General features: G+C 42.7%; 3 protein-coding genes and 1 long non-coding RNA gene across 6 annotated transcripts in view; all 4 read left to right on the top strand.

The window, feature by feature from the left end:
- The first annotated feature begins 41574 nt into the window (after positions 1-41574).
- Positions 41575-111720, top strand: LOC125640881 (arylsulfatase D-like). 3 transcript variants are annotated; one of them, XM_075131110.1, is made up of 12 exons: positions 41575-41781; positions 45355-45415; positions 52540-52689; positions 53966-54087; positions 56250-56372; positions 62316-62739; positions 65638-65774; positions 66576-66710; positions 76902-77064; positions 80330-80451; positions 80950-81309; positions 109439-111720. In XM_075131110.1, the coding sequence occupies exons 2-12, from the start codon at positions 45393-45395 to the stop codon at positions 109447-109449; spliced, it is 1770 nt and encodes a 589-aa protein (XP_074987211.1). In that variant the 5' UTR covers positions 41575-41781; positions 45355-45392; the 3' UTR covers positions 109450-111720. The 3 variants fall into 3 exon arrangements, with proteins under 3 accessions (XP_074987211.1, XP_048715938.1, XP_048715946.1); XM_048859981.2 differs by lacking the exon at positions 109439-111720 and having other exon boundaries at positions 41576-41781; positions 80950-81598; XM_048859989.2 differs by lacking the exons at positions 41575-41781; positions 45355-45415; positions 109439-111720 and adding an exon at positions 51736-51816 and having other exon boundaries at positions 80950-81598.
- Positions 82721-111720, top strand: LOC125640874 (arylsulfatase D-like). Its single transcript, XM_048859956.2, has 10 exons — positions 82721-83783; positions 88458-88607; positions 90998-91119; positions 95533-95655; positions 100070-100493; positions 102773-102909; positions 103126-103260; positions 105811-105973; positions 108158-108279; positions 109070-111720. The coding sequence occupies exons 1-10, from the start codon at positions 83710-83712 to the stop codon at positions 109447-109449; spliced, it is 1830 nt and encodes a 609-aa protein (XP_048715913.2). The 5' UTR covers positions 82721-83709; the 3' UTR covers positions 109450-111720.
- Positions 84399-85707, top strand: LOC142070183 (uncharacterized). Its single transcript, XR_012666189.1, has 2 exons — positions 84399-84840; positions 84959-85707. It is a non-coding gene; the product is annotated as an uncharacterized LOC142070183 (long non-coding RNA).
- A 16738-nt stretch (positions 111721-128458) lies between the features above and the next one.
- Positions 128459-144179, top strand: part of LOC125640892 (arylsulfatase H-like) — a 43043-nt gene continuing 27322 nt past the window's right edge. The window contains 7 exon segments of the mRNA XM_048860001.2: positions 128459-128481; positions 129476-129610; positions 131237-131358; positions 131577-131699; positions 133403-133826; positions 135250-135386; positions 139484-139618. Of these exon segments, the coding sequence (XP_048715958.2) occupies positions 128459-128481; positions 129476-129610; positions 131237-131358; positions 131577-131699; positions 133403-133826; positions 135250-135386; positions 139484-139618 (1099 nt within the window).

The raw sequence follows: 144179 nt of genomic DNA, 5'->3' as shown, positions 1-144179 counted from the left end.
GCCCTGTGGGATGGATCTGAGGCAGCTGGGCTTCCCTAAGCTTTGAGAGAAATAATAACCTTTGGTTGAGAACAGGCATGTAGGCCTTTATGTAGTTTTAAACCTTTTCTCTGATTGCCGTGTACTTTTGGGTAAATAAACAGTACCATAACTGTTGAAGAAGCTGTTCTGAGTCATTTTAATCAACCACTAGTCACACACTCCCAGAGAGAAGTTTCTTGCCAAATTCAGTGGGGCCTGTTGGGTAAACACATTTAAGAAACAGGGAGGTTGCAACCCAGAGCTGTAGCCTAAGACTCATGGGACAATGGAGTTCCACCACTGAGAAAGAAGAATACATGAAGCAACGCCTGGCACCCGAGAGAGGAACTGAGAAGGAATCTAAGGCAAAGCTTGATCTGTGACAGTTATACATAGAATGTATTGAAAAAATGCACTATAGATGTGATCCTTTGGGAAGCTGAGCAACTCCTGAGATGTACAGTATCCTGCACTCTCATTGACTTCAGCACCCTGCAACACTGTCCAAGTACTCCTGGGCAGATCCTCAGCAAGTGTAAATTATCACAGCTCCATTGAAACCAATTGAGCTATGAGAATCTGCCCATCAGTGCCATGATATAAGCTTAACTACACACCAAATAATATTAGCACCAACAGTAGGGGATCTTAATACTACAGAGCAAATGTACAGTGTATGTTAACTTGGCAGCAGCTGTACGTTTGCAGGAAATGATATTTCCCCTTCTCCTTAAAGTTTTTATAGTCATCTAAATATATTTAATTTACTTTCTCTTCTTTTGCAAACAGACATAACCTCCTCTCCCCACCCCCCTATCCCTTTAGTTCTGTAGATTCAAAATCACAAACTGCTCTTCTAAAATTTTGGCCCATAATGGAAGAAATTTCATTATTTCCACCATCCTAGACCAAAATCTTGTGAAAGTGGCTATTCTCACAAGATTTGGGCCATGTCCGAATTTGAATTGAAAAATAGCTTAAGTTTTAACTGAGAACCAAAAGGAATTTCAATTCTGAGGATTTCAATCAAATTCCTCTCAGAAAGCAAAGACGGGGAGTCAGAAAGGACATTTCAGTTTTGGCTAAGCTCCAAGAACTATGACAATGCAATTCTCTACTTCAGAGCTGGGCTGGGAAGCAATCCACCTGATAAGAAAAACTTAGGGTTTCCACTCTCCCCATCCCCAAACTCCTGAACATCACCCCCCTTACCTCTAACATAGATTAATAAAGAGACTTGTCCCACCAGGTGCTCTTCCTTTCAAGCTTTGTAGTAACTAGAAGAATTTCGTAGCTGGATCTTTCACTGAACTCTTTTATTTGTTAATTCTTTATTTTTAAAATCAACTTTCATCTGAATAAAAAAAGGAGGACTTGTGGCACCTTAGAGACTAACACATTTATTTGAGCATAAGCTTTCATGAGCTACAGCTCACTTCATCAGAGTTCATCACTCCTTTTCTTTTTGCAGATACAGACTAACATGGCTGCTACTCTGAAACCTTTCACCTGTACCAGTTGGATGTTACTGAGGCAGTCATAAATGTGCAGTAGCTTATTTCTGTAAGAGCTCTGTTGGAAATGGTCTTCTTGTTTCAAAAAGGAACAACTAGGATAACAGTGAACACAGGCACCAGGGATACTCTGTATAAGCTGAGTGCTTCCTTGTTCTGTCACAAAGGATGCTATTTTTCATTGTATTCGTACAGTACAAAGTCTATAGTAAAAATCATCGAAAACCAAATAGCTTTGGTTTATCTTCAGAGATGTACCATGCTGTTTTTTTCTATAATTCTAAGCTACCTGCCATAAGACAACAGATTCTGGCTGAAGTGGCTTGCCTGTTTTCTTCAAAATGAAGGAAAAGCACTTGGCTTGTGTCAGCGCTCGAAGTGATAAAGTTGGCTTCTTGATTTTTTTGATTTTTTTTTTTTAATATATCAGGTGGCAGGACTGCCGTTGAAGTAGCTAAGGCCAAGTTTCAACATCTATTCTAATGCTCCTCGTTCAATTGCTTGTAATTTTCTGAAACAAATTCCTTTGGGGCTAAAATTTGTGGTGGTTGCCCTCACCCCAAGGAGATTATATATTTTAGAGAACATGTGCAAAGTCATTTGTGCTGGTTTTGAATTATGCACATATTAAATAACTACATCCTTTTCCATTTGTAATTACTGGCAACCATGGCAGGAATAACTCAATAGTGGGTGAAGGCATAAAATAAACAACTGGATTGTTTTATAGATCTCTGTGAGATCTAAGGAATGAGGTAAGTTTGAAGAAAAGTAGTTGAAATGTTTTAAAGTAGAGTGTTTAAATCTGGGTTTTTTTTTCATGTATACACACTAGAAATTAGAATCTGTTGGGTGGATGATACTTCTGAGTAAGGATGACTGTGTTCCACTTCTACTTATCAACGTGTTTTCAGCTGCTAATCACTATTTCAAACAAATTCCTTTGGGTTGAACGTCTTCATTCTACTGAATTTCAATCTCTGCAGTATCAAAGCAGAACATTTGATGGATCTGCTGCTGTTTTATTTTGCCCTATGTATAATATCTAGGTAGCCATAAAAGAGAACATTCAGGTAATCATCTAGTGTACTACTTTTAACATATTGGGGGAAGGGAAGAAGAACATTTGCTGAATCCCACTGCAGGTTAAAATGGGTGACCATAAAAAAGTAGTTTGCTGCAAAAGCAATGCAACAAAATAAGTAGTAGCATTTTTGATCAGCTAGAAAAACTTGCATACACTATGTGCAACTCAATGCACTGCTGGGCAATCCAACTCTGCATTCCCATCTAGAAGTGTTGTGCCATCCATTGCAGTAGGTCATTGGCAGTAAGGATTGAAACTGGGGCCTCTAGATCTTATACCTCAACCACCTGAATTAAAGGACCCAGATTTATTAGGCAAGGTGCTAAGAAGCTCATCAACCTCTACATGGTGACAGGGTGACACATTGACTGTGGGTTACGGAAGCAAAACCTAAATTCTACTTTCCTACAACCAAAGTTCTAGAATGTTCTAGCACCAGTAGCAACAAGATAATGTGAGATCAGGCTCACCAACCACTGCTCCCAACTCCCCACCTGACAAGGCCAAATTGCCCCAAGCATTCAAAAATCATGAGACCATGGAATCACAGAAAGGTAGGGCTTGAGAACTCCTGAAGTCCAGCCCCCTGCACTGTGGCAGGACCAAGTAAACCGAGACCATTCCTGACAGATGTTTGTCCCAGTTGTTTTTTAAAGCTTCCAATGATGGGGACTCCATGACCTCCTGTGAAAGCGTATTCCAGAGCTTCACTACTCTTATAGTTAGAAAGTTTTTCCAAATATCTAATCTAAATCTCCCTTTGCTGCAGATTAAGCCCATACTTCTTGTCCTATCTTCAGTGGACAGGGAGAATAATTGATCACTATCCTCTTTATAACAGCCCTTAACATATTGAAAGACTGTTATCAGGTTCCCCCCTCAGTCTTTTTTACTCAAGACTAAACATGCCCAGTTTTTCCAACCTTTCTTCATAGATCAGGTTTTCTAAACCTTTTATCCTTTTTATTGCTCTCCTCTAGACTCTTGTTTGTCCATATCCTTCCTAAATTGTGGTGTCCAGAACTAGTCACAATACTACAGCTAGGGCCTTACCAGTGCTGCGTAGAACAAGACAATTACCTCCTGTGTCTTACGTACAACACTTCTATTAATACACTCCAGAATCCTATTATTCTTTTTTGCAGCTGCATCACATTGATGATTCATATTCAGACTTTGGTCCACTATAACCCCCAAATCCTTTTCAGCAGTACTATCATCTAGACATTTATTCTCCATTTTGTAGTTGTGCATTTGATTTTTCTTTCCTAAGAGAAGTACTTTGCACTTGTCTTTATTGAATTTTATCTTGTTGAATTCAGAACAATTTTCCAATTTGTCAAGATCCCTTTGAATGTTCATCCTGTCCTCCAGAGTGCTTTCAACCCATCCCATCCTGGTGTCACCTGCAAATTTCATACGCATACTCTCTGCTCCATTATCCAAATCATTAATTAAAATATTGAATAGTACTGGATCCAGGATTGACCCTGCGGGACCCCAGTAGATATGCTGTCCCAATTTGTCAGAAAACTATTGATAACTACTCTTTGAGCACAGTCTTTCAACCAGCTGTGCATCCACCTTATAGTAAATTCATCTAAACCACATTTCTCTAGCACACACCATGGAAAAAAAAATATGTGACAGGAAGTGCAAATATCTTTTTAAATATTTTTTAAAATATGATGATTATTAAGTGGCTATGACACAGTTCAAGCATGCATACAAGCCACAATGTAAATTTTACCTTGCTAATACAGCAACATGGCTACAATAACCTCAAATTGCAGTATCTCCCAGCATTATTTGTATTTGCAGAAGAAGCAAAATAAGGTTGAGGAGCATACTTAAGGAACATTCTGTTTCACTTGAAAATGTTCTAAATGACTAGTTTGGTCCAAAAGTAAAGACATTAATTTATCACAAAGATGAAAATACTACTATATATATGGAGTTTCTTCACTAGGAAAAAATCCAGCATCTTAACAAGTACATTAAATTAATTTGTTAGGGGGGGAAAAAAGGCAAAAGTCAATTGCCTTCTACATTATCACATAATAATCTCAACCCGTTTGTGGAAGAGTCCATTATGGAAAATGGAAGCTTCTGTGTAATTTAAATTAAGTTACTGAATTCAAATAAGGCCTGATCAAAGTCTTTTGAAGTCAGTTGCAGTCTTTCTATTAATTTCAGCAGGCATCAGATCAGGCTTCCCAAGCCAGTGGAATGAACAAAACAAAGGAGTTCAAAGATCTTCTACATTTTTAAACGATCAGTAACAAAGTGCTATAAATATTAATAAACTCATTACATGAATGTTAGAGACTTATGCTGCTTAGAGTAACTTATGATACCAGGACACTATTTATACCCAGATTTTGTTGAAAACCTGACCTTTTAAATTATTCAATTCATTCAGATTCTACTCAGATAGTGGAAAGTAGGGTGTCTATAACATCATGTATTTAGAGGTAGGCCTTAAACTACAGAGGAAGTTTGGAACTAGGATTTTGCTTCAGAGCCATTCTTGGTTTTATTCAAAAAAAGCCAGTAACTTTGACCAAGTTTTTATAAGGAGTCAGGTACCCAACACCCATTGAATCTCAGCTTTTGTCTTTTTAGAGCTTGTAGCTATACCACCTCAAGCTGTGTGCTTATTAGCTCAGGACATGGCATGGCATGTTGGGACCTGTCAGTACTGTGGTTAGAAACCTCCAATGAAAACCCAGGGTTTTTCAGGAAGGAAGTGGTATTGATGATTTATTCAGTAGGTGGCATTCTTCTGAATCCAAGTATCTAACAAAGGGATTAATTCTCTCCTTGCAATATGTATGGGAGAGGTCTGGGGAAGAAAAAATTGCAAAGATCTCTTCATGGAGTTCCTCATTGATCATTCAGAGAAGGTGGCAGAAAAGCTTGCAGGACCCACTGCCAAACTCAGCAGATCCCCGGAGATCAGTAAGAGACCAAGGCAAACCATGTACATTGAAATGCAGCTTTCCTTAATAAAAGGTTCTTTATATGATAGTCAATCCTCAAAAGATTAGGTGTTTGGATGCTCATCTGAATCTTTTGTCTGTGAAATCAGTGTTGAATCTTGTAAGAACAGGCCTTCTGTTCAGATTTTTGGCCCTTTTATTTCCAGCCCTAGCTGAAAAAACTTCTGAGAACATCTTTTTGTGTGGAATTTCAGCACTTCCACTTTAATTCCCAGAAAACCAGAAGTGGAAAAAATATTTATCCAAACACTACAGAATCTCATGAAACGTTTGATTAAGTATGACTCTAAAAAATAGAAAAAGATTAAAAGAAGAAAGTTTCTTGATTTACATGAACCAGTTTTCCCATTTCTAGACATTGAGCCAAATCCAGTAGGTATAAGTTGTTACAGATCTGTTCACTGCAATGGAATGATGATCATTTACACCCCTGAGGATATGACTTTTGGCTTTATATTTCCATAGGATTCATCAGAGGATAAGTAATGTAAGTTGTAATAATAATATGGTAATGATTTAAGACTTTTCTGGTAAGATGATAATGTCCTATTTTCCCTACAGGAATGCAGAAACCTGATCAACGTTACGTGCAACGGTACTAAAACAAATTTGTGCAGGGTGCCTGTTTCTGCACCTGTGATTCTTGATGAATTAAAGTCTTCATTTGTAAGGGTCTGAGCACACACAACCCTAATTTGAGATAACCATAGCTGCATGTCCTCTGCACCATCAAAAACAGGCCTTACATATATTAGCCTTGCTCATCTAAGACCCCTGATGCTGGTGTGCTATTACTGCTCCAACAATTAGCACACAAAGTATGTGACCTCTAGACTGGTTAAGAGAAAACGTCAATTGCCAACTTTTTCAGATGTTTCTGTTTCCATTCCAAAAGTGTCTTAATTTTTTTGACTGGAAACTTTTTGTAGCTTTTGTACTTTTTCCCATTGTGAAGCTGTTATTAATGGAAGAGTCTGCTTCTATGCTGACAAACTTACCAATTAACAAAGCTGTGAAATGCAATAATATCAGAAGGGAAAGGGAGCAAGTAAGCATTGTGTGGTGAGCACATGCTGATACTTAATACTGCTCCACAGTTTTGTCTCTACTAACTAGAAGCAGCTGATACTTTAGCAATTCTACTTTTGTGTCAGGAACTCAGCTGCCTTTTGGCTCGGTTACCTAGCAACCCAATGAGCTCCTCTGGGCCCAATAAGCCCTCACTAAGTGACTGGGCTCCCTGATTGGTCAGAAGAGCCAACAGATTGCCATTTAAGCAACAGCATCACAGTGATTGCTCAATGAATTCTACATATGCAGCCGCACCGGACCTTCTGACCAGTGGCTTTTTTTCGTGACCACGCCTCTGATTCTCCTCCAATCACTAGGCCAGACTCTTGTTCTGACCATGAAGTTGAATTGCCTACACATCAGGGTGTGATGCTTTGAAAGGAAAATTTGGTATAAAGCACTAGTAGCAGAGCTTTCAAAATAGTGACAAAAAGATCTAACGCATGGATAGCCTTGAAAGAGATTATTGCAGATGATCTGTGCTGGAGGAAAAACAAAGAAGGGAAATAAGTTTACTGTCATCTCTGGATAATTCAGTCATAAAGCATTGAGTGACTTAACAGCTAAGCTCTTAGCTTTGCTTCCTCCACCTCTGTTTTAAATTATTAAGGTTCTTAATAATAATAGCAATATAACTCTGTATTGGCAGTGCTTCAGTACAGCTAGGATTTTATCAGGTTTCTCATTATAAAGTTGTAATTTCAGATGTCTAAGCTGTAACTTAGTGGAAAAATAAATGCTTTGGGGGGATGAAATTTGGACTATGTGTTCTTTAGTCTAGGAGAGAATGGTTATCCCTCCACATTTGTTTAAAATAGGTAGAGATTTGGAATAGGGTGACCAGACATCCTGATGTTAATGGGATTGTCCCAGTATTAGGGGCTTTATCTCGTATAGACAATTATACCCCCCCCACACACACACACACCCAAAAAAAGCATCCTGACTTTTCACACTGGTCACCCTAATTTGGGGGTAGAACAAAGGAAGACAGGCTGAGTTTAAAAATAAAACAAAATCAGCCACTTTATTAATCCATTACCCAGACTATGCTACCTTTGCTGTTAAACAAAAGAAACAGATTTTGGTATGATCAATGGTTATTTGGCATGTGCACTAACCCTACTTTTTCAAAGCCTATAACGAATTAAGGCTCGGCTCATCTGAGGTAATAGTATTTGGATTTTCCAGAGAATTGCACTGGGATCTGAGCCAGTATATTCAGATTCATAAGCAGTGACTTTGTATCCCAAGATAACTCTTTAGGCAAAAAACAAATACATCTGGATATCACATAGGTTGTAACACAAAGCAAAAACAAGGAAATGCAGCATTAACAGTTTCAATACCAACTCATTCCTGTCAGCTAAGGCCGTACAGAGTCAAAGTGACTGAGAATTTAAAGTGGCAGCTACACTTTCCACAGTACAAACAAAGAATAGTTTAATATTATTCTTGATAAATTCCAGCTGATGATGAGCTAGTGAGAACCATATTTAAATTTTTCATGCACAAAATTTGTCCTGTTTAGTTTTTTTTTTTTTTTTTTTAAATAATTAGCCTGGTCACCCTTTTTCCTCTCTCCTGAAATTCAGGCAGTCAGAATCAAACAAATACAAAATAAATTTTATTCATGCTGCTCTGTCATAGTCTGCAACCAGCCAACTGGTGCATGAAATGTTTTTGTATCATGGAGCCTGTATACTCTGTATTTGTAAGTCATTCAAGATAAAATAGTAATACAAAACTACAGAACTTTCAGGGCAGAACTCCAAAGAAAAATAAATATGACTGCTTTTCATTTGACATTATTTAATAACATACTATTCTGGCAGTTGGAGACTTCAACTGCCATCTAACAGGAATATAATATCTGTATTTTTAAGTTGGTGAGTTTATACCTAAACTAAAGTTTAACAGGAGCAGTTGTATGCAGAACTATCTCAATATAAGTGAGTAAATCTATATATCAGGTAAATTAAGAGATCCTTGGATTAGAAAACAAGAGTTTGAGCCGCAGAATCAGCAGCACCTTCGCCCAAATCCAGCAAAACAGTTAGAAACATGTTTAACTTTAAGCACAGGTGTAATTTAATAAGTGCTTTGTAGGGCTTAGGTAAACTGATAAAGAGAAGGAAAAATGACCTATAAATCAATAGGAGTTAAATGCATAGATGATTTTGAAAATCCTCCTAGGTGCATCTATAGGCACCAAAATACCTTTAAAATTTAGGTTTTTCAGTGAAGCTTAGGCTTTTAAGTGCCTAAATCACTGTGAAAGTTGGACTTAGTCATCTTCTTAGGCCTTTCAATGCTGAATGGAGTAATGTCTAAATACATTGAAAAATCTGGGTCTTAGCATCTCTGTTTCTCAGTAAACTGGGGATAATATCACTTCCTTACCACTCAGGTGTGTTGTAAGGATAAATACATTAAATATTGTAAAGTGCTGAGATACTATGGTAATGGGGACCATATAAGTACCTTCAATATAGAGATAAATGGGCAATTGTTACATTTATTTAGATTTTGGTAACTGGTGAAAGCCACTGAGTATGTGCCACACTTCCATTAAGGACATAAGGCCTTTTGCAAAGCCTGCTGAACCCAATGCCAGGTGCCCCAGAGGGAATGAACAGAACAGGTAATCATCAAGTGATTCATCCCCTGTCACCCATTCCCAGCCTCTGGTAAAATAGCCATTGATGGACCTATCCTCCATGAATATGTATTATGCAATGTAATTAGGTTTGGAAGGATTAAATTTTTATCGATAAAAGTCAGTCACCATCAATTTCACCATACACACACAGACTGACCAAAAATATGTCCATTGATGATCATTGAAATTTACAGATAGCCGAAGTAAGAAAAATGCTATTTGAAAACTTAGAATTTAAGGACATTTACTTTTTATATGTTGACATGTGATATTGACAGTTTGTATTTTAATGGTTATACATTTAACTTTTTTAATCTCAATATCTGTTATTAAATCATTATTGTCTTACCCTTCCATCATTTCCCACAACTGTAAAAATTTAAATAAAAAAAATTAAAAATGCTTAAAACTCATGATTTTGTGAAATTGTGAGAAAGTGCTTAAAAATTGATATTATTCATTGAAATTATAAAAAAATAAAATCTGAATTCTGCCAAGCCTAAATACAGTGTCCTACACTGCTGAGATTTACAGCAAATGCAGTTAACCACATTGTACCTGTGGACATTTTGTGAATTTCAATACTGATGTATATTCATAGACAGATTTACAGATCCCAAGGCCAGAAGGGACCATTGTGATAATCTAGTCTGACCTCCCGTATAACACAGGCCATCGAACTTCCCCAAAATAATTCCTGGAGAATCTTTTTTAGAAAAACATCCAACCTCATTTTAAAATTGCCACTAATGGTAAATTGTTCTAATGGCTGGTTACTGTCACAGTTTACAAAAAAAATTACACCTTATTTCCAGTCTGAATTTGTCTAGCCTCAACTTCCTGCCATTGGATCGTGTTATACCTTTCTTTGATATTGAAATAATCTTTCCCTAACTTTCTTTGTGTTTTTAATCTTTTACAGAGAACCAGTTGGAAAAATATTGTTTCAAGGTCTGCTGCAATTTGTTTTGTGATTCTGCATAATCTTAAAATAATACTGCATGTCAATAGCTGCAAAGTATATCTTTTGAAACACTTGGACTGTCCGACACCTTGATCCCAGAGCTAATCATCATTTGATGTAAAAAGACATATATATATATAAAGTGCTCATGGCAAAAATGAAATATTCTTAAAGAATAGTGAATCCCACTAAAATAAATAGGTGAAAACCATAGATCCACATATGGCAGATGGACTCCAATTTGAAACAATGAATGTAAATGGCTTATCCATTTATTTATCAATGTAAGCTTTTTTTGCTGGCAATCAATCTTTTATCTGAAAGTGCTCGATTTTGGGATTATGATTTACAATGGGCTCTCTATAAAGAAGCAAATTACAGCTGAGTATAATATTTTAGTCAGGTATCATTTCTCACCCCCAGAAGATCCCAAAACTATTTATATACGCAGGAAGCACTTCATCACTGATGTGTATATTCTTTTTGAGGGAAACAGGAACACTACAGAACAGTGTAAGTCTTGGAGTGAAAAAGAATACTGAGTCCAGTTGAAATTCCAGGGAGAATTCAGGGAGAAAGTAATTAGCCTGTTAGAAATTTGGCTAGATTAACAGATCTAACACCCATCTTCTGGAAAACATGCCCTAATATCGAGAAAGTATTCCAGAAGCACAGTAAGGGCACCCTATTACCATGCCCAAGCCTTGATTCAGAGGGGAGTGTGCCACCTACTGGTTAACCAACATTACTTCCTGCAGACCTGGGTTTTCCTTCAATGTCTCACGCAAACTGACCTGCCTAATTTATGAAATCTGGCTAAATCACAGTCTTAAATTGTATAGCTGCAGGTCTGGATAATCTTTGAAATATCTAAGGACCACGACTGACTTAAGAGATACTCTAAAGCTAAGAGGTGATGTGAATTAAAAGGAAATTATGGCTCATATTTAGTGTTAATTGTATTGCAGAAAACTTCACCATATAACTGTCAAATTGGCAGCCCAAGACTTTTTAACTTATAACACAGCTTTTTTTCCAGATTATCTCAGTCTCTAAATAATTAACGTATAATATATTTACAAACCTCAGTAAATGTGATATCACAATGTTTGGCATTGTTACAAATTCCTGCCTGCTTTTTTAATGAACTGCTAAAGGAATTCAGTCTGGCTGACTTGCGAGCACGTTGCCCTGAATTACAGTTATAAATGGATCAAATTGTGCTTTCAATTAAATTAATGTAAATCCAGTGGAGTTATCCCAGATTTACCACCAGGTTTAGGCGAGTATTTGGTCTATTATCTTTACATTAGTAATATCTAAGATACCTTGCATAAAACAACATGTCTATGCTGCTCACACAGTGCTACATGGTATATTTAGAATGTTTTGTCCTAAAAGTATAGTTGAGAAGTATTTATATTATACGCCATTTTTCCTATAACAAATTTTTTCTGTACCATTTCCTTTTCGTTCATTTTTTGCTTGTAGTTTTAAAGAACATTATTCAAGTTCCTTTTTGACATTTCTGATATGCTTTATCTGTTTCAATGATTTTTATATTCCTTCCAGTATTACCACTGAATGAATTATCTAGTGACTAGGATATTTTGATCAGTAATGTAGTGTATGGAGTGACTTAGTGAATAGTTTTCATCCCACCTTCTGCAGGAAGTGATCTGAGCCATTTGGCTTCTAAATGAGCTGAGCTGGGAATTTAGTTTGATTTAATGATCTTTTCCATGTAACTCTGAAAATACTCACAAAGGAATCTAGGTTTCATCCATGGTGTTGCAAAGTCTGGTAAATGCATTAGCTAAGGGCAGAGATTAATTCAACATCCGTCTAAACGAAATGTCAGAGTGTCATGGGGTGTATAGACCCCTGTGCTGGCCTGGTGACCAGGAAATGAATGGTGCAACCACCAGCCAGTGCTGATTGGCAGCCTCACAGCAGCTGGGAAAATTTTTAAAAGAGCTGAGAAGCTGGGTGGGGCAGCTGCCAGAGGAGCAAGCAGGCTGGAGAAGGAAAGTCCTGCCAACAAGCTGGTGAGAAGCTGCCCAGAGATGACACTGCTGAGAAGGGATGAGGGATCTATAGGCTGGAGAAGCCTACAGAACCTAGGGAGGTAGGAAGGAACTCAGGGCTCAGCAGGAGGAGTTGTTGAGGCTTGATTCTGCCTGCATGGTTTAAGGGCACTGAGCTGGAACCCATGGGAGTGGGTAGGCCTGAGTTCCAGGACCAGATTAACCTTTTATAGGCCTTGCGCCAAACATATTTGTGGGCCCCCATGGAGGCAATGGAGCATGGCATGGGGAGGTCAGTCCCCAGAGCGAGGGACCAGCCAGAGGCAATGGGGCATGGCATGGCATGGCAGGGGCAGCTCCGCTCCGCCTAGCGCAGTGCAAGGGCACTATTTACAAACCAACAGTTGCCAGACGCACGGTGGCCCGTCTAGCCCTGTGCTGCCAGCATGCCCCTTCCCCTTGGGGGCGGGCCAGAGGCGCCAACTTCTGCTCCCACCGGTGGGTGCTCGACTGGGCAGAAGTGCTGGGAGGGAGCGGGAGGAGCAGCAACGCGGCACGCTCAAGGGAGGTGGTGGGGGGAGTTTGGCCGGTGGGTGCAGAGCACCTGCTAATTTTTCCCTTTGGGTGCTCCAGCCCTGGAGCACCCACACAGTTGGCGCCTATGTGGCAGGCCCACGCAATGCCGCCCAACCCCCCCACCCCGACTCCCTATGGCCAGAGCCCCTCTGGATCCCCTATGCCCAGTGCCCCCCGACCCCACCTCCCACAAATGCTGGCGGGCAGGCCGAGAGAAGCAAGTGGTGGGCTGGGGGTGCAATGCAAGGGGAGCAGCCCGGGGCCCCTTCTGAGCATGGGCCTGGCTCCATGGAGCCACCGGCACCATTGTAAATCCAGGACTGCTGGGTTCCCCTACCAATCCCTCAGAGTCTTAAGAACTGAGCTGACCTCACAAAGTACAAGGGGGAAAAACTGCACAGCCCAGTGAGACTGATACTGAAACCCTTTATAGCCTAGAATGAGACTACGACCGGGACTCAGGCAACAGGAGCTGACTAATCACCCTGCCTGACCAATCAAACTCTGTGCAACACGCCATCTGACCAACAGATTGCTGGCACACCAGCTCACACAGAGTCATTTTTAGTCTAGTTTCATCAGACAGTTGCTAACATCTCACTTCCTAATCTTGATAATTTTCTCACTCATGTTAACCGCTCTGCTCCTTCTTGATCCTTATTTTTATACAAAGCGCATCAGCATTTTTGTAGCAGCACCAGAGCATTAGTCTGTGAGAATAGCCTAGATTCACAAAAGTACTTAGGCACCTTTAAATCGGGAGTTTAAGCACCTAAGCCCCAGTTTTAGGCTCCACTGCAATTCAGAAAACTCCCGCTGAGCCATGTAGGCCCCTAAACTCACTCAGTGCCTAAATTTTTACAGTAAAAACTTCCTAGGTATCTCTGTTTTTTCCTGTGGGCATTGCCCTGCTGCCTCACCGTAGGCATCAGGACACGGAAGCCCCAGAGCAATTCACAACCCGGGGAAGATAGGCGTTCAGCCACCTAACTCATATGTGAGGCCTGACCTGGTAGGTGACCTCTGAACATGCCTACCATATCAGGCCCCTCAGGTGAGTTCACAGAGCATGTCCGGGGAGAGGGAGGAGGGCTTCACTCATAACTTTTATTCAAGTTGCTAGGGTACTCACTTGGGATGTGGGAGACCCCCAGTTTAAGCCACTCTCTGCCTGAGGTGGGGAGAAGAAACTTGAACTGGGATCTGTCACCTCGCAGGTGAGTGCTCTCACCACTAAGCTTTATTCATTTTGTTTCATGTAATTACATGTGATAGACAACCAAAGCAATACATTTCTAAGGTGGGCATACAACACTAGAGTGTATAAGAGGAAACAGACACAGTGTTGCGTGACACTCAAAAGACAAAAATGCACTAAGAGAAGTACGAAGAGGATTTGGAGTGGCAGCCATTGTGGAATTTAACTACAGAAAATAGGGAAGTTGGGGAAGAAAGAGCATTTATAAGTAATTAATATTGATCTGCTATGGCATGAAGTCACATGATACTAATTATTTCTCCTAGATAGTTGCCTACCCCCATGAGCCTATCTGCATAAATAGGGGACTGACCTCCATCTTCTACATATGACACAATGTGCTACAATCATTGTAGCACAAATCCACTTTGTTGTTGTTAATCATGCCAATTAGAAGTGCTGAAATAATCAAACTCAGTTTTAGCGAGTAGAGTATAGCTCTTTCCAAATCTTACAATAGACGCTAGCATACTTTACTCCAGTAAGAATGTAGTTAATGGAATGCATGCATTATAAGTTCTAAACTTGTCTTTAACATTTACTAAGTTTTCCTAACTTTTCTATTAAGAATTACTCTGGGGACCAAATATATTGATTTAGAATTTTTCTTTTGAAAAATCTTAAAAGCCTAGGAGCTCAATTTAAATACTGTTCATGTTTTGCCAAATGTTTTCCTGTTTATTATTTGGAATCAAGCTGAGTTTCTTTTTTTTCTTTTCTCCTTCAGTCTTAATTCAAGAGGGTATTGAAATGAACTGAGCCACCTATGTGTTTTCCCACCTAAATGACTAATGTTGCCAAGCTTTTTGTTCTGATCCGCTATCTGATAATGTTGCTTTGAGCCACCACTTTCCAAACTCTGTAGGAATGAGTGTACACAACTGTTGATAAAATGAACAATGTGGCAATGGAATTTTATATTTGTTCTGCGTATAGGGGAAGGCTGCAATTTTGTCCCGTTATAGTCCATTGGAATGCTAGGATCTCAGAACCTCTGATAATTTTTTTCATTCATTTTCTCTGATGCAATGATCATGTCTTGTGGGATTGCGTCAAAAGCCTTGCTAAAGTCCACGTGTATTATGTCCACTGCATAGTCCCCCATCCACCAAAACCTTGTCAAAGAAGGAAATCAAGCTGGTTTGGTGAGATTTGTTCTTAGTAAATCCATGCTAGCTGCTAGCAATCACCCCTTCATCTTACACATATTCGCAAATGGAATGTTTTATACATTGCTCTAGTACCTTCCCATTTATGGGGGTCAGGCTGACTGATTTATGGTTCCCCAGCTCTTCCTTTTCCCCCATGTTTAAAGATGGGCACTACATTAGCCCATCTCCAGTCTTCTGGGACCTCTTCTGTCATCAATGAGTTTGCAAATATTCTTGCCAATGGGGCTGCAATTTCTTCAGCTAATTCCTTCAGCACCCTGAGGTGAATAGCATCAGGCCCCACTGACTTGAACTCATTCAAATTAGTCAGAAGATCTCTGACATGTTCTTTACTTATCCTGATCTGCATCCATTCCCCTTTCTTGTCTATGATAACTTTGCTAGTCATCTGGTCACATGTTTATTTTTTGTGTGAAGACTGAAATAAAGTAAGCATTGAGCCGCTCTGCCTTCTTATCTTCCATTACCAGCTCACCTTCTCCATTGACCTGTGGACCCACACCATCCCTGATCTTTCTTTTTTTGTCTGAAATATTTGTAGAATCCCTTCTTGTTGTCATTTCTGGCCAGTTGTAACTCCTTCCTTGCCTTGGTTTTCCTGATTTTTGTCCCTACACACTCCTGCTCTTCCCACACATACATCCTTAGTGACATGGTCCTCCTTCCATTTCCTATATGTATCCATTTGGGGTTTTAGAAAGCTAAAAAGCTCCTTGTGCAACCACATTGCTCTCCTGTGGCTCTTCTTATTTTTCCTCTGCATCGGAATAGCTTGATGTTGAGCCTCTAGTATTACATCTTTTAGAAACTGCCAATGCCCTTCAACTCCTTTTCTTTCTAATTGTTCTTTCCAGGAGATCTTGGCTACTATTTCTCTCAGTTGGTTGAAGTCTGCTTTTTTGAAGTGTCCTTGTTTTATTGCTCTCATATCCTCCTTTCCTTTGCATCTTGGACTGAGGATCATATACGTAGGCTTGGCAGAATTTGATGTTTACTTTTAAGCGCTTTTATCAATTTTAAATTTTCACAGTTGCAGGAAATTGTGGGTGGGACAAGCAACTACTTAATGACAATGGACATTGAGATCCAACAAGTTAAAGCTCTATACTATCAAAACACACATTGTCAATATCATGTTTCAAAATATACAAAGTAAATATCCTTAGTTTGATTTAAGTTCTCAAGCAGCATTTTTCTTACTCTATCTGTAAATTTCAATTATTATTGAAGAAATAATTTTTCAACAGTTTTGGGGTGTGCTTGGTGAAATTGACATTTACCAATAAAATTCTAATCTTCCCAAGCCTACTTATATGCTACGAAAAATTGGGCTTCTGTGTAAAGGTGGTAACTGAGGTAACAGGGAAAAGGACACAGATACAATGATGTTGGGTGTTGAATGGTTTAATACTAATGTTTAATATTAGTCATACTTTGAATTCTTTGAATTGTTCTATTGTCTGGCTATAACGAAAGAAGGACAGGAGACACTTGATATGGATTTAATCAGGCTGCAGCTGGGACTACCCGGCAGATAAAAGTGTTCAGTACAGGTAAGCCCCTGTTTATTCTGTCATAACCTGGGGGGCTTCCACCAGCTTCCCCTCTTTTTTCCATCCTGGTCCCTCCAGCACATCCATTGCTGGAACCTACCATCCACCCCCCCTCATAGGAGGGGTAAGATGGGCTATAAGAAATGGGGTTGGCTCCCTGCTCTTCCAACCATAGGAGCCCCAAACCCCACACCATTCTACGCCTTTAATTAGCACCTCCTCTTTAAGTCCTTTACCAGGCCATTTGCCTGGTCACTGGATGCCTTCCCGGTGGAGTACCTGCACTGGACATCCATCCCACACTTGCCAAATAAGTTGCAACATACGGCCTACCACAGTTTTTGTGCTCACCCTAATAGGTCTTCCCTGACACCCACTGTGGGGAAGGCAAAAAAACACCACTCCACCAAAGCCAGTATGGTGGTGAGGGAAAAATTTTCTTCCCAGCCCCCCTGAAAAGGAGCGACTAGCGCAATGCCCACAGCAGGTTCAATCCCCTCCTGATAATCACACCTCAAAGGGAGAGAGGGTGGGTGCTGCCTTTCGTGCTGCACAGAGAAAGGGGTTTCCAATGCCAGGGCTTGCACCTTTAAAGCCTTCTGCCCTTACATTCTCAGGGGTTGAGTCAGTGCTGCAAAGCTGACCAACACCCACCTGTTTGCAGCAGTTTCTGGCCTTGTTTCCCTCCTTTCCTCTGGAAAGCCTGGACAGTGTCTGTCCTGCTTTAAGTGAGGTGTGGTCATTCATCAGTTTTAACAAAATCAAACTACTTTGAGAGGCCACATGGAAAGTTAAATGGTGCAGGTAGAACATATAAAAATCTTTTATTCCAGACAAGCATGCCGTTTTCCCCCCACAAAATTATTTAATTTGTTCCAAGCTCCACCTTCCTCCTAAAACATAACTTAATTAAACCAGGTCACAAAATACACAAGCAGTGTGGGGTCAAATTAGCTGCTGTTTTTATATAACTAATTAAACCAAATCCAATATACAAAAGCCATATAGGAAGTCCTGACCCAGAGCAATAGATGAATGTTTCTTGGTTACCTGAACAGATGGTAATCAACATTGTGGTCCCACTCTGGCACTGGCCTCCTACTCTGGAGGGAGCTTGTCTTTCTTTCCTTTCAGCTAACCTCACTTCTTAATTTGGCACTCAGCCCTGCAGCTGACTTTGCATGAGTGGGCGTTGTGTTTGTGCAGACTCCTATTGACTTCAAAGGAAACTGCAATGCTATGGGAATAGGAAAACACTGGGTTATAGTAAGAAAGCCCCAGATCCACAAAGAGAGTTTGATGTTGCAACACCTAACTTTTAGGCATCTAGAAAATCAACTGGAACAACAATGGGAGCCACAAAGCGGTAGGTGCCTAAGCTCCCTGTGCAATGGAAGGGGAAAGATAGGTTTCTGAGAATGGGATCCACAAAAGCCAATAAATTAGGCAGGGAGCTGTCTACGCTAGCTAATGGGACATGCTGAGGAGAAGACTGTGTCCTAACCACTGCCCCCTGTGTGTTAGGCACTGAACTGGACTTAAGCACTGATCTCTGCTTGTGGTCCACAATCTGGAACTCCTCTCTTGGACTTGGGCAGTTTAGGTGCCAAAATCATTTCTTCTAAGAATGAGTTAGATTGGCTCCACACAAAATGGCTGGGGGTGGAGGGTAGAGGGTCAGAAGTGGGATGAGATGGGAAGAGGACTACCTCCCTTATAAACGTTAGCCCAGTGTTGAGGATACTCATCTGGGATGTGGAAGACCCCAATTCAAGTTCCCCCTCTGCCTGGTGATGAACAGAAGTTCCCCACCTCTCACGTGAGTGCCCTAACCTCTGGGTTATGTGGGTTATGGGATATTCTGTTGCAGGTCTCCCTCTCTCAACCTCTCTTGTTGAAGCTCTTCCACTTGGATTAAATAATTAAATATTAATTGGGCCAAAGAAAGTAAGAATCACTTTGTAGCCCTGTGGCGAGGGCACTCATCTGGGAGGTGGGAGATCCCTGTTCAACATCAGGCAGTGGCAGAACTTGAACCAAGCTCTCCCACACTATATCCGAAGTGAGTCTCCTAATCACTGGGATAAAGGTTTTAAGGGAGGTCCTTCACCCTACCATGTTGTGTGGAAAGCCAAGAGCACACGTATGTGGTTGGGCCCTGCAGGTGAGTTAAGTAGTGGAATGCCTGTCTTCTTCCAGTTTGACAATCATGCTGGGACTTAGGCAGCAGAGAACACCCAGACTCTTAGAGTGAGGTAGCAGGGTGCATGCCCACAGGCAGAAATGTAGATGTTGAGGGAACGTTTACAGTGAAAATATAGGTACTGAATGAGTTTAGATACCTACAATGTTAGGTTGCAGCAGAATGCAGGGTTTGTAAATCACAATAGTGCCTAAGTCCCTTTGTGGATCTGGTCCTATTGAAGTCAAGAGACATGGGTTCTAATTCTGGCTATGTCACTGACCTGCTGTGTGACCCTGAACAAGTTGCTTCACTTCTTTGTGCCTCTGTTTTTTACTTTGTCTCTATTTAGATTGTAAATTCTTTGTGGCCTGGACTGCCTTTCACTATGTGTTTGCACAATAGATCCTTTATCTTACACAGGGCCTCTAGACTCTACCATAATAATAATAATTACCATCAAATGCAAGATTGGGGCCTTAAAAGGTACACTGCATGATTGTATTTACTTCAGCTTCATATACTTGAGATGAGGGCTTACAATGTCTTATACTCATGTGGTCATACTTTTAGCACCAGCTCGCTGCTTTAGGGGTTCAGTTTTGCACCTGCAGTAAACTGTGCTTGCATTTTAAACTCCTAGTTGATTGCAGGTATGAAAGTTATGTCTCTAATTATGCCCACCACTTTTGTGCTTGCAGTATAAATGGTAGGATTTGGGCCTGTAATGACAGTGGAAAATTGCATCCACAAAAAAAAAAAGATGTGGCGGAGAAATCACTGTCCCATAAAATCTGTATGCACAGCTATTATGCTGATAGGAACCATATAAGAACCTAGGAAGAGAGCTACTTTGAGCCCAGTTATGTTCTCATTGAAGTAAATGAGAGAGCTGTGATTCATGAATTCAATGGTGCAGGACTGGGTTCTCTTTATAACATAGTTTTTTGGCCCCATGAGGTCCAGAGTGACTAAAGCTTGTTATATGATACCATATTAAATATCAAATCCCTAAATTGCTGCTTAGGATTATTGCCAAAAACATTAAAAGGATGATGATATAACTTCTCTCTCACTCACATACACCCTCCAAGCCATTATGAGGGGAGGTCTTATCTTGGCTTTTTGTATTATAGACTGCCAAAATTTATACATAAGAGGATAAACAGAGAAAGAGAGGAAAACTCAGAAATTATATCATCTATATTTGAAACCAAAGGACGCTACACTAAAATATTTGATGTTGCATATTGCTACAAACTGAGTGTTTAATTTTATGAACAGAGAACTGGAAACACTACTAGATACACATACAGAGTTTTAGTAGTGACTTTCTGTACCAGCATGAAAAATAATTGATTTTTCATATGTTCAGCAACAAAGCACATATGTTTGACTTCATTGAAAACAGCACAGTATGCAGGAATAGTATGAAAAATGAGACTTCAGAAAAACAATAGCTTTCAGTTGCTTTCTGACCAGACAATACCTTACCCGTTAGCAGGCTGCCAAGGACAAAGACTCCACATATTTCAATCCTATCAGGCCAGTCTGGCTCTTCCCCCCTCCCCCCCCCCGCCCCCGCTCCCGCCCAGTCTTGAACCAATGGCTTTTATTTTATAATGAAAGGGAACTCTGCAAACTTGCTTACCTGCATTGGTTGCTTGTATGTGTCTGCCTTTTCTTACTAGACTACTAGAACACATTAGTTAACACATTTTAGCAGCATAGTGCACAGTTAACTCAGCCGCTTCCTTTGGTTTTTCCCCTGACCCCCCCTCTCATCCACACACAAACCCCTCTCGCCTGAATGTGGTGGTGATTTCACTCCAGGCTAGCTGGCCAAGCTGGGACCATAGACTAAAGCCTGGGCTCCACTTTCACTTGGGATGGAAACCCACCCACTTTGCAGTTTGGATCTAGGTTAAACCACTCAAGTGCTGAGTGATAGCCCTGCAGTGCCTTCCCACAGACCCCACCATGTACCTAGAAGGAAAGACAAGTTATCCCACAATTCACTGAGAAAGAATCACAGAGCAGCTCAGCTTTGTGCAGTACAAAAAATCATGATGGTCTAGATAATACTTAGTCCTGACATGAGTGCAGGGGATTGGACTAGATGACCTCTCAAGGTCCCTTCCAGTCCTATGATTCTATGATATGCTTCCTGAAGTCCTAGCAACACCTTCAGGTGAGTGCAGCACCAGTGAGGACACAGTAACTCAGGTAGGGCTTTGCCGTGTGGCTGCTCTCTTCTGGGCTATGCTAACCCAGATGCCAATCATCTGATTTAACCCTGCAGTGAAGACATACTCTGAGGAACTACACCAGAGTGAAGGTCCACAACTTGGTTCTGTTCCACCTCCTTCTCAGTTATCCTCAGCTGTTGCTGACTCTTAAAGCAGAGTTGTTGACATTAAACACCAAGTTACTTCTGGCCAGGAGGTTATGAAAGGAGAATGTTTTCAAAGAGGAATTCTCTATAGCAGCTGTTTTTTAAATAAAGTTGCTTTTTCTCCGAATGGATTTATAAGAAACTCTACGGAACTGGAAGTATGCTTTGAAAAATATAAAAATTCTGCTCTGTAAAAAGATGCATTTATCTGCCTTCTCTGTCATCCTCCTTTTACTTCTTGGAATTTGTTGTCCACATGGACACTTGACAGATAATGGCTCATTGGGCCTTAATGGTGTGTGGCTATTAGTAATTCAAATAAGAATGAAAAAACCCATAAATGTTCCTAGGGCTTCTCTGCATGACCTTCCATGTACTATCCCAGCTGCTGTTATATCCTACTTGGAACTAACAAGATCCTCTTGACAGCATAAATCAGCAGTAATTATTCTGCATCTTTACACCAGGTTCTAGCATCTGAGATCTGCTTAGCTCAACTATGCAGAGCAGGGCCCTAGAAACTGTCATTCTGATACAGAGGCTTTTAAGGAAAACCATGGTGCTGAAAAACTGGTGATGATACAGTAACCTGCGTGCGTCTTCTTGGGTACTGAACCTATGTTCCAGCACTGTGTTACTGCTGGTGTTATTAATAGGAGACGTAAAACAGATCCTCCAGTTCATTTTTGGAGTATATTTTTAAGTGGAATGTGACTGTTAAGTGTGCACTGCATTACAAACCATTTTAAGGTAGGAAGAAGAATATTGTATCCACTGAAAATGGTATGGGGAATGTAAATAGGCAGAATGTACAATAATTCAAACTGGAATATGGCCAGGCCATAAGAGCTAAAACCTAGAGATTGATGAATTTTGGAAAATTCATCAGGGTGAAATTAAAAGAGATTAACATAGGTTGAAGTTCACCCTGATGCAGGGTGCCCACATAAAACCCTATGGGGGATGTGCAATCTAAGTGCTGCATCAGGCCTTGTCTGAGGTGCCTACACCAAAGTTCACCCATTGAGGTAGAGTGCTTGTCTATTTGTGGTAGCAGACAGGTTTTACTAACAAAGAGTTAGGACCGATGCACTGAACAGCAAAGACTGTATATAGCCACATACCACTGTGTGATGCATTTCTGCAACATATGTTGGAAAGAAGTTGTTTTTGAACATTTAGACTTTTAAAGGGTTTGTTTTACCAGTACTGTTTTGTGTAACCTTTAGCCTGTAACTTCAGGTTGCCTTCATTAAACCTCAGAATTATAGGAAAATTAACAACTTTTCAAGGTTGAACTAAAAGGTATTAATCCATGAATAAAATCTGCTCACTTATTTGTAACCATGTCAATTGATGATAATGAACAAACTAATTATCTATTTCTTTCCATCTATCCATCTTTGCCCTGTGCTGCATACTTCGCATATGAATGAGAGATGTTATTTAAGGATCTCAGATCACTTTACTAAGGTAGATATCATCATCATCATCAAACACCATGTGGTCTACTGAAGAATGCTGTGTCAGCTAGAGTGGTCACGTTAGATGGCATAGCACCAGGAATCCTGTAGTAAAGTTCCCAGATCTGGCTTAATCCTGCAAATCCACAGATCTCTGGGGCAACCTCACAGGTGGCGTCAGGTGGGGTCAGGGCATGCACTCCCTGACACACTGATGGAGAGGTAGAGGGCACAGCATTCTGCAGTGTTTTTGTCCATTCTGGCAACATGGCTGAAGAGCATGCAATGATACTTTTGAATATAATGGGCAATTTAAGAAAGGCCAGATCTTTGTGAAATTGTGACATTTTGCACAAAGTCAAACTACTTTATGGCCAGGCCTGGATCAGAAACCTGGACACTCTGACAGGCAGACTTCTAGTTCCTAGAGGCATTATGAGCAGGGAGAGCCATCTGATTTCTTGATGAGTATGTTAGGAGGCTGTTTATAGCTGCCAAACATAGATATTATCCCCAAGTTATTGATAGGGAAACTGAGGTGCATAAAGACAAGTGAATCATGCAAGATCTCATATCAGTTTTCTGGCTGAGCTGTGATGGGTTCAAGATGCATAATTCAGATCCAGATCCAGATTTCAGACATATCAAATTTTGATCCAATGTTTTGGTTCAACTCGCTATATAGATGTTGGCATTTGCAACATTCATATTCAGGCTTGGGTTTGAATCCTGAAGTTCAGATTTGTTGATATCTGGGTGGGGGAGGTTGTTTGAGGTGAATTTGCAATTATTTTATTGTTTTTATTCCTCTACTGCCTATTATCCCTATTCTGCCACCTTTACACCCATTGAGCAGTACCTTACTCCCTAATAGTCATGTTGGGGAGAGTGGAGTAAAGAGCCCTATGTATGAAAAGCAATAACTGAAGTTTATTGTAGATCAGCACACTGCTACCTAGTGTGAAATACTGTGTCTTTACACCCTCTTGTGGTCAAAACACCCTAACAGAAACAAGTTAAAATAATCCATTCAGTAACAGTTCTAAAAGCAAAAAGAAAAGCAGTACTTGTGGCACCTTAAAGACTAACAAATTTATTTGAGTGTAAGCTTTCGTGAGCTACCGCTCACTTCATCGGATGCATGCAGTGGTTTCCATACTCCTTTTCTTTTTGTGGATACAGACTAACATGGCTGCTACTCTGAAACCAGTTTTAAAAGCATCATTCCGTTTTTAGCCATAGAATACATGAAAGATTGGAGGCAGTTGCTGAAAAAAGAGTCTTAATAAAAAGCAAAGATGAGGCCATATTTTTTATTTAAAGAGGGTGATGAGATACAAAAGAACTTAAAGACCCAGCCTTTAATGGCACTCCACACAAGCAGAGGTGTCCATGCCAACCAATCCCAATCTCGTAGTGGGCTTTACCACATAAAATTCAATTTATTACTGCATTAAAACATTTACTGTTGATTCTTATCCATATACTGTAGTATGCATATAAAAAACACAGTATACCTCAGATAATTGAGAATTGCTTCTTTCATTCTTACAGTGTCCTCATTGAAATCCTCTGTTATAAATACATAACCTATTACTGTCCATTATAAGGAAACGGAGAAAGTAGGTTTCAACCACAACAAGGCTTTTTCTAGGCACATTGCTTCTAACCAGAACAATGACTTTTCTTGTGGTTCAACAAGTATTCCACACATTATGCCTCAGTCCTGCAAGCCATTGAAGTCAGTTGTCTCTACAGAGGGGTAAGGATCTGCCCATGCTGAACAGCTTGCAGAAAGGAGACCTTCATGTTTGCATTAAAAAGCTTAATTTCATTTGGAGATTGGACACAGTTCCATAATTTATCACACTGATACGACCATTACACGTGCTGTGTGCATGATGTACAATATATATGAATTAAAACAGATCATTTTATACATAGAATAGGATTTCACCCACCTTTTGTCTGTTTTTTCTTAGTTTTTCATGCAGGGATTAGGTGTAGCAGCTGCCATCCTGGTTGGGGCCTATGGGCATTACCACCGCATATATAGTTAATAATAATACTTCCTTCTAAGCAGTCAGGAGGTTTGGCAGTCTGGAACAATTCCAGTAATCTAAGGGTTAAAAGAAGTTACTGTTGTGACTTAAAGCAACAAATGGATAGAAATTCACACACAAATGTAATCCCAGATACTGTTCATTTTGTTATCCACACTCCAGTACACCAAACTGTTTGGATAACATGGGCTTGGGTAATATTAAATATTTATTCAAACACACTCTACGTTTTAAACAAATTATCTAAACACTTCGTATCTATTGGCACAATTAATATTTGCCTACTTGCAGCTTCTAACACTGTTTCCACTACGACAGCCTGTTTTTAATTGTCATTTTTTTATAATAATAAATGTAAAGGAACTCTCCCAAATGCTTTATAACTCCCCCACAAGAAACTTCATTTAGGTTTGGGGTTGCTAGGTGCAAAGCTCGCTGGTGCATACGCTCAAAAGCCAGGAGATCAGTAGGAAAGTCATTCAACATCCCAACTACACTCCGCTCATCTATGCCCTAAGACCAGGGCTGCCCTCTGTTGAATGCTAGTGGCTTGTCAGAGGAAGCAGTTGCCTCTGTAGCACAGCTGCAAACTCCAGTGGTGAAATTCTGACCTCAGTAAAGTCAATGGCAAAACTTCCATTTACTTCAATGGGGGGTGAGGGGAAGATTTCATCCCAGGTCTCTGAGAATTTGGGCTTCAACTCCCGTCTTCCTCCACTGTCCTTATTATCCAGGACTAGAACAGGATAGGAGTGGGCACTGAAAGGGGGAGAGTTGTAGCCCATGTTGCTAGAGATTAAGAGTTTGTAGCTCCAGTACAGAGACAAGCTGTCCTCTTAACATTGGGAAAGGGAAGGAATTGATGGTTCTGAGCAGTTCCATCCGCTTTTCTTCCTAGTGATCAGTTAGGTTATGAAGGGCAAGAGGGAAACTCTTGCTTTATGTGGTTAACTGTAACGTTCCAAAAATGTCTGGGTTGTGGTGTGTGGATGTGTGAAGTTTGGAATGTGTAGGGATCTCAGGTTCTTTCCCCAGTTAGACTAAAATAACTGGCCATCAGAGCAAAATTTCAAATGTATTTTCTCTGCTAAAGTCAGTACATATTTTTCTTTAAAACTTACGAGGAAAATTCAGTTACTATGCCAAGTTTCGAGACTACATTCAATAATTAAAGTGTGAAACAAAACATTTTTAGTTCTGTTTCAGGTGCAAATCTCAACACAACCATAACTATGAAGTCACTACTTAGGCTCTCATAATAAGTGAAAGCTGAAAGAGACAATGTGTGAATTTTTGAGATATTTTCTTGTGCCTTAGTATGTATATATTTTGAGGGGGTAGAAGATGTGAATCTTCATATTACATGTTGGGTCTTATCCTAAAGCAGTGATTATTTCCCACAGTGGAGATAGCAACAAAGTTCAATTCAATTTACATTTAAGAAAACAGATCTACTTTATTTAATAAAAACCTCACAAAGGGGGGAAATTAGACATTAAAATCTGATGTCCTCACTGTGGGGGAAAGAATTAAATCTGAAATTTCATGAACTGACAGGTCATTAACCTTGAGAGAGAGCCCAGAGAGCTCTTTGAACATAGTGAAATGAGAGACACAAGAACTACAGTTCTTAACAATTTTTATAAAGCTACAGATTCCATAGTGTATTCCCCAGCCCACAGCATGATGTACAAGCAAGTGAGAATTCCAAAAGAATTTCAATATGATATTCTACTTTAAAAATTCTGGCTACATATCTCACCAAAAGCAGCAGATGTTTTTTCCCTCTGGGGTCAGAAAAGGTACAGTATGTACATGAACAGAGAAACTGAGAATGAGATTGACAGAGCAATACTTAGACTTCCTAATAAGTTCTGTGTAGACTGTTAAAATTGTGCTTGTTTTGTCTGTGTCTATATGGAAAATTTTCAACACTTTTCCCACCATTGGCCTTGGAGTGGGGTTACGGGGATGGAAACACAGGCACTCAATCTACACTAGCACTTCTACCGTTGCTATTGCCCGGGGAGCTGCACTGATGCTTGACAAATTGTGAAAAAGTACTATAGACAAAGGGGCAAGATTGGCATATCACCAGTGATTTGGCGTACCTAAGGAGCCCTATTTTTAAAATTTGGGTGCTCAACAATTTTTGAAAATCAGACACCCTTAAACCATCAAGATGGGAACTCAATCAGTAATTACTTGTGGGAAAAGAATAGATCAAGGCCTTTAATCTGGCTAGAATGATTTTTTAGGTTTTATAGTTTGCAGGTCCATGTTGCCCTTTCTGCCTATCCATTTCTTTGAGTGACAAGAATTAAACTGCATCCCAGGGCTCTGAATTCTGAACTCATGAAGTGTAGCTTGTTGTCATCACTGAGTATTTCCACTGAAATATTGAACATAGCTTTTAGGCTACTGTTTTCCAAGGATTTTAATGTAAATGTGTGAGTGTGGTACGTAGTTCTTTTAATTGTGTCCTCTGAGTTTTGCCTGTCTTATACATTTCTATCTTGTGTTTTTTGTCCTGCACTATGACTGGCCACCACAACATTGTTTAGGATCTCTCCCAACATTTTGTGGGGCCCAGATGACAGCATGCCTCAGTGGCCGTGGGGCTATGGTACATTTGTTTATAGGTGAAAACAAGTCCTCCTTCAGTGGATAGTATTAATGACTTGGGTACGGGATGTCAAAGTCTTTAGGCCACCCATTTCAAATAACTTTTGACATAGCTTTCAGCTGTATATCAACACTGATGACCATTTTAATCAGTTCTAGCTTCTGTGGTGAGACTGGCAGGCAACCCCAAACCAAGCCCATATCAGCTCTTATATTGCCCTAGGGATCAGGGTAGTCTCTAGGCCCCTTAATAAGATATGTGTTTATCACTAAGAACATATTTAAATCTTAGACATATGAATAGTCTTTGGCATCTGAGTCTCTTATCTAGCTCTTTTCCATTGTTTAGTGGTACCAGTGGCTTGTGGACTGTCACACCGTATAATTATCAAGAGGATGCAAATATATTGTGAAATTCTTGTATACTCATATGCTTACCAGATAGTCTCTTCCTTGCTCTATATGAACATATTTGGTCTCAGAATCTGTAAGCTGTCTAAAGCAATATGCTGTGGGCTTTCAATCACCCCCATGTAGCTGGAGTTGCACCCCACTGAGACCATAGCTACTGGTATCTGCAGAAACAGCTGTAGTCTTGGAAACACATACTGGGGATAAGGTCAATAAGTGCTTTAGCACTTCAAACACATGCTAATGTACTTTATCCCAGACCCACAAAGAGGCTGATTTAAGTAGTTTTAAAGAATCTGCATTCTGAGTACAGATTTTGCCTCCAGAAATGGTCACACCAAGAATCTGCTTTGATTCTGATATATTTTTAAGAAGGGGAAATCCTGCTGTTGCTTTGAATTCTTCTGGATCTGTCTTCACTCCTTCTTTATTGATTATATGCCCTACAAAAACTAGTTGGGTTTGGCAGTTTGAATTTGTCTGTGTAATTTTAGCTTCAACTGCCTGCAGAACTCCCACTTCTTTTTTCTTTCTTTTTTCTTTTTATTTTTTGTATTTTCCATACATAAAATAGGATAGACATTTTAAAGGGGTGTGTGTGTGTGTGTGTATGTGTGTGTGTGTGTGTCCGAGCATGCATGTGTTTTTGTATATATATGCCGTAAACTTCCACTCACTCCACTGTAAAAGACGGAGAGTGAGATGAGCTCTGTTCTCAGCTATGTGGGTTCTGCAGTGCAAATAGGATTAAAAATACAGCTACTAAAGGCAACAGATTAAATAGAATAGCATGAAACCTCCAAGAGGTGAAGTAATTAACGTTTATGTTAAACAGGAATTGTACTGCGCACAAAGTGTTCAGGAACACTTAGGACGGAAGAATCCAGTGCACCGCTACAGACTAGGGGCCGAATGGCTAGGCAGCAGTTCTGCGGAAAAGGACCTAGGGGTGACAGTGGATGAGAAGCTGGATATGAGTCAGCAGTGTGCCCTTGTTGCCAAGAAGGCCAATGGCATTTTGTGATGTATAAGTAGGGGTATAGCGAGCAGATCGAGGGACGTGATCGTTCCCCTCTATTCGACATTGGTGAGGCCTCATCTGGAGTACTGTGTCCAGTTTTGGGCCCCACACTACAAGAAGGATGTGGATAAATTGGAGAGAGTCCAGCGAAGGGCAACAAAAATGATTAGGGGTCTAGAACACATGTCTTATGAGGAGAGGCTGAGGGAGCTGGGATTGTTTAGTCTGCAGAAGAGAAGAATGAGGGGGGATTTGATAGCTGCTTTCAGCTACCTGAAAGGGGGTTCCAAAGAGGATGGCTCTAGATTGTTCTCAATGGTAGCAGATGACAGAACGAGGAGTAATGGTCTCAAGTTGCAGTGGGGGAGGTTTAGATTGGATATTAGGAAAAACTTTTTCACTAGGAGGGTGGTGAAACACTGGAATGCGTTACCTAGGGAGGTGGTAGAATCTCCTTCCTTAGAGGTTTTTAAGGTCAGGCTTGACAAAGCCCTGGCTGGGATGATTTAACTGGGAATTGGTCCTGCTTTGAGCAGGGGGTTGGACTAGATGACCTTCTGGGGTCCCTTCCAACCCTGATATTCTATGATTCTATGATTCTAACTGGCTGAGTCACCACATGATCACATTTATGTAACGCTGTCCCTACCTCTTTCATTCTCGTGTTTTCTCCCTTACTTTCTGTGTTATATCCAAATCCTCAATTCTAAACTCTTTGGGCCAGAATCATGTTAAGCTATATGCAATGGGTCTAGTACAACTTTGGATGGACTGCAAATAATAATACTGCGATAAACTGGCTAAGCAGCAACCCACCAGTCCCATCCCCTCCCCGCTAACCTATGATGACCCTCCAAGGTGGACATGTAGAGATCCCCCTGTCCTGCCTAATAAGGGGCAGGGGTAGAAACTGAATGAAAGATTCTGACGCAGGAAGTAACCTTTCTCTGCGAGGAAGAAATACAGCCAGCTTCCCTGCAGTGCTCCAGGCTTGGCATGTGGCTGCTGCAAGGGAAAGTGCTGAGAAGGCCAGAGAGCCACATGTAAAGCAGGCTGTGATGGGCAGACACTGTAACTGGGTTTACATCTGTGCAGAACTTGTGGGGAAGCAGTAGAGAATGGGGAGGCAGGGGTCTGCAGAAGGCTGAGCAGAGAGGAGTCTGAAAAGAACTCGAGGTGGGGGGGGTAGCTCAGGCTCTTAGCGGGATAAGAGCCTGAGGAAGGCTGTTGCAGATAAAATGCACTAGATACGGTGGACAGACATGGTAGACTAGTCTGAGAAATATTTGATGTGCTCTTGTAACCTGTGCTTCTGTTTAGATTTATGAGAAGTCTTAGTTAATCCTCAAATTGTCTTCTTATAAATGTAAAGGTTTTTTGTTTTGTTTTGTTTTTAGTCCAGGTAGCTTTACTACATTGTGATATCTTTATTTCAAACCAGAATAACTTAGAATACAGGCATCCACATCTGCATATTTTTCTTGTGTTATTATCCACAGGTGGGAGTTCCACTGTCAAAACAGACTGAGCCTGCTCATTGTTCCTGCAGTAGAATGGAATTCTAGCAGATACCTGTGTAACCAAAGCTTAGTGGTTACACTCTGGGTATTGGACCCACAAGAAGGGGCTAGTGTCCATGTAAAGGACTATTACGTGCAGCCAGGGAGTGTGGGAGGCACTGGAGCCTAGCTACTGGTGCAATTGAAGCAGCCGACTGTCAGAAGCTATTCAGGAACTCAACTCAGGTACTGCCAACCTCAAAAGTTCAAAACCCACGAGTCAGATTACCAAAATTTATGACTTTTTTTAAAAACAAAACTATATTATATTATGTTTTTGGTCAGCCTTTGGATTTTTGAACCAACCCCCTCCCCCACTCCCGCTCTCTTCCCTCTGCCCCCTCCCCCCGGTGTGTGTGACAATTAGTGTCACCAACGCTCCCAAATGCCATAGACTAAGGTGACTTTGAACTTGGCTGCGGGAGCTCTTGCTGTCTGCCTGATGGTGTGGAGCTTCCAGCTTCTCCCTCAACCCCAAAATTATAATTAAATCTCTGCTCCACCCTGACACACATCTGCCCCTCAGCACACCTCTGCCTCTCCTGGGGTTCTTTACCCTCCTCTCAAACCTAGGAGGCAGTTGCAGCAGGTCCTTTTCTCCTCTTTCCCAGGCTGGGAGGAAGATTATAGAACATGTTTACAGAAATCTCTGCTCATTTAGGTGGATTTTACTGAACACATCCACTCTCACATTATGCTCTGAAACCTGTCATTATGCTCCTAGCTAGTTTTTCCAAGAATGTTATCCTTAGCATCTATGTAAGCCCCTTCTGTTTTCTCCGTGGCTGAAACATTCCCTCATAAATTTTTCTGAATGTCCTATGCCATCAACTACAGGTCCCCCCCTCTGCCCCATTTGGATTTGTAAGGAAGTTCTGACTAACTTTAAAACAAAAGAGAAATAAGATTGCCAATGCAAGTGAAATAATTAGTGCTACATTATCAAGATAGGAAAGTTCTTGCAATTATCAGGTAGGAGCAGTTAGGTTTTTATGCCTTGACATGAACAGTATATATCATAAGAATGAACACAAGTGTACATAAATGAAATCCTGAGTAAAGGTCACTTAGGACTGAAACTTATTTCCTTTTCACTGTTAGGATTACAAAGCTTTTAATGTGATTAAGCATAGTATTTTTAAATGATGTGAAATATCTCCACAACTGACTCTTCTAACTTGGCTCTTTGTATATGTTATATATTTTAAATGGTTCCCGAGAACTCCATTGTGCAGCACTGGTATGGGCACTGATGACTCTGATTCTAAAGTGGAGAGGTGCCTAAATCAATAAGGGAAGATGACATGAATGATGAAAAGAAAAGGGGAAGTCTTAGGAGTCACTATGAGAGTTAGACTGAAGGTGAGAAGCAGGAGACTCTCTGCTATTAAGAGTTGGAATAAACCAGTTTTACTCAGTGTAACTTCAGTGATTATTATTGCAGTATCAATACTTTCATGATTTTCACTGGTGTTAAGATAAATTAGCTGCCTAACTCCTCCTACCACTGATAATTCCATAGTAAATGCTTTACTGTCAGATTTTTCCCCTTTGTTACTTGCCTAGGAAAATAATTATTATAGAACCATCTGATTAGACGGGACCACAAGGGTCATGTAGTCTAACCCCTGCCAAGATGCAGAATTTGTTGTGTCTAAACCATCCAAGACAGATGGCTACCCAGCCGCCTTTTGAAAACCCCCAGTGAAGGAGCTTCCACAACTTCCCAAGGCAGTGTGTCCCATTGTCCTACTGTTCTTACAGTTAGGAAGTTTTTTCCTGAGATTAAATCTAAATGTGCTATGCTGTAGTTTGAACCCCTTGCCTCTTATCCTGCCCTCTGTGGCAAGAGAGAACAATTTTCTCCATCTTTGATGGAAACCTTTCAAGTATTTGAAGACTGCCATCATGTCCCCCTCTATTGCCTCTTTTCCAAACTAAACATACCCCTTTCCTTCAGCCTTTCTTCATATGGTTTGCACATCCCTTTGATCATCTTTGTCGCTCACCTCTGGATCCTTTCCAGTTTCTCTACATCCTTTCTATACAGTGGTGACCAAAATTGGACAGTACTCCAGCTGAGGCCTAACGAGCACCAAGCAGAGTGGTACTATCACCTCCCATAACTTTCATGTTAGGCCTCTGTTAATGCAACCCAAAATTGCATTTGTGATTGTTGGTTTTTTGTTTTGTTTGCAACAGCATTGCATTGTTGACTCAGCATAGCACGGTCTGGGGTCGGGGCTGCTGCCCAGCCTCACACAGTGGGGGTTGGGGTCAGGGTCAGAGCTACCGCCCAGCCCCGCACAACAGGGTCCAGGGTCTGGCTGTGTTTGGGGTCCGGTCTGCCACACAGTCCCGCATGGTAGTGTCCAGGGTCAGGGCTGCTGTGCAGCCCTGCACAGTGGGGGTCGGGGTCAGGGTCAGGGCTGCCACCCAGTCCTGCACAGCAGGGATCAGGGTCGAGGCTGCTGCCTGGCCCCCACAGCAGGGATCGGGGTCGGGCCTGCCACATGGTTCCGTACAGCAGGGATCAGGGTCGGGGGTGCCACACAGCCCTACATGGCAGGATCCAGGGTCAGGGCTCCTGCCCCCGGCAGTAGGGTCCGGGATCAGGGCTGCCTCACGACCCCACACAGCAGGGGTCGAGGTCAGCGTTGGTGGCAGGGTCGGGTTGGGGCTACTGCCTGGCCCCGCACACTGGAGTCCAGGGTCCCTGCCACCCGGCCCCGCCACCAGGGTTCTGTTCCTTGCCCCACTCTGTGGAGAGATCTCTTGGCTGGAAAGCTGGGCATAGCAGTGTGGGTGGGGAGAGTTGCGGGGTGTGCTGTGGTTCTCAACCTATGGCCCAGGAATGCAGCCCACAATGGTTAACAGGTTGAAAACTACTGCACTAGACTATGGAGAGATGTTTGGCTTCATTGTGTGCTGTCCTGTATCTTGTGTAATCATTATTCCTCTGAAATGTTAGTGAAATCAAGATGGTTAGTATTTTAGACCCACTTCCCTCTCTTTGCACAAGAGTAAACAACTAAACAAGATTCGAGGCAGGATGGATGACTCTAACTTTTATTCTGACATATAAGCGTTCAGATATTAAATTGGCCACTAGAGGGACCCTGGTCTTCACCATATTAGAATCACCAGTTAAAATATGCAGTGTACTTGATGCTTAAAACATTTTTTTCCAGTACCTTACAAAGGTGGGTTTATATCGCTTCCCCCATTTTACTGATGGAAAAACTGAGGCTAAGCAAAATGCCTGTGTTTTGGGAGATATAGATTTTGAGAGATTCAGAACTAAGTGTTCTGATTCATCCTGAGCTGGATTCTGGATGGGATTTTCTGAAACATTCAGTGTTGCCCTAGTTCTGCTCCCATTGAAGTTAGTGTGAGTTTTATCATTGACTTGCGTGGGAGCAGAATTAAGCCAATGCTGAGAACTTTTGAAAATCCCATCCTTGAGAAAAACAGATGTACTCTTAAATTTAAGTTTTGCTCTACAGAGCAAAGGCCAAATTGAAAGCTTCTCATTGTTTGGTTGTATACCTTTAAAGCTGACCCACCCATTAATGATCTTTTTTTGCATATGATTTTTAAATGAGGGGGTGTGTATAAGAACAGAATTTGTTCTAAAGGCTCACTGATCATTAGAATTTATTCATGTTCCAGAAGAATTTTATGGTAGCCAGCATTTCACAGTGTAATACCTGCTTGGGGTATTATCAGAGTTCATTTGAGAAGATTTTACTACTTTTCCACTGATCAGTGTTTCATGAGGTTAGCACTGGCTGAATTGCATTAGCTGACTTTGGAGTGAATAAATGAATGTCTTTTGCCAGTGGAAGTTTTATTGTTCTGTACTACAAATGTTCATGTCCCTTAAAAGCAGGAGGTTTTTTAACAATTTGACTACGCATGTGTACAAATTACTGCTTAGTAAACTGTGTATATATAAATCTGGTTGTTTGCTTATGCTGTGGAAGTTTTTAACTTGTGGGGTTTATTGTCCATTCAGGGATCATTGATAAACCTTTCAAGGTCTCCCTCTCTGTGCCAGTGGAGAGTATGTGTTTTTAAAAGCTGAGGAAATTCTATGCTAAAATTATAGACATGCACTAGGTTTTTCACTAGACTCTAAACTTAGTAAAACATTTAGGAAATAAGATGGTAGTCATATCCTGTGGTTCTACATAGCCAACACCACTAGCTTAAAACAAGCTGTGGAAGAGCATATGAAAAGGGAATGAGTGGTAATGGGAGAGCCAGTAGAAGAGAACAACAAGAAAAGGGGTGTATTTTAACGGATTTTCTATCTTCTCATCCTTTTCTCAGGTTCAGGTCTAGATCATCAATTCAGAAAGAAACAGGAGTGTTTGTTTTTTTAATGAATAAAAATCCAAATACAAGACTGAGAATGTGGCACATGTAGGTATGATTGGATGAGTGTAACAAAATGAGTGATTGCAGTGGCTATCAAACTGTAAAGCGCTGGCTGGTGGTGCCCAGAATTAAATATTGTGAGAACCCAACTGTAACAAGCCTGACCCTGGGGGTATGGAGACAGAGTCTGCAGGAAGTTTTCCAACTTGTACGAAGAAAGGCCCAGAGCGGACACAGGGCATGGCTGACCCTATGGCAGTCAGAGTGGAAGCAGTTTCCCCCTTCAGAGGCCTTGGCCCTCATTGGCTGAATTGAAGGGTTTTTTGAACTGCGGTTTCCAAGGGGCTATGGGGGGTGGGTAGGGAGGGGGAAAGGTGGTTGTGGTGTTTTCCCAAACTAATGCTGGGTTTCTTTTCCCTTTTAATACAAGGGGTGTGTTGTTGTTTTTTTGTTTTTGTTATTCAGACTCTGTGCTTGCAAATATTGCTTCACAGTGGCGCCCGGGGGTGGTGTTAAATTTTCCCAGATTACTGGATGAGGTCTTGAGCCAGCCTTGTGTTGGAGTGATAAAAGGAATCCTTAGATTTAATAATTTCATTAAGATGATGTTGAAGTAAAAAGAAAACGATACAGAGTTTAAGCATAGAAGTTCCTGGTTATCAGGGAATAAGGTACAGATTATCAAGGGGTGCGAAATTCGGTTTAGGAATGAGTGGCGTAAGGAATACATAATCTGCAATCTCCCTGATTGGGGGTGGTTAATGGGACAAAGGTTAATGGGACAAAGTACAGACATTGAGATATGGGGGTATGTTCATATAATGGCTATGTTCAGGTGTGGAGTATAATGAATGGATACGATGATGAGGATGGATTTACCCTCATTTGGTGGGATTTAATGTTCAGTGAGTTTATTGTTCCAGTTCATATTGTCCAATGGAAAAAGTCTCTCAGTCCCTTTCCCATAGTTGATGCACGATGTCGTACTGGCTCACACCTCCTGGTACTGTTGGTGGCCGGTGATGTGTTCGATGTAGATGTCCCTGGACCATCGGATGGTGTCCGAGACCATGAGGCGCTTCATGAGCCATGCATAGCATCGACTGATCCCACAGGTCGCGCCCGTCCCATCCAAATTCGTCATCCAGGGAACCGCTCAGGAAGGTGGTGATGTCTTGGCTGGAGGGGGCTCTGTCGATCCGCCTCTTTGTTGTGTCATGGAGGGCGTTTGCCACGATGTTCCTTACCATGGAGTTGGTACACGTCAGGAGACGGAAGGTGTGGGTGATCACCGCGATGTCACACAGGTCGCCCATGCGGGGGACGTTGGCACCACCATGCCTGTGGGCAACGTAGAGCAGCTCGTTGCTGGCTCTCTGGGAAAGGAACAGCCACTTCTTCACCAGCTGCCGGACGATCTTTTCTGACTTGTTGAGGGGTACCTTCGCCACAGCGGATCCCCTTAGGACGAATGAGATGCGGGGGATCAGGAAGGTGTTCAGGGCGTTTATCTTCTGCCACTGTGCTAGCAGGGAGGCGTCGATCTTGGCGGCATCCTGCAAGATCTCCTGGATGGTGTCCTCGGGTGTCTGCCGAACACGGAAACCCATCAGCATGCCAAGGTGCTGGTACACCTGCCCCTCTGCCAGGGGGATGATGGGATCGCCCTGGATCTGGAACGCTGTCATGTGCACCAAGTCCCTTTTGCTGCCATCGATGTGGACAGTTGCGCACTTCTTTGCATTGAAGCGGAGCCCCATCCAGTCGGCAACTCGACTGGTGGCATCTAGCATACGTTGGAGGTTCTCTGGGTTGTCCGCAGTCAGGACCAGGTCATCCGTGTAAGCCAGGACGCTCATCCTCTCACCGTGGAGGTTGAAGCCATCTGTGCCATTGGAGATCGCTTGCAACAATGGCTCTATGGCAAGGTTAAAGATGATGGGGCTGAGGGGACAGCCCTGCTTAACTCCGCTCCGGATCGGGATCTCGGCGGTCTCCCCTTCGACCGAGCAAATGGTGGTGCTGCATCCCTCGTATACCTCTCGGATCACACGAAGGAAATTCTCTGGCATCCCAAACTCCTGGAGCGTGGCAAAGATGTGGTGGTGGGGCATGGACCCAAAGGCATTAGCCAGGTCGAGCCACGCTACTGTGCACTGCCTCCACGCCCTTCTGGCCATTTCAATCGTGGTTTGGAGGACAAAGTTGTGTTCATAGCAGCCCTCACAGGACATGAAGCCTTTCTGGATGGAGCTGATGGCTCCCCCACTCACCGACCACTCCGTGATCCTCGACGCCAGGCGGCTGGCACAGAGCTTGTACATCGTGGAGCAGAGGGAGATGGGCCTCCAGTTTCTGAGGTCATCCCACTGGCCCCTCTTGTACACGAGTACCATCATGGCCTTCTTCCAGAAGCTGGGAGTCCGGCGGAATCGCTTGCACTGGTTGAAGAGCGTGGTGAGGACCAGGCAGCCGGGATCTCACTTTTTCAGGAGGCTGTAGGGAATGCCGTCTTTCCCAGGAGCTGTGTTTTTTGTTTTTGAGAGTCTGGCCATCACTTCCTTGGGCGTATAGTCAGTTTCCAGTATACCTGCTTCGTCGACGCGGGGCGGGGGGCGGAGGCGCTCTGGGTGCTGCACGTCATTCTGGGCTACGCAGTCTAATATATCCTTGAAGTAGCTGTAGAGATGCTCCAATGGGATCGTGCAGTAGGGCAAGAGCCCATCTAGGATTTTCCTCATGGCCTTGGAGCAGTTTGCCCAGTACAGCTTTTGGATCCTTGAAGCCACTGCTGGATCGTAGCGGTGGCTGGCATCTCTACTTCTGGCTCCCCAGTGATGGTGTTGTGATTTAGAGCAGGCTTTCTGTGGGCAGGCGGGGCGTTCTCCTGGTTCAAACTTCTCCTGGGAGCAATTTCCGCAGACAGTTCTTGGGTGAGCCTGTCTACGAGGGCGTCGAAGTCATCAAAGGAAGCTGCTGCTTGTAGCTTCTTGGTCCAGGCAGTCTGCCACGGAGTGGCAGCCCTCACCATCGGCTGCTGGCCCTCATGGTCTTTGACCTCGTCTGGTGCAGACTCAAAGTCTGCGTGGTCAGCCTGCTGTCTATCTTGTGGGCCAGGATTCCCTGCGGTTGGGTCCTGGGGCGGGATCTCTGGCAGGATGCTGGCCCTTGTTGCTGCTAACTTCCCCTTGCAGAAGGGTTACATAAACAAATGGCTAAATTGTGTCATTTATGCACGGCCCTGCATCGGTGGTGGCATGGGCCACCCTTCCTCAGGGGAACACAGAATGGATTGTGCATTTGTTATACCAATAAAATAAAAACCAGCAGGATCTTATTAAAGGGGAAAAGGTAAAATGCCACATTTATTGTCAATACAGAAAGAATCATAGTAAGCGATTAGTTATAGCTATAACATTCCATTCAATTTCATATTTATTCACATTCATTTATACACACACACGCACAGGTTCAGCAAGGTTGTTATCATATCATATCACACCAGCCTTAGAGTTGCTTAAGCCAGGCCACTGGCCAGGTGGCCTGGACATGAGGAGGGAGCAGGGCCTTGTCAGATGCTCATCTGATGCTCCTGGAAGTTGGTTTGCAGAATCAGACCCCAAAGTTCTCACTTTCTAGAGTCCATTTTTTATAGGAATTTCTTCCTATGCCAGTCTATGGGAATTGCTTCATCATGCTGTTGCTGACTCAATCAGCAGATGGCACATTCCTGATGGCTCCGTGCTGCCAGATGTTATCTTGTTCTTCGGTTCTCCCATCCTTGAGGCTGTTGGGTGGATTCCAGTCTGCCCTCCGGGGATCCTCTGGTTGTTTCCACTTGACGCCCTCTTCCGCTGATCAACACTGGATTCTTAGGCTGGCACCTCCCTGATCATTCATTTATTATCCACACCAAACATCCATCACATACATCCTCTATCTCTATTTTAATCACAATTGTTGACAAAGCGAGATAAATACAACAAAAGGGCGGGGAGTCTCTGGGTGCTGTTTCTGTTGTTACAGAGTATTGCTTTGAGTCTCTCTCTGTGTGAGTAGTTGTTGTTACAAAGTATTGCTTTGAGAACAGACTCTGTCTTAGGATGTACTAACACAATTAGCAGCTTGCAAGTTTCACACAGAGTGGCACAGAAACAGTACCAAAAAACAAGAGACCTCTTAATTAGTAATACCCTGGAATTTAAACTCTGGGGAATCAAACTCATTTGTGATTTTAATACAGAACTTCTTTAATATGATCCAACACATTGGGGCTTGTCTTCACTGCTAAGTTAATTCAAATGTTGCCTGTACCTTGAGTTCTGTCCACACACTAAAGCCCTTAACTTAGGTGTGGTGGTGCTTTTTACTTGAGTTGGCCGGCTTGTCAGTTTGCTAACACCACCACTCCGCACTCTGGGATGCAGGCTAGCTCCACTTGAGCGTTGATAGTCTTCCATTGCTTTCCCATAATTCCCCCAGTGTGCCCAGAAAGGACAGACAGGCTCTCCCACAGTACAGTGGGATAGAATTCATAGTGTGCCTCAGCATACTGCAGTACAAAGAACCACAAGACCCAGAAGGTTTAGGGTGTGTCTTCACAGCACAGTTAGCTAGAATGATCACTGAAGTGTTACCCCAATTCGACTTCCGTCCACATACAAAAATCTCCATCTTGAGTTAAGTGGTGCTTTAAGCTCAAATGAGTTGGCCCATCAGGGTACCTCTATAATACGGCCCAGATCAACAGGCTCTCAGGGCTCATGCTACTGCGCTAAAAATACCTATGTGGACATTGTGGCTTGGGCTCTGAAGCCTAGAGAGGGATGTGGGCTCCAGGGCCTGAGTTCCAGCCTAAGCACTGTCTGCACAGCTATTTTCAGTGTGGTAGCACGAGCCCAAGAGTGTTGACCCAGGCTTTGATGCTTGCTGCCGAGGGCTGCCACTGGCTGCAAGACATACTCTCAGAGGGAGGGGTGCAGTAACTCGAGTGATGCTGGAGCTAGGAATGCAGTGGGGATTGCTTGAGTTACAGCAACTCATCAGAAGCTAATCCAATCACTCTGTGTAACTCTGTGTAACAACTCTGTTATTCTGAAGTGCAGCGGCTCTTAGTGAAGCTAGACTAGCTTGAGCGCAATAACTCAAGTGTACTAACTCGAGCTAACTGGGGCAGCAAAGACAAGCCCTTAATGCCACACACAAGTGAGGGCTTGTCTAGGTGAACGGGGATATGAATCTGTCCTGCGCTAGCCTGCCACACACTGTCCATGTGGAGCCTGATGATACACCCTAATAGTTTGTTAGTGCATGTTAATCCACTCCCATTCCAAAGCAGGGCAGATCAAAGTGCACTAACAAACTGTTTGTGTGCATCAACTGGGTCCACATGGACAGTTAGGATATGTCTACACTGGAATTAAAAACCCATGACTGGCCCATGCTCGCTGGCTCAGTTTGTGGGGCTGGGGCTGTGTAACTGCAGTGTAGACATTTGGGTTTGGGCTGGCGCCCGGGATCTAGGACCCTGCAAGGTGGGAGGATCCCAGAGCTCAGGCTGCAGCCCAAGCCAGAATACCTACACCACAATTAAACAGACCTGCAGCCTGAGCCCCACAAGCCCAAGACAGCTGGCATGGGCCACCCCTGGGTGTCTAGTAGTGCATCGCAGGCTAGATTCACACCCCCGCTTGTAACAAACTACAGGTTTATATAGACAAGCCCTGAAAACAGCAACATTATGGACAGCAGCTCAAGTGTTATTTTGCGGTATGGCTGCGTTCACTCAAGCTATGCTAACTCAAGAGAAGTAACGCAAGTGTAGTTAACTCTGCAGTGAAGACAGACCCTTTGTATGTATTCCTCAGGCCAATACAGAGTCAGGACTGCCTTTAAAAATAACATGATTAAAAAATGTAATGCCCATTGTGCCTTTAGATACCCAGTAACCAGAATAAAGAATGGTCAGTATATTATCCCCTCTTTTCTAAAGGCAAAAGTGGGACATTATAGAGAAATATTGTAAATTCTGTCTGCTATTAGAAGCTTATTTTCTTTTTAAAATATCTATTAAATTTCTGCTCATTGTTGCAGTCACTCAAAGCTGTTTAAAAAAGATTAGTTTCCCTCACTTCGTGTAAACTTTACGGAATTGCTGCTTCACTAAAAGTGTAAAAGAAAGTGTTACGTTTGTTCTTTTTCCCAGGCCCGAGTTGCAGTGATGAATGATTTAATGGAAATTGTTTGTTAATGGATGATTAGAGTTTCAGTGGAACGCTGTTGAGCTGGAAGGGGGACCCCTTAATCTTCTTCTGGAATCCAGTGAACAGCAGAAATCATTTTCGCTAGGTCTCTAATGAAAGGCCAACTGTTCACTGATCAGGCCCACGTGTTTATGAATGTTACCACTGTGCAAACATCAGCAGGAGGTACACTTTAGGGAAGTTTAGCATATTGAGCCTTGTTGTCAGCAGCAGAGATACGTAATAAGGTTTTTCTGGCTTGGCTTCTCTGGTGCTGTACTGGTTAGGCTAAGCTTTCCTTCACTGGGGAAGTGCCCTGCCTTCTGTGCTGCAGAGCTGTGCGCATGAGCAGATATGAAGACTGCCCTCCAGGCAACAGCTAAAACTGATGGTAAATGCTGTGCTGTGACAGAGGTGTTTTCACTGACGAATATGAAATGACTTAAAATCAACTCTGAAACTGAGCTCACAGACAAATGCATCGACTGCCTTCTATGCTAAACTACCGGAGTGCAGCGTGACAGCACCAGGTACTGTATTGGTCACTTTCTACTGTAGCAACATTTGTTTGAAAATGTACAGGAAAATATTAACGGTCATTCCAAAAAGTTTGTTGTTTCCCTCAGAATAAAATAATTTGATTAAAGCTTTTGAAAAACGTTTCTTTTTACAGAGATGACTACCATACACAAATCTGTCTTGCCCATGCCAGTGCTGCATAAAGTGGCAGCAATCCGTTGAATTTTGCATACGGTACATTTTGCATACCAGTTGATCTGGAATTATGAGATGGTTTACTGTGTATGCACTCAGTCTACAGTTAGGAGCGTTTTAACCAATTCAGTGGCACAAAATCAAATAAAAAAAGAGAATTCCATGAGTAATGTTGAACTGTGTGCTACAGACTGGGGTCCTCCTTAAGAAAAGGATTCATGTGTCTAAAAATACCTATAGGTTTTGCCTAGGGTTGTGCTATTTCACCTGAAGCTAGATGCTTCTGAATACTTTGATAGCAAAATAGGGAGAAGTTTTAGAGGCACTGTCAGTATAAGTCTTGTATAGTTAATAAAATATAAAAGGCCTCTTATGTATAACACCTGAAATTGTTAAAATTGGGGTGAGATCAATGTTCCCTCTAATTCTTGACAGGCCGCGTGAGCAAAAAATTTCTTCTGGGCAAATTGTTGTGCGTGCGGTGTTTCACCGTGTGTACGGAGTTTAGGATCTGTGTGTGCGCGTGCAGACGCGCACAGCTTAGAGGGAACAGTGGGTGAGATCCAATTTTGTTTTCATTGGCTTTACTATTTTTTTCTATTTGAATTTAATACAATTTGGATAATAAAAAGTGACTAGTCTGTTTAAGAGCAGTTGGGGGATAGTAATATGAGCTCATGGGAGTTAGAGGTTAGAGTAGCCCTGAGGTCTCCATACTTGCAGGTGGATGCAACAGCCCCAGAGCAGCTGTTTGGATAGCCAGGAATTGCCAGAGCACAAAGGCACTCTGACCATACTCTATTTCCCCTTAATCTGGGAGGGGGGAAGACTTGGAGAGGGTGAAGATAAATTAATTTAGTTCCCTGTTATCACAATGTTGTCTTTTATTTCATAGGCACCTCCACAGAAAAGTCCACCAATTTCTCAGTCCCATATTCTGAGTAAATGTGAGGAGGGTAAATTCAAAGGTCTGACTTTACAGGCCTATCCAGACTTGAATAGCAGCTAAATGCACAATAACTGCACCTAACTTTCAAAGCTGCTGAGTACCTGCAACTTCCTTCTACTTTAGTAGGTATTAAAGATGCTTAGTACAGTGATACTCGGACTAAGGCTCAGGAAGCCACAAGTGGCTCTTTAATGTGTCTCCTGCAGCTCCTTGCAGCACATGATATTAAAACACTGTGTGATTTAATTATTAATCAATCAGGATGCTTTTACTATGTTATTAACCAATTGTACTGAGGTCTGAGTATCATTGACTTAGCACCTCTGCCACTAAGGTCATAAAATTGTGACTAGAGGAGGGATCTGAAGGCAGCAAGAAATTTTCACTCATCTTCATATGGTTCATTATATACTAATGCCCAGACCTAAATCTGGGTCTGCCCCAGACTAACTGCAGGCAGTACATGCAGTTAGGTACTTGTTAACAAAATAATTGTTTTCAGTATTTTTAGTCAACTTTTGGGAAGTTATTGTGAGGTCTGTGTGTGTGTAGGCCATGTATTGGTACCACGTCCATTCTAAACCCTGATTGTAAAAACTGCAATTCTTGTTCTAAGGCAGTGGTGGGCAACCTGCTGCCCATCAGGGTAATCCACTGGTGGGCCACCTGCAGCACTCAGTGGCCATGGTTCACCATTCCTGACCAATAGGAGCTGCAGGAAGCAGCGGCGGGACGTGCTGGCCACCGCTTCCTGCAGCTCCCATTAGCCGGGAACGGTGAACCGCAGCCGCTGGGAGCTGCGGGCAGCCATTCAAATGTAAACAAACTGTATGGTAGCCCACCAGCGGATTACCCTGATGGGCCGCAGGTTGCCCACCACTGTTCTAAGGTATGTGGTATTGATGGTTTTAAATGTAATTTGCGATTGCAAGAGTTAGAAACAGGATCTAAGAAATGGAATCAAGTATTATAGGCATTGTATTTGTTTTTCATGTATACATTAACTAAGCTGTTGAATGCTACAATTTATGGAAAAGGTTAAACAAACAAAGTAAACAATACCGGGATGTTTGAGATGCATTTAAGGTTGAATTGGCAATCACTGAGTAAGCTCTAAGAAACCTATTCAGATGCCTGTGAATCAAGATCATTAGACTGCTATTTTAATTCTTTGTAACAATAGTATCTTGTTCTCAATGTGTATAAACCATGCCAACGGTACAGGAGAGCTTAGAGGAAATGTGTGAAAGTAAAATACCCAGATCAGAGCTATGGAGACACAACCTCCAGAGAATGTACACAGAGGGAAAAGGTGTAACCAACTGAAATGATGCAAAAAGAAGTACCAATCAGGAAAATGTACACCTCAAAACTTAAGGTAAAGAGCGGGAGAGAACCAAATTGTCAGCATCATTGTGACGATGACATCAGCTGGTAATCTGTAATAGTGGATGACTAGAAATTCTAACAATTAAGCATATCTTTAGGAAGACTAAAAGAAAATATATTGTAAAACGAGCTAGCAGACTATTATTGTGCTTAAGAAGATTTCTTACAGTTCCTTAACTTAGAAAGGGTGGACATTGACTGGGTAATATAATCTTGTAGTACAGTGAAAGAGAATTATTACCCAGTCAATGAGGAAACTGTCCTAAACTAAAGAGAATAAATACATCAAGAGAGGGAGATAATGGGATTCTGTCTGAAAATTGCAGGGGAGACAGAGAAACCAACTGTCATTTTAATCTCCATCACAAGTTAATATGATGGTGTTGGTGCAATGCTATGGGAGTTAATGATTCCAGTTCCATTCTTGTGGCATCTGGTTACTTCTGTGGACTTGCATGACTCAGTGAAATGTGTATTGCATCCGATGAAGTGAGCTGTAGCTCATGAAAGCTTATGCTCAAATAAATTGGTTAGTCTCTAAGGTGCCACAAGTCCTCCTTTTCTTTTTGTGAATACAGACTAACACGGCTGTTACTCTGAAACCTGAAATGTGTATGTTACATAAGGCCTGGTTCAAATGGAACTCTTTCCATTGGCTTCAAAAGGCCCTGGATAAGGCCCATATACTAGGATAATATAATTTGTTTCTCCCTTCACTTTCCTCTTGGTCTATTTGTCTTTTCTTAGGGTACCAGCTTCTCAGAGCATGGATCATGCCATCTTCTCCGTTTAGATGGCAACTAGAACACTGTGGGCGTTACTGGAAGTAACTAATTATAATATCAGTGTGTCATGACCTGTTCTTAAATGTCTATTCCTTATTGTTGTCACTGCTTTTTTTCATTTTGGGCCTGATCCAAAGCTTATTGAAGTGAATGAGCACTCCCATTGATTTCAGTGGGGCTTGGATCAGGCTCTTTAATCATTTACATGATTACATTTTTTATTTTAATGTGATGGGGTTTTTGTTTGTTCGTTTGTTTTTTTACAGAATCCTGAAATACCAACCGTTGTGTCGTGGTAGAAATCATGTGGCACCTGACAGGCTACTGGTAAGAAAAAAAAATCACTAGAACAAATGACTGTTTTCTTCCTATTTATGAGTAAAAGCTCATTAGAGTTGAATGACATCATAAAGTCTACATCAGCATCATAAATATAACAGTAGTGTGTATATAAAAATAAATGATAAAATATAATCATGTGATTTATTGGTGTGGTGGTATTTTTATCCTGTTTCTTCTTAATCTTTTCAAATTACCAATGGCAGAAGCTGCTGTACTGTGAAGGTTGATACTACATTCACATTATAAGCCTGAATTTTAACCCCTTTCCCCAACTTCTCCCCAAAAAGAAACCGATTCCATTTAAATGTACATGTCATGTGTAAATGTCTCAAGTTCAATTTTTCTGGGAAGTTTAGAAAGAATCAGAAAAGCAGTTTAAAATTATGGTACTGGATTTCCCTCTGTTACACCTATTTAAGGTCAATATATTGGTTGCACTTGTTTTCTGGATGATTTTGAGAATTCTAGGAAAAACCATTTGTTTATTGTAAAGACACTCCAGACCCTCTATGGTGGGTAAAAGGCTAGATTGGCGTAAAGGGGCCCTAAATAATAATACCTAGCTCTTACATAGGGCTTTTTATCAGTGGCTCTCAAAGCACTTTACAAAGGATATAAGTATCATTATTCCCATTTTATAGTTGGGGAAACTGATGCCCGGATACTGCCTGTTGGAGCTTGCTCCCACAGAAGTACTGTGAAGTACAGCTGTGAGTCTGCCCTTTGAGGATCCCCGTGCATAATGGAAGGGGTGGAGCCACAGTGCACAATACTGTGGACATTCTGGACAACGTAATTGTCCAGTGGGCAGCCCTGTGAGGCTGCTGTAACTTAGAGAGGCCTACAGGGCCTCCTACCTCTCCCTGGGCTGTGAGTTTTGCGCTGTGGCTCTAAAGGTATGTCTACACTTTGAGCTGGGGTTGAGATTCCCAACTCGAGGAGACATACCATGCTAGCTCTGATGTAGCTGGTGCATTAAAATAGAATGTAGCCATGGCAGTGCGAGTAGCAAGAGGGTCCAGGTGCCCCGAGTACCTACCTAGGTCTCTGATGGGCACAAACTTTGGGCAGCTGGCCACTCTCACCACCACAGCTACTTTCTAATTTTTAGCATGCGGTCTCCATCAGAGCTAGCACAGGTTTGTCTCCTTGAGCTGGGAATCTCAACCCCAGCTCGAAGTGTAGACATACCTTTAGAGGCTTAGCACAGAATTTTATCCACTAGATATATTGTTGTCTCACTGACCTTCTCCAGGGTAAAAGTATTACCCTAGCAGAAGCCTCTTCATTGGTACTGTTAAAGAGGATTTGATTGACTGGGATTCATCTGCCAAATTAGATGGGTAAAATGACTTATAGTATAATACTGCACAAAACATTTTGGAGTTATGTGACAAGCAGAGCTATGGGTTTCACTATGCCAAGGTAAAATAGTTTTCCTCTCTTTGTCACTTCTTAATTACCAAGTGGAGGCCTATAATTTATCCATGTGTTAAGTTATGGCCAAGTAGTTGATGCAGAAAGAAGTAGTAGCTGGCTGATCTTTTAATGTTTCTTCCTTATTTAGATCTTTGTCATTTGGAGAGTTACATGTGCTTCTTGAATTAAAACCCTTTCATATTCTGTGACATATCTTTCCAAATCTCGGTCATCCAGTACACACAAGTTATTTCATCATTCCATAAATATTTTTGACTTTTTGCATAATCTGTAGGAGGTTTGAACTTCAGTCTGTATGTGTAATGAAGGCAGACAGTCAGACTCCAGCATTGCTTCAGGGATTGATGCAATACTTTTCAGTACATTTCAGATAAACGGAAGATGAGAGTTAAGTATCTAGGAGGAATAGCCTGTTCTTTCATGATAAAGTTAAGTGGCAGTAGACATCCTGATGCTTTCTAACCTATTTAATTGATGTGTGTCTTCAGTGTGTAATATCTGATTGTGTGTAAGACAGACATTGGATTGTAATGAAATGCCATATCCAAATCCTTATTCTGAAATATCTGAATTTTATGCCTTGACTTTTGGGACTCTAATGAAACTCCAAATTCAAACACTCCAAACTAGAAGAATATTCACACTCATATATATATATGGATATAAGCTCTAAAGTAGACCTTGTAATTTCTGTGCTAAGGCGGGCTTTCCTGGAGTTTTGAATTGATCTAGCATGGATCCTTACAAGCAAGTAATCTGGAAAATCTGTATAATTTAGTCAAGTCATTTATCATGGTATGTACAAGAAGGATACTGTCATCTTGCAATACATTTTTGTTATGTGCATATTGGGGGTGTAGGTATTACTGTCCCGTCATTCTTTTCAATGCAGCATTTATTATCATTCAGTAATATTAGACATATTGTTAACTCTGGAATACAAAGGAGTGAGGCAAAATTTCATGGTTATTGTGCAAAGTAAAATCAGACAAATTATTATAGTACTTCAGTAATTTAAATAATCATGAGGAAAAGATGGGTAAACGTTGCAGGAAAAAATTATTAAATAGAAAAATAATCATCATAATTGGAGAAATTTTGATTAGTTAGCTCTTGAATTGGCTGGGTGATAATTGAAAATTTGTCCCATGTATTTTAGGCTAGTCCATTAAAAATGTATCATCCACAACTTTAATTCTTTGGATTACGGAATGTTGGATCAACACTTAACAATTCTTTTTCTTGGCCAAATGTTAAGAACTTTAAACTTGTAAACTGTAGCAGGTTCAGGAACCCATAGAAACTCTGTGTTTGAGATGCATAAAGCTGATTGAAATACAAAATGCTTTAATTTGTTCAGTGTAGTGGCACATTATATATTCAAATAGATAATGGAGGGACAAATTTATACTTGATCAGATCTGTATTCTTCCCCTCACTTATTTACTTCTAGCTAAAGATTTATAGACCTGTTTGTATGCCCAAAATGCAAAACTTGCATGATGATGCCATAACACCAATTGGGAAACAAAGGGGCATATTGGTTTTGTTAATATTTGTGCTTATTTCTCTCAGAAATCCCCAACTAATAATAGATATGTGGTTTGCTCACAGACTAGCCCTGTTCAACTTTTATTTCTTCCTATAGTATGATCCTGCTATCTTCTTCCTTGGAGTTCATTACATGGCTATGAAAGAAATGAAGGGATAAAATTATTGCTCTCTTGCTGACACACGGAACCAGATTGGCTGTCTTTATCTAGGTGTTGAACACAGTGGAAATCTCTGTTGGTTCTATTCAAGCAGTAAATAGAAAGTGATGGGAGTAAGTGAGTTGCTTTGTAGTGGAATAGGTAACCCGGGGTCATTTTTTAGTTTGAATTTCACTGAAAGCTCATGTATAATAATATAAATACAGTAACTCCTCACTTAATGTTGTAGTTATGTTCCTGAAAAATGCGACTTTAAGCAAAATGATGTTAAGCGAATCCAATTTCCCCATAAGAATTCATATAAATAAGGGGGAGGGGGGTTAAGTTCCAGGGAAATTTTTTTCACAGGACAAAAAACTATATTTTATATACACACAGTATAAGTTTTAAATAAACAGTTTAATACTGTACACAGCAATGATGATTGTGAAGCTTGGGTGAGGTGGTGAAGTCAGAGGGTGGAAGAGGATGGGATATTTGCCAGGGAATGCCTTACTGCTAAAAGATGAACTGGCGTTCGGCTGAGCCCCCAAGGGTTAACACATTGTTGTTAATGTAGCCTCACACTCTACAAGGCAGCATGAATGGAGGGAGGGGAGATAGCATGGCAAACAGAGACGGAGACACACACGGTGTGTTTGTGAGAGAGAGATGTGCATTGCCCCTTTAAGTACGCTGACCCCACTCTAAGTACACTGCCTTTTTAAAAAGAAAAGGAGTACTTGTGGCACCTTAGAGACTAACCAATTTATTTGAGCATGAGCTTTCGTGAGCTACAGCTCACTTCATCAGATGTTTACCGTGGAAACTGCAGCAGACTTTATATACACACAGAGAATATGAAACAATACCTCCTCCCACCCCACTGTCCTGCTGGTAATAGCTTATCTAAAGTCATCAACAGGTGGGCCATTTCCAGCACAAATCCAGGTTTTCTCACCCTCCACCCCCCACACAAATTCACTCTCCTGCTGGTGCTAGCCCATCCAAAGTGACAACTCTTTACATAATCAAGTAGGGCTATTTCCTGCATAGATCAAGGTTTTCTCACATCCCCCCCACCCCCATACACACACAAACTCACTCTCCTGCTGGTAATAGCTCATCTAAACTGACCACTCTCCAAGTTTAAATCCAAGTTAAACCAGAACATCTGGGGGGGGGGGGGGTAGGAAAAAACAAGAAGAAACAGGCTACCTTGCATAATGACTTAGCCACTCCCAGTCTCTATTTAAGCCTAAATTAATAGTATCCAATTTGCAAATGAATTCCAATTCAGCAGTTTCTCGCTGGAGTCTGGATTTGAAGTTTTTTTGTTTTAAGATAGCGACCTTCATGTCTGTGATTGCGTGACCAGAGAGATTGAAGTGTTCTCCGACTGGTTTATGAATGTTATAATTCTTGACATCAGCGGCACTGCTATGGGTACCCGCATGGCCCCACAGTATGCCAACATTTTTATGGCTGATTTAGAACAACGCTTCCTCAGCTCTCGTCCCCTAAAGCCCCTACTCTACTTGCGCTATATTGATGACATCTTCATCATCTGGACCCATGGAAAAGAAGCCCTTGAGGAATTCCACCACGATTTCAACAATTTCCATCCCACCACCAACCTCAGCCTGGTCCAGTCCACACAAGAGATCCACTTCCTGGACACTACAGTGCTAATAAACGATGGCCACATAAACACCACCCTATACCGGAAACCTACTGACCGCTATTCCTACCTGCATGCCTCCAGCTTTCACCCTGACCACACCACACGATCCATCGTCTACAGCCAAGCTCTGCGATACAACCGCATTTGCTCCAACCCCTCAGACAGAGACAAACACCTACAAGATCTCTGTCAAGCTTTCTTACAACTACAATACCCACCTGCAGAAGTAAAGAAACAGATTGATAGAGCCAGAAGAGTTCCCAGAAGTTACCTACTACAGGACAGGCCTAACAAAGAAAATAACAGAACGCCACTAGCGGTCACCTTCAGCCCCCAACTAAAACCCCTCCAACGCATTATTAAGGATCTACAACCTATCCTAAAGGATGACCCAACACTCTCACAAGTCTTGGGAGACAGGCCAGTCCTTGCCTACAGACAGCCCCGCAACCTGAAGCAAATACTCACCAACAACCACATACCACACAACAGAACCACTAACCCAGGAACTTATCCTTGCAACAAAGCCCGTTGCCAATTGTGCCCACATATCTATTCAGGGGACATCATCACAGGGCCTAATAACATCAGCCACGCTATCAGAGGCTCGTTCACCTGCACATCCACCAATGTGATATATGCCATCATGTGCCAGCAATGCCCCTCTGCCATGTACATTGGTCAAACTGGACAGTCTCTACGTAAAAGAATAAATGGACACAAATCAGATGTCAAGAATTATAACATTCATAAACCAGTCGGAGAACACTTCAATCTCTCTGGTCACGCAATCACAGACATGAAGGTCGCTATCTTAAAACAAAAAAACTTCAAATCCAGACTCCAGCGAGAAACTGCTGAATTGGAATTCATTTGCAAATTGGATACTATTAATTTAGGCTTAAATAGAGACTGGGAGTGGCTAAGTCATTATGCAAGGTAGCCTGTTTCTTCTTGTTTTTTCCTACCCCCCCCCCCCCCCAGATGTTCTGGTTTAACTTGGATTTAAACTTGGAGAGTGGTCAGTTTAGATGAGCTATTACCAGCAGGAGAGTGAGTTTGTGTGTGTATGGGGGTGGGGGGGATGTGAGAAAACCTTGATCTATGCAGGAAATAGCCCTACTTGATTATGTAAAGAGTTGTCACTTTGGATGGGCTAGCACCAGCAGGAGAGTGAATTTGTGTGGGGGGTGGAGGGTGAGAAAACCTGGATTTGTGCTGGAAATGGCCCACCTGTTGATGACTTTAGATAAGCTATTACCAGCAGGACAGTGGGGTGGGAGGAGGTATTGTTTCATATTCTCTGTGTGTATATAAAGTCTGCTGCAGTTTCCACGGTAAACATCTGATGAAGTGAGCTGTAGCTCACGAAAGCTCATGCTCAAATAAATTGGTTAGTCTCTAAGGTGCCACAAGTACTCCTTTTCTTTTTGCGAATACAGACTAACACGGCTGTTCCTCTGAAACTGCCTTTTTAAGTGTATCTGCAAGTTGAGACAGCAGCTCTGGCCAGCAAGCTCCCTCCCTCCTGAGCCCTGTTGTGAACCAACCCTGCTCTATATGGAGAAGGGGTAAGTGTGGGGCAGGAGCAAGGGGGATGGAGACACCGTGAGATTAGCCCCCCTCTTTTCCTGCCCCCACAGCAAGCAGGAGGCTCCCGGGAGCAGCTCCAAGGCAGAAGGCAGGAGCAGCACATGGCAGTGGGGGAGGGACAGCTGAACTGCCCGCAATTGATAGCCTGCTGGGCAGCTGTTGCACAGGGAACTTAGGGGAGCGGGGAGCTGAAAGCGGGCTGCCGGTCCACCCTGTTTCCAGGCCCCCACCAGCTAGCTGCAACGGGCTGCTCTTCCTGCAAGCAGTGGACAAAGCAGGCAGCTGCCAAACGGACGGACCGTTATAAAGGAGCATTGCGCAACTTTAAACGAGCATGTTCCCTAATTGAATCATAGAATATCAGGGTTGGAAGGGACCTCAGGAGATCATCTTGTCCAACCCCCTGCTCAAAGCAGGACCAATCCTCAATTTTTGCCCCAGATCGCTAAATGGCCCCCTCAAGGATTGAACTCACAACCCTGATCAGCAACGTAACAAGTTAACTGGGATGATTTTGAGTGAGGAGTTACTGTAATACAATGTATTTTTTAAAACATTTCTGTTGTCAGTTCTTCATAAAACTTTTCACACTTTGTTCCGTCCGGAGTTAGAATTATCTGATTTCACCTGCCATTTCCTTCTGGGTGTATTTAAAAAATAAGAATAGCCAAATTATATTGATTTTTTTTTAACCTTTTCAGGACCTCTCTGACCATCCTCCTAGTTTTATGTCTGTTCCTAAAGCCACCTGGGTCACATGCTTCAGTCAGTTACAAGCCCAACATTGTACTGATACTGGCTGATGATCTTGGTATTGGAGATGTAGGCTGCTATGGAAATGATACTATAAGGTAAAGGATTTAAGCATAGTAATCAAAGATGTTTAATTTACTTTTTTATTGTAAGAATGTCATATTCTGTCCAGTTCCTCTTCTGTTGAGCCACTGGCTGGCGGAAGGACGGGTTTCCCTGCCGGTGTCACCAGCAGTAGGTTAAAGGTGCTAACTGGACCATCTCTCTCGCAACACTATAAAAGCCGCACAATGACATACTCTGTTGGCAATGGCTATGTTTATTGTAAGTTATTTATCATTAACAATTATTTTGTGTTATTTTGGGTCTGATTTTTAGAAATGCTAAGCACCTGCACCGCCATCAGAAGTCACTGGGGGTGGTTGGTGAGCAGCCTCTCTAAAAAAAAAAATAGTCCTGATTTCATTTGTATAAGTTTAGGCGATTTTTTTTTTCTGACTCTCAGATAAAAAAATAGTTAAACATGAAAATGAAATAAAGAAAAGGAGAAATAAATGTTCCTTATGCTCCTAAGGGCAGCCTACTTCATCAGCTGAGAATATTTAAGGAGTTAATTAATGTTAACAAAATGGAAGGTAATTCTGACATACAGTGATATGCTGATTTTTTTCCATCCCATTTCTACAGACTTTATATGTGGTTGTTTAAGTAGAGAACCAATCCTGAAGTCCTCACTTGGGCAAAACTCGCATTGACTTCAAAGAGAATTTTGCACAAGGGAGGACAATCTGCCTTTTGTGATGAGTTCTGCATAAAGAGTGCTGGTGTGACAGTGCCAGGTGTCTTTCTACCATAATAGTGGGACAACATAATTATTTTCTGAAAAAGATCCACATAACCTTCAGCCTCCCACTAAGTCCCAGGTGACATCTCATTGTCACCTGCTATTTCCATTAATCAGCAGGTTTCTGTCAATTCCTCAGTAAGGCTGTGTTCCTGCGAGCAGCCACCCGGGGATGGGCCTCTGCAGCCACAAAGCCCCAGTGGCCTCCATATGGCTGTGCACCAGCGTTAGGATACACCTGCGTGGAGCTGCTTGTAGGGATGGGGTCTAAGCTTAGGAATTATTCACTTTAAAAATGTCCAAACAATTGTAATGACCAGACTAAGAGAGAGAAAAATAAAAAAATCCATTATCCTAATTATGGCAGAGGAAACAGCCAACGGCTAACTTTATTAGAGAGCTCAGGAAATGTTTATTAGGTCTATTTAAAAAAAAAAAGAGAGAGAAAAAATACAGTACACAACATTGCTAATCACTATTAGCTGGCAGACCACTGTAATGAAATTTGGTTGTGTTGATTTTGTTTTTAGGACCCCTAACATTGACCGGCTGGCAAAGGAAGGAGTGAAACTTACTCAGCACATTGCTGCGGCTCCGCTTTGCACACCAAGCAGAGCAGCTTTCCTGACTGGCAGATACCCAATCAGATCAGGTGTGGACCTGTTTCATGGTACAGTGCTGTCTTAGCAAGAGATCTTAGCTTTTAAACATTTAGAGTCATTGACTTTACGGCCAAAGGGATCATCAGGGTCATCTAGTCTGACCTCCTGCGCATTGCAGGCCACAGAACCTTGCCTACCCACTCCTGTAATAGACCCATAACCTTAGGCTGAGTTACTGAAGTCCTCAAAACATGATTTAAAGACTTCAAGTTACGAGAATCCACCATTTACTCCAGTTTAAACCTGCAAGTGACCCATGCCCCCATGCTGCAGAGGAAGGCAAAAAAACTCCAGGGTTTTTCTCTGCCAATCTGACCCAAGGGAAAATTCCTTCCCAACCCCAAATATCAGTTGGACCCTGAGCATTTTGGCAAGACCCAGCAGCCAGACACCTGAGAGATAATTTTCTATAGTAACTCAGAGCCCTCCCCATCTAGTGTCCCATCACCAGCTGCTGGGGATATTTGTTTATTTTATGTTATAATTATTGCAACATGGATCCATTCATCCCTGCCTCTGCACAGGACAGAAAGGAGCACTCATGTAGCTATCATGAAAGGAGGCTAGGAGGTGCAAACAGATGGGAGCAGGAGCCATGATGTCTCCCACTGAATTGCCACCAGAAGCCTCTCCACATGGGTAATTCAATTTTGAAGGTCCACAGATATTTAGCAGATGTGGCTGGCCCACATTAAATGCAGTGGGGTAGAAAATAAACAGCCATTCCTGGGAGCAGCTTCTGCTGAAACTAGTATATTTTGTGGCACAAAAGATCATGGAATAATGCTGCTCTGTAATAGTGATGCCAATAGTAATGTTTTCGTATAAAGTTGCTAAATCTCAACAATTTATAGCACAGTGCTCAAACGGCAAAAGGTTTCGTAAACACAGTTTACCTTAGCCTTAAAGCCTGAACAGAAATACCGGCAATAGTAATGTAATAGCAAGTGCATGTAGGCAATATACTCAGACTAGTTTCATTCCCTCCGGTCAACAAGCAGGAATGACAGACGTGCAAGACAAATGTCAATAACTTATAATTCTGTAACTGTCAGCCAAACACAATAATAATCAGGTTGACAGAAGCATTCTTTTCTCTCCTGATGATACAAGTTCCAGGGATGGAAAAAAAAAATAGTTATGCAAGCTTCTAGACTGCAATTCCCTAGTCATTGCATTATAGCAAATTATTTCAGTGTGTATCCCAGGAAGTTTGAAGTTAATATGCTGCCCCACTTCCACCCTTAACCTCCCATTGAGCTCAGTGGGAATTGTGCACAGATACCTACAGTCTAGTCTGTGTTCCTATATCTCAGTGCAGAACCCGTAAAGTCTGGATGATACTGTAACATATAATAGCCCTTATATTAGTGTCCCACTTCAGTCTTCCAGAAAACTTGACATTTGACTTATGTTTGACCGTCTCCATGCCCTGTTGTGTTTACAGCTTTCCTCTTTTTCACACCATCAAACAGATCCACATCATCACTCAGATCCACAACTTTGGTTTCTAAAAATCTGTAAAAAGATTTTTTTTCTATGTTTTCCAAGTCCTGCTGCAAATAATGATTAAAAGATAGAAGGAAAACGTCACACACATCTATGCGAGGTGCAAATGAGAAATTGGTAATATAAAGCAAGAGATTTACATCTCCCCATTCTCACCCAGATTCTAATTTATTTTCACCAGGGCTTAACCAGACAACATAGGGTAGATTCTTAGCTGGTGTAAATCAGTACCAGACTATTAAAGTCAGTGAAGCTATGCTAATTTAGATGAGCTGAGTATCTGGCCCCAAGAATGTAAGACTGTTTTCTCGTGGCCTGCTAATTATTCAGTTATTAGCGGCAGGGGGGAGAGAGACAATGTAAAGATACAAAAGGTTGATTTTTAAGTCTAGCAAGTTTTGACTGTGCAGACAAGAGAGCTTTAGTGAGCTATTATAAAAACAAAGGTTTCAGAGTAACAGCCGTGTCAGTTTGTATTTGCAAAAAGAAAAGGAGTACTTGTGGCACCTTAGAGACTAACCAATTTATTTGAGCATAAGCTTTCGTGAGCTACAGCTCACTTCATCGGATGCAAACAAAATTTGCTTTTGACTAAAGCACCCACATTGCTGTGTTTAGTACTTTTAAAAATTGTGTATTATAGGTATGGATGCCACTAATGACTATCGTGTTATTCAGTGGGCTGGGGCCTCAGGAGGGCTCCCTCCAAATGAAACCACTTTTGCCAAGATACTACAGCAGCAAGGCTACATCACAGGACTAATAGGTATGTAGACTCAATATTGTTTGGGTAAAAGGTGTTATCTAAACATTTTGCCCTGAAATATGTCATTGTGAGGGGATTGATCAATTCTTAGTTTTAATGTTTATGACATCATATCATATAACATGTCTTTGTTCCCTTGTGTCAGTGTCAAACTGTCTGGAGTGGCTCACAAACATGAGTGCCAACCTCAGGGCAGACTGATCGGGAACAGGGCACAAAACCCAAACTGACTGTATGTTCTATAATTAGATTTCACCAACCAAGTATCAAATGTGACCTCCTAAAGCATTATAACAGCCTTAACACGGAGTCACAGACAGTCCCCCTTTGGGCACTCCAATCTATCTTGCCACCCAAGCAAGCCTGCCTTTGTAATAGATGTCCCTTTACACCAAAAACCACATCAGTATTCAGGTTATTCCCAGTCCCAAAGAACCAGTCAACTGTACCTCCGATCTCAAATCAAAGATAACACATGTAGCCAATCCTGTAATAAACTAACTAAAGGTTTATTAACTAAGAAAAAGAAATATGAGAGTTATTTATGCGGTTAAAGCAGGTAAACATACACTCACAAGTGAGTTAGTCAAGTTTCAAAAGATAATAGAAGCTTCTATAATAAGCGAGGTTTTATGTCCTTTAGGGTGAACCCAAGCCAAGCACCTTGGGGATCTCTTGCTTATGTTTAGGAATCTTTGCCCCTCAGAGTCCAGGCAGCATAAAGATAACAGTTTCTCCTTAACAGGCATTTTTATTCCCTTCCCCCAGGGTTCAAGCTGTGATGGGAGGAGGGCTTGTGTACATACCCTCTTCAGGGGTGACAGGAAAGCAATCAACAAAGTCTTTTGTCCACAGTGGCATGTCTGATGACAGTAGACCACCTTTTGCTGGGGAGGAGATAACACCTTTTGTGGTAAACTGACATTTCACACTTGGTAATGCTTCTTTGCTGACTGCGGAGGGATTTACAGTCTTAGCAAACATTTAAACATTACCTTAGAACAGGGGATACAGATACTATGGGTAGAATTAATGCATGCAGCATCCTACAAGCATTCCATAAAGTCTAAACACATTCTTGTAACTCTAGTGCTATTTAGCAACACTAACACACAAGTGAGTGAGACTGGTTTCCAGCTGTGCATTTGTCAGTGTTCAATGAGGCCTGGGTCCGTGGCGTGATCTGGTACCAGGACTGTTATACACAGTCGGCATATCCTGTAGGCACTAATTCTGCACCAGAGAAACTATTCCACTCAGAAAGACATTCAGCTGGAAAGAATAAATTATACTGACGATACACTCACCTTTAAAATAGAACCGTATCACACCCAACCACAACCACTTGTCCAAGATCTAACTGCTTATGCATTCAGTTAAATAGACCATGCAAGATTACCATACCAGTAATAGTGCTATCTAGTGATTGTCAATAATATTACATTAAAAATGTACAAATGAGTTACATTTTGAGCCTGTACCTTTAGGTTTTAGTAGAGTGACCAGATGTCCCAATTTTATAGGGACAGTCCTGATATTTGGGACTTTTTCTTATATAGGCACCTATTACCCCCACCCCCGTCCCGATTTTTCACATTTGCTATCTGATCACCCTAGGTTTTAGACACTTTGGGCCAGAAGCACATAAATTGATATAAGTTGACACAGCTCCAATTGAAATCAATGAAACGAAGCTAATTTACACCATCTGAGGATTTGGCCCTTCACATATAGCAGTACCGTCAGTTAAGGTTATTCAAAAGTTACAGTATATTACATTGTACTTGAACAAGATTTCAGTACAGCCCAGATAAAACATCCTTTTACAAAATGAATAAAGATGTCAGTTTCATTTGTACATGTCTAATTGTGCCACTCAGTTTTCATAAGGCCACTTGCTAAAACAACTATTCACTTTTTAGTCATGACCTGAAATGGAATTCCCTCAAATGATTCATCTAACCCAGGGGCGGGCAAACTTTTTTTGGCCTGAGGGCCACATTGAGTTTCTGAAATTGTATGGAGGGCCGGTTAGGGGAGGCTGTGCCTCCACACACAGCCAGGCATGGCCTGGTCCCCACCCCCATCCGACCCCCCCGCACCCCGCTTCTTGCCCCCTAATGCCCCCCCGGGACTCCTGCCACATCCACCACCACCCGCTGCTCTTGGTCCCCTGACCGCCCCTGGACCTCCTGCCCCTAACTGCTCCCTGCCGCCCCATCCGACCCCCCCTCCTTCCTGACTGCTCCCCCCCCCAGCCCCATCCAACCACCCCTGCTCCCTGACTGCCCCCGGACCCCTCTCCCCAACTGCCCCCCACCACCCTATTCAACCCCCCCTTCCTGACTGCCTCCCCGGGACCCCTGCCCCATCCACCCACCCTGTCCCCTGACCACCCCCCGCCGCCCCATCCAACCCCTCCTCGTCTTCTTGACTGCCTCCCCGGAACCCCTGCCCCCATTCAACCCCCAGTCCCCACCCTCAGACTGCCCCGCCCCGTATCCACACCCTTGATCATCCCCTGAACTCCTCTGCCCTCTATCCAAACTCCCCCCCCCCGCTCCCTGCCCCCTTACCACGCTGCCTGGAGCACCGGTGGCTGGCGGTGCGGCTGCACCAGAATAGGCAGCCGCGCCGCACAGCACAGAGCACCAGGTCAGGCCAGGCTCTGCAGTCCTGCCGCCCAGAGCATTGCTCCATGTGGCTGTGGGGGAGAGGAGACAGCCTCCCGGGCCAGGAGCTCAGGGGCCGGGCAGGATGGTCCTGCGGGCCAGATGTGGTCTGTGGGCCGTAGTTTGCCCACCTCTGATCTAACCTCCCCCACCATAAGGGTATGCTGAAAAAGCATAAACAGAGATGATAAAGAAAAGAACCAGAAAACAACCCTATAATCATGTAAAGCTAGGCCTCTGTCTTTTTTCTATGCTTATCTGTCTTCTCTCTAAGGTTATAGGTAGAAGGAATGTGAACTGTGAGTAACCTGTACTCCCCGCTTTGGGGAAAGAATTCCTTATACAGATAAGCCTCCATGTTTATACCTACCCCAAAACTTCAAACAGACTGGGTTAACCGGCTTGAACTGGAAGAGATATCACACTGTATGTTGAACCAGGCTATAAAAGCCCATCTCTGTTCTTTGTTCGGGGCTTCACCATTTTCCTCTGTAAAGGAATTGGTGAGCCCTTCAGCTGTCGTACTTGCTAGCATTAAAGTGCCTCACTTTATCAAAGAGCCAAGACTCTGTGTTTTGTTTGGCTAATACAGAAGTCCAGGGAAGGCTACCCTCCTAACCCTAGACAGGAGGGGAAACCTTTTTCCCTAACAGAGAATTTTCAAGACTCAATTTCCAGAGGACTCAACCCAACCTAATATGGATGCCTAAGTCTGGGCAGCCAAAAACTCTGGCCTACATGTACAAAACAGCATTTACACACATAAATTACACATCTGCTATCTAATGTGCATGCACACGTTGATTTGTGTAAATTCAAAATCAGACACCAAAATTAGCAGAAGATATTGAAAATGTAGCCCTTAAGGCATTAGAAAACAGGAAAACAGTATTTTTATTATTTTTATTTAAGTTGTGTTGTGTTCAATCTTCATTTTCCTTGTGATATAAGAGGAATAATGCTGTAGTTGTTTCAGAATTTTCATAAACATCATATCCGATACTGCCAAGTGCTTCCGCTTGGCTTCAGTACTGAATCACTGACATAAACCGTGTTCAGTTTCCTGTACTTCACCATAGACATTATCCCTTAGGGAGCCCATGGCATTTCATTCTGAGGATTTAGATGGCAGAGTACATTCACTTTTTCCCCAGGGGTGCCTAAGTTTGAGTCCCAACATAGGCATCAAAAGCATCACATAATTGAGCGAGACTGCTAGTCTTTGTTGAACAGAGTCTGGTGATCATAAGCAGCATTGGCAATAAATAGCAGGATTGAAGTGCACAACCATTAAGTAAGGCATCTTGCACAGTTCCTGCCCACATTGCATTTAGCTGGGCACTAAATTAACTCACAATTTCTTTTAAGATGTGTATCACAACTTTGGATTTTCTAAGTGTCTAAGGGCTGCACTTTTTGTGTCTCTTTAAAATTGAAATGGGTTTAACTGCAGAACAAGAGCACCCATTAAACAATCAGCAATGTGATTTGAGAAAAATATTTTTGTTAAAAACTTTTGATGAGTTGTCTTTCACAATGTGGCTTACTGCATGTCTGCCAAAAACTTATTTCTCTTATTTATATGTTTATTCCCTGTGGACCTGGGTTTTTTTAAAGAGAATCTGTGAATCCACAGCTACCATTACCTTCAGCTAAAGATTTGAGCGTTCAGCACTTCTGAAATTCAATCTCATTATATCTATTTACAAACAGTATGCCTATATTTTCATCACAAAGTGGAATTGATCATGGTGGATTGGGAAATACCTTGAGTATTTAGCTGAGGGCAATCCAGACTTCCTGATTAGAATGTTCACCCACCTATTGATCATTTCATATCTGCATCTGGCAAGGAGGTTGCATCCTTTTTTCTCAGATATAGACCTTTTGGTTGTGTTCCATGCTCGTGTCAGCTCAGGATTAGAATACTACAGTGCTCTCTATCTGCGGCTAAACTTTTAAATCCAATTGCAGTCTGAAGTTAGTATGACACTAGTAATACAGTGGGCCACTTGTTTAGCAAAATTCTTGCTCTAAGCGCATGACCCTTCTGCTCCATAGCTGGGGCTGGTTGTGCATTGATTCCAAAGCGGAATTCAAGGTATTATTTTTGATCCATGACATTGAAATGGCCTATCTGATGGACTGGAACTTCCCCCGTATCACCCTGGCAATCAGCAGTGGCACTTGAGGAGCTCCCTTACTATAGATGAAAGGGAGCAGCTGGCCCCTGGGTTTTCGGAATTCACAGCCCCCATGCTTTGGTTCAAACCATCTTGAATTTAGAGATCTTCAGAGTATGCTTCAAAGCCCATCTGTTTGAGTGGGCCCTTGCAGGAGGTCTAAGCTGGATTTTGATGTGGTCTTTTTCTCTGAGTAATGAGTATATATTACAGGGGAGGAGTGGCTGTTCTTTTGTTTCATGATGACTTTATTATTTGAGTTGGAAAGGGTATCTAGAGCTTGGATAGGTACTTTTTTTTTTAACTTTGTTAAGTCAAAATAACTAAAAATAATGCCTGTAATTTATCATAAGCTAGTATTTCTTTATGCCCATTCACTGTATATATTCTCATCACTAAAGCTATTTACATCCAGTATAGGGTTTGCACTGACAGCTCCCAGCATCTCATGGCTTGTTTGGCAGATAGCCAGAAAAGATGTCACTTTCACTGGTATAAGGGGTCTTGAGCCTATTTCACTTTATAATTGGCTCCATCTTCATATCCAAATCACACCTTATCACTTTGTAACCCACACATCATCTGACTTTCTACATAGATCTACTGCTACACTATTCTAAGCTTTCCAGAGCAATATCCTACTTACTTCCCTCATTCATTATGCTGGCTTTCCGGAGGGTACAGAGGCAAGAGAACAATGTTGTTTCAGCCTGTGTTACAAAAGGACTTCTTTCCCCTTTTTCATAGCTGGCAGAAGTCAAAGAATGCCAGATATTTTCTGCCTTGCCCTTTAAATCCTGGCTGTTCTCAATTACTGGCTCCTATTTTAGGGCCTATGATTAGGGCCTAAACTGACCCAGGCAAGAGAGACTGTGTACCCAAGCAGAGCCCCAATGATTTCAGAGGGACTTGTGAGGATGTAAAGACTCAGCCTCTTGGAACAGATTACATAATTAGGGTCTTAATATAAGAGGAAAAAGTAATTGTATTAGCGAGGTGTTTTTTGCTTTTTGTCCTCACAAGACCAGAATATTTTAAATGATTGTATTGTATTGTAACTTTACATTTAAAAATATATATATTTTCAGGGAAGTGGCATCAAGGTGTGAACTGTGAATCCCGCAACGACTACTGTCATCACCCTTTAAACCATGGGTTTGATTATTTTTATGGCATGCCATTTAGTCTAATGAATGACTGTCAAATAACAAAACTTGCAGAGAAGGACAGAGTCTTGAGAACCAAATTCTGGCTTTACACTCAGACAATTGTCCTTGCTGTACTCACCCTTTCAATAGCAAGACTTATTGGCTTGGCCTCAGTCACCTGGAAAATAATCACCTGTTTTGCTTGGTTTGGTTTTTTGTTCTTTGCATCCTGGTTCTCGAGTTATGGATTCATAAGATATTGGGACTGCATTATGATGAGAAACCATGAAATTACTGAGCAGCCAATGGTGGTAGAAAGAACTACATCCCTTATACTGAGGGAGGCCATTTCTTTTATTGAAAGGTAAAATACATTTCATTTTGAACATATTTGTTTTAGTTCTTGAATATCTCACTACATTGTTTACTTATCTAATTGATTGATTGATTAGTTAATTTTTAAATAATGCTTTCAAATGTAAAGCCCTCTATATGTAATTATTATCTTGACTCCAAAGGACATAGAGCTTAAGGCCAGAGAGGACCACCAAATCACGTTGTCTGACCTCCTGAATATCATAGGCCACTAACCACCACCCCCACACCAAACTAACAACCAGTGCTAGATTAAAATATTACAGTCCTTAGAAGACTAAACGTGTGTGTGGCACAGGCACAGAACAGAAGGGAGTGAGGTGCACCAATTCCTGAGGTTCCTGCAATGGCAGGGAATTGATTTAATGAGGTATACCAAGATTATTCTAGCAAGTGACCTGTGCCCCTTGCTTCAGTGGAAGGTGAAAACTGCCAAGGTTTGCCAGTCTGACCTGAGGGAAAAATCCTTCCTTACCCAACATATGGTGATCAGTGAGCATATGAGCAAGCACCTGAAATAAAAATATTCTCAGTACCATCTCAAAGCACTTGCCCATCCTGTTCAGTGTCCCATCTCTAGTCAGGGCTATCTCTGAGGTTTCAGAGGAAGGAGACAAAATATACAAATACACTGGGGGAGCCGGGGGGGGGGGAATTCCCTTCCTGACTGTTACTGGTAAGCAGTTGAAGCCCTGAGGCATGAGATTTTAGGAACATAAGATGCAGATCAGAAGGGACCTCCAGGCTGTCAAGGCCAGTCCAACACCACCACAGGCTACCCAGTCATGCAATTCTATTCATAAATGTGTCCATCTCTTTCTTAAAACTCATTATTTGCTTCTTCAACTCCAATTGGGAGGCTGGCTCAAAACCTTACTCTTCTAATAGTTAGAAACCTTCTTCTAATTTCCAGTCTGAATGTATTCATAGCCAGTTTGTATCCATTTGTTCTTGTGCCAACATTTTCCTTTTAAGTTAAGGCTGTCTGAAGGTTTTCCTTCTAATTTAATGTTTTCAGGAACTCTTAACTTTTCAAAATTTTCAACTTTTGGACAGAAAACTTCCAGGCTCTATTTATAGAATTGCTTTATCTCCTGATGAGACCAGAGTATTTTAAATGATTGCAGCTCAACTCAGCTACTGATCTATATTGGTGCTTCATTATGTTCCTCCTTTCTCTCTGTCGTAGCAATGAACTGGGGTCCTAAAATAGTCAGGCACCAAATTAGGGCCAGTTTCTCACCTGGTATAAATTTTCATAACTCTCTTGACTTCAGCTGATTTAAATCAGCAAAGAATCTGGCCTCCAGAATGGAACCTCTCTACTTGTGAATAGAAGACAAAGGGGAATATTTTAAATATTCAAAAATTAATGAAATTATGTAATCACTGGGTTTAACTTCTGTACCCAGAAAGATAATGGAGCAAATAATAAAGCAAAACATCTAGAAGATAATAAGGTGATAAGTAACAGTCAGCATGGATTTGTCAAGAACAAATCCATGTCAAACCAACTTGTTAGCTTTCTTAGACAGGGTAAAAAGCCTTGAGGATGGGGGGAAGTGGTAGACGTGGTATATCTTGACTTTAGTAAAGCTTTTAATACTATCTCGCATGACCTCCTCATAAACAAACTAGGGAAATGCAACCTAGATGGAGCTACCATAAGGTGGGTGCATAACTGGTTGGAAGACCATTCCCAGAGAGTAGTTATCAGTGGTTCACAGTCATGCTGGAAGGGCATAATTAGTGGGGTCTCACAGGGATCAGTTCTGGGTCTGGTTCTATTCAATATCTTCATCAATGATTTAGATAATGGCATAGAGAGTACGCTTATAAAGTTTGTGGATGATACCAAGCTGGGAGAGGTTGCAAGTGCTTTGGAGGATAGGATTAAAATTAAAAATGATCTGGACATGGTCTGAAATAAATAGGATGAAATTCAATAAGGATAAATGCAAAGTACTCCATTTAGAAAGGGACAATCAGTTGCACGCATACAAAATGGGAAATGACTGCCTAGGAAGGAGTACTGCGGAAAGGGATCTGGGGGTCATAGTGGACCACAAGCTAAATATGAGTCAACAGTGTAACACTGTTGCAAAAAAAAAAAGTGAACACATTCTGGGATGTATTAGCAGGAGTGTTGTAAGCAAAACATGAGAAGTAATTCTTCCGCTCTACTCTGCACTGATTAGGCCTCAGCTGGAGTATTGTGTCCAGTTCTGGGTGACACATTTCAGGAAAAATGTGGACAAACTGGAGAAAGTCCAGAGAAGAGCAACAAAAATGATTAAAGGTCTAGAAAACACGACCTATGAGGGAAGATTGAAAAAATTGGGTTGTCTAGTCTGGAAAAGAGAAGACTGAGAGGGGACATGATAACAGTTTTCAAGTATATAAAAGGTTATTACAAGGAGAGGGGAGAAAAGTTGTTTTTCTTAACCTCTGAGGATAGGACAAGAAGCAATGGGCTTAAACTGCAGTAAGGGAGGTATAGGTTGGACATTAGGAAAAACTTCCTAAGTGTCATGGTGGTTAAGCACTGGAATAAATTTCCTAGCGATGTTCTGGAATCTCCATCATTGGAGATTTTTAACAGCAAGTTAGGCAAACACCTGTCAGGGATGGTCTAGATAATACTTAGTCCTGCCATGAGTGCAGGAGACTGGACTAGATGACCTCTCAAGGTCCTTTCCAGTCCTATGAGTCTATGATTTCACAGAAACTAACCCCATAAGCATCTAGTTACTGGAACATTAGCACAAATTAATATCACAGATTACCTTCACAAAAGAGTTGTGACTTCAATTTAAAAAAAAAGCAAAGTATGTGTATAAGGTAAGGTACTTCTTTGCAAGGAAATAACAGATTAATTCTTTTAAAGAAACAAGCATGGGCCGTTCCTCCTCTTTGTTTCCTTTCTACATGTCCACACACCCCTCATCACCACGGAGTTGTTTCTTGGAAAGAGCAGATATGGTTTATATGGAGATAATGTAGAGGAGATGGACTGGATGGTGGGTAAGTCAATTTAACAAATGATACTTGCTCTAACAACCTAACACACAATTAAAATGCTCACAACATTCATAAAAGGAGAGTCATGGTTTCTGTTTACTCACTGTGGTAGTCTGCTGCTGAGGGCTCATCTACACAAACCATTACTGTGCGGTAAGCTGGGGTGTGTAAAGGTACAGCTCTCCACCGGGCAGTTGTCTGCACTGACCATTCCCTAGTGCATCTGGCAATCTGACCCAGGCTGTCTGTGGACTGTCTATGGACATATTCTTGATTCAAACTGCAATACGTCAGTGCAGACTAGGAAATGTTCAGTGCATAGCAGCAGGGTCCACACAGACAGCTAATGCCTGGCATACTGGAGAACTGCAGATTTACACCTCTGCTAGCCACACAGTCAGCATTTGTGTAGATGGCCCTCAAATTGTAAGGTCTCCAAGACAAGGACCAACTTTTTGCTCTGTGTTTGTCCTGCACCTACCACAACAGAGTCCTGGTCCAAGCCTAGGGGTCATAGGCACTACCACAATACTTCTACTCCTACTGATAATAATAGTATATCATACCTTTCCTTTGCATTTACAAATTGCCAATGAAATCACAAGCAAAGGTTCAGATCTCACAAACACTTCAGTACGCGCTTATCTTTATCTTTGCAAGTAGTCCACTTGACCTCAGTGGGTCTACTCACATGCGTAGTGTTAAGTGTGTGCATATTTGTAGGACTGGAGTCAATATTTGTTTTGCTAGTTCTAGCTCTGCTTTTGTTTCTTGGTACATACTTATCACTATTTTTATTTACAGGCAGGGTCCTGGATGCTATTGATAAGAAAGGTTTGAAAAATACCACACTCACATACTTTGCCTCTGACCATGGTGGGTTCTTGGAAGCTCAAGAAGGAAAAGCCCAATTAGGTGGTTGGAATGGAATATACAAAGGTGAGGATTGTTATCCAGAGTGAATTCCTTAAAAATGCAAATTGTCTTCCTGATATAATCAACAGAGTATTTAATGGTACCATAGGCAGCAAGTAAGTAATCAAATCATATTTATTAAAATAGCATCTTAGCATTAGGCCATAATGCAGCTCAAATTAAGGCATATTGTAAAAATCAACTGCACTCAGTAAAATAGATATAAATTTTAAAAATTGAAAAATTGAAAACACAAGATTAACCCTTCTCACAAAATCAGTTACATCTTTAAAATTATATAGATACCCCTGAAACAATATACAGAAATAACATAACAAGGATTAAAGTTCTAAGTGCTAAAGATTAAAGATCTAGGTCTTATCTACTTTCTTTTTCCTCTGACCAGGCAAATATGGCAACAGCCCATATAATCTGGACATTTTCTCCCCATAAAAAGTAATCCAGTATCTGATGTGGTGTGGTAAAAAGCATCTGAGCAAGGAATGGGGCTAACCATTCATTTCCAGGTGACAAGAAAGTAGACAGCATAGTAAATCTTTGACCTGGCCAGACCTGCTTGGCAAAGACAACTATGTCTCTCAATATCAGTGTATCTCCCTTCCAAATAGACTGCTTGCATGGTTTGAGAACAGAGAGCTGTAAAGGCTCTCCTTAATTTATTATTCAAAATATCTAAATATTTCTTGTAACTATGAATATTTTTAAATGAGAAAGCCAATGGGACATATCTGTTGGGTGGACAACTGACATCCTGTTGTCTGCAAATATTTCCTGCTCTAAACTAGAGTAAAGATTTCACATCCCTGCCAGGTCAAGTTGTGAGACGCCCAAGGAATGGAGAGAACAATGGACTTGCGAAAGCCAGGGGAATTTTAGGGTATGTGTCCTGTTAAGCTGTTCTCCAGACATAGCCTTCCAAGACTCTGTAGATCCATATGCTGAACACATAGCCAATATTAATGCAAAAGCACTGAGCCTTAGTTGAAATTGTACAATCTCCTACATCTGCCCTATGTAAAGCAGATGGTGGGTAATTTGGGAAGCGGGGCACGCTCCTTAAAACTTTTTTTGCACCACCTCTAACACATTAAGCGTTTTCCAGCTCCAAATGTCCACACCATATAATATTTGGACATGGACTTTATCCCTGAAAACTCTAAAAGCCAGAATGATTAAATTACCCCCGTGCACCCATGTAAAATAAAGCACCAGTGGCATAGAACTTAAGGCTTTCTTCTTTACCTCTTCTGTAGATTTATCCCATTAGCCATTATAGGTCAAACAAATACCCAAAAGGGTTTCAATGTACCTGTTCAATATAATAGCCCTCAATCATCCATTTAAGAAGCTTTGGTCTGTGGCCAAAGGAAATTACTTTAATTTTCTGGTAGTTTATGGTCAGGTACTCCTGCTGGCAAAAAGAGCTAAAATCCTTTAACATACACATTAAGCCCAGAAGTATTTGAGGCAGCAAAACCATGGCATCTGCATAAAGAAAGGCCAATGTAAATTGGTGAAAACTTCAGGAAGGGAAACACTACACCCCTTCTAAAGTCACCAGAACTTCATTAGTGTAAATAGGAAAGGGGCCAATAAACAACATGAAATAGGAAAGGGGCCAATAAACAACTCTGATGGACTCCCTTTATGAGGGAGATAGGGTCAGTTAACTAACCTCATTGCCCTATCCTACCTTTGGCCACCATTTGGCTAGTAAGGGCTCTCAGAAGAGAGACTAGCCTAAGAGCTATGACAGCCCTCACAAGTTTCTCCCAGAGATGACTTCTATCAGTGGAATCAAAAGCCAATTTCAGGTCAATAAGGACCACAAAAAATTCCCCCCTTCGGGGGGAGCAATATTTATGAATTAAATGAATAGGGGTACATGATGGGGTGTTCACCCCACACCAGGCCTGAAGGGATTAAGATGGATAAATTGTCCTATTAACTGCCCAGGCTTCACCTGGAAGAGGAAACAGGGAACAGAGATTTAATTAGAAGAGGCTAAACTGGGCAGAAAGAGCCAGGAACTATATAAGCCAGGAAGATAGCAACAGAAGGGGCTGGAAGGAAGGAGTCTCCAGTCACTCCCTGGGAGAAGGGAAGTGTGTCTGAGGCTGGAGGCAAGAAGCCTACAGTTACTCCTCAGGAGGAGAGAGTGGAGCTTGGTAAACCCAGAAAAGGGGGAGAGCCAAAAGAGGTAAGCAAAGTTCAGGGGAAAAGCAGCAAGGTATGGGGTAGTGAGAGTGAGAGGGCCCCTGAGCAGGGACTTGGAATAGAGGGAAGGTCCAGGTCCCCCTACCAGCTGCTGATGAAGTGGCACCAGTGGGGCACTGCCTGAGTCTGTTTGTGAAGAGAGACTTTCCAGCCCTGGAAGGGGGGAACACATATGGTGTCTTGGCTGGAGGGTTGAGTCATGAAAAGGAAACTGTGGTTCCTGGAATAAGAGGGGTCTACACACTGAGAGGACCATGGGAGAGACACTGCCGGGGAGGGCACAATGTCTGGTCAAAGCTAATCCCCAGGATGGCCATCAGGAGACGCCACTAGCAGTGGCAGGGTAAAATAGTTTTCAATGATAGAGCAGCCATTCCTGAAACCAGCTTGTTTCTCAGCAAATAAATTACAACTTTCTACCTAAACCTTTAATATCCACAGGAGAGCTCTAGTGTAGTTTAAAAATAACATATAAAAGACAAGTTGGTTGGTAATTCACAGACTCATTGATGTCACCTTTTTTGTAAAGAAGAACAATATAACTGGTGGACCAACATGGAGGGGAGAAATTCCTGTATTATTTATATTAGTAAATAATTTACTAACACCGGGGTCAAGGGCCCACAAATTTATACTGTCCTTATAAAATTCTGTTGCAATAACATCCTCTCTAGGAGCTTTGTTAGGATATTGTTGGTTTATCAAAATTGTAACTTATCTGGAGACTGGAAGCCATTCTGGAAAGGAACAAAGGTTTGGGGATAAAGGCTTCAATATTAACTTTAATCTTGTCATAGCCCATTGCGACCAGCTTCCAAAATAAAGATTATTTTTTTTCTCTGTGGCATCAAGTTCAAATTGCTTCCAAAGGGCCTTTTGATGCTCCAACTTTTATTCAGCTATTTGCTATATTTCCTTCTGAGGATAACTAATTTCTCAATAGAATCAGGAGAACCATGATTTCTGACACACATTATCTGAAGCTGTTTCTTATGACCAAAGTAAGCTGACTCATACTAGATTCTTATATGAAAATAATCTTTTTAGGAGTCAGGTAACCTGTATTTTTTAACAATAAATATTATATGTATTTCTCAATAAGTACTATGATCCTGTGCTGGATCATTAATATTCAAAAGGTGTTTTTTCAAAACTAACAACTCACTGCATTCAAGTTTCTCTCCGATTTTATTCTTAACTATGGATGCAACTTAATTCACAACAAATTTACAGCTTCAGAATCAGAAGTGAGACACAATCTGTCTAAATCCATCTGGGGGAAAGTGGTCAGAGAGCAGAAATTCATCTACAAGGGTTGATGATTGCTGTCACTAAAAGATCTGAGAAACAAAACCTACTTCTAATTGGAACTGTGATATAATCAATCACACTTCCCCTTTTAGCAAATATGAATGTAAAATGACCCTCAAATCATTGTCCCATCTGTCATTCAGAACCTCCAGTCAAAATCTATTTTAAGCCTACTTCTCCCAAGATTTTGATCTTCAACCTTCTGAATGGTTTGTAGGTCTTAAGGCCTGGCTGTTTGGTTTCACCTAAATAACAGAATATAGTCCAACAGGTTTTTCTTCTATGACCTGGTCACTTATTTTGTTAAAAGGAACAGAAATTCTTTCTGGTTGCACATTCATAGACTGTTTCCCTTTGACTTTTTCTATTGAATGGTGTCTGTCTAGGAAGAACTCTCATACTCCAGACTTTCTTAGCCATGCAGTAGTCTTTAAACTCCACCTTCACTCTCTCTTGCGAACCCCAGTTGGAGAGCCTTTTTACCTTTTAAAATATGTCTTCTGGGTATAAAATAAAACACTGATCGTTTCAGTAATACGCATATATGGTACTGCAAATTGGCTTGTGACTATCTTTTCCCAATTTTTTTTATAAACAGGACCACTGACCAATAATACTTAGAATTTCTACCCCCTTAAATCAGGGGTACTTTCATTTACAGTGGGTTGAAAAGATGAAGCAACTCAAAAGACTGCTTCCTAACCTAAGAGGTACAGGAGGGATAGCAGGAATAATTTGGAAGTTGTCACCTCCAGCCTTGTTGTGATGGTCACAGGTCTCACACCAGGGTCATCAAGCTGGTCTAGAACAGAGTTGCTGCTAAACACTCTACTCCAGTGGTTCCCAAACTTGTTCTGCCGCTTGTGCAGGGAAAGCCCCTGGCGGGCCGGGCCAGTTTATTTACCTGCCGCGTGCTCGGGTTCGGCCGATCGCGGCTCCCAGTGGCCACGGTTCACTGCTCCAGGCCAATGGGAGCTGCTGAAAGTGGCGGCCAATACGTCCCTTGGCCCGTGCCGCTTCCAGCAGCTCCCATTGGCCTGGAGCAGCAAACCGTGGCCACTGGGAGCCGCGATCGGCCGAACCTGAGGACGCAGCAGGTAAACAAACCGGCCCGGCCCGCCAGGGGCTTTCCCTGCACAAGCGGCAGAACAAGTTTGGGAACCACTGCTCTACTCAAATTGACGGCTAATAATGAGGGACCCTCAGGGAAAATGCTTCCTTTAGAATTTCTGGACTTATGCCAAACCTGCCATAAATCCCCTGCATAACCTTGAGATCCAAGAAAGATTCTTTGATTTCTGAAATATCTTTAAATATTAAAAGGGGAACAAAGAGAGCCCAGGGAATTATAGACCGGTCAGCGTAACTCAATAGCTGGAAAGATACTGGAACAAATTATTAAACAGTCAGTTTGTAAGCACCCACAGGATAAGAGGGTGCTTACAAAGAACAAATCATGGCAAACCAAACAAATTTCTTCTTTGACAGGGTTATGGCTTAGTGGATAGGGGAAAGCTATAGATATATGTCTTGATTTTAATAAGGCTTTTGATAGTCCCACATGACATTTTCATAAGCAAATTAGGGAAATGTGGTCTAAATTGAATTACTACAAGGTGCGTGCAAAACTGGTTGAAAGACGATACTCAAAGAGTAGTTATCAATGGTTCACTATCAAACAGGGGGGATGTATCTAGTGGGGTCCCGCAAGGGTCTGTCCTGGGTCCAGTACTAGTCAGTATTTTCATTAGTGATTTGGATAATGAAGTGGAGAGTATGCTTATAAAATCTGGGGATGACACCTGTCTGGGAGGGGTCACAAGCACTTTGGAGGAAAGGATTAGAATTCAAAACAACCTTGACAAATTGGAGAACTGGTCTGAAATCAACAAGATGAAAATCAGTAAAGACAAATACAAAGTACGTCACTTAATAAGGAAAAATCACATGTACAACTACAAAATGGGGGATAACTGGCTAGTTGTTAGTACTGCTGAAGAGGATCGGGGGATTATAGTGGATCACCAATTGAATGTCAGTCAACACTGTGATGTAGTTCAGAAAAGACTAAAATTGTTCTACTCATTAACAAAAGTATCACATGGATAAGTAAGACACAGGAATTAATTGTCCCACTACTCAAATCTTGTGAGGCCGCAGCTGGAGTACTGTTTCCAATTCTGGGGGCCACAGGAAAGATGTAGACAAACTGGAGAGAGTCTAGAGGAGAGAAACAAAAACAATAGGCTGGGTTTTCTAAACTTTTTATCAGGAAAGGTTAAAAAACCTGGGCATGGTTAGTCCTCGGAAAAGAAGACTGAGGTGGGGATCTGATAACCGTGTTAAAATACGTTAAGGGCTATTACAGAGAGCACAGTGATCGATTGTTCTCCATGTCCACTAAAGGTGGGACAAGAAGTATGGGCAGAATCTGCAGCATGAGCGATTGAGGTTAGATATTAGGGAAAATGTTCTAACTATAAGGGTAGGGAAGCTCTGAAATAGGCTTCCAAGGGAAGTTGTGGAATTCCCACTGGGGGTTTTTAAGAACAGGCTGGATAAACACCTGCCAGGCATGGTCTAGGTATACTTCTTCAGCACAGGGAGATGGAATAGATGATCTCTCGAGGTCTCATCCAGCCCTATACTTCTATGATTCTATTATGGTATCTACTAACTTCCCAATGAACAGACAACTCTCACAGCAGAAAGCAGGCTTTGCTAATCATCCAGGAGAAGAATCAGGATTATCTCCCAGCATAGGATCAGAGAGAGCAAGTGTTCTTGTAGATATAAAAAGGAAATCTATGTGTCTATGAGACACATTATCATGGGGAGACTGTCTAATCATTGACTGGGGACATTACCTAGTCCTTGATTAAAGTTAGGAAATTAGATTCAACCCTCAGGATGAGTACCTGATGATAAAACTAGTGAGTCAAAGTGTCTATCAGGTAAAGTGACCTCTATCTTCCCTAATCCCCTCTCCAAAAAATAGAAGGGTGGGAGCTGGCATACAAGGTTCTGTGGAGATTTCAAGGTTCTGTGGCAATATCTGGGCCTCTTCAGGCTTTCCCTTGCCATGGGTATGACGGTTATAAAATCTGTAAAATTGCTTCCCATATGACTCCTCCTTCTGGGACTGTGTGGCTCTTTCCATGCTCCCTATGTTAAGCTGGCAGCTCCCTCCCTGGGAAGGACAGCAGAGCTCCCCTCACCAGAATCCCAGAAACCAAAAGGGATGGATGGGGAAGAGATCACCCAAACCTTCACAATAGGTTATCAATAGCAGTAGGGAATCTCTCCAGTACCTGGAAGCAGTGGTGGGCTGGAGCCGGTTGTTAAATTTAGAAGCCCTTTTAGAACCGGTTTAGAGTCCTGGCTTCTAAATTTAACAACTGGCCAAAAGTGGCGCCTTAGGTACCGACTCTCTGGGTGCTTCGGGGCTGGAGCACCCACAGGGAAAATTTGGTGGGTGCAGAGCACCCACTGGCAGCTCCCCACCCGGCCCCAGCTCACCTCACCTCCGCTCCACACCGCTCTGCTTCTCCACTCCTCCCACCCCCCCTTTCCCACGAATCAGCTGTTCACGCAGGAAGCCTGGGAGGGCTGAGAAGCAGGTGGCGGCTTCGCGCTCAGGCCCAGGGAGGCAGAGCGGAGGCGAACTAGGGCAGGGGGGGCGTGAGGAGGGCCGCCCGCGCCGCAGCAGGTAGCCCGGGGGGCACGCAGGGGAATCGCTCCCCGCCCCAGTTCGCCTCCGCTCCTCCTCCCTGGGTCTGAGCACGAAGTCGCTGCTTGCTTCTCAGCCCTCCCAGGCTTCCCGTGCGAACAGCTGATTCGCAGGAAACTGGGGGCGTGGAGAAGCAGAGCAGGGCGGCGGGTTCAGGGGAGGAGGTGGAGCAGGGCGGAGCTGGGGACGGGTGCAGGGCGGGGAGCTGCTGGTGGGGGCTCTGCCCCCACCAAATTTTCCCCGTGGGTGCTCCAGCCCCAGAGCACCCACGGAGTCGGTGCCTAAGGCGCCATTTTTGATGTGATAAGTGGGGGGAGTGGCCGCTCCTCCTACTCCCCCCCTAGCTACGCTCTCCCACCCCTAGGAGCCAGAGGGACGGGACCTGCCGGATGCTTCCTGGGAGCCGCCCCAGGTAAGCACCGCTGGGACTCCCCACCTCGCCCCCCGGCAGGTCTCTCTGGCTCTTAGGGGTGGGGTGGGCATCCACTACGGTGGCCCACGAGATCCTCCTGCCCAGTTCTGGGGGCAGTGAGGGGACAGGGGAGGGGGGTGGATGGGGCAGGGGTCTGGGAAGGGTGGGGCAGGCCACAACCCCCTCGTGGGGTGAGGAGGGAACTGGTTGTTAAGATTTTGGCAGCTCACCACTGCCTGGAGGCAGGGGCCTCCCACATACAAAGGTCAGTTGCAGCTGATGTTTGGACCACCTCTGCCTTCGGGACCACAGCAATGGAGTTCCAAGCCCCTGCATGTCCTCTTACTGGCTTCACTTTGTTGGCTCTTGAGGGGGCCTATGTGCACTGACCGACTAGTCAGTTCTCCGTTAACAGCTTATTCAGTTGGTTCTTCACCTTTAGTTATTGACCAAAAGGTGTATCTGACTTTCCTGTCTAAAGACAAAGCAGTACAATACCAAACAAAGACATATATACCATCCATCCAGGAAGCAATTCTTACCTCACTGTTTGTTCACCTGACACAGAAGGGGTGCTTCAAGGTACGCATTTCGGCTAGTACTATTTATAGTATGACTTCGCAAGTTGCAAAACTCTTTATACATCACTTAAAGTTTAAGTTTAACCCATCAGTTTGTGCCAGCTTTGTCTTTGGTACCTCCCTATACTTTCCCATATCTCATTTTAAATACTACATTCCAAGTGCTGGTGGGACTCTCTAACTGTACTTGGTAGAAAGTATTCATGCATCTTTGCTTTGGCAAGTTTCTATTTTCTAATGCCAAAGCTGACTTCAGGTTTGCAAAGTGCTGTGGGGTGTGTGGCGTGTGTGGACAGAATTGTGAGAAGAGCATAATACAGTCAGGAAACATAACTTTCAGGGCCGGTGCAACCACTAGGTGAACTAGGCGGTCGCCTAGGGCGCCAAGTGGTTGGGGGGGCGGTGGAGTGGAGGTGAGCTGGGGCAGGGGGGCGCGGGGAGGGTCACCTGCAGCAAGTAATGGGGGGAAGGGGGGGCGCACAGGGGAACCGCTCTCCTCCCCAGCTCACCTCTGCTCCGCCTCTTCCCCTGAGCACCGCCCCGCTCTGCTTCTCTCCCTCCCAGGCTTGCGCACCAAACAGCTGATTGGCACCGCAAGCCTGGGAGGCAGGAGAAGCGGTGGCATGCTCGGGGAGGAGGCGGAGCAGAGGTGAGCTGGGGCGGGAAGCTGCCACAGGGGGGACTCCCCGGGCCGAGGGGGAGGAGGGAGGGGGCGGCAGAGAGCTGCCGCGGGGGGGGCTGCCCGGGCCAAGGAGGAGGAGGGAGGAGGTGGCAGGGAGCTGCCATGGGGGGGCTGCCCAGGCCGAGGGGAGGGAGGGAGGGGCGGCGGGGAGCTGCCGAGGGGGGGCTCCCCGGGTTGAGGGGGGGAAGGAGAGGGCGGCGGGGAGCTGCCGCCAGGGGGGACACCTCAGGGTGGAGGGGGTGGCGGGGAGCTACCACAGGGCGGGGGGGGGTGGCACAAGGTGGACGTTTCGCCTAGGGCATCAAACCTCCTTGCACCGGCCCTGGCCCTGATAACTTCCCAACACCCCTGTGAGTTACATTAATACCATGCACATAATATCTATTAATGTGGTGTATACTATGCCTAGCATATATGTATTGGCTAACGCAGTTGAATCACCCAGCACAAAGGGAGGGGGGGACTTCTCCTCCAGCAGCACCTCTTAGGCTTCTCCACTCACTTTCTGCTGCTGGGTCCTCAGTTTCACTTGCTGCTGCTGGAACCGCGGCTCCCACCTCTCCACTGCCCTCTGCACCAGCCTGGTCTTGGTACCTCACTGGCTGATCACTCCACTGTTCAAGTGATTAATCGAAGCTAGACTGCTCAAAATGTAGGGGTGTAAGAGGATTTCAATATTTTGTGAAAGGAATTGATAAAGCTGCATCTATTTTCTTATGTTATTAAAATGTTAAAAAAAAAATTCCTGGAGATACACTCGTACATACGTAACTAGGTGACGGGATGGAACGCTTTAATTCAGAGGTCCTCAAACTGGTGCTCCATGGAGAACTGGCTGGTCACATGCTAAATTGCATTAAAAACCGCTAAGACACATTAAATACTCTTACAATATTAAACAGTTGCTATAGTTCTCACGGGATATTACATGATTGTGAATGGAAGGCAATCCATTGAATTGTGAATGGGGAGGGAGGCATCAATGTGACTATCTTCGTAGTAAAATGTGATCCATGCTATGGTCCAGTGTGGCAACAAAGGGGAATCAATAGATAGGTAAGCTACTGAGGGGGCAGCTGAAGAAAATCCATTTTAATGGATTGAAACAACTAAATTTGTTCCTGAGGAGAATGGGCTTATGTTAAAACTGAAAAAAGTTTGAGGGGCTTAATTAAGGACAAACCTGTAACGTTAGGCAGGTTAAGTAAGCAATACTTCATGTTTCTAAAATATCTTCTATTGCCTTGTTGTTTAACAATAGGTGGAAAAGGCATGGGAGGCTGGGAAGGAGGGATCCGTGTGCCAGGGATATTTAGATGGCCGGGAGTGTTACCTGCAGACACAGTTATCGATGAACCTACAAGTCTCATGGACATTTACCCTACGGTGATTTATCTGACAGGAGGGATAGTGCCCCAGGACAGGTACAGAAATTGTAAAACATATTCATTACTTTAAATTCCCAATATGGAATCTTATTTGAAAATGATCCTAACATTGGAGCTCAATATTGGATGTTTATCATGCCATTTTTAGCCTACTTTTTCAGATCCCTAAGCTCAGGGGTGAAAGTAAAATACAGCTCTTACCGGTACGGGTCCCACTCTCTCTCTCTCTCTCTCTCTCCCTCCCCCAACCCCCGGAAGGGGCGGGGCCTCAGGCAGAAGGGGCGGGGCCAGGGGTGGAAGTAAGTTACATTTCTTACCCTTACAGTCCAAACACAAGCAACCCACCTCTCCTACATACTTCATGGATCCCTCCCATTGCGTGACTTAGCTATAGAAAATAAAGCTACTATTACTACTACCAGTACTGTCTGGAATAAAACTTTACTATTGGAATAAGCCTGAAAACTCACTATCACATCTTTCTCCTTGTCCTCCCTCCTCCTCCTCCTCCAGCCAGGCTGCCCACGCGGCTTGGCTCTGCATTCCCCCGACCCCCGCCCTCAGCAGGGGCTGCAGCGGCTCCCCTCTAGCTGGGAGCAGGGGGACTGGCTGAGGGAGACGCCTCCCCAGGATGCCTGCTGCCTGCATAGAAACAGTTTAAACTTGCTGCTCCCTCCCTGGTTCAGACTGGGATTCTGGGCTCTTTCTGGCATCCTTGTTAATTTCATTCACAGTTGGGGCGGGGGGGGTGGAAGGTGAGACCAAGGCAGGGGCAGAATACAATAACCATTTGGCTGCACAGCTTAAATCCAGAGCTAATAAAAGCCAGTGGAAGGGGGAAACTCACTATCACATTGGTTTCTCTCCTGTCTCGTCCTCTGGCTAGGCTGCCCGTTCCGCTGTTCACTCCTGGTCTGAACTGCGGAATTAGGATTTGTGCTGGAAATGGCCCACCTTGATTATCATACACATTGTAAGGAGAGTGATCACTTTAGATAAGCTATTACCAGCAGGAGAGTGGGGTGGGGGGAGAGAAAACCTTTTGTAGTGGTAAACACCCATTTTTTCATGGTTTGTATGTATAAGAACATCTTCTGTATTTTCCACAGTATGCATCCAATGAAGTGAGCTGTAGCTCACGAAAGCTTATGCTCAAATAAACTGGTTAGTCTCTAAGGTGCCACAAGTACTCCTTTTCTTTTTGCGAATACAGACTAACACGGCTGTTACTCTGAAACCTGCGGAATTAGGGGCTATTTCTGGCTTCCTTGTTAATTTCACTCACGGTTCTTGAGGAAGAGGGATACCAAAGCCTGGGCAATTCTTTTCTGCCCCCTGGATGAGGCGATCTTCAATAATATAATACACAAAAAATACAATCAAAATCAGGAACCATTTCCAAGTTCAAATCTATCCCATTCCCTCCGCAGCAGAGGATCATGGTTGTGATGTCCAAACTGCTTGCAGATCCTCTTTGAAATGTTACTGTTTAAAAAAAAAACATGGAGAACATGGTGGGAAGATGTGTTCTGATGATCGGGGTTTATTTTAGGCCAAGCTATTTTGGTAAAACAACTAAAGATTCACAGGGAAAGCAAATAGCCCCATAGACAAAACCACAAAGGGTCTGGAGGGGAAAACTGGATATTCAGGGAAATTATTGCAATGATACTGTTATTAAGGTGCCTTATACCAGTATCGCTTATTCCCCTTCCCCTTCCTGTACAAAAATAACTATAACAGCAGAAGCACATTTAGATACTTAGAGAAAGTTTTGTCAATTTCAGCCTCCTCACTCTGCAGGACACCGACACCCACAAAACAAAAAGAGATCTGAGCCCCTACGTCCTAAGGACATTTCAGGTGTTTAATTCAATATAGAAAGAGGGTGGAATGAAAACTACTGTTTCTTTCAAAGGAGGCACAATAATTTCCCTGAATATCCAGTTTTCAGACCGCGGAGTGAACAGCTAAATTTAAACTGTTCTTATGCAGACAGCAGGCATCCCGGGGAGGCTTCTCCCTCAGCCAGTCCCCCTGCTCCCTGCTACAAGCTAGAGGGGAGCCACTGCAGCCCCTGCTGAGGTGGGGGGGAGGTCGGGGCAACGGGGAGGCTAGCCACATCGGGCAGCCTGGCTGGAGGAGGAGAGAAACCAATGTGATAGTGAGTTTCCCCCTTCCACTGGCTTTTATTAGCTCTGGATTTAAGCTGTGCAGCCAAATGGCTATTGTATTCTGCCCCTGCCTTGGTCTCACCTTCCACCCTCCCCCCCCGCCACCCCCAACAACTGTGAATGAAATTAAAAAGGATGCCAGAAAGAGCCCAGAATCCCAGTCTGAACCAGGGAGGGAGCAGCAAGTTTAAGCTGTTCCTATGCAGACAGCAGGCATCCTGGGGAGGCGTCTCCCTCAGCCAGTCTCCCTGCTCCAAGCTAGAGGGGAGCCCCTGCTGAGTGTGGGGTTCGGTGAAGCACTGAGCCTAGCCCTGTCAGCAGCCTGGCTGGAGGAGGAGGGAGGAGAGAAACGAATGTGACAGTGAGTTTTCCCCTTCCACTGGCTTTTATTAGCTCTGGATTTAAGCTGTGCGGCCAGATGGCTATTGTATTCTGCCCCTGCCTTGGTCTCACACAACCCCCCCTCCCCTGCTCCCAGCAACAACCCTTAGATTAACAAGAAAACCAGAAATAGCCCCGAATCCCGCGGTTCAGACCGCGGAGTGAACAGCTAAGTTTAAACTGTTCCTATGCAGACAGCAGGCATCCTGGGGAGGCTTCTCCCTCAGCCAGTCCCTCTGCTACCTGCTATTAGCTAGAGGGGAGCCCCTGCAGCCCCTGCTGAGTGGGAGGGTTGGGGGAATGGGGAGCCTAGCCGCGTATGCATCCTGGCTGGAGGAGGAGAGGGGGAGAAACAACAAACAAATGTGACAGAGACTTTTCCCTTTCCAAGCTTTTATTAGCTTTGAGTTTGAACTTTTTGCTCTGCAGACAAAAGAGGTGAAAGTAAGCCAGTACTGAATACTCCACTTATTTGCCAGTACACTACTGCATCTTTTTTTACCGGTACTCCGTACCAGACCGGACCAGCTTACTTTCACCTCTGCCTAAGCTGCATATAGTTCATATAAATCTTTTACATGTTTGAGATTCACCCCTTACTCATAAATGTTTCTTGTTCCAAATGTAAGTTTTCAATCGTGCTTTCAATTGCAAGTGTTTTCATATGCAATGACAGTTGAGTACAGAACTTGTTATCCTGCAACTCACTGCAGTTTGGTGACTACCATTCTCTCCATCAACATTAGGGTGATCGATGGCCAGAACCTGATGCCTTTACTGCAGGGGTCCATTCAGCACTCAGCGCACGAGTTCCTGTTTCACTACTGTGGCATGTATTTACATGCAGTACGGTGGCATCAAAAGGACAGTGAGTATAAAGGTTCTTCCAAAAACAATGATGGCTTCAATCTCTAGGAAAGCATATGTATTGTATAATTCAATTTTAATATAGGCTAGATCGTAGCTTTGCAACAAGCCTGGGATGGGAAACAGTGTGTAGCTGTGGCACCTAGGAACAATGCGGGTACCCACAGAGCAGCAATAATATGCTGTTGTCCTGCATGTATATTTTGATATACACACTACGGGCACAAGTATGCTGACCAGAATATTGGGTACAGAACTAAGGTTCTCCCTGCTCAGTTGCTCTGGGACGGGTAGTATTGACTTAATCCTGTTTGGATGGACCCAAAATCTGAATACCGCATTAAGCAGTATGAAGGCAAAGCTTGGCACTTTGTGTTACAAATTAAAAATTTTACTTGTTAAGTGATGAAAATATGTTCAGTGCTGAAAGACCTTTCACTCTTCTAATGCCATTTTATGTCTATATGCATCATCTTACATCTGGTTTCTCTCCTACCAGGTGGTGCACTGTGGAAGGCTCATTATGTGACTCCAATATTCCAGCCAGAGGGTGCTGGAGCGTGTTACAGAAGAGGAATTTGCCCATGTTTTGGGGAAGGTGTAACCCATCATGACCCTCCTTTACTCTTTGATCTCTCCAGAGACCCTTCCGAGGCCAAAACTCTGTCTCCTGCCACTGAGCCCCTGTTTGACACAATAATAAGCCGAATAGGAAGAGCTGTTCAGGAGCATCGCCAGACACTGACTCCAGTCCCACAACAGCTCTCTTTGTACAACATTATGTGGAAGCCCTGGCTGCAGCCGTGCTGTGGGACATTCCCGTTTTGCTGGTGTGATAAAGAAGGTGACAGTGCACACCCTGCTCTGTAAAGAAAATATATTGAAGGTTAACTGTATGAAAAGCTTTAAAATCAAGTGCTTTTTTTTGAGCAAATGGACTCTCTTTTTGTTGATTTAGGATTACACAGTTGGCTAGCTATATGAAATAGGGCTTAATGAAGGCCATTTTGTGAAACAAGATACCAGTCTAGATGGACAAAATTAATATGTTCCAGTATGGCAAGTCTTAGGAGTATCTATCCACTGCTGAAGATATAGCTCAGATACATTGCAGTGTGCCAAAATTAAAAATGCTGCAGTAACCATAACTTTGAATCTCTTGACATCTGTGGATATAGGTTCACTAGCTCAGCATCATTTTTATACTGAATTTCTATGCAAGGATGTACTACCAACATTCTAGCAAAGGGCTGCCTGCAATGTTTCAGCCCAGTTGGTCATATATAAGACACGTCCTGTGTAAAATACTTCCCCACCCCCAAAATAATTTCCCTTGATACCCCATGGAAGAAGAATCGCTTAGTCCACCACTAGATCCCCATAGAGGCTCCTCTAGGTGATCCTTCTATCTTGCAGCTAGCTCTTCTAGCAGCAGCGGTGGTGGCTGATATATCCTCTGGCTGTCCAGTAGCTGGTTGGTTGAGGGATTAGCTCTCCCATGGAGACCATTTGGGAAATGGTTCGCCTTTGGTTCTTAAAGAGGACAGGCCTCTCCTGGCTGATGGCAATCTCCCCTAACTGGTCTGGGGCTGTCAGTCCAGTCCCTAATGCATTCTTTAGAGCATGGTGGAGGACGCAAGAGGGAAGGAAGCTCGCTTTTCAGCAGCTGCCAGAGCAATGGGGTGGCATACCTGGCACTGCCAGAGTGAGGAACAGTCAGCACCAGACCCAACCCTAGTGGAGGCTGAAAATTGTAATATGCACAGCCAGTCTTAGTACTGTGGTAGAGGGCTGTGAAAGTTATTCTTGCTGCCACACCCCAGTGATAACCAATTTCTGCTGTCAAGTAACAATAAAAATAATGACTCAGCTCCTCCCCCCCACTTACTGAAAAGCCCATGGGAGGGCTCAGAGGGAGAGAATCCCTTTGAGGATCCCCTAATGTGAATCGCCCCACATCATTCAGACCAGCTCTGACCCCCATACCTTTCCCCACCCCCATCCCTGGCAGCACATCTCCATTGAAGCCATACTAACAAAGCTATCTCCTGGACATGACAGGGGCTGTGCAGAAAAAATAATATCTTAAGGCTGCATTATTTTGCTGATTAATTTATATGGGGCCAAAGGGAGTGACACTGTGGATCCTACACACTTCTCCTCATAGACCACCCAGACTCCTCTACCTTCCCTTGGATATGTTTGATTTGGCTATATTTAAAATATGTATATAAAATATTAACAACTCTAAGACTCCGCTAACCTATAAATTACTAGATGGAAACTTTCTCTTGCCTGCTTGGAACCTGTCTGAGCTGCTTTCTCAGCTTTTTCCTGGCTTCTTTTTTGATTGGCTTCTACTTATTAGGGCCAAGATTTTTGATAGTATTTAGCCATTGCTGCCTTCAGCATTGTAACATCTAACTGATTTAGGAGCCTAACTCTTATTTTTGAAAGGATTTAGGCACTTATGAGTCAATATTCCGTTCATGCCTAAATTCCTTTTAAAATTCTAAAACCTTAGCTCTTCATTTGACCCTTCCCGCATTGCCTGATTTCTGCACCTTGCTGAGATATCTTGTATTAATATCTACTTTGGCCCTCTAAACCTATTAGGGATTCCCAAAAATATATCTAAGCTGAGAATGTGTCCCCATACCCAAACTTTGAGTAGAAGCAGAGGTACAATCTCACCATTCCTGAATTCTGATCTTCACCCCACCTCATTATCAGTGGTCATGCCAAGTCTGACTCGTCACCTGGGCTGTGTCAGATCCTACTTTGCCCATATTTCCTTTAAACAGTTCTTATTTAGGGTGCATTGCAGTAATGTTCTGTGCAGCCATTCCTGGTGTCAGAGAGGATGAAACACTTTTGGCCAGATTTTCCAAAGGGCTTAGCACCCAACTGGTCTTTGAGAACAATGGGAGCTGTGCTTTTGAAAATCTGTCCCTTTTAAGAACAAACCACCCCAGGGTTGGAACTTGAGTGGCAGTTGTGGGAGAGAGCAGAGAAAGGATCTCTCTCACCATGGCTTGCAAAATGAAAAAGCTAAACAACCTCTGCTTTTAAAAACCTGCTCCATGCTTTTTCTCCAGAGAGGAATTTTCCCTCAATCCCTTAGAGAAGTTTACGCTTTTTAAGGAAGACTCTAATTTGCCTTTATTCCCTCTCTGGCCTTCCTAACATTAGCTTTGCCAGGGCGCTCTTTCTCAGAGTTCCTGCTTCCGGATTTGCAGTGCAGGAATCTGGCTTTCAGATGGGAGTCGGCCAGCAGTGTTCTGCCACTTGTACCAAGGGGTCGCACTCAAAGACCTTTCCTTTGTCCAGAAGGTGTGTAGGTCCGGATCCTCTGGAACATGGTCAGAGCTTTGTATTCTTTGTGCCCTCTGCACAGGCTCCCAGGTGTTTTTGAGCCATACTCTGTTTTGATGCAGAATTTTATTTACAGGATGTTTCAAAATAGTAAACCCTAGGCAGTAAAAGTCTGTTTTTCTTGACTTTTGTCTGGCTTTCAAGTCAAATTGCATCTCTTCTCTGCTAGCTCCTATCTGCCCTTGTCTCCAATTGTCTGCTTAATCAGAACTGCTGCCTTCAGACGGGGTGGCTCACTGTGTCATAAACAGTGGAAAACAACATGGGCAGTGTTAAGAAAGGAAAATAGCAATTCATCCCTATTTCCTCTCCTCTTTCCTTCTTTGATCCCTACAAACTCAGCTCTATCCAGTTTGGGATTTGCTGGATTGTGACAAGCACAGATACACTGGGGAAAAGTTTGCTTTCAATTTCACCATCAGTGGAGTTACTGTGCATTTATAAAAAGAAAAGGAGTACTTGTGGCACCTTAGAGACTAACAAATTTATTTGAGCATAAGCTTTCGGCTGTAGCTCACGAAAGCTTATGCTCAGATAAATTTGTTAGTCTCTAAGGTGCCACAAGTCCTCCTTTTCTTTTTGCGAATACAGACTAACATGGCTGCTACTCTGAAACCTGTGCATTTATACTGGAGTATCTGAGAGTTTTGCACTCTAGTTATATTTCATGTGACCTGTAGTAATTCTCTGGTTAATTTACTCTTACATGCCCTATTTTCCTCATACATCTCCTTTGTTACATTTGTTTCTATCACTGATTTTCTTCCCTTCTCTTTTCCTGCTGTCCCATCTGAAGGAAAATCTGCAGGTTTATAGATTGATACGGTTTAGGGCCAGCGGGCACTATTCCCTCATGTAGTTGGACCTCCTGTGTATCACAGGCTGTTATATTTCACCCAGTTATCCCTGTATTGAGGCCAATTACTTGTGATTATGTAAAGTATAATTTATGTAAAGCCAAAGCATATCTGCCAGAAAGACATCATCATCATTTGATGACCTCTTCCCTTGGTAGGTTTCAGAGTAACAGCCGTGTTAGTCTGTATTCGCAAAAAGAAAAGGAGTACTTGTGGCACCTTAGAGACTAACCAATTTATTTAAGCATGATACTCCTTTTCTTCTTCCCTTGGTAGTTTGTTCCTATGATTAATCAGCCTCACTGTTAAAAATATGCTCCTTATTTCTTTGAATTTGTCAGGCTTCTGCATCCAGCCATTGGTTCTTGTTGTTCTGTTCTCTACTAGATTAAAGAGCCATGTAGTACCGAGTATTTTCTCCATGAAGGTACATGAAGGTACATATGCACTGTAATCAGATCACCTCTTGATCTTGTTTTTGATAAACTAGACAGATTGAGCTCTTTTTAAGGCTCTCACTGTGATATTTTCTCCAGCCCTTGAATCATTGTAACCTTTTCTGCACCCTCTCTGCTTTTTCAACATCCTTTTTACAATGTGGACACCAGAACTACGTGGAGTATTCTAGTATTGGTCTCACTAATGCTGTATGGAGAAGTAAAATCTCCTCTGTACTCCTACTAACTACTCCCCTTTTTGTATATCCAAGGGTAGCATTAGCCCTTTTTGCCACAGTATCGCACTAGAGCTCATGTTCGGTTGCTTGTCCACTATGATCCCTAAATCCTTTTCACAGTCACTGCCTTCCAAGACACAATCACCTGGCCGGCATTCCTTGTTCCCAAATAGATAACTTTGGTATGTATTTGGCTGTATTAAAATGCTTTTGCTTTAAAATGGGCCCAGCTCACCAAGCGATGCAGATCCAGATGAATCTTGCAGCAATGCGTGCCCTGAAATTCTGCATGTGTTGTAATTTTCCCTGTAAAATTCCATTACGTTAAAATATATATTTTTTTCTCTCCTGGTCTGTTCCTTTTGCTTGTGGAGCCTATTCCTTCAGCCTTTTGTACACATTCCTAGGTTGATCAGTTCCTCACTTGTGATTAGACAAGCAGTGCAGGATGCCAATTTCTCATGTTGGCTTCATTCCGCTTAGAATTAACTTAGGGTGACCAGATAGCACGTGTGAAAAATCAGGCAGCCGTTGTGGGTAATAGGAGCCTATACAAGAAAAAGCCCCAAATATTGGGACTGTCCATGTAAAATCAGGACATCTGCTCACCCTAAATTAACTAGAAAGGACAGTTAGGGGGTCTTTTTAAAGGAGGATATGATAATGTTTTGACACCACATATGTTCTTTAAGAAACATGAGTGGTTATGCATGCTGTGGGTGAATGAACAATAAAAATATTGTTGCACATGGTACATTCCAATTCCACATTTCCTTTTTACCCTAGCCTACTCCAACAATACATAATTAGATCTCACAATGCCCTTGTTCCATACTTGGGGAAATACTACTGAAAGGCCATCATCTCTAGGTATGAGCACAGCAGCTTAGGGCATCCATTTGAAACTGTAGCTGGAATGTACATTAGGCAGCAAAATTCTATTACCCTGAGCAGGAATTTATTTTGGGTTGATAACTCCAGTGTCATCGACAAATATTTAGAGCCTCACGCTGTGCAAAAATTAAGGGCTAAGACATTTGTAGATACTAATAAAAGCAGCTTTCATAAAGTCAAACTGCCTTGATTTTAGTAGTAGGAGAGAAGAGAGAGTTATTCCTGTCAGTCCATTTCAGACAAAAAAATGCCTGCATGAATTAATCTGCCCTCCTAGGGGCTGTTGTTTTTCCTCCGGTGTAATGTATTACGCTCCAATATCTTGCATGGCTATTACTGTATCACCCTTTGTGCTCTTTGCGGGAATTCATAATACCAGTACAACATGGTGTAACTTTTAAGAGCTATCTTCAACTGCACTGTGATCAGCAGCCTCCCTTCCAGAGGACAAGTAGTATGAGTAAGTGGAATTCTCAAAGTTGCGTCCAGACCCAAGTTTCTCACATGACAATACATAGCCATGCCAAAAATTATTAATAGACGATTGCATAAGGACAAGAACTTTGCTCTTAAGCAATTCATTGGCTGCAGCTGCATATTCCTTATTTACAGTATGAAGCAGATTTATCTTTTATACCATTGAATTGTTTCTAAATATGCTTTTGTTTCCAGCTTGTTTGTGGGGTGACAGCTATTCTTTCCATACATCACATTTTTGGAGTAAACAACTTGACAGCAATTCTTTAAAAGCTAAAGGCTTAGGAGTGGATTGATATTGGGAGACTCTTTTCTCATGCAGTACTATAGAACTGCTACTGTTCTTACTCCAGCAAAATTACTGATTCCCTCACCAAGGACTTTGCAAGAGAGAGAAATGTGGAGTCAGGCTCAAGGAATGTAATCTTTAACTGACATTTGGAGCAGCTGAGAACTCTTCAAAAGCTGACCCTGTTCGAGACAGACATACTTAGTATATTAGAAAGTGTGAAAAAAATGGGATTTAGGAGCTTAAGTCAATTTTGAACATCAGAACAGCCATACAGGGTCAGACCAAAGGTCCGTCAAGCCCAGTATCCTGTCTTCTGACAGTGGCCAATGTCAGGTGCCCCAGAGGGAATGAACAGAACAGGTAATCATCAGGTGATCCATCCCCTGTCCCAGATTCTGGCAAACAAAGGCTAGGGACACCATCCCTGCCCATCCTGCCTAATAGCCATTGATGGAAACGTATCTAGTTCTTTTTAGAACCCTGTTATGGTATTGGCAACAACATCCTCTGTCAAGGCATTCCGCAGGTTGACTGTGCGTTGTGTGAAAAAATACTTTCTTTTTTTTGTTTTAACCCTGCTGCCTATTAATTTCATTTGGTGACCCCTAATTCTTGTGTTTTGAAATTTTTACCTTCAGACTATAATCCTGGGGCCAGCATGAAAGCCAGGTAAATGGGAAAAGGAATCCTCTCTCCCATGCAGGCCTGTAGTGGGAGACCTTTGCAGAGCTCCTCCACAGAGGCAGCCCAATGACTAGAGTAACCTACTTGGGAGCAGGGAGACCAGTACGTGGAAGGAAGGAACAGATGGGAGGGTACACACAACAATGGAGCCTTTGCCCATCTGTCTCCTGTTCACAGCAGGCCCTGTGGAGTTTAGCTGTACACCAGAGGTGAAAGTAAGCCAGTATGGCCCGGTACAGCATACTGGTAAGAAAGTGCTGATCGTACCAGCAGGGCAGCTGATGGGGAGGGGGGCAAAAGAGGCAGCTGCCCTGGGGCCCAGCATTTTAAAGGGCCTGGGGCTCCAGCTGCCACTGCTGCCACTGCACCTGTGGCTGGAGCCCCAGCCCCTTTAAATCGGCACAGGCCAGGCAGCGCTGAAGGGCTGGCTGGGGGATTTTGCCAGAGGCCCCGCCCCTTCTGGGGGCCCAGAGTCGCCCCTTCCCCCCCCCACCTTGCCCTGGACCCCAGCTGCCCTGCATACTGGTAAGTCATTTAAGCTACTTTCACCCCTGCTCTACACCCACCCCTGTATCTAGTTCCCACTTCCTCATGCAGCAGACCCGCTGTCAGCAGCGCTCTCCTCGGCCGTGGAGGCAGGGGCTACATTTTGTCCTAAGTTAATTCAAACCTTGGCTCATATTAGCATTTCCATTGTGAACAGTACAGTGGTTCATACGGGTAACGACTTAAGTTGTTTTACTATATTTCAGGAGCTACCTAACTGCTCTGCTGGCATTATGCATATTTCCAAAGACATGTGGAATGAGTGTGGCTGTGGATTCTAAACCCAATATTTTACTGATAATGGCAGATGATCTTGGCATTGGAGACATAGGTTGCTATGGTAACAATACCATAAGGTAAAGGCTCTCTCATTAATATATGTATGTGTTTAATTTTTTCAAGTAAGCTACATGTTTTACAGGCATAAAATAAGAGAAGCTCCAGCCCCAATGACTTTACAGTCCAAGGCCCAAGTCTTTCAAACACTCATGCATGCACTTAACTTGATGCATATAAGTAGTCTTCTTGTAGTCAATGGGGCCAGCTCACATACAGTTAAGTCCATGTGTATATACTTGTAGGATTAGGGCCTACATATACAATAAAAAAAGAAATGGGGGAAGGAAGCAACATTATTATTTCCACTCAATCTGAATTTCCTTTTATTTTCTGTCCATTAACCTCTGACTACATGTTGTATCATTATTATTTACCCTTTGTCTATCTCTACATATATCTTACACTTTACCCATTTCTACTTTTTTTATCTATAAACCTGGCTCTTTCTGTGCTATGCTTTTCCTCCAACCTTCATCCATTTTCTCACTCCTTTCTTCCGAGTACATGAGGCCTCTGCCCACTGGATCCTGTGGGCTGGCACTCACTAATTTACTCATGAGGGATGGCCCACAAGGCCTATACTCTCCCAGTTAGCCTGGGTCTGTAGCAGGAGCAGAAGGGCTTGTTCCACCTGAAGAAGCTCCGCCTTTTTTATAGGCAATCCCAAAGAGGTGGTAGGGGGTCTCCTCCTGCCTCACATGGCGGTGCTGGGGTTCCAGAAAGGAGCACTGTAGACTTCCTGCCCCCATTGTCCAGATCTGGCATTCGTGGAGGTAGGAAGGTCTGTAAGGCCCGTTTCCCTCCTCCTACTGCTGCAGTCCTACCCCCTGGGAGAGTTAGAACCTTATAAAAATATCATTGTGTAACTATATTATTATTTGCTGCCATATATAATCTGTAGTGTCAACACTGAACAGTAACTGCTTGGCTCACAAAAGCTCCAGTTACCTGATAGGAGGTTTTGGTTCAGTGAACTCCAAAATATAGGGTTATAAAAGTGACATACAGTAGAACCTTAAAGATACAAACACCAGAGTTATGGACTGACTGGTGAACCGGATACCGTGTGAAACCAGAAGAATCAGGCAGCAGCGGAGACAAAAGAAAAAGAAAGAAAGCAAATACTGTACTGTGCCTGTATTACATCTTAAAGGTAGGCACATCTGGGCTGCCTGTCCTCCCCTCACCCCACTCCCATCCGTGGGGCAGCCACTTACATCTAGGAGTGAAGACGCTGCGTCTGCCAGCCCAAGGCAGCTGGCAGAGCAGGAGCAGCACTGGGGTCTGCGTTGTTTTCACACCTTCCCCCGTCCCCCCGGCCAGGAGTTTGTGGGGGGGTGCTGTTTTCACACACCCCTCCCCAGGCCAGGATGGGGACGCTGTTTTCACACCCCTCCCCCGGATGGGAGGGGGACAAGCTGTTTTCATACCTCCCTCCTCTGGCCAGAAGGGGACAAGGTTGCAGTCCGATGCAGGGAAAGAAGCTCCCTGCAAGAAAGATGCCAGCACTGAGGAGGGGATTCAGCAGCTGCTGGAACCTGGCTTGGAGTGTCAGCTGCTGAAACTGGAGCCCGAACTGCACTTTGTTCAGAATTACAAACATTTCAGAGTTACAGACAATCTCCATTCCCGGGGTGTCCTTAACTCTGAGGTTCTACTGTAGTCAAAGCATTTGAATGGGAAATCATTCCTTCTATGTTCAGCATCCCACTTACATGTTTCAGAGTAGCAGCCGTGTTAGTCTGTATTCGCAAAAAGAAAAGAAGTACTAGTGGCACCTTAGAGACTAACCAATTTAGGTGGGCCATTTCCAGCAGTTAACAGGAACGTCTGAGGAGCAGTGGGGTGCGTGTGGGGGGGGGGAATAAACATGGGGAAATAGTTTTACTTTGCTCATCTTAAGTGATCACTCTCCTTACAGTGTGTATGATAACACCCATTTTTTCATTTTCTGTGTGTATATAAATCTCCTCACTGTATTTTCCACTGAACGCATCTGATGAAGTGAGCTGTAGCTCACAAAAGCTTATGCTCAAATAAATTGGTTAGTCTCTAAGGTGCCACTAGTACTCCTTTCCACTTACATGTGTAATTGCAGTAGTTTCATTTTTGCAGACTAAGCTATATTTGAAACCATTGGCCACATTTATTCCTGTGTTAACTCATTCAAATCAGTGAAGTTACTTCAGGGATGAATTTGGTCCTAGTTCTCTAGTGGTGAAAGGCTACTCAGCACTGTACCAAACATTCTTAAAGTATACATATAGCATAAAAGAGCAATGCTTCCAGGGAAACCATGTAACAGCTGAGTTAGTTTCGATTTCTCTTGTAATAAGTTTCATGTATGTATCCTTCAACTTGCTACCTACTTGTGTTAACATATGCCTCTTTTGTTTGTTCTTTGTAGGACCCCTAATATTGACCAGCTGGCCAAGGAAGGGGTGAAACTTACTCAGCACATTGCTGCAGCTCCACTTTGTACTCCAAGCAGAGCGGCTTTCCTGACTGGCAGATACGCCATCAGATCAGGTTGGGAACGTTTTTAGTGATACAATGCTGTCTATTTAATCAGCTGAGCTCTGGTGATCATCAGTAACAAGTCAACATCTACCAACAGTCCCCAAATAGTGAAATATAAGATAATGCAGTAATTTTCTATCCTAAGTAGAAGAAAATACTCTATTGCTGGTATCTCAGATTTGGATGGTAACACTTGGTAAACAATGAACTTTTGGGGCTGGGAGGGGTTAACATCATTTTACAAACCTTCAGCATAACCGTATGAAAAAAGTCAGAGTCACATTTAAGTGTCTTACAGTAGGAGTGAAAGGATGCCAATGTAAAATGAGATTCTTCACATCTTTAGCTTTTACAGAGAATGCTGTGTCCACTTTCTTGTGTTCTGCTGAGCTTGAAAGCTATGGACGAAGGGAATACAGTGGGTTCTAACAAGCAATGGTCAAGCTGTGACAGTTTAGAAAACCCTTCCCATTTATTTAAAATCTTTTGCAGCGGGTGATTGACTTACCACAATAATTTCTGTATAGAGTGGAAGATCACAAAATTATACAAAAAGAGAGAAATTATTGTATTTTAGGTCAACATTGCAAGGGAGCAAAGGGCTGTTATCAGATCAGAATATCAGCTATTTTATAGACTCTAATTGTGTTTTGACACTATAAAGAGACCAAATATGTAAACTTTTAGCTTTTCAAGATATTGTTGACAGCTAATTATTCTTTGTAGTCCTAGCAGTCTCTTGAGGAAGAACTTGACTTCCCTGTGCTGTTTTGAGTGGTTATGTCTTTATCATATACTCATATCATTTGCAGGCCTTCTAACTACAGAACTATAGAAAAAAGAAAAGGAGTACTTGTGACACCTTAGAGACTAACCAATTTATTTGAGCATAAGCTTTCGTGAGCTACAGCTCACTTCATCGGATGCATACCGTGGAAAATACAGAAGATGTTCTTATACATACAAACCATGAAAAAATGGGTGTTTACCACTACAAAAGGTTTTCTCTCCCCCCACCCTACTCTCCTGCTGGTTTACCTTTTGTAGTGGTAAACACCCATTTTTTTATGGTTTGTATGTATAAGAACATCTTCTGTATTTTCCACAGTATGCATCCGATGAAGTGAGCTGTAGCTCACGAAAGCTTATGCTCAAATAAATTGGTTAGTCTCTAAGGTGCCACAAGTCCTCCTTTTCTTTTTGTGAATACAGACTAACACGGCTGTTACTCTGAAACAGAACTATAGAAGTGACTTTTAAGCTGATATAAATGTGAACGCTAGCACAAAATATTTGAGAGTTATAAACTGTGTGGTATGCAGATTTGACATTGGTCTTAGCTTGCCTAAACTTGTGTAAACCAAAGACATGGAGGAGATAAATATACTTTTGTGTTTAAAGCCTAGGGACTGGGTTTCATTCCTTCCTGCAGAATGAGGATAATATTTATCTGCCTGACGCTGGTGTCATGAGACTTAATTGACGTTTGTGATGAATTTTGAGACTCTTGGGTGGAGATCTATCTGGCCCCATTATCACAAGGCATTTCTGAGTGTCTTGCAACCTTCAATGTAGGGAAATATTATCTGCATTTTTCAAAAGGGGAATGGAGGCAAATCAAGACTAAGGCCAGACGGGACGACTTAGTCTGAGCTCCTCTGTATCACAGGCCACCACCACCACCCAGGACCCACACACTAAACCCAACAACTGAAATTAGACCAAATCCCACAGGAGACTATTATGTGTCATAGGCAGAGAATAAGAGGGACAAACTGCCCAGTGCCTGCGGCCCCTGCAGCAGTATGAAAAAGATTGAGTGAGATATAGCCAGAAAATTATGGCAGATGACCCACACGCTGCAGAAGAAGGTGAAAACCTCCAAAGGTCACTGCCAATCTGACTGGAAGAAACTTCCTTCCCGATTGCTCATATAGTATCATTTTGACCCTTAGCATGCGAGCAAGAACCAGCCAGCCACATACCTGAGAGAGAGAATGCTTGGTGCCACCTCAATGGTTTGCCAAAGATAAGTCCAGTGTCCCATCTCCAGCTTGGCCATTCCTGATGCTTCAGAGGAAGAAGATTAAAAAACAAACAAAAAACCTCCCAACAAAATACATTGGAGTGCGGGTATCCCTTCCTGACCCTGGCAGGTAGCCAGCTGAAAGCCTGAAGCATGAGCTTTAGGAAAAGAAGACCTAAACCAGATGTCAGTCCCAGGGTTGCTGAGATTCTCCTACCAGCACAAGTAATTCTGTCAGACAACTGCACTCATAAATCTGTCCAGCTCTCTCTTGAAAATAGTTAAGATTAACTGCAACTCCTATTGGAAGGCTGTTCCAGAACCTCACCCCTCTGATGGTTAGAAAGATTCTTCTAATTTCCAGACTGAATTGTTCATGGTGAGTTTATATCTAACTGTTCTTGGGCTGACATTGTCCTTTAGCTTAAATAGTTCTTCACCTTCACTAGTATTTACCCCCTTATGTATTGAGAGCAATTATATTCCCTCTTGGCCTTCTTTTTGCTAGACTAAACAAGCCAAGTTTTTCCAGTCTCCTCTCATGAGATAGGCTCTCCGTTCCCCAGACCATTCAATTAGCTCTTCTCTGCACCTGTTCCAGTTTAAATTAATCTTTCATGAACATGGGTGACCAGAATTGCACACAGTATTCCAAATGAGGTCTTGTCCAATGGCGTTAATACTTCTCAATTTCTACTGGAAATGCGTCACCTGTTACGTCCTAGGATTGCATTTGCCTTTTTCACAGCTACATCACATTGGTGACTCACAGTCATCTTGTGATCAACCCCACACCCAGGTCTCTCTCCTCCTCTGTCGCTTCCAACTGATGAGACCTCAGCTTGTAGCAGAAATTCTTATTATTAGATCTGAAGTGTGTGATGTTGAATTTAATCCCATTTGTATCACTCCAGTCTTCCAGGTCATCCAGATCTTCCTGTGTAACCTTTCCAATCCACCTCCGAATTGATGATGCCTCCCTACTATGTATCTTCAGCAAATGATCATCATTAGCACACTTCTATTTTTTTGTACCAAGGTCATTAATAAAAATATTGAATAAGATTGGTCCCAAGACTGATCCTTGAGGAATTCCACTAGTAACCTCCCTCTGGTCCAATAATTCACCTTTCAGCCTGATGCCTTCTCCCCTTTTAGACAATTCCTCATCCACCTTACGATGCTTGTACTGATCCCCACCTTCCCTAATTTAACTAAACATTTCCAATGTGGTACCATGTCAAATGGTTTGCTGAAGTCCAAGTATATTATATCTACTGCACTTCCTTTATCTAAAAATCAGTTATTTTCTCAAAGAACAAAATCAGGTTAGACTTGCATGATTTATCTTTGGCAAACCCTTGTTGTGTTACATCCCCTTTACCATTTACCTCCATTAATTTAATTATTCTGTCCTTCACAATTTGTTATAAAGCCTTGTATACTACTGAGGGCAGACTAACTGGTCTGTAATTGCCCAGATCATGTATTTTTCCCCTTTTCTTAGCTATAAGTATGATGTTAGCAATTCTGCAAGTCACATGGTACTACCCTTGGCTAGATAGAGCTGTCTGTGACAGAGCAGTGAATGGAACCCAGGCTTCCCAATTCCCAGGCTAATGCCCTAAAGCATGGGCCATCCCTCCTCTCTGATACAAAAAACAGTGCCAAATATTATTTGTTTATTGTCTTGCTCTGTCCTTGACCCATTAAAGCACTTTGATACCGCAATAATGCATGTGGTGCAAATACATACATTAGTATATAAACAATCTGGGACTGCTACATTTTATTCTTATGGCCTTGATCCTGCAAGACTTATGTGGGTGTGCTTTATGCTCCATGAATAGTTCCACAGGTTCAAAGTTAAGTGCATGCATAAATCTTCTATGCAGTAAAAAAGAAAAGGAGTACTTGTGGCACCTTAGAGACTAACCAATTTATTTGAGCATAAGCTTTCGTGAGCTACAGCTCACTGCATCCGATGAAGTGAGCTGTAGCTCACGAAAGCTTATGCTCAAATAAATTGGTTAGTCTCTAAGGTGCCACAAGTACTCCTTTTCTTTTTTGCAAATACAGACTAACACAGCTGTTACTCTGAAACCTGTCATTATGCAAGGCACTTCTATGCAGTGTCGTTATAGCTGTGTTGGTCCCAGTACATTGGAGAGACAAGATGGGTGAGGTAATATCTTTCATTGGACCAACTTACACTGGTGAGAAAAACAAGCTTTTGAGCTAACACAAAGCTCTTCTGTCTCACTCACCAACAGAAGTTGGTCCAATAAAAGATATTACCTAACCCTGCTTAAATCTTGGCAGGAGTGTGGCTTAAGCAATGAAAACAATGAAAAATCAAGCAGAAAATACTCGGTGTATTTTGTTATGTACTGCAGGCATGGCTTCCAGTAATGGATATCGTGCCCTGCAGTGGAATGCTGGGTCAGGAGGACTCCCTGTAAATGAAACCACTTTTGCCAAGGTGCTGCGTCAGCAGGGTTACACCACGGGACTTATAGGTATGTAGGAATATGTTTTATCGTGAGTCGGCACAGGAATGATTACCCGGATGTTTGGGAGACTGTTTGGGTTTTTATTTTCTCTTAACTGTCTGTCAGTCACAGATGTGTAGCCCCTGAGCAGGTGAAAAAAATACCTAATAGATGCAGGTGTCTATATTAATAATAGTGGTAATAATACCTTATAGACTTTGAGGCCAGAAGGGACCATCATGATCATCTAGCTCTTATATAGTGCTTTTCATCAGTAGATCTCAAAGTGCTTTACAAAGGAGGTCAGTATTATTATCTCCATTTGACAAATGGAGAAACTGAGACACAGGACTTGCCCAAGGTCACCCAGCAGGCCAGCAGCAGAGCCAGGAATAGAACCCAGATTTCCTGAGTCACCATCCAGTGATCTATCCATTAGGAAACACTGCCTCTCTGATATTTATGATAACTGTACACTCATCCTATATTGTAACAAACTAGCACTGTTTAATATTTGTAGTGTGGAAAGACCTAGAGACTCCCAATTGGGGCTTGTGGCCCTAATGTGGTAGGTGCTTTACCCACGCATAATGCAAAGACAGCCCCTACCCCAAAGATCTAACATTCCCATTGAACATTTAATCATCTGAACCCAAGGGAGCATAAAATAGGAGAAGTAAAATATGTCACAAGAAGTGGCATGGTTACAATGGTTAGAACAACTGAGCTTTGTACTAGGTCCAGGAGCCTTTCCAAAGCTTAACAAAACTCTCTCAGTGCTTCCTTTGAGATATAGATATACACACAGAGACAGAGACAGAAATCCAACAAAGGAAGGACTTTAATCATTTCTTTTGGCTATAGAGGGGGAAAGGGATATAGAAATTAACAGCAGGTAGGTAGTACACAACTGGCTAATATAATATGTTCCCCACTCATAGGTAGGTAAGTCCAGCCGTGTTCAGAAATAGCTTGTTCTGCCTCTGGATTATTAAGTAGTATTTGAAAATGTGAAGTACTATCCAAATGTGTGATGGTATAGCATAGAAGTCAAGTCATTGGTACTGTTTGCCTTTGTAACCCCTAATGGTAGGTGAGAAGAGCAGGTGCTTTTTTCTGAGGAGGAGGTCTGAAGACTAATCCAGGAATTTATTTATTTATTTATTTATTTACCGATCACAGAATAAAAGCAAACAATAAAAGATGAGTATGTAAACACACAAGCAGAGATGCCAAAAAATCCGAGGACATGAAATCACTTGAATTTGCTTATTGACGAATCATCACGAAAAAGAGAATGTTTTGATTTTTCATCAAAATATTTTTGTGCTGATTCATTTAGGTGAATTTCACCCTTTCCCTGGACTGTTCCATACTTGCTAACCATTACCATCAAACTTTTTCCTCAGCCAAGGTTATTTTTAACTCAGTCTTACCAGCTCCCGATACAAACTCAGTGACCACTTTCATTTTGGCTGTTGGCTCTTCCAGTGAATCAAAATGATCCTTCTTCAGGTAGCAGTCTGCTTTTTGACACCAGTGGAAGATTCCTCGCATCTTGTTTCACTTGCTCGCAAGATGGATTTTGATGTGATCTAGTGTGCTATTCCACCTTTGCCATCTTGGATCTAAAGTTTTTGAGACTCGTGAACCTTTAATACATACCCAAGTATGTGATAAACCCACATTTTTTAAAAAATTAAAAAGTGAGGTAATGGAGGAACCAAACTTAGTATTAACATAGTTGCAAACCTCATTTGCTGCCTCCAATGCCCGGGGTCCTCTCACCCCCATTAGTGAAATTTTTCTGGCGAACCCCCAGTGACGTTCTGCGAACCCCAGTTTGGGAACCACTGGTCTAAGGGTAAGCCCAGTGTTAGTGGAACTCGAGTCAGCTGAAAACCTGGGGCTTGAGTATTTACATTAATTCTTAATCCTATGTTGACAATTTTCTAATCTGGGCTTGAAACTGGGGCTCTGGCATCTACACCGCAACACACAGCCCCGAGTCAAACCAGCCATATCCCAAACTCCCTAGCACCCTCCCCAAATGTGGTTGCTCCACCCCTTTGACTGTGATGCACTGTGGGAAAACTTGACTGTCCACCTTGCATGTTAGAGGAAGTTTGAACAGCCCGCCAACACAGCCTGCTGAGGACTCATTGTGGCCTGTGCGCTCTGAGCTACTGGAGCCAGCCACGTGAAGGAGGTGCCTTTTGAAGAAACTTCTCTTGCTTGTGCTTTCACGCTTGTGTCAGGAAATGGGCAGAGCTTCTATGAGACACTGGTGGACCTTTTGGTGGCATTTTCTGACCCACCAAAGGCACCTGACTGATTTTATGATAGAGCAGGAGGAGGCAGAGTACCCAGGCATGGCAGACTCTCACTGGCTGATGCTGCTCACTACACTCAGTATAGCCTCTGATTGCCCCCACGTACACCGGCACTTCTGACACAGGGTCACACGCACAGACCGGTGGGATCACATCTGCATGCAGAACTGGGATGACCAGCCGTGGATCCAGAACTTTCGCATAAAGAATTTCACATGATGAATTCAGGGGCCAACATGACTTCTACACGGCACTATCCCAGCTGACTAGGTCATCGTGCACAGTGCTCAGCACTCGATCAAACCCCTCATAAAACGGGCATTTGGCTGGCGAGTTACTTGAGGTGCAGTTCTGGTCCCTGGTCTTCCGGCACTTGCTCTTCAGCCTCTTAATCCGCTCCCTGCCTTGCTCACCAGTCCAGAAGATTTGCAGCGCTGTCAGCTTTTTAGCTATCTGCTGATATGTGGGATAATTCCAGGTAGTCTTACTAAAGTCTACGATTTTACTGGCCTCGCACCAGAGATTCACCAAAATCTGGCTGTGCTCCCATGATCATTAGGCAGCGTGCTTTGCAAAAGGCCTGTTCTGTTCAGTTTCTGTTGTAAGCACAGAAGGTTCTTTGATGGTATTTGCAGCTTGGTGGTCAGAAGACAATGGAAGGTTTAATGCTGACTTGATGAGCCTGCTGCTGCTGCTCACCAAAAGGGGTGGCTTCCATTTTCACTGCAGGTGACTGGAGATTGTTGGGATAGAGAGGACAAAGGAAGCTGGCCCATGGAATTGTAGGATACTTTTGGCAGACTTACAGGACGTGAGTTAACCAGGACTGTGTCTACACTGCAAAGCAATAGGATCTGGATCCTGGCTTGACAAAGGCTCGGACCTTCTAGCTCCAGATGGTCCTAGGATCCTAGGTCTGAGCACGAGTCTGAGAGATTTGTACGTAGATGGAAGGAGGATTTGGACTCAAGCCAGAGTCTGAGCCCTGGCTTACGTTGCAGTGTAGACATCCCCTTACTGGAAGCTGTGTTCATTTTATATAAGCTGGAAGCAATTCTTTGTGCATATCAAGTCAACAAGAAAACAGTTTGCAGTGCTTGCAAATTCATCTTTCATATTTTTTCTGGATTCGTAATAAGAGGAAAATCAGGCATTTTCTGTTGGAATTTGGGATTACTGGTTTATACAGAAGAAAGAATAGAGGATTAGATACTGGTATGGGTCTGACAACCTGAGAAGACTTATTTGGGGAGGAGGCTTATAATGCACAGAGATTTTGGAATTAAGTTTAGGTAGACCATTGCATGTGGATTTATAAATCTCCTTAAATACACTTGGACATAGGAAATGTTTCTTTGTTTAGGATTAAGTTCTGAGTGCTTGCCTTTGCAATCTTAAAAATGTTTTAACGTCGTTTTTTGTGGGTTATATATAAAATATATATAAACTGAATCGTACATTGCCATATGCCAAAATTGAAAGAATAACTGGTATTCATTTGGGGGGAAGAGTTACATCTACAGCAAACTAGTGGCATTGCTTTCACTTCACATTTATTATAGCTACAATTGCCTACATTTGTAGAAAACTATTATTTCATAAATGTTGGTACATGTGTTTCCTGTAGTATGTTTCAGTATTCATTTCTTATATGGCTGCATAGATGCAGACTAATGTTTTTTACAAAACAAATCCCTTCCCTGGGTAGCTTAATCTATGGCCCCAGAAACCCCGACAGAGTCCACAGAAACTTTTATGCCAGTATGGAGTTCTACTGGCTTCACTGGAATTCCACATAGGTGCAAGGATCCACCTATGAAGATCTTAGATTCAGGGCCTGCGTTAAGACAAGCACAGTAAAAGACTGCAGACACAGGGAGGGACTGAAATCCATGGTTCTTCTTCCGAGTCTTGCACAGCAGGCACCTGCATTGCAGTGCTAACTCCATCTTTTACAAGTGCTTTTTAATGTTCTAGGCTGGAAGTTTCAAAGGAACCTAGGGGATTTATGTGCCCAACTGCCATTTAAATGGGCACTTAGCTCTCGTAAGGCTTCTGTGAAAATCCCAACCCTAACAATTGCCTTTCTTTGTTTATTTAACTTTCAGGGAAGTGGCATCAGGGTATGAACTGTGAAGCCCTCAATGATCACTGCCACCACCCTTCAAACCATGGTTTTGATTATTTTTACGGCATGCCTTTTACTCTCCTAAACAACTGTCAGAAAAACAAACCTCCCGAGTTGGATGCAGCCCTTCAAGCCAAACTCTGGCTTTACACTCAAATAATTGCCCTTGCTGTGCTCACAGTTATCATTGGAAAGCTTACTGACTTGATTTCCGCCAGCTGGAAAATAGTCGCCTTCTTTGCCTTAGCTGGCTCTCTTTTTTTCACTTCCTGGTACTCCAGTTATGGATTTGTGCAATATTGGAACTGTATCCTGATGAGGAACTATGATATTACTGAACAACCTATGAAGTTGGAAAGGACGTCTGCCCTCATGCTTAAGGAAGCAGTTTCATTTATTGAAAGGTAACTAAAGGCCTTCCTTTTTTCTTAAAGGAGACGAGATCCCAGGAGTTTTTTAAGATCCTTGGTGCAAGTGGAGTTTTTTGCATAAGCTGTTAATGTCTCTGGATAATTCTTTTTCAGATATTTTTGAAACACATAAGAAATTTCTGCCTACAAACACATTGCTCACTGACTTGGTTTCTGGAGCCAAGAAAACATGTATGAATGACGTGTTAATGGGGAGAGCATTTTGAGTATTGACAACAAATGAGTACACCACGGATTCGACTTTATTTCAGCAATCCTGGATCTGGAACCACCTGGAGCTGTTCAGATAGGATAGAGTTTAACCAGGTGACATATGTCACCAAGGACTTGTTTTTCAATTTTTTTATTATTTGCAAAACAACACTGTGTAGCTTCTCCAGCTATCAACCAAACGCTAAAAGATTTTTTCTAACTAAATCTCTCTCTTCATATTTATCATGAAAGAATGCTGGGCCAAAGTCCATGGTATCATCTGAGGTGTAAGTCTTCGCAGAATTGGGACCACCTTGTTAACCCACATGGGTGGGATTTTCAAAAGTGCCAGATGATTTAGGCTCATAAGTCCCAGTGAAAATCAGTGGGGTGCATGCTCCAAAATCACTTAAATGCTTTTGAAAAGCTGTAGTGAGAGAATAAGTAATTTGTATGGAGATCTTGTGATGGGCTGCAACCTGATGGCCCATACTCTCCATTGTGCCAGTGAAGAGTGGCACCATTACAGCACAAGACTGCTGCAAATAAAACATGCTTTTTGGCAATCACTTATTTTTTAGGTTTCCATTATTGTCCCCCCACACACACACACACTACTAGCCTGTCATCCCCTCTTTTAGCTTTCAGGCTGCTCTTTCTCTCTTGCCAGCCCCCCATCTCTGTTAATGGAGGGCTGTTTCTGGTCCAGTGCTACATAATCCAGCAATTCTCCTACAGTGGTTGCCAGGCTATTCTCTCTGTGGCTTATATTGCTCTTACTCCCTTTCAGACATCTTTTTTTTTTTTTTTTTACATAAGAATATAGACTAATTAACCATAGTAAATCTGACTGTTTGATCTATTTGGTCAGGTATCCTGCCTCCTGCAGTGGCTCATCCCCTTTGGTGCTCATCTGGAAGGGAACAAACTACAAAAAGCCCCATGAGACATCCAGATAACTGTACTGTGCTATACATAGCAGATAAAACTTCAGGTAAAAATTTCAGAAGTGCTTAAGTCCCATTTTCAAAAGTGGCATAGACACTTAGGAGCCTGTGTCCTACTGACTTTCAGTGACTTTTAGTCAGTGGTTGGCAACCTGCAGGCCGCATGCGGCCCATCAGGGTAATGTGATTGCGGACCGCGAGACATTTTGCTGACATTGACCATCCGCAGGCCTGGCCCCCTGCAGCTCCCAGTGGCCGCGGTTTGCCGTTCCCAGCCAATGGGAGCTGCGGGAAGCGGTGGGTCGCAGGAACATGCTGGCTCCCACTTCCCACAGCTTCCATTGGCTGGGAATGGTGAACTGCAGCCACTGGGAGCTGTGGGGGGCTGGGCCTGCAGACCGTCAGCATCAGCAAAATGTCTCACGGCCCGCAATCAGATTACCCTGATGGGCCGCATGCAGCCCGCAGGTTGCCCACCACTGAGTTAGATGCTTAACTCACTTAGGCACTTTTGAAAATTCCTCTAGGCATCTATTTGCATCTTTAGGCATCTAAATACTTTTGTAAGTAAAGGTGCATAAATTGCTTTGAAAATTGGACTTAGAAGCCTCAGTCATAGAGGTGTTTTTTAAAAATTTACCCTTCCTGACTACATGTGATACCTTGAAGTCTGACATTTATTTCTGCCTAACTGTTCCATTATCATGTGTCCCTCTTTTTTCTTTCACCCAGTTTACAGCCTTCCATGGTGCCACGCTCTCTCTTTCTCTTTATTACGGAGTGGAAAATAGCTAAATTTTGTGTTGAGGTAAAGCCCTCTTGTGAGGAGCTTCTGAGATCATTCTCACTAGGGAAATTGTTTTGAAAATATATACTGTTTGGTGCATTGTAATGCAAACCCTTCTGGGGAGAGACATTACCCCCCAAAATAGCTAGTGTCATCCATTGTGCACATTACGAGACAGAATGCTCTGGACGGGCCAAATTAAGGTCAGTGGCATTATGTCACGATGAATACGGTGCTAGTTATAATGTATGTGTGTACATGTGTGAATGTGAAAGCTTCTAGAATTTTCCAAGTGCACAACAAAAATATTCATTTAATTCTTTAAGAAACAAGCATGGACCATTCCTCCTCTTCGTTTCCTTTTTACATGTTCACACACCCCTTTTCACCACGGAGAAATTTCTTGGAAAGAGCAGACACGGCTTATATGGAGACAATGTAGAAGAAATGGATTGGTTGGTGGGTAAGTGTCCTTTATGAAAGAGACTTTCTTTAAATGTATCAGTGTAAAAGTGAAATACTGATATCGACCAAGCTTTTAGAGTCTTAAAAGCTATTAAAGGTTTCTGCAAGGGCTCTGCAAAGCTTTAGTGTCCTGATCATTTTAATTAGATCTTGATCTTTTTGTTTGATTCACAGCAAAATGTTGACTGTTTTTCTGTCTTTCTTTAATTTACAGGCAAAATTCTTGATGCTATTGACAAGGAAGATTTGAAAAACAACACATTCACGTATTTTGCCTCTGACCATGGAGGACAATTGGAGGCTCAAGAAGGAAAAACTCAGCTAGGTGGCTGGAATGGCATATATAAAGGTAAGAAATATGTTACGATTTCTTTTAAGGTTAGAAATGCAATAGAAAATTAATGTGCTTGACTAACACTGATGGGCTCAATGTGAGTTGGGTCCCATCTGGGGTGAAAAGCTGCTTTCTTCTTCTGAGTCAACAGTGTGCCCTTGTTGCCAAGAAGGCCAATGGCATTTTGGGATGTATAAGTAGGGGCATAGCCAGCAGATCGAGGGACATGATCGTTCCCCTCTATTCGACATTGGTGAGGCCTCATCTGGAGTACTGTGTCCAGTTTTGGGCCCCACACTACAAGAAGAATGTGGAAAAATTGGAGAGAGTCCAGCGAAGGGCAACAAAAATGATTAGGGGTCTGGAACACATGAGTTTTATGAGGAGAGGCTGAGGGAACTGAGATTGTTTAGTCTGCAGAAGAGAAGAATGAGGGGGGATTTGATAGCTGCTTTCAACTACCTGAGAGGTGGTTCCAAAGAGGATGGTTCTAGACTATTCTTAGTGGTAGAAGAGGACAGAACAAGGAGTAATGGTCTCAAGTTGCAGTGGGGGAGGTTTAGGTTGGATATTAGGAAAAACTTTTTCACTAGGAGGGTGGTGAAACACTGGAATGCGTTACCTAGGGAGATGGTAGAATCTCCTTCCTTAGAAGTTTTTAAGGTCAGGCTTGACAAAGCCCTGGCTGGGATGATTTAATTGGGGATTGGTCCTGCTTTGAGCAGGGGATTGGACTAGATGACTCCTGAGGTCCCTCCCAACCGTGATATTCTATGATTCTATTCCTGGTTCTAGCATAGATGTCATGTGTAACCATGGACAGCAAACAATCTCTCTGTGCTCCATCTTGTTTCTCTGAAATGAAGGTATTAAACTTGCCTGTCTCACAATGGTATTGTGAAGCTTGCATAATACCTGTAAATCATTGTGAGTTCCTTGGATGGAAGGCTTCAGAGAAGGGAGAAATATTTGTATTAAAATAGTTATTAACTGATCTTTTGTAGAGAGCGAGGGAAAATCGTAAGGAGAAGTGGTACCAAAAAAAGCTTTCTTCTTTGTGTATACAAACTCTTGACATTCACAAGCTTCAATGGCATTTTATGGAATCATTCCTACTAGATAGTAAATGTGAATGATTTCCATGCAGTCAGACAAATTCAATTATGGTTACTTATTGTACCCCAGAAATCATAGATACATGGGTAATCAGAACAGAAAAGGAAAGGAGGAGTGTGCTGTCCCTCACAGTGAGAAGGCAATCACTGCACGGTTTTGTTGCTTTCAGTATACTCTACACAAGACAAATGCTGATCAGAAAGCATGTAAATGTTTTCATTTTTCAAACTGCAGCTTGTATTAATTTTGCAACCTGGCCTGACTTCTAGTGCAGCACTGGCCAAGTACAGAGCCAGGGGCAAAGACTTGAAACTGTGACTCCCTGAGCTGTGGAAATTGTGTTCTACTGAAAGGGAGAGTTTGCCTGCTTTCAGAGAGGGGAAGGAGGAACTTTTCCTAGCTCCTGGCTCTTCCTTATGCAGTTGGACTGTAAAGTGGCTCTGATTGCTGCCATTGAATGGAAGCAGTACTTATAGATTTGGTGAATGAGTCTGATGGGATTTGGAGGGCGAGCAGCGAAAAGACATGGAAACCTGATGGCTATATTGGGTGTGCCCAACTGTACCACAGTACACATCTTTTCTTCAGCACATAAGCAATTTGAGCATTCTGATGCTTGATCTGTGTAAAAATCTTATTCTATCTATATCTGTCTTATTCCTGTGTACAATGTGGTTAGGGAAAAACATTTGACTGAAAGTTCAAATAAGGGTATATGATAGCTTTCGTATTATTGAGATTCATGTTTCTGGTCTTGAAGTTCTTGGGTAACTTTTTCAAAACCACCTAAGTGACTTTGGAGCCTAAATCTCATTTTCAAAAGTGAAATAGGCACTTAGGTTTTAGACTCCTAAGTGACTAAATCCTACATGCTGAGTCATTTTTGAAAATCTTAGCCCATGTCTAAACAGAACCAATCTGTACTGAAACTCTGAATTAAAATGGGGGATGAGGCTCTTTATATGCTTTTTTAAGACGTATTTCATACCCTTCAGTCTTGTGTGTTCTCAGAGCGTTTCCAGTCTATCCCTTTTTGCTAGGCCATGGGGCTATTTGGTGTAGGCTCTCAAAAGTTTCATGTCGCCCCATTCTGACCCTACATAAGGATGTAGACTAACAGCTGAGTGCAGGAAGAGCTGTGTGAGGGGAAAGAGAGAGAAAATTATTGCCGAAGAACATATATTTGAAAGCTTGCTTGCCCATTTTCCCATCTGTCCCAAGCTGCAAGTCATTGCAACAGACATTAATTACACACACCCTCCCAGTTTGAGGGCGTGTTTGATTTTTACTTTTTGAGTGATTCTGTGCATCCCTCTTGAAGTTTATGAAATCAGAACTTAACCACTGAATTAAACCTTTGCAATGTGCTGCTGCCATCTGTCTCTAATTTCATGCACAAGTCTAATGTCTGTTAATGAGTCATAACTGTTATATGTCACTTTGCTGTAGGTGGAAAAGGCATGGGAGGCTGGGAAGGAGGCATCCGTGTGCCAGGGATACTTAGATGGCCAGGAGTCTTTCCTGCTGACACAATTATTGATGAACCTACAAGCCTTATGGACATTTATCCCACAGTGGCTCATCTGGGTGGAGGGATAGTGCCCCAGGACAGGTATGGAGACAACAAAGTATATTCACTCCCTATATCTGTAACAACAATATTGCTGCTTATGCTCTTGCTAAACTTTACATTCATTGTGTGGTATGCACACTATGGGTTAGAGCATGTAGTGCATGGGGGTAGGATAGTTGTCAGAACAAGGAAACCGCAGAGAGTATGAAATGAACTATTTAAGGGTATGTCTACAACTGCAATAAAAACCCTGCAGCTGGCCCATGTCAGTTGACTCGGGCTCGCAGGGCTCAGGCTCTGGGGCTATAACATTGCTGTGTAAATGTCTGAGCTTGGAATGGACCCCAGCCTCTGAAACCCTCCCCGCATGATTCTCAGGTCCCAGGTTCTAGCCCAAGCCCAAAAGCCTACAGTGCATGTCACCATGCCTCAGTGGGTCACATCTGAGAACACCAGATTCAGGATAAACTGCTGAGAAATAGGCTGGACTCACCTCCAGCTGCTGGTTATTCAATCATTAGATATTCCAAACCAGTATCAAAAGTAAACTTCTGTCTCACCACACTGGTTAAAAAGAAGTCAAAAATGCAGTCTCCTTAGGCATTTCAGCCCTTATTTCACCACCCAGACACTAGACTTTATGATGAGTGGTTATTGAAAACCAATTTCATTAAACAAAGGGTTCTTCTGATCGCAAGAGATCAGCCACATACCCAGATCAATATATAACTCAGATCCTACCCAAGAATCATACTGTTGCCAATCCTTTAGTATCTAATATCTAAATGTTTATTTATAAGAGAAAAGAAGGAGAGTTAAAGTAGTCAAATAAATTATATACATACATTGAAAAGTTCTTGGATCAGCTTTTGTTCTTGGATCAGACAGCTGGCTTGTAAAGTCTCTGGTAACTTCCAAACGACTGGAAGGTCCTCAGTCCCCTGGTTGGAATGCTCCTTTTAGTGTAAGTCCATAGCCCAGAGATCAGAGCAGGAAAGAGGCAAAATGGAGATGCTTCCAGGGTCCTTTATACCTTCTCCCATGTGGAGGGACTGTTCTCAGTCTTAGTTTGTGGAAAATTAGGGGCACAAGGTGGAGTCCAGGGTCACATGAGCTTGTCACATGCCCTTGCATGCCTTGATGACTCATAGGAGCCATTACCCATATTCTGGCTCAAGCATCCACAGGAAGGCTTACCGGGTGGGAACAAGCTTCTTCTGTGGCCCATTGTGATATTTAAGTGTTCTTTAATGGGCCATCACCTTGAATAGCTCATTCACAATGTGCTGGCCAGACTGGACGTAAATTACCTTGTGGGTGTTATCCCAGGAGCAAACACATTTGAAATATAGATCTATGTAGCCAGTATTCATAACTTCAGATACAAAATGATACATGCGCATAAACAGGATAATCCTACTCATCAAATCATAACTTTTCCATTTACACCTTACATGATATACTTTGTATAAGATTTGTTGCAACTGTCCAACGAGTGGCAATATTAATTATATAAACAGTCATGCTCTAGTCATACAGCACCACAGTACAATTTTACAGCCCCGCAGCCCGAGTTCCGCTTGCCCAAGTCAGCTGATAGGGGCCAGCCCTGGGTGTTTTATTGCAGTGTAGAACTCTGAATGGGGAGGCCATCCCCCGAATGCCACACTGCTCTTAATTGCAGAAGTGTCAGAAATATACACGCCGGGGTAATATTTTCAAAAGCACCTAAGTGCCTTAAAAATGGGTCTCTTAAGTTACATAGGAAAGAAAAAATTATTCGTCAGTGTTATTACAAGAAAACTATTAAATACTAATTTAGGCCCCAAATCAGGGATGCACTTATGTGCTTAAATCCACCCCTATTCAGGAAAGCGTGCTTAAGTGCTGTTTTCTTTAGGGATGCTTTCCTGAATAGGGGTCTTAGTTTTCCATAAGAACTAATTCTTTGTAAAAACTGTTTGTGTACTATTCAATAGGATAAGTCTGAATTTTTGTTTTAGAAATCATTTTATTTAGGGATTTACAGTATTTGCTTAACTTTTCTCTAATAGCTGTTCTAAATGTAGGCCACGTGCAGCAGGGAAATTATATACATATAAACATGTAAACCATCTGTAGACGTAGTGCCAGTGGCACTAAGAATTTTTTACTGCAGAGTGAGTAATAAATACAATATTTATTGTCCCAGTTTGGTGACTTCTCTTATCTCCATCACATTAGGGTAGTTGATGGCCGGAACCTGATGCCTTTACTACAAGGAAAAGTTCAACAGTCAGAGCATGAGTTCATGTTTCACTACTGTGGGTCATACTTACACGCGGTGCGATGGCACCAAAAGGACAGTGAGTATAGACATTCTCCCCATGATGGATACAAACTCTAGCAAATATTTTCTCCTCATAGGAGCAGTCATCATAGCAACCACTAACTGATTTTTTTTTTTTTTTGCAATAATACTTAGGCCACGTCTACACTGGCAACTGAATAACAAAACTTTTGTCTTTCAGAGGTGTTAAAAAAAACACACACACCCCGAAAGACAAAAGTTTTGCCAACAACAAGCGCTGGTGTGAACAGTGCTTTGTCGGCAGGAGCACTCTCCTGCCGACAACGCTAATGCCGCTTTTTTTGTTAGCAGGAGAGTCGACAAACAGCAGCTACACTGCTCGACTTTTAGCGGCACAGCTGTAGCGACATAGCTGTGTCACTAAAAGTTGCATAGTGTAGACATAGCCTCAGTGAAGTTCTCTGTGCTTGGCCCAAGTTCTGTGGAACCTATGGATTGACTCCTGAGGTTCTTGGTAAGTCAGAACTGTCATGGAAGTTGTAGTGATGTCTAGTGCCAGCAGGAAGTGCACCACAACAAAGGACTCTTTGCAATCAACATAGAGAAAAGATGTAAGCGGAAGTTTAATGAAAACACCTACTGTACCATCCTACAGACGTTTTCATCTCCACAACATCTAGTGCTTTCAAAATCAGTATCTGTTCTGAAGGACTTTAAGAAGCCTTGTAACCTTGTGTGTTTTCGCTGGTAAATGTCTTTGTATTCCTTCAAGGAGCACTCTCAAATACCAGAGTGCTATGTTATACTCATCATTTAGTCCCTATATCTGATTTCTCTCCTGGCAGGTGGGGCACTGTGGAAGGCTCATTATGTGACCCCAATATTCCATCCAGAGGGTGCTGGAGCGTGTTATGGAAGAGGAATTTGCCCTTGTTTTGGGGAAGGTGTAACCCATCATGACCCTCCTTTACTCTTTGATCTCTCCAGAGACCCTTCCGAGGCCAAACCTCTATCACCTGGCACTGAGCCCCTGTTTGACACAGTAATAAGCAGAATAGAAAGAGCTGTTCAGGAGCATCGCCAGACACTGACTCCAGTCCCACAACAGCTCTCTTTGTACAACGTTATGTGGAAGCCCTGGCTGCAGCCGTGCTGTGGGACATTCCCGTTTTGCTGGTGTGATAGAGAGGGTGACAGTGCACCCTCTATCACACCAGCTCTGTAAAATAGGTGGTTGTTCATAAAACCCTGCAACTGTGAATGCTCTGGTGCAGTCAACTTGTAATAACATCATTTCTGAAAAATCATGTTTCTTTTGGGCCAAATTATACCTAAAATATGCCTCTCTGGGGAGCAAAGAGGCCTTAAGTGAGGACGAGGGGGTTATGGTAGCGCTTTCTCCCATTTACTCTCCACTACTAGCTCGGTGCGTAAAGCGCACTCCATGTACACATGGAATAGTACCTGGAGAGACTTGTGCCTTCCAATATGTATTTAGGAGCCTCACTTTAGGCACCCAGGTCTGAATATTTTGGCCATAAGGCATCCAGGCACAGTGGATTCTGTGTTACAATTACTTCCGTTTCCCAGCACATCACTGCCTCGCAGAGGTATAACTCCATTCTCTGTTGGGCGTTTAGCTATAGATAAATATTTGAAACCGTCAGAGAGATATACACAAGAAAAAGTAAAATTGGCTTAGGAAAGAACCGACTGCAATTTTTCAACAGCTTTTGAACAAACTACGGCTTTAACTGGATAACAGTAAAGTTAAATAATCATGCACGCCAGAAAGCAGAATGTTGCTCTTTAAGATTTTTTTTTTTATTGTCATTTGCACAATCATTACTAAAAGTAGCTTTTGGTTGGTGAGCAAAGGGTCCTGTTCTAGATTGTAACTGGCAGTTTTACTGATAAATGACACTAATAAAAATGTATAAAATAAATAAACTTACTTTATATGTTTACGGTCATCTTGGGTAAAGAAGTATGGTGATCATTGGTGGGATTTACCACTTCAGTTAATGAACAAGAAAAAAAATCATAGTTTGGAGAAATCTACGTAATGTAATATAATAAGCAAATATCTAAGTGAATGAGGTGCTGTTCAGTAAAGGATTCAGCAATACTTGGTCAGTTTCATCCTTGGTGTAACTCCATTCAGATTCACCGCGACAAATTTGACCCATGGCTCCTGCTGAAGTAGAAGCCTGTCATTTTAGTGCCTAGTCTGATCCCCATGGAGGACTATGGTGTCTGCATGGTGTATATATGTGCAGCCACAGTTTATTGTAATTACAGTACCTAAACAATACAGGGAGCTTATTGTTTCGCCTGTTTGTAGGCATTAATTCTGTTACCAATTGCTGTAGGAAGAACTTGGGACTTGGAAAGTGATTTTTACATATATTTTTTAAGATTTAGGACTGATCCTGCAGACATGTGACTCACACATTTCAATTGATTGGCAGAAAAGGAACAGAATAGAATGTTGTCATGCTACAAAGCGAGGAAGGAAACTGTCTTATTCATCTCAAAAAGGTATTAAATGAGAAACAGTTTCTATATATTCTTTCCCATTCCTGTAGCATTCCAATATTGAGTTTTATTATTGACTGTTGTGATCAATATATGTTCCCCAGCAAATAACTTGTCAGATGAAAAACTAAACTTTTGAATATCAGAATATACTTCCGGAAGTTAGATGTGTGAGGGGAGAGGAGGAGGGAAAGATGACATAAAGCACACAATGACCCAAAATTCAACCATACCTGCTGACTGTCTAAATTTAATAGCAGATGGACAGCAGCAGCTGCCTTAACTAGTGGAGCCACCATCACAAACTTTGCTTTAATAGAGCTTTTGTAGATCAGGTTCTGAAAAAAACACGGCAGGCTCAAAAGGTATAAAAAGAGTAATTGAAAGCGGAGGTTAGGTCAGTGTAATAGAGAGAGACATGAGGCCCGGTAGAAAAGTCCTAGTGTAAGGTCTCAGGCCTAAACAGAGTCAAGCCCTGCTAATATAAAGCAGAATTAGCAAGAGTCAGGCCAAGTCAGGCCCTGCCCTGTTACAAAACATGCCTACTTGCAAAAATACAAACCTTCCTTAGAAGTGCTAGGCACAGGACACTCACGTAAACACATTCCAGAAAGGTAATACCAGAACACCCCAATATAAGGTTATGGTATAAACACACTCCCTGAAGATGGCACAAGGACACACTGACCCCTTTTAAAGAATAGGCCAAGATGACTGGGTGATGGATAGAGATGTTTTGATCAAACCAACAGGTACAAGGTAAAGGGTGGTAACAAACCACGTCATTTGTTTGTGTCAGTGTGTAAAAGAGGGATTACAGGGGGTATGTCTTTGTCCAGCTGAGGGGGGAACAGAAAGTCTTGCCATTCACTGAGCTGAGTCCACTGCAACGCGCATACATGTGCTAGTGTAACAGTAGACATTGATTTATTGACAATAAACCTGATCGAATACCTCCGCCACTGAATCAAGTGTGTGGTCTCTTTGGGGCATTCAAACAAGGTCTGCTGGGCCAGCTATCTGTGCAGAGCCGGCACAGCACACAGAGAGAACAGACACGCACAGCCAACAACTGACAACAGCCAGTATACCATTACAATATTGCACTTGCTGATAAAATATCTTGGGCGAAATCCTGGCTCCTCTGAAGTAAATGCCAATTCAGAATCTTTGTCTTAGCATACGTTCAGTAACTAATTGGTGAGTAATGAGAGACAGTCTGATGCAAGTTGTATATTTTAGAAAAATGCACCCTCTCCTACAAATTAAATATTCAGTGTTGATGTAAGGTTCCTCATCTTAATCAGTGATTTTTATGCCAGGACTGAGGGACTCATACTGGAAATGTGGAGAGAAATCTGAGCCACCACATGTGATGGGGACTCATGGCCACTGTGATTATTGAAAGATGCACAGTAGCACCTAGGACCCATGCTACCGGAGACTGCGTCAACATCATCTTTGAAGCAGTGTAACATTTCCTTTGAAGCAGAGAACATACCATCCTCCCACAAACAAGAAATAATTCTCCAGAAACCATTCTCTGGACCCAGAGACCTATTACACGATGCCTAATGTTCCATTTTTTAGCAAGATAATCTACAGGCAAAGAACTGCTACAAAATATACTTATCCCTGCCAATATTCTGTATCTTGTGCTTTGGGCTCAAGCTGCTTCATCTTTAAACCTACTGAGGATACCAAGAGCTGTAAGCCACTGTGTTACATCTCTGCCTCAGCAAGAATGAGTTTTGCTGGTGATTAGATTGTGCGTCAGTTCTCTGTCACACCAGTCTGTCTTCTTCACCAGCAAACTCCTCAAGGCTCTCCCGACCCAAACCTCACCTTGCAGGTAACGGTCAATGAACTCCAGCCATCAAGCTCCTCATAGATGTTTCTCTGCAATGCACAGCCTCTACCATTGCGTGTTCAAGTTTGTGTGTTTAAATTTGCTGCTCTGTTAAAGAGTCAGTACATCATAGCTTATGAATTTAACTGGATAAATACACCCTTCTCTTCAAACACAGGTCTGAATTGGTTTACAATAAAAGGAAAACAAATTTATTAACAGAATATGGATTAAGTAATATCAACTAAAAGGGAAAAAGGTAGAGATGGTTAAAAGCAAATAAGTGAAAATGCATCTAAAAGTCTAAAATCTAGCAACATACAGACTTTGTTCAAGATGATTTCTTCTTCGAGCAGTACCCTGTAGGTGTCTCTGTACTTCAGTAGCAGTTTCTGTTAGGGGGCTTATTCCTTCACCCACTTACTTCCCTGGTCCTTCTCGCATGAACAGAGAGCAACAATACCCGAAGTCCAAAGGTGCAAACAATTCGATGTTTATTGGGGTGAACTTCCAGCAAGCATGATTCCAGTTTCCTTCCTTAGTGTCCTCCTTCCCAGCTCTGACACCACAGAGCCTTACACCTATGTCCCTGTTCCCATTCCTGCCCTTAGCAAAACATTATTCCAATTTCCTTACCCCCATTCCCTGTTCCCATTTCCCCCTTTAGCAAAACATGATTGCAATTTCCTTACCCCCATTCCCTGTTCCCATCTCCCACACCCACCCCCACTCCTCCCCACACCCACTCACTTCCTCATTGACTACAGATTATATAGTAAAACTTGAGTTCTGCTTAGCTATACCTTAACCAATCATTTTCCTGAAATTTAACTAACCATGATTATGTACCCAATTATATCCCACCACCTTAATTAGTTTACACCCAGCAAAATTAATTATACAGCAGACAGGAACAATCACAAAACCAGACTGAGATTATACAGACAAACAATAGCAAAGTGGGAACTATAATGACAAAACAATACAGAAGTGAGGATTTCACATCCCAGCTATTGATAAGTGAGTTCTTGCCAGACAGGATGCTATCAAACTAAGTTTTCTTTTACATTTTCTAGGCACTTCCCTTTCTCTGGAGGTTATAGGAATACAATCCTGTCCTGATAGTGCCTGACAGCCCAATAGCACCTTATTTCAATGTGACTAGTTTGGAATGTGAGGATGTGACTGTTCGCTTCCTAGCTTATGGCTGCCTCTGCTGCTTAGCCAAAGGCCTTAGCCTAAGAACAGGGCCTCAGACTGTCACAGTAAGAGAAGGCCCTTACACCAGCAGACAGTGATTTTGATTCTTCTTTTATACCTCTAGAACTAGTCAAGTGATAAGAATACCCCTAAATTCTTAAAGTACAGGCCTTTGCAGACAGGCCTGAATATCTATATCCTAACAGTTTCCATTAAGCCCGCACATGCGCTATCTCTCCTCATGCTCCTTTGTTCCTTCTCAGCCACCCCTGGGTACAGATGGAGCCATTAACTGTCCATTAGCAGATTGTTAACTCTCCTTTTCATTTGTTAATCTTTAGCTTTTAGGAACCTTTTAGCTTTCTTTTGAGTCTTTATTTGGCCATGCCGTAAAAAAAGAAGAAGAAGAAGGAGAAGAAAGAAAAGACTTTATTCCTGTGTCGACCTCCAGTGTGGGGGGAGGAGGGGAGTCTCCCCTGGACAAGGGTATACCCGGCTCTCTGGGCTTCAAGAAGTGTCTTGCACTTGCAGCAAGGTGATCCCGGTCACAGACAAGCACTCCCAATGCATTCGCTGCCTAGGCGAGGGCCATATCCAACAAAAGAGTTCCCTTTGCCAGCAGCTCCGACCAAGATCCCGCAAGGACAGAGAGCTCCGCCAGAAAATAATCTTTATGTAGGCAGGTCTCTGAACGCAACCCTCCAGTAGGCATGAGTCTTCCCCTTAACCTTGACTTTGAAGGACAGTAAGTAGAAGAAATGGTCCGGGGACTCCTTTCATAAGTCGAAAAAGAGAGCGGGAAGTCTCCGCAGTGAGCCTAAGGATAGCTGAAAGCGATCACCATTTCGCTCGGTATCCTCGGCACCAAGATCATCTGGCACCTACGTCTCATGGCAACCATCGGTGTCCTGTACCATTGATAGGCCCATGGACACTTTGGGCACAGGCACCGAATCTTCAGTGCAGGGAGATAAAGGCAAATGGCCTAAGATGCTTCTGGTATGCAAGCTGACACCAGTACCTCCAGCAGCATTGGCCCATCCATCACTGGAGAGATCGATATGGGCAAGGTCCCCATCCTCACCGATACTGGGATGCTTGATACTGGCAGAATTCCATCAGGCCGGTGACGTGGCTGTGTTGGAAGCACCTGTCAAAGTCAGATTCAGGACTCACATAATTTGTCAGACAACTCTGTTTATTAGCAAAGCGCCTTGCTAATGCACCCAGATGTAAGCCCCTCTCTGAGGCCCAAGATAACCTATTTATACAACTAAGCCAAAGCCAATTTAACATAAGAGACAAAAGAAAGCAGAAACTGACAAATAAACATACATATCTTATTTGCATACTAACGTTTACCAATCTCCTAGCTCAGTAGGAGCTCTAAGTTAATTAGTTTGAGGACCCATTGTCTCACACTCCTTAATGTTTCTCTTCCTGACAACTATATTTCAGCAAACCCTTCAAGTAGCATTTCTTTAATGAATTATAATTTCAATATAATTCATTCTACTTTCACAATCCCTCCTTTTGGTCAAGCTACGCAATGACCAACAATTACTGGGTTCCACATATCAAGCGTTCTTTATCTCTTTGTTCATCAGTGATATTTAAAATCATCAAATTAGCACTCTGGTTTGGGGCAGCTATCTGTGTAGCATGCCTGACACAATTTTGGATACAACAGGAAAGTAACTGAAAACATACAAAAATTATTAGGATTCCAAACAGGAGAGTTAGGGCTCCCTGAAACAACCAGTTTCCTATGCCAGAGAAATTGAAAAGGTTACTTAGCCACTTCCATAAAGAACTTGGCTCTTTGTGGGGAAGATATGCGATTTGTTCTAAGTGGCTAGCACGATCTATTACCTCATTGGTGTTGTCTGGTATATACACACAGCAGTCTTTTCCAATGAGAGCACAAGTCCCTCTTTTTGCCATCAGCACTATGTCCAATGCCTGACGGTTTTGGAGGGCCATCTGTCGGATTGCCGGTTTCTTTGGACAGGGCTCTTAAACTTTCTCCGGTTTCATTTGCCATTATTTCAACCACTGCTTGTAACCTTAAGAGCCTTTTTTGTATGGTGTATTACTCCCCCTAATGGTATTAAGGAACTGCCAATGGCCTCTTCCCAGGTTAAGGGGCTTATGTTATTTACGTGCCGTTGGACATCTGTTAAGTCCCTTCTTTTTCGCCTGAAATTGCGGAGGCGTTCTCGAGGGAAGGTTCCTAGCACTCAGAATTGTGGGAAGAGTCGGGCAGGATAACGGGTTCCTGACCAATTAGCTGTTAGTTCGGTATAAGCTCTGGTCCCACACACCCAGTGATGGCCTATTAAGGCCAGGAAGGATCGGTTGCACCCATTTGTCGTATAGGTGTTTGCAAAGGAGGAGGAGTATCCCCCAAAGGGTACAGGGTAATTCTCCTTACGAGGAGTGGTGTTATTTGCATGACATTGAAAGACTGTATTGTTTTCACTAAGGTTACTGTAGGGGGAACCTGAGATTGATTTCTCTGTTTGATCCCAGGTTGAGAAAAAAATTCATATCTCCATACCCAGCCCGCCACTTTTTAGTTTTGTTTGAATAATCCCATATACCATTGGCCACAATATCCTGAAGACAACGGCTTTTCCCCAGATCCAGCCCTGTCCCATTACACACCCAACACCAATGACCTTTTCCCTCCACCACACTTATCCATTTAGATGCATTTATTCCCACCGCTTCCCAAGTGTCATTGCTGTTCCATATTTTGTTAAACGGACGAGGCCCTCCAGTGAGGTCTGGGGACTTGAGTGGGATAGCCAGGACTGGAACACCAGTTTGAGAGTGGGCTGGGATGTGGCTGCAGACACAGCAATTAGAAATACTAAGGGTCTGAGCTATCCACACCTGCTGCTGGATAAAAGAATTGTCATCGTGGTCTCCCCAGACCGTAAGATACCAGCAGCCGAGGAACAGGCAGAGGCGCATGTTGGAGGCAAGGCTCTTCTGGTTCTGACAACCTCAACTGAGGGAACCGCAGTCACAGTTTTACGCCCACCAGGCAGTAGGCGCTAGGCTCGCTACTGCTTTTTTTTTTTTTTTTTGTTCGTCGTCTGCTTCTGGCAACCCTTACGAGAGCGTAGATTGTAAGGTATTGCAGACTGTTCCTCTACCTCTTCTTCTGGAGTCAAAATTGACTCTGCGTTGTCCTGACGTGACGATTGGTTCTCTGGGGATGGTGCCTTCTTACACTGTGAAGCATGTATCCACGCTGCAATGCCAGATAGTTTAACAGCCGTCTGTGTAGTAAGCAGTACGTGATGAGGACCTTTCCACCGGGGCTCCAAGGCGTGCTTTCGATGATGGCGCCGTACGTAGACCCAATGACCTGGCTCGAGGTTGTGGCAAGCGTCAGAGGTGGGTTCTGTGGGCCAGGCGACTCGAACCTGTGAATGGAAGTGACTTACAGCTTGCATTAGTCCCTTGCAATACTGAAGGAGCGCACTGTGAGTCAAGTTCAAATCTGGAACGGGAGTAATGGCAGTCAGAGCTCGCATAGGGTGTCCCATAACAATTTCAAAGGGACTTAATTTATGCCTTTGGGATGGAGTGGATCTCATGTCCATAAGGGCTAATGGTAAGGCTACTGGCCAGCTTAATCCTGTAGAGTCACAAATTTTAGCAAGCTTATTCTTAAGTACACCATTTCATCTTTCAACTGCACCTGCACTCTGTGGGTGGTAGGGACAGTGCAACAGGTGTTTGATATGCAATATACGGTCCAGGTGTTGAACAAGTTGTCCAGTAAAATGTGTACCCCGATCACTGGACAGAGTAGCAGGAATTCCCTTGGCAGGCATAATATGATTTAACAAACATTTGGCAACAGACAGCGAGTCAGCCTTGTGACAAGGAAAGGCTTCAATCCAACCGGAGAATAAACATACCATAACCAATACAAATTCATATTGTTGACACTTAGGCATTTGTGCAAGAACAGTGCTTGAGGCAGGCCCCGGAACCCCTGGGCCACTTTTACAGGTTTACCAATATTATGGCTTTGGCAAATGGTACAGGCTGCACAGTGGCGGGCTGCAAAAGAGCTAAAATGGGGGGCCCACCATCCTGTCTTAGTTACAGCAGAGACCATCCCCTCCTTTCCGACATGCGAAACACCGTGTAGCAGGGTGGCCAGAGACAGGTAGAGTGAAAAGGGGGCTACAAAGGCGCCAGTAGGCGAGCGCCAAAGAGAATCGGGATGTAGAGAGCAACCTTGGGCAACCCAGGATTCTTTCTCGGTTTCTGGGGCAGTCTTGGAGCAGGGCGAGGTCAGTGAGGGACCAGGAGGGTAAGAGGAGAGCAGAGAACAAGGGAATCAGACATTTCGACTAGGCGTGCTGCAGCAGCCACAGCACGCAGGCAGGGGGGTAAGCCTTGGGCAACAGGGTCTAAAGTGGCAGAGAAATAAGCCACTGGGCGGTTCTTTTCTCCGTGCATCTGAGTGAGAACTCCAAGCGCACACCTAGATTGTTCGTGGCAGAAAAGGGTAAAAGGCTTAGAATAGTCAGCAAAAAGAAAAGGAGTACTTGTGGCACCTTAGAGACTAACCAATTTATTTGAGCATGAGCTTTCGTGAGCCACAGCTCACTTCATCATAGTCAGGCAGCCCTAAGGCAGGGGCAGAAGCCAAACCCTGTTTGTGGGAAACAAAGGCAGAATTGGCCTCAGGGGCTCACGGCATGGGGTCAGGCACAGAGAAGCGAGTGAGTTCCTGGAGAGGTTTTGCAAGGGAGGTATATTGGGGAATCCATTGTCTGTAAAATCCAGCCATGCCTAAAAACTTCCGGACCTGGCGTGGGGAGCGGGGTCGGGGAAAGCTAAGGATAGCTTGGACGCGGGTGGGAGAAAGTGCACGGGAACCCTGGGAGAGGAGAAAGCCAAGGTATGTGACAGAAGCTTGACAGAGTTGTAGTTTAGAGCGAGAAGCTTTGTGACCCTTATTTGCTAGGGCAGTAAGGAGCACGAAAGAGTCAGTTTCAGAGGCAGACCATGAAGGGGAACAGAGGAGTAGATCATCTACATATTGGACTAGTGTGGACCTGGACAGGAAAACAAGGTCAGCAAGGTCTCAGGCTAATGCCTAGGGAAAATATGACGGGCTTTCAGTATACCCCTGGGGCAGTGTGGTCCATGTGTACTGTTGCCCCTTGTAAGAAAAGGCAAACAGGAACTGGGAGTCAGGGTGAACCGGGACAGAAAAGAAAGCAGAGCACAAATCAACAACAGTAAAATGAGTTGCATCTGGTGGGATAGAAGCCAGAATCTTTGAGAGAGGCAAGTTTTGATTCTGTCCACCTATGATTTGCCTCTTCCCACCACTGCATGAAACAATCAACCTCTCCTTTTGCCAATTTAGTTTTAAGTTGGCCGAGTTTGTCTTTTAAGACATCTACTCGGTCTTTGTCCCAAGATCCTAACAGTGGCCACTGAATTTTGGGATTCTCCTGAGTTAGCCTTTTGCATTCCCATACACATCTTCCCCCCCTCCCCCCAAGGTCAGCCTTTTGAAGCCATCCCACACCCATGTCATGAGGTTTTCTGTTCATTAAAACACAGCAATGCTAGCAACAAGACAAACACCACAGACAAACAACACAAAACATAGATCCATGGTATTCTGAGTTTTTCTTCCTCTGGCGCCAGCTTGCTTGTAGAGTCTAAAAACAAAAGAAACAATTTCCACCCCCCCTGGTGGGGACAGATTATTGCTTAATAATAATACCACTTTCTTTTACAAATTTCCTTGCTAATTGCAGGAAAAACAGAGGAATTGCCCCCACATTTTCCTGTTTTTGTTCTATAGGCAGGCCAGGTTTCAATGGCTTTTATCTTTTAAGGGTTATGGGGAAATTATCCCACTGTTTAGTCATTAAATCCCTGAGTTTTCCTTCTTATACAGCAGACCAAGTTTATAATGTTTTTCCTGCTGTGTTAAGCTTTAAGTTTTATTTACAGGTAATAGCTGAGAAGCATCATTACCATACGACCTTAAAGGGTTTTTCCAAAAATCATACACACTATACGTTGTTACAGGGATACTTATTATCATTAAATTTATTAAAATTATCTTGTTATCCCATGCCTTTTATTTAGACAATTTGTTTGCTGACCAGGTGTGTCCTTTATCTACAGCTCCTTTGTGCTGCTAGTTCTTTCCTTCCTTTATCATTTAGGTCATTTGCATTTTCACAGACGCTTCCTGCTTTTGGATTTAAAGCCATCAGCAGCTCAGAGACTCTATCTTAAAAGGGACACAATCAGCTTTCACCAGAGTTTTGATTACTTTTAACTTCTGCTTCCAAAACACACAGCCATCTGAAAAAGAAATCCCAACCTATTGTGGCTCCCTTTGGAGCCCTAATAGCATTTTAATTAAGTAGCATGGTATGTTTGCATTTCTTTTGCCCCTTCTACAATATACCCTGCACATGTTCTGGGGCAAATGCACATTTCTTCCATAGTTTAACTTCTATAACATTATCCATATCCATTTTTACATAAGGTGTAACAATTTCTTTTTTTTTTTTTTTTTTTTGCTTACAGAGTTTTCATGTACCTTTCTCAAAGTGACAGTCTGATTACTCAGAGCCATTTTAAGACTCAGTGTTTCTAACATTCCTTCTTTTTGTTTTGTGCACTTCACCCCTGCTGTTGCTTCAGAAGGGCACTGTCTTTTTTTAATTATTTTTTTTTTACTACAACTCTCATCTGCTATTTTGTTACAAAAACAAATGAACAAAAAACAAACAAACAAACAAAAAGAATCCAGAATTTTTTTTCTATTCTCCTGATTTTGACTGCCCTGCTGCAGCCACAACTTAAAAACATTTTAAATTTTGTAAAGCATTGAGTTACCTTTTAATGGTTAAATGCCAAATCCCAAAGCCAAACAACACTAATTACCTGTGTCTAGCAAAAAGGTCTGTCAGTTTTGCAACTTTGAATTAAAGAGTCAAATGGATTTTTAGTGGCATTATTTAAAACAAAAACAAAACCAACTGGTCCTTAGAACTTTACATATTTACACACACACAGACAGATACATACACATTTTCTTTCCCTTAACATCCCTTCCACACTGCTCTGTTTTTGGTTTTTTTTTACATCTTACATTCCCTTTATACATTTGAGGCAGTTAAGTTCCAATAGAACACCCTTACATCCTTTAGTGATTTTGATTACATTACCCAATAGTCAAACAATTTTGATCAGATTCTCTCTCTGCCAGCTGCCTGCAGCAGTCCCTTATAGACAATTTCTGTGGGAAAAGGGCTCATTTTCCCTCAGAATAGCTGTAAAGGCTTCTGGGGACAGAAGCGTAGTGCTGGTAGTAGTCACTCTACCTGATCCCCTTAGCCTAGACCATTTTTCCAGAAATTTACAGGAGTCCGGACTCTTCCTAAAATACATAAACTGAGCCGGCGTTCCTTTAGGGAACTGTCCCGACTTAGACGTCTGGTTACCCATACAGGAGGACTTTACACACCAATCACACAAGAAGGAAAGTCAGGTTCGTCAGAGTGATGCCCGGTGCAACACACAAAAGGAGCCCACAGGCTACTGCGTCAATTGCCCTTGCTTTCACACTAAGGGTTTTACCCAAGGCGCGGTGCGGCTGCAATTGTGCAGCTTTCACTCACTCAGACTGTGGGGAGAGGAACCCATTGGTCAGCTGATCCCCGGACGGAGACGGCGCCAGACTCAAACACACCACAGGGAGGATGGATAGACACAGAGACAAGACAGTCCTCAGTCCGGACAAAACACAGAAATAATTACCTAACCAGATTCCTGATGTCAGATCCCGGGATCCCTACCAGAACAGAGTGGGAACCAACAGGTTTGATGGCGTAGACTTCACTGTGGTCATGCACCCTTCCATTCTGGTGGAGGACCACTCGAGCCAAATGCCCAGGTGCTGGCTTGCCACGGCCGTCCTAAGAACAGTCAGGAGTCACACAGCCCCAGAAGAGATGGTTGCCATCTCGGTGGAACCTCCAAATTGTCAAAGTCAGATTCAGGACTCACATAATTTGTCAGACCACTCTGTTTATTAGCAAAGCGCCTTGCTAATGCACCCAGATGTGAGCCCCTCTCTGAGGCCGAAGATAACCTATTTATACAGCTAAGCCAAAGCCAATTTAACATAAGAGACAAAAGAAAGCAGAAACTGACAAATAAACATATATATCTTATTTGCATACTAACGTTTACCAATCTCCTAGCTCAATAGGAGCTCTAAGTTAATTAGTTTGAGGACCCATTGTCTCACACTCCTTAATGTTTCTCTTCCTGACAACTATATTTCAACAAACCCTTCAAGTAGCATTTCTTTAATGAATTATAATTTCAATATAATTCATTCTACTTTCACACACCTGACTCTCTGCCCATTGATACTGAGATCACGGCAAAGGTGTATCATACGTCCCAACTTGGGGATCTTCTGCCTCAAAGCATGGCTCCTGTGTGGTTCCAGCACATAGAAAGCTTATGCTCAAAGGAAGTGCAAGAGGTTCTACCATACAGTAGAAAATCCTCCACACAACACACTTACCTGCAGGAATTGTCCAGGTTCCAGATTTGGTGCACATCCCAACAAATCTCTCCCGTGTCAGCAACTCTTCCACATATTCTGGAATATGCCCTGACACTTAAAAAATTGGGGTTACCTCTGAGCTCTCTCGGGATCCACCTAGCAGCTATTACACATTTCACTAACCCATAGAGGGATACTCCGTACAATCGCACCCAGCCACTCAATGGTTCCTTAAGGGAATAACAAACCTCTTCCCTCAACCTTGACTTCCTACCCCCTTGTGGGACCTAAAATCTACTGATGAAAGGGCTGACCAGGCCCCCCTTCAAACCTATGGCTACCTGTTTGCTAGCATACATATTGATTAAAACAGGGTTTTTTTATTGCAGTTACCTCAACTAGAAGAATAGGGGAAATAGCAGCTCTGATGGTGCATCCCCCATACACAGTGTTCTTCCCAGATAAGGTTACACTCAGGCCACATCCAAGGTTCATCTCTAAAGTGACCTCCTCATTTCACATGAATCCATCTATTTACCTTCCTGCCTTATACCCTAAGCCTCACCGAGACAATAGGGCGGCCATACTGCACACCCTAGACATCAGGAGAGTCCTTGCATTCCACCTCGCTAGGACAAAGGCCTCAGGAAGTCCCCATGACTATTCCTCTCTATGGCGGAAAGGTCTAAGGGCTCAGCGATATCAGCCCAAAGATTCTCCAAGTGAGTCTCAAATTGCATCAGACAGTGCTCCCAAATTCATAACATGACCCCTCTGGACTTGATCTGTACACATTCCTTGAGATTGATCTCATCTGTCACCTTCTTTAAGAATGTCCCCATCTTAGAGATCTGCAGAGTACTGATGTGGGCATCAGTCTACACCTTCACAGAACATTATGCGATCACTGGGAATGCTGCCTCTGATGCCATCTTTGGCTCCACTGTACTGTCATATATGACTAACCCCACTCCGAAGTCCCAGCCCTCCAAGGAGGGTACTGCCTGGGAGTCGGCCTCAGTGGAGTACCCACAGGGACCCTACTCAAAAAAGAAGTTGCTCACCTTGTGACGATGGTTCTTTGAGATGTGTGTCCCGATGGGTGCTCCATAACTTGCCCTCCTCCCCTCTACTTCGGAGTTCCCACTATGACTCTGCAGTAGAGAAGGAACAGAGGACGGTTAGACTGCATGCACTGGCTAGCTTCATGGTGCAGCACAACGAGAGACGGCGCATGTGCGGGCTCAATGGACACTGCTACTGAAGTTCTGCAATCAGCAGCGCAGGGACGCAGACACACCTACAGTGGAGGACCCAGGAACACACAGTCTCAAAGAACTATCGTTACTGCACAGGTTGAGTAATTTCTTCTTTTTTATGCACAGTCTCCTTTCCTGCTTTTTACTGGTCAGCCTGGCCAGGACCCATCACAGAGATCAAATTGCTTGGTTCCTTTTTCTCCTAAGATGAAGCATAAAGATGGAGCCCCTCTCTGTTCCTTATATCCCCAAAGGGATGTCTTTGTCTTACAAATCAGGAAGGCCTCCTGGGCATTCAGTCTCCTGTGTCTTTCTGGGATGCAGAAGGCATGTTAATTCTCTGAGTGCAAGACCAGAATTACCCCTGCTGGTTTAACTCAGTGGCTTTGTTTACTGCTAATATGTAAATTGTGGTTAAACCCACAACTACTTTGTCTACGACAGACTGTTTATCTCCTTTACCTAAGCCAGGCCGTCTGGTCTAAAACGTGTTCTAGATGCATCATACAGAGGGAATTCATAACTTCCCATCATTGTAAAATTATGTATTATATATTAATAATCAGCATGTTATTAGCTTTGATATGATCCCTCACAAGGCATATTTTATACAGATATTATTGCAGTAGCGTGAAGGCTGTGAATATAAGAGTGCCTAGGGTCATGTCTGGAGTACACTTAAAATTTATACGAGCACAGCTAGCTTGGTGAGTGATGTGAAAACAGCACACACCCTAGCGACATACTTATGCCAGCAAAGCCCCCATTCTAGATGCAGTTATGGCGATTGCATATTTAATGCCATTTGGGGAGGTGGGGTTCCTATGTCAGCAGAAAATTCCTTCTGTGGGTGTATCCTGCATCTACACTGGAGGCTAAGTCAGAATAGACTATGCACTTCAGACATAGCCTTGGTGTCCTGTTCACTACATTGGCTTCCATTAGAATATAGGGTTAAAGTCAAGGTCTCGATGATAATATTCAAGGTTTTCCATGGAAGAAAATTTGGACAATGCTTGTTTCTTCAGGACAACAACCTCCCTTGTCAGCCAAATTCCTCGGGAGCTATGAGCTATGTGCGTTGAAAGGATGAAGCATGTGAGAGCAGGAGATGGGGCATTGTTTCTGAAATAGGTCCAAGACTTTGGAACTCCATTACAGGAAGTAAGAAGGGGGAATGACTGCAACGCTCACTATCTTCAGAATGAAGGGTAAGAATCATTTCTTCAACATTGTGAGGTTTAGTTAGTTGCAGCTCTGGAAAGGCTAAGAAAGGGAGGAGGAAAAAGAGAGAGGGAGAGGAGAAAAGAGAGAAAAAAGAAATAAAAGCAGACACCAGGCCCTTCACCTCCTGAAAGCCCTTCCTCCCACTCCAGAGCTCTGATTCAAGAGAAGTAGAAGGAAGATTGAGACCATGACTGTCCTGTTGTGATTTGTATTTTTACAAAGGCTCTTTTTAGTTACTCAGACAAACAGTGATGAGTGGTGTTAAATGAATTTCATCAGAATAGCCTAGATAGGATGTCCAGTAAAATATCTCTCCAGCATTTTAAGAAAATAGTCATAATACTCAGCTAACCAGGAATTTGTGTAAAACTTTAACAGCAGTTATGTTTGCTAATCCTGGCAATGTTACCCTTGACCCACTGTGCAAAGACCTAGGTAAGGGGGAGGAGAGATGGCCTGGGGAAAAGCAGCAAGACTGGTCTAGCTGTGCCACTTTCTGATAGACACATCCTAATGGATCAGGGCTACTTAACAAATCAAGGAGTGAGAAGAATCTCAGGGGAATAATAATTTATATATTAATAATAATATAATATAATATTATATAATATAATAATATAAAATAATAATAATTTTCATATTATTAAAAAGGGATTGGGATTTTTTAATTTGATGCTGAGTCTTGCTGATTGTTTTCTGTGTCTTGTTGGCTGTTGGGGGAATGAGCCTCTGGTTTGTGTTAAATTTATGTAAGTAAACGTGGTGATTTTATTGAATGGAATTAGTTTTTCCTGATGATGCCTGAAGACATTAAACAAGCCTTAGGGCCCAATTCTATATTCTTCATGCACAGGAAAAGTTCCCATTGATTTCAGTGAGAGTCCAGCCTTCAGAAGGAGCTGGGGATTCAGCGTGTAAAAGAAAAAAGTATTGTGTTTGTATAAGCAGTTGTTGTGCAAATTCTGCATTTGGTAACTTAAGCCTAGCTCCTCAAAGGATTTGGGCATTGCAGTGCCTAACTATTAGATGCTTTGCTGCCCAGTGGAATTCACAACCACAAGTTAGGTGCCCAGGCTCCCTCTACAGTGTATGGGGAGAATTAGACACCTAAGAATTGGATTCTCAGAAGCCAGCAACATGAGTAGGGAGCTGCTTAAGGTATTCAATAGCAAATGCTGAGGAGAAGGATGGAGTCTAAGCCCTGTCCCACAGATACAGTTAGGGCCCTAAATCTAGGCAGGAGGGAGGTGCCTCTTCAGTTGGGACTCACGGTATAAACCCTCTGTTGAAGTTAGGTGTCTAGTCCCTTTCTGACAAAAAAAAAAAAAAAAAGGTGGAGATGCCAGTGCTGTTGATATCCTTTAAGTCAGTGGTTAGGGCACTCGCCCAGGATGTAGGAGCCTCGGGTTCAAGTCCCTGCTCTGAATCAGGCAGCGCAGGGTATTGAAAGCAGGTCTTCTCCATCCCAGGTAAGTGCCCTAACCTCTAGGCTATTGGCTATAACAGGGTGGGCTTGTTACCCCAAGCATTTTCTCTGTGCTAGAGTTGTCTCAGGAATACCTAGAGGACACAGCACATCTGTCCAATATGTTATTGACACAAGTAGTATTTCTAAAACAACGCTTTAGTAACACAACAATCCCTCTAATACACCAATCCCTGTCAGTAGGCTAATAGCGTCCCAAACCACAACAACATACAGGTGGAAGTGATGTTGAAGTGGAGGCACCCTGCTTCTCATGGCAGGTCTTCCACAGGTCATTGATAGCAGCCTTCTTGCAGTACTTAAGCACCTCTCAGTTCAAGTTCCTCAGGTTTCTCTTCATTCTTCTTTTCTGAGGTTCCTCTCAGGTCTCCTTCAAGTTTCTTATTGTCACTTTTATCTCTTTTTCTTGCCTTCCCTCACCTTCTCTATCCCTCTCTCCTTCCTACACACACAGGCTCTTTTCCCTTTTGCTCACACAGCTCCCCTCTCATGTCTTACACTGCTCTCTGCTCTCCTCACATACACTGACCCTCACTCTCTGACACTCTCTCACTGGCTTACTCACAAACTCCTTGACAGATTGACAGCTCTGGCTCCTCTCCGACTCTCTCACTAAAACACTCTGACTCTTATACCACACCTTTTTTATCTCACTTTTGCTTAATATCATCTCAGAGCCCTTGGTGTGTGTGCCAATATTGCAACATAGTATCTAAATGCACCCAACCTTCTCATTAACTGCCTTACCATTGCTTGTTATTTTCCCCACCAATTCTTGGTGCTACATGCTAAAGATGGACTGGTACCTCAGTGCTTGCCTAACACAAAATGGTGGCAAAGTAACAAAATGGAGTAACTTTGGTTCTCTGGCATCGGGCTCTCTCTCTTTCCCGACATGGGATAGGTGCTTAACTCCAGGAGAGGACTCACAGCTGAGAAGCTGAGGTAAATGGAGACTCCTTCCTCTGACTCAGACTTTGTTACTTAGCTATTTTTGAGGGGAAGGGCATTGACCCCCACCTCGTCCTCAACATTTCCTATTGGCTAGCTTAGGTGATTCCCTACCTAGTGTGCAGGCTTTTGTGGATCCTATTCTTAGGCACTTACCTCTATATGCGTTGTACAGAGAGCTTGGGATCCTAACTCAGGGCTGTGGACTCTACTAGGGGGCGGGCTCCAAGTTAAGCACTGGAACACTGAGTCTAAGTCCCTTTTGTGGATGTAGCTCTTAGGCCAGTGGCTCTCAAACTTTTGTACTGGTGACCCCTTTCACATAGCAAGCCTCTGAGTGCCACCCCCCCTTATAAATTAAGAACACTTTTTAGTATATTTAACACCATTATAAATGCTGGAGGCAAGGCGGGGTTCGGGGTGGAGGCTGACAGCTTGCGACCCTCCATGTACTAATCTCGTGATCCCCTGAAGGGTCCCGACCCCCAGTTTGAGAACCCCTGCCTTAGGCTTTATTTGAAGATGTGAATACCATGCTTAGCAGTTTGTAATCAAACAGTAAGGCTCAAATTCTGCACCTGAAAGATGAATGTTATTCGCTCCCTCCCAAGCAAAATAAAATTTAGCTTTACTTATAGTGATGTATTGTTTATCATTTAACTCAAAAAACCCATTCAGTGAAATCCAACAAGTAACATTTCCTTGTATAAATTCTGCATTCGACATTTTTTATTCTTTTTGTTGTTGTTCATTAGGGTGCTTGTGGGCTCATTGTTGCAAAGTCATGAGCACCTACAACTCCCATGGAAGTCAGTAAGAGTTGCGAACAGTCAACAGCTTGCAGGATTGAGCCCTGTACTGCATAATCTTTAATTGTAATTATGAGCGTTCCTTCACACAAGTAGTGTCTTAGTTTAATGGGACTATGTCTATAAGTGCTCATGAATTTAGGGGTTGCAAAGCCTGGCCCTAACTGTTCAGCACATCTACATTTTAGCTGAGAACAGTGGTAGTGTGACTGCTGTGGTGTATCATGGTTAATAAGCAGGCATAAGAGCGTTATATATATAATATTTTTTAAATTTATTTTTACAGAATTTTGATGTAGTCAGCTGGTGTGTATCAAAAGAAGCCATGAGACACCTGCAACTGCAATGGTAAGAGAGGAAATTAATTAATGGCCCTTTTTGGCTTTTGAAATTTTGTCTATAAGAAAATATAACATCATCTTTTTTTAATCTTTTGAAGTTTTAAAAATATTTAACGTGGGCTCAAAATTGATGCACATTTAAAACTACTGTCTTGGCCTGGTAAGACCTGGAGGGGAAGAACCATCCTCCCTCAGGTCAAGGAACAAAAGTGGAGCCACTGAACAGTAACTGCAACCTTAATTTTACAGATTTCAGAGTAGCAGCCGTGTTAGTCGTATCGCAAAAAGAAAAGGAGTACTTGTGGCACCTTAGAGACTAACCAATTTATCCAATGATGTGAGCTGTAGCTCACAAAAGCTTATGCTCAAATAAATTGGTTAGTCTCTAAGGTGCCACAAGTCCTCCTTTTCTTTTTGCTTCATTTTACAGTTGCCCCTGGAGCTGGTGCACTGTTTCTTTGCAGAAGGAGGGGCCAGTGGATTTGTGTAGGTAATGGATCCAGCAGAAAAGTCCTTCTCTCCCACCCCAGACCCAACTTGCCTCCATATCACCTCCAAATCCTAGTGTTGTGGCTCAAGGGAACCCTACCAGAAACATGTTCAGGACATGCTGGGGTCCACACCCCTGACAGCATTCTTTGTATTTTCCCACCCTAATATAGTGAATGAAACTGCAGTGGTTCTACTGTGTGAAGATCTCTGTGTGAAGAACTGCACACAAGAAGCTATTAGCAACGCGCAACAAGAAGTTGTATTAATCCTACAAAACCCACAGAATAGTCTATATATTCATGAGCATCACCTTCTGGCACCTTAGATAACTATTTACATATATACACACAGAGATATCTCATAACGTTGCGCTTACGAGGTGTGGGAAGCATTTACAATTAATTGGAACCGTTGAAGAACCACCTCAGTCTGCACTTACTTTAAAATGAGTCGGAAAGTTACAAATGTCTCCATTCAATAAATCTTTTCTTTTAATTCTTGAATTTCAGGAGCTGGCTAGTCATTTTGCTAGTTTCATGCTTAAGGACATATGCATCAAGGGCCTCTAAACCCAATATTTTACTGATGATGGCTGATGATCTTGGTTTGGGGGATGTAGGGTGCTATGGCAATGATACACTAAGGTAAGGTCATAGACTACATGGTCACGGTGGCATGGATCGAGGAGCAGAAATCCATCAAAATGGCCCCAGAATTTTCATCTTGCTGTGCAGTGTTGTCCTCTGGCCTGGTGGAAATACACAGTCAAGAAAAAGGATAGGCATACTTGAGTCAACCAGTATCCCACCAGCTCACTGTACATGAAAAGTGCTCTTCATTTTCCTTTGGAGTGTCCTAATGATAGCACAGTAGTCTGTGGCTTACAATAGATATGAGATCAGGTTCAAAACTACTTAACATTAGAAAAATAACATATTAATTAAAGTAATCCTGGGCTTACTTATTTCGGTAGCTGCCTGTCATCTTAGATGATCAGTTTAAATATGTTCTTTTCAGTGTGCAGTATATATAAAATAAATGGGCAACAGTAAGTGTACATTACGAGGGACTTTCTTGGGATGGTTGTCGATTCATTTGCCCAGACAGACACGCATGTGCGCGTGTGGGTGCTTACACACAGGCTCATGCATGTACTCCAAGGTTACATTTGAAATTGGGGTTTGACACCATATGCCAGCTCCAACCAGCACAGGTTTAAATGTAATATGTGCATTGAATATGTTTCCATGTTCATGATATAGTTATCCCAAGATGGATTTATCCATCTTTATTTAGACATATTAATACTGCGTGTGTGTGTGTGAGAGAGAGAAAACATAAAGAAAGTTCTTGGATGAGCGAGAAATTTCTTGTTATTATAGTCACTATTATGTGTGTTCTGGGTATTTCATATCTTCCTCTCTCCAGCTTTAGCAGCTGCCAAAGAGTTGATGCTGGACCTGATGTGGCATTTGTCTGTTTCAGTATGTCGAATCTTATTTTTCTCTTTCTTGAATGGGGTCTCACGGCTGGTAACAATGTGTGTTCACTTTAATAAGACAGGCTAGCTTTCGACCAGGCACAGTCCATGCAGCTATTGTTCTCCTTCCCTTTGAGGAGTTTTCCAATAGATGGTAATCATTTTAATTGCAAAATTGAGATATCTGTTAAAAGGAAAATATAATTTAAAAGTGTAAAAATTGTTTCTGAAGAACTGAGTGGCAGGCACAAGAGACAATTGGATTGGTTTGTTTTTTTAAAAAAGATTTAACTGTACTATGTGTTTGCAACCTCAGTCATATACAATATATAAAAACAGCTTTAAAACAACAAAATGTTACTCAAGTCACATATTAAAAAGTGATAAAACAGAAAAGGGCCATTCTCTTATCTTCACTTTTATTTCTGCAGTGAACATAGTTGGTCCCTTTCTGGGGGCAGGGAAAATAAATCCCTGTATTGTCATATATCCATATCTGGTTCCATATGCCAATACAGTATATGCTTTCTTCATCTGGGATGTACTCTTTGGTTCTTGTTTTTCTTTATTACACATTATTTATCCAGTGTAACTGATTTCTTATTTGAATCAATACCTCTCCCAAATGGACAGTGGTTATAGGTAATAGTAATAGGACTAATATAAACATTTTCTCATTATTTATTTGTATATAAGGCAGACAATTGTAGATTCATCCATGATGATCTTGAACATGCTGCTTTATTTTGTGCGTGTGTCAAATTTGATCAAGGTTTGTTTTTCTTTTTAGGACCCCTAATATTGACCGTCTGGCAAAGGAAGGAGTGAAACTTACTCAGCATATCGCTGCGGCTCCACTTTGCACGCCAAGCAGAGCAGCTTTCCTGACTGGCAGGTACCCCATCAGATCAGGTTGGACCTCTCTTTAATGGTTTACTGCTGCCTAAACAGTACAATTTTCTATTGCAATTCCTTTAAATAGATCTTGATTAATAGACCTTGTATCGAGTTCTATAGTTTTTGACAGTGTATCATTGCATTTTGGTTTTAAATAAAACATGACCTTCCATTCATCGGAGAGAACAATAGGAAAAGAAATAAGTAATTTATTATTTTGTACTATGCTTTAGGAATGGCATCCAGCACTAAACAGTGTATTCTTTATTGGATTGGTGGCTCAGGAGGGCTCCCTCCAAATGAAACAACTTTTTCCAGAATACTGCAGCAGCAAGGTCATACCACAGCACTTATAGGTACAGTATGTAGAAATTAGCTAGACTACAGTTTCCAGTCTGTATAACTTCTTAAGCATTGTAACATTTTGAACTATAGTCCATTTGGTTACAAAAAAACATAATTTACATATCTGATCAGCCCAAAATGAGTAAATATGGATGTACACAGTAAACTGAAAGCAGTTCAGAAAAAAGGATCTGGTGAATTCAGTACATAATGTTTTAGGAAACACCCACAGAAATATGCATTGACTTATGAGAGCAGATGCTTGCCAGACACTACAGTGGTCTTAAACAATTACAGCTCAGTTACTCACCTGCTGGGTGAACTTGCTATGTTTGAGCATCCTGTATATTACCAGAGCCAAGCCACTTACCTTCATGAGCTGTACCTATATTAGTTGAGGCACAAAGTGGAAAGACACTCATTGACTTTAGTGATGGATCAGGCCCCACACAGTGGGAAAAAATCCCACTGAAGTCGCTAGGAATTGTGCCTGAGTAAGGATAGCAGGATTTGTCCTTTAAACCACACTTTTTTTTTCCAAAAAAATATTGTTCTAAAAAGTGAAAGACACTTATTGTGTACTTATTGTGGTTAAGTATACTGAGGGTAAAAATTAATCTTTTGTTGGAGGACCAGCAAAACCATTTCCGTTTTGCTTAGCTCTTAGTTTGTGGTTTAAGAGGGACTTAGTAATATATAACTCTTGTGCTAGCCCTCTGCAAAGGGATGGACTTGACTCTGGACAGTGCAGACTGGTTCTCATGTTATACTGTAAAACACAACCAACAGCTAGTAGTACTCAGAGGTCCTTTGCCATTCTTGTAGCCACTGAGACCATAGTCATAGGCTCTTCTATAACTATGCACTTTTCTGTGTTACAATATATTCCTATTGTGCTATAATACAACTTAATTATGGTCTATGTAAATAACAATTATTAGTATGCTATAAGTTCTGTAGAATTAGAACAACATTTATTGGGGATAATTTTAAAATAAATTTAGCCAAATAAAATTGAAGTGCGGGGGCTGAGCGTGTGTAGATCCTGTTACAGAGGAATTCCCTCCCAGGAGTGGATGTCACACTAAACTTATAGGCTATCTGATGTACTTGGATCCCAAAGGATCCTCCTTTAGAGTAAGGGCTATCTTATAATTTAAGATAACCATCATAAAAAAAAATCCCATTCTTGATCTCATTCAGTATGTCTCTCCCCTCATCGGGGCTTTCATCCTAACTGGAATTCTGTTAAATGAGTTAGATGAGGGTAAATTGTTTTTTCTATTTATTATAGATCATAACAGGGTTCAAAACAGAACTAGATAAATTCATGGAGGGTAGGTCCATCAATGGCTATTAGCCAGGATGGGCAGGGATGGTGACCCTAGCCTCTGTTTGCCAAAGCTGGGAATGAGCAACAAGGGATGGATCACTTGATGATTACCTGTTCTATTCATTCCCTCTGGGGCACCTGGCACTGGCCACTGTCGGAAAACAGGTTACTGGGCTAGATGGACCTTTGGTCTGACCCAATAGGACCATTCTTATGTTCTTATGCTTCCACATATAAATTTAACCTCTTCCATCCCTGACCTAGACTTGGCTGGTCTGTTTTATATTTTCATTTAGGAGGAGAGCCAAACTTTTGGGAATGTAGGCAGGGGTACCCGGTGTCAATGGTATATGATTTTAAATCTTTCATTTATATTTTCAGGAAAGTGGCATCAGGGTATGAACTGTGAATCCCACAGTGATCACTGCCACCACCCTTTAAACCACGGTTTTGACTATTTTTATGGGATGCCTTTTACCCTTGTGAATGAGTGTCAAGGTACAGAAAATCGTTGCCTTAACACATTGGTGCAAGCTAAATATTGGCTTTACAGTCAGATAATTGCCCTTACAGTGCTCACACTATTGATTGGAAAACTGACCAGCTTATTCTTGGTAAAATGGAAAGCAATCATCTGCTTTGCCCTGTGTGGTTTCCTGTTTTTCATCTCCTGGTTCTTCAGTTATGGATTTGTAAAGTATTGGAACTGTATCCTCATGAGAAACCATGACATTACTGAACAACCAATGAAGCTAGAGAAAGCCACTTCCAACGTACTTAAGGAGGCTGTTTCATTTATTGAACGGTAACCAATAAATATCATATTATCCTTTAAAGTTTCTTAACTAAATTGTTACTGTAAATGTCTCTAATAATACAGGTCACCATTGGGTTCGGCAGCTAATGTGCTAAGACAACTGCCTATCATGCTGACCAGTATTGTTTCATTGTTTCCTTGTGTTCCCCTGGCTGACTGGCTCCACTTCTTGCCTCTAATACTTAGACTGTGAACTCCTTGGGGCAGGGACCAACTCTTTGTTCTGTTTTTACACCACCCTGCACAATGGGGTCTTGGTCCATGACCAGGGCTCTTACACAGACAGTACCACATTACAAATAATAACAACAATTTTAGCTTGATGCCTGTAGATTAACATCTCTCAAGAAAATAGTCCATAGGCTGAACAGTTTATCAAAAGCAATAACTGGATTTTCCAACTGTATTAGTTCTTTGTAATAGAGAGAGCCTTAATTTTCCCTTACAAGTATTCATGTATGAAATCTGAGCTAATGAATGAGTATCCACAATGAATGAGTATCCCTTCCACTAGTGCACTGGGCTTTTGCAGTAAAAATGGCAAAATTCTCCCCTGTGTGCAACATCTTGACTGTGCTCAACCCCCCAAACAGAAATCCCTTTCTCTTTGGCAGAGAAAACATCAGCCTTTTGGCTGTGTTTACACATTCCTGCTAACACAAATATTTGTTTATAAATTAACTATTTCGTATGAAAAATGTTCCATTCTTCCATGCACCTGGAATTTGTTTTTCTTCAACTTTGCTTGGCTGACACCTCACAAGCAAAGTTGTGTAAGATTCCACCTGCATCTAACCTAGAGCCAGAAAAAAAGCTCCATTCCTGCTTCGAATCCAACTCAGGATCTGAACCATTAAAGTAGATCTTTCCCCACAAGAAGCCCAAACCTCAAAGAAGATTGAATCTAAAATTCTTGTTGTAGCCCCTCCCTAACAAGACCGGTTAACTGGAGCTGACCACAAAGACTATGTCTACACTCCGAGCTAGAGGCATGATTCTTCTGCTCATATGCACATAGTCACACGAGTTCTCATAGAGCGAGCGCACGTATCAATACAGTGTAGCCCCGGTAGCATGGGGAGCGGCAACAGAGGCAGTTTCAAGTGGATTTGTACTTGGCACGGCTCAGCCGTGCTTCTACTGCTGCTGCCTGTGCAACCGTGTCTACACTTCTATTTATACTCACACTAGCTTGATGAGAGTTAGTATGTGTACAAAACCAGGGAAATCACACCCCAGCTCATAGTGCAGATGTAGCCTAAAATGTGACATTGAATAAACACCGAGCAATATTTTTCAAGGCCATTTGGGTTTGTTTTTTCTGTTTTTTGGGGGGGAGGGGGGAGTTGTTTTTCAACTAAAACTCTCTTTTTCTGAGACGGTGACAATTTATTTTTTGTTTTGTTTTTAGAAACAAGCACGGTCCATTCCTCCTCTTTGTTTCCTTTTTACATGTCCACACACCCCTCGTCACCACAGAGAAGTTTCGTGGGAAGAGTAGACATGGTTTATATGGAGATAACGTAGAGGAGCTGGACCGGATGGTGGGTAAGTGGTCTTTTTGAATGAGATTGGCTTTATTTATTTAAATTTGTCTAAAAAAATTTAAAAGGCATGGTAGATCCCCATTATAATTTACAATAACAAATAGATTTAAACTGCCTGAAACAGGTCTCTACAATATACATATGTGCCCAAGGACCAGCACTCTGTTACACTGCCCCTTGCTTTAAATATATACATGTCATTCTTAGGATGCAAATACAAGCAGTTGTTTTGGAGTATCTCTTTCTTTTAATTAAAACGTCTTTTAATTAAAACTGTGCAGTGCTGTGATAGTTACAGAGAAGTATAATGTAATCAAATTGTAAAATACACTTTATTACATCTGGCCTCAAAGAATGCCTTTAACATACATTTAATTCAGCATGGTTCAAACATGACAGTTGTCAGTGTAAAGTTGAACTTGCACAGTGTACTCACTTTTCTGTAGTTTATTTCTTGTTGTGCCTATCTGTCTTAGGTACCTATATGGCTGTCGTCACCTAAGTATTTGAGCACCTCTCTTAGTCTTTAATGTATTTATCCCCACAATACCCCTGTGAGGTAGGGAATTTTGATCTAGTGGCTAAGGCACTGGATTGGAACTCAGTGACTTGGGTACAGTTCCCGTCTCTGCCACTAGCCGACTGGGTACCCTTCAGCAAATCGCTTCCCCTCCCTGTGCCTCAGTTTACCCATCTGTAAAATTAATTACACTTACTGCAAGAAGCCTTGATATCTACAGATGAAAAGTGCTATATTCGACCTATGTATTAATAATAATCATTATTATAATTATTATCACAATTTTACAGCTGGGGAACTAAGACGCAGAAAGGCTAAATAATCAAGGTCACACTGGAAGTTTGTGGAGGAGCATAGACTAGGTTAGTAGCCTAACCACTAGACCATCCTTCCTTTTGATACCCTTCAGCTGTTGCTCCTTCGTCTGTAGCCACAGGAGGCACCTATTGCCAGTGATGAAGCTATTTTGACGCAGTATATGCTGAGGTCAGGAAAATCACAGATAAATCTTGATCTGCATAGCCTACTGCTGTCAGTAGTATCAAAAAAGTTCATTAGGAAATAGGATTTGAATCTGCACCATTGAAGGTAATGGGATTTTTATCATTAACTTCAGCATTGTGAACAGGTTCTGACCACTAGTGCACAGCTGGATCTCAATTTGTCTTTGCTCATGAAGAGGCAGAGCACTTTAATATGGATGAGAAAGTCTGCAGCATTATTATTAATTATTATTATTTATTATTTAAGCACCAGCAGGTTGCACAAGCTAGAGAATGAAGACAATCCTGGCCCCAGAGTTCACAGTTTAAAAGAACAAATGACAGTGACAAAGTACACTGAGAGGCCTGAATGAAGGATTACACATTGAATTATTCAGTGGCTGATTTTTATTTGTAATTATAATATTTTGTTGGCGTCATTGCAGAGCATTGAAAACTCTATAATAACTTTCCTTTGGATCCTTGTTTTCCCTAAAATGTGTGAACTTTCCTTTTATGATAGAGGGGCAATAACAAAGATGTGATGATAGTAGAAAGCTGATTCTTGGCAAGAATTTGGCCCAGAATTCTTCATATAGTGCCTGATTGAAAGATTGAAATAATTAGGCTTGTTTAGTCTGGAAAAAAGAAGACTAAGGGGGGGGACGGGACATGATAACACTTTATTGTACATAAAAGGTTGTTACAAGGAGGGGGGCAAAAAATGTCAGTGTCCATTGAAGGAATTGAAAGATTCCAGGGCTGGAATCATGAAAGGATGTAGGCACCTAACTACCACCTAAATCCCAGAATCAGGCCCCAGAGGGATTCACAAAACCCCCACTCAGCTGCCCCCTAACCCTGTAGGTGTCTAAAGTCACTTGATGCCTAAATGTTTGCAGTTAAAGTTCCCTAGGAGCCAAAATTTCTGCCTGTGCACATGAACACTGCAGCCCCATGCCAGACATCCAGATATGACTCAGCCCAAGTGTGATGTACAAACTGGGGAAAGATAAGCAGGCTTCTCTCTGCCCAATTTGCCTGTGGGGCCTGATCAGATAAGATGGCTTAGAGCTCACTTACTGGATCGGGCTCCTACAGGTGAACCTACACAAAACATGGGGTGGAGGGAGGAGGACCATCCTCATAACTTTTTGCTTAGTGGTTATGATACTCACCTGAGATGTAGGACACACACACACACACACCCTTGTTCAAGTCCCTGCTCTGCATGAGTGGGGAGAAGAGCTCTGAACAGGGATCTACCATCTCTCAGGTGAGTACTCTAACTGCTGGACTAGAGGAGACTGTGCTGTGAGGCTTCCTCCATCTTTGCTGTTGAAGCTGTTCCACTCTTAATAAATAATGAAAGAATCATTGGGTGAGAGAGAAAGACAGCACGCCCGCCTGAGAATGTCTGGTGGTTCGAGCACCTCACCTGACAGGTAATAAATGGCAGAGTCCTGTTCAAATCCCTTCTCCCTCTCAGGTTGAGGGGGAACTTGATGAGTTTCCTAAATACTAGGCTAAAAGTTATGAGGTCAGACCTGCTCCCCAGCTTTTTGCAAAAACAGCATAGGTTTCTGTCTCAGATCCTAGCAAGTGGTCCCCGCTGGGCATCCACTAGGACTGCTGTAAGGAAAGTCCAAGCCTCTGTGCTCTGGATCCACAGGGTATTAAGCTTCTGGAGCCTCAGCAAGCTGCTGCACTGTTCCTCCCTTGGCCAGGGTACTGACTCCCAGTCTGCTACCCCTTCTTGGAAATGGGCCCTAGGACAGGTGGGCTGAAGAGCTCCCTCAGAACCAGCACTTCTCCCCAAGATACCCCTCTTACTTAAACACACCTCTCCTAAAACTCCACCCAAAAGGTGTGAAGCTTCTGAAACTCTCTCAGGGGCAGGCAGTTGTGGTGAAGCATTCAACATACACACACATGCTATGTACAGTCTAAAACCTTTATGTTCTTCTATACTTAATTGTGCAAAGCACAAGAACCAGCACTTCCCCCCAAGATACCCCTCTTACTTAAACACACCTCTCCTAAAACTCCACCCAAAAGGTGTGAAGCTTCTGAAACTCTCTCAGGGGCAGGCAGTTGTGGTGAAGCATTCAACATACACACACATGCTATGTACAGTCTAAAACCTTTATGTTCTTCTATACTTAATTGTGCAAAGCACAGGAGAGCACAGAGCATTTAAAACAATAAACACTAAACCCATATTTAATTCCCTTACCAAGCCAGGGCGTGCTTTGAGCTGGTATCTGAGTCTCTGCAATGGTCCAGAGCTCTTGGGGCTACCTGGGTTCAGGAAAGTGGGCAGTGTTTGCCCTCCCCATGGGGCTGCTACTTGCTATGTGACCTCGCTTTCCTGGCCAGGAGAAAATGGACTGCTGCCCTGAGCAGACCAACTTCAGCCCTTTTTAAAAACCAGTCTTTTGTCCAAAGGGAATACATTTCCAGCAATTGGATACTTATGAGTCAATTGCCCTCTACTGTTAGTCTTATGCCACCAGTTTTTGGAATTTTCAACCCAACATGGAGACAAACAGACCATAGAAAAGGCAAACATTTGAACACTGAAAGTGGAGTTTGCAGCCTGACACAGATACTAGGGTTCATAATCTCACACAGAATTCATAAATTGTACAGACATATTCCCAAATCATCACAGTGCCTAATCGCATGAGAGGGTTTGCAGCTTCCAAGCAGAGGGAGGAGCCCCCCTGCAGCCCAGACTTAGGTGCCCCACTCGCTGAGAGGGGCAGGGTTTAGAACACCCCTCTCACCTTAGTATCTCCCATTGACTAGTTTAGGTGGAGAACCGCTAGCATATTGGCTTTTGTAGTTCCCATTCTGAGGTGCTCTCTCTCCCCGTTCATTGTATATGGAGCCTCAGTGCCCAACTCAAACATGATGAATCCCAGTGATTTTCTACATGCCTAAAAGGTGTGGGGACCCTCAGCATCACCACACCTAAGTTCCTTTGTGGATCTAACCCCCACTGACTTCACTGGTCTTTGGATCAGGTCCTTAATGACATATTTGTAACCCCGTTTCTCAATACTGAATAGCACTATTTTTCTTCATTTACAGGCAGAATTCTGGATGCTATTGACAAAGAAGGCTTGAAGAATAACACATTCACTTATTTCACATCTGACCATGGAGGATCCTTGGAGGCTCAAAGACAAAATGCCCAGTTGGGTGGTTGGAATGGAATATACAAAGGTGAGAACTCTGTAGACTATCTGTCTGTGGGACCTTATTTTAAGAAAGAAGATGCTATAAATAGGTCCAGGTTGAATATATTTATAAAAAGTTATATTCTGCTTTCTCTTGGAGCTCAGAAAGGCAACTAAAACCCAATCTCCAGATTTACCAGCATCTATACTTGTATAACAATACTGTGGTATCTGAGTACCAGTCTTTAATGTATTCATCTGCAATACCCCTATGAGTTAAGGAAGTACTATCATCCCCACATATGGATGGGGAACTAAGGCACAGAGAGGCTGGTGTGCCTACTGACATAGGAAGTCTTGGCAGAGTAGGGCCTTGAACCCCGATCTCCAAGGCCCTGGGGCAGTGCCCTAACTACTAGACAATCCTGCCTCTCTTCCATACCAATGTTTCTATACCAATAAATGCAGCTGGATAATGGCATGGAGCGTATGTTTATAAAATTTGCAGATGACATCAAGCTGGGAGGGGTTGCAAGTGCTTTGGAGGACAGGATTAGAATTCACGGTAATCTTGACAAATTAGAGAATTGGTCTGAAATCAACAAGATGAAATTCAATAAAGAGATGTGAAAAGTACTTCACTTAGGAAGGAAAAATTAAATTCACAAATACAAAATGGGCAGTAATTGGCTAGTACTGCTGAAGAGGATCTGGGGGTTAAAGAGCAGTGCTTCTCAAGCAGGGGTATGTATACCCCTGGGGGTACTCAGAGGTCTTCCAGGGGGGCTCAACTTATCTAGATCAGTGTTTCTCAACCTGGGGGTTGCAGCCACCAGGGAGGGGTCATGGGATGGCCCCCCCAGGATAGTAAAAATCTGGGGGCAAATTTGTCTCTTTCATCCCGCCCTTGCACCCATGCTCCTTTATCCAAAATACTCATTTGGCACTGAAGTTAAATAGGTGTTAACAAAATCAGAAAAAACAGTGTTTTTCAAAGTGTGATTTAAAATCCCTTTCTCTCTCCATTGCTCAGTTTTAACAAGGAGTCCGGTAGCACCTTAAAGACTAACAAATTTATTTGGGCATAAGCTTTCTTGGGTAAAAAACCCACTTCTTCAGACACATGGAGTGAAAAATACAGATGCAGGCATAAATATACTGACACATGAAGAGAAGGGAGTTACCTCACAAGTGGAGAACCAGTGTTGACAAGGCCAATTCAATCAGGGTGGATGTGGCCCACTCCCAATGATTGATGAGGAGATGTCAATCCCAAGAGAGGGAAAATTGCTTTTGTAGTGAGCCAGCCACTCCCAGTACCTATTCAAGGCCAAATTAATGGTGTTAAATTTGCAAATGAATTGTAGCTCTGCAGTTTCTCTTTGAAGTCTGTTTTTGAAGTTTTTTGTTGAAGGATGGCTACTTTTAAATCTGTTATAGAATGTCCAGGGAAATTGAAGTGTTCTCCTACTGGCTTTTGTATGTTACCATTCCTGATGTCTAATTTGCGTCCATTTATTCTTTTACATAGAGACTGTCCAGTTTGGCCAATGTACATGGCAGAGGGGCATTGCTGGCACAGGTTGGCATATATCACATTGGTAGATGTGCAGGTGAATGAGCCCCTGATGGTGTGGCTCTTGCAGTCAGGTCCTCTGCTGGTGTCGCTAGAGTAGATATGGGGACAGAGTAGGCAACAGGGTTTGTTACAGGAGTTGGTTCCTGGGTTAGTGTTTCTGTGGTGTGGTGTGTAGTTGCTGGTGAGTATTTGCTTCAGGTTGGGGGGGCTGTCTGTAAGTGAGAACTGGCCTGTCTCCCAAGGTCTGTGAGACTGAGGGATTGTTTTCCAGGATAGGTTGTAGATTATTGATGATGTGCTGGAGAGGTTTTAGCTGGGGGCTGAACCTGATGGCCAGTGGTGTTCTGTTCTCAATTTTCTGTCTCTTGACTCTTGTCTTGTGATGTTATCATTTCACTAGTTCTCCTGTTATCCTAGGCTTTGTCTGTACTAGCATTTGTCCTGCTGTTGTAATTGATTGCCAATTGCTTGTTAAGTGACTAAATGCTAATCTAGACGCAAACATTTGCAAAGTATCAGGACATGGTGGCTCAGCCTCAGGCAAACCACAAAACTTTGTGCCTGAGAACAAACATCTGTGGAGAGCCTTATCAACACAATTAGCATTTACGATCAATTAGCTCAAATTATAACAGGAGCACCAACTCTAGTCTAGACAAAAAGAAAAGGAGTACTTGTGGCACCTTAGAGACTAACCAATTTATTTGAGCATGAGCTTTCGTGAGCCACAGCTCACTTCATCAGATGTGTACCGTGGAAACTGCAGCAGACTTTATATACACACAGAGAATATGAAACAATACCTCCTCCCACCCCACTGTCCTGCTGGTAATAGCTTATCTAAAGTGATCAACAGGTGGGCCATTTCCAGCACAAATCCAGGTTTTCTCACCCTCCACCCCCCCACACAAATTCACTCTCCTGCTGGTGCTAGCCCATCCAAAGTGACAACTCTTTACATAATCAAGTTAACACGGCTGTTCCTCTGAAACCAGTCTAGACAAAGACAAAGCATGAGTCCCCCAGGCTAGACAGGACCTGGATTTTTAATATAAAAAGAGGAAACATAAATATGTCTTCCCTCCCAAAAACAAACATACAAACAAAAAAATGCATAGGCCCCCAAACCTTCATGCCACCTTTACACATCAGAAGAAAATCAAACAAAGGCACGGTCTCAGTTATTGCCCCTTTAAAAAATGAAATTATCTGTTACCCTGATTTTAGGGAATTAGGAATGTAACTGCTGACTCTGGGGCTGAAAGATTGGATCTGGATGTAAAAATTTTGTTCCTTTCCACCATTGCAAGTACATATAGAACAGAATGCTGGGAGCACAACAGAATAGGTTAGGGTAAGAGAAAACTGATAGGGGAAAGAGACCCTCAAAAAAATCTTGCCTTGAAAATAGCTACAGGGTTAGGTTAGTAGTCAAGATTTTTGAGGTTGTTTAAGTGAGATACAGTCCCACTAAAATAATCATGTAACATTCAAATTTTACACTTCTTATAACTTTTTTTTTACACATACTTGGGGCTCAAACTATGGCTCTGATCCTGATATTGCTCTCTCGGGATCAATCATGGATAATTTCCATCACCCACTTCCCTTTTGGGGAAGCAATAATTAAAAAGCTATTCAGGGGCTGGGGTCGAATTTATGGTGCAAATTTAGGTCATTTGATCAAGAGGTTCCCAATATATGTTCTCCCCCTGCATTATGAGCTTTTTTTAATTTTCAGGTTTCAGAGTAGCAGCCATGTTAGTCTATATTCGCAAAAAGAAAAGGAGTACTAGTGGCACCTTAGAGACTAACCAATTTATTTGAGCATAAGCTTTCGTGAGCTACAGTGAAGTGATGAAGTGAGCTGTAGCTCACGAAAGTTTATGCTCAAATAAATTGGTTAGTCTCTAAGGTGCCACTAGTACTCCTTTTCTTTTTTTAATTTTCAAAGTACTGTAAAATCCACATGCATAATGAGATTGTCTGTGATATTGGTATGCCACAACAGGGGCAATAGCGCACGTTTGGAATAATTTGGTTCAGGCATTCCTCAGATACTGCCCCCCCTCCCCAAAAGAATATTTTAATATTGTAGTTGCTCTAAAACTGACATGCCTTGTGAGATTACCTTGAACAATGGTATTCCACAACTGAAACTGAGGTGGAAGGGAACTCCCATTGAGATGAATGGATCATTTCACACCACCCAGAGCTATTGTGTTAGATTATTCATCTCTTTAGAGCATCCTAATTCATCTCATCATACCCTACTGAGGTGAATGGGCCACTCCTTTGTACTGCAGAGGGCTGTGCAGAGCCCCTTCCTTTGTATATACTTCAGGGAGCTAGTGCAGCGGTTCTCAAACTTTTGTATTGGTGACCCCTTTCACAGAGCAAGCCTCTGAGTGTGACCCCCCCCCCAATAAATTAAAAACACACACACATATATAGATATATATAAACACTATTATAAATGCTGGCGGTGAAGCGGGGTTTGGAGTGGAGGCTAACAGCTCGCAACCCGCCAGGTCATAACCTCATGACCCCCTGAGGAGTCCCAACCCCCAGTTTGAGAACCCCTGAGCTAGTGTAAAGTCTGGGGCTCCCTGCTATTCCTCTTGCTGCCTCCAGCTGATAGGCTGTGAGGAGCACATCTATCAGGTACCATCCTCCTTTCTTCCCATGGCCCTTCCAGCCCTACCCGGGCATGGTGGGGCCAGGAGGAGGGTAGAGCTGATAGCTAAAGTGGCAGATCATTCCCCTCCCAGGGGGGCCCTCCAATCATGCCCCCTCACTAACACCTATTCTTCAAGAAACAAGGGGAATTAACTGCAGAAAAACATGGTTAATGCGGGTCTTGTTCACACTATAGCACCTTTGCCAGTATAGCTATGCCAGCTAGACTCACCCCTGCTTAGTACCCTCTTCAACTCAAGAAGTGCGTTTCAGATTCCTGCTAGCACATCCAGTCTGACATACCTTCTCTGGCTTGTCAGATTGGGTTTATATCTGCTGGTGAACCACA

This window comes from Caretta caretta, chromosome 1, assembly GCF_965140235.1.
Source record: "Caretta caretta isolate rCarCar2 chromosome 1, rCarCar1.hap1, whole genome shotgun sequence".
In the NCBI taxonomy this organism is placed as follows: domain Eukaryota; kingdom Metazoa; phylum Chordata; order Testudines; family Cheloniidae; genus Caretta; species Caretta caretta.
Note: the sequence above shows the minus strand (reverse complement) of the source record. Positions and strands in the feature narration are given on the sequence as shown.

Excerpts from the sequence above, each read along its gene's own strand:
- LOC125640881 (XM_075131110.1), top strand. The coding sequence starts at position 45,393 with ATGTGGCACCTGACAGGCTACTG. Across the intron at positions 52,690-53,965 it reads TATGGAAATGATACTATAAG|GACCCCTAACATTGACCGGC; the intron begins GTAAAGGATTTA and ends TTTTGTTTTTAG. Across the intron at positions 56,373-62,315 it reads CTACATCACAGGACTAATAG|GGAAGTGGCATCAAGGTGTG; the intron begins GTATGTAGACTC and ends ATATATTTTCAG.
- LOC125640874 (XM_048859956.2), top strand. The coding sequence starts at position 83,710 with ATGGGAGTCGGCCAGCAGTGTTCTGCCACTTGTACCAAGGGGTCGCAC. Across the intron at positions 83,784-88,457 it reads ACCTTTCCTTTGTCCAGAAG|GAGCTACCTAACTGCTCTGC; the intron begins GTGTGTAGGTCC and ends ACTATATTTCAG. Across the intron at positions 105,974-108,157 it reads GGGATAGTGCCCCAGGACAG|GGTAGTTGATGGCCGGAACC; the intron begins GTATGGAGACAA and ends CCATCACATTAG.